At 41.2% G+C, this 144,179-nt stretch overlaps 6 protein-coding genes across 14 annotated transcripts in view; all 6 read left to right on the top strand.

The window, feature by feature from the left end:
* LOC112218207 (synaptotagmin-1) overlaps window positions 1–4,445 on the top strand; it is a 10,540-nt gene extending 6,095 nt beyond the window's left edge. For both annotated transcript variants that reach the window (XM_024378826.2, XM_024378824.2), the window contains 4 exons: window positions 1–3; window positions 189–306; window positions 606–739; window positions 3,166–4,445. The exon at window positions 1–3 is cut by the window's left edge and continues 165 nt beyond it. In XM_024378826.2, the coding sequence (XP_024234594.1) occupies window positions 1–3; window positions 189–306; window positions 606–739; window positions 3,166–3,405 (495 nt within the window). In that variant the 3' untranslated portion in view covers window positions 3,406–4,445. The remainder of the gene's footprint in view (window positions 4–188; window positions 307–605; window positions 740–3,165) is intronic.
* A 20,595-nt stretch (window positions 4,446–25,040) lies between these two features.
* LOC112218203 (troponin I, fast skeletal muscle-like) lies at window positions 25,041–36,111 on the top strand. Its single transcript, XM_024378819.2, has 7 exons — window positions 25,041–25,165; window positions 32,623–32,655; window positions 32,775–32,811; window positions 33,730–33,858; window positions 34,284–34,373; window positions 34,478–34,654; window positions 35,413–36,111. The coding sequence occupies exons 2-7, from the start codon at window positions 32,648–32,650 to the stop codon at window positions 35,506–35,508; spliced, it is 537 nt and encodes a 178-aa protein (XP_024234587.1). The 5' UTR covers window positions 25,041–25,165; window positions 32,623–32,647; the 3' UTR covers window positions 35,509–36,111.
* A 20,874-nt stretch (window positions 36,112–56,985) lies between these two features.
* tnni2a.2 (troponin I type 2a (skeletal, fast), tandem duplicate 2) lies at window positions 56,986–76,205 on the top strand. Of its 5 annotated transcripts, none has more exons than XM_024378814.2 (7): window positions 56,986–57,072; window positions 64,573–64,599; window positions 65,039–65,081; window positions 65,843–65,971; window positions 66,139–66,228; window positions 75,561–75,737; window positions 75,871–76,205. In XM_024378814.2, exons 1-7 carry the CDS (start codon window positions 57,059–57,061, stop codon window positions 75,964–75,966), a joined length of 576 nt encoding a protein of 191 aa, XP_024234582.1. In that variant the 5' UTR covers window positions 56,986–57,058; the 3' UTR covers window positions 75,967–76,205. The 5 variants fall into 5 exon arrangements, with proteins under 5 accessions (XP_024234582.1, XP_024234583.1, XP_024234584.1 ...); XM_024378815.2 differs by lacking the exon at window positions 56,986–57,072 and adding an exon at window positions 57,398–57,532; XM_024378816.2 differs by lacking the exon at window positions 56,986–57,072 and adding an exon at window positions 57,402–57,532 and having other exon boundaries at window positions 64,576–64,599.
* Window positions 76,206–76,939: 734 nt separating this feature from the next.
* On the top strand, window positions 76,940–107,386 carry LOC112218201 (troponin I, fast skeletal muscle). 4 transcript variants are annotated; one of them, XM_024378811.1, is made up of 11 exons: window positions 77,620–77,833; window positions 86,478–86,514; window positions 88,347–88,383; window positions 88,539–88,667; window positions 89,986–90,075; window positions 90,191–90,364; window positions 91,564–92,384; window positions 93,059–93,132; window positions 99,133–99,169; window positions 99,497–99,617; window positions 107,353–107,386. In XM_024378811.1, the coding sequence occupies exons 1-7, from the start codon at window positions 77,635–77,637 to the stop codon at window positions 91,648–91,650; spliced, it is 753 nt and encodes a 250-aa protein (XP_024234579.1). In that variant the 5' UTR covers window positions 77,620–77,634; the 3' UTR covers window positions 91,651–92,384; window positions 93,059–93,132; window positions 99,133–99,169; window positions 99,497–99,617; window positions 107,353–107,386. The 4 variants fall into 4 exon arrangements, with proteins under 4 accessions (XP_042157155.1, XP_024234579.1, XP_042157153.1 ...); XM_042301221.1 differs by lacking the exon at window positions 77,620–77,833 and adding an exon at window positions 76,940–76,961 and having other exon boundaries at window positions 91,564–93,132; XM_042301219.1 differs by having other exon boundaries at window positions 91,564–93,132.
* On the top strand, window positions 107,347–112,495 carry LOC112218206 (troponin I, fast skeletal muscle-like). Its single transcript, XM_024378823.2, has 6 exons — window positions 107,347–107,385; window positions 107,930–107,966; window positions 109,212–109,337; window positions 111,692–111,781; window positions 111,861–112,034; window positions 112,184–112,495. The coding sequence occupies exons 1-6, from the start codon at window positions 107,378–107,380 to the stop codon at window positions 112,262–112,264; spliced, it is 516 nt and encodes a 171-aa protein (XP_024234591.1). The 5' UTR covers window positions 107,347–107,377; the 3' UTR covers window positions 112,265–112,495.
* Window positions 112,496–113,888: 1,393 nt separating this feature from the next.
* LOC112218205 (troponin I, fast skeletal muscle) lies at window positions 113,889–119,551 on the top strand. The gene is made up of 7 exons (XM_024378821.2): window positions 113,889–114,005; window positions 115,428–115,460; window positions 115,613–115,649; window positions 118,254–118,379; window positions 118,612–118,701; window positions 118,788–118,961; window positions 119,255–119,551. The coding sequence occupies exons 2-7, from the start codon at window positions 115,453–115,455 to the stop codon at window positions 119,336–119,338; spliced, it is 519 nt and encodes a 172-aa protein (XP_024234589.1). The 5' UTR covers window positions 113,889–114,005; window positions 115,428–115,452; the 3' UTR covers window positions 119,339–119,551.
* Window positions 119,552–144,179: the final 24,628 nt, after the last annotated feature.

Genomic DNA, 144,179 nt, shown 5'->3' with positions numbered 1-144,179 from the left:
GAGGTTAGGATGTGACTTGATTTTTGGACCGGTCATAATGCTGATACAAGAACAGGAAGCAAGATGTGTAATTGTAGTCTACCTCTTTATTCTACCTCTACCTAATTTTCCTTGAGATAATATTGGCTTACATACTGTATTTCCACCTGGTTGTTCATGTCGTTTCTGGTTACCTTCTGTGATTACAGGATATCATTCTGGGGGAGATCTGCTTCTCATTGCGTTACGTCCCGACCTCCAGCAAACTGACTGTTGTCATCCTGGAAGCCAAGAACCTAAAGAGTATGGATTTAGGGGGCTCATCAGGTAGGTCCAAGCCCTGGCTCTCTGAGAGGAAGACTGAATGGTTGTTTTTGTGAAGAGTTATGATTAGCCTGGAATCCAGACCGGTTTTGTGCTGAAATTCCACTCCTTGTACTAATCGTCACATGCCAAACATATAACATGGAGTATCAAGGAGTGGACTGTTACAAAACAGGTCTGGATTCCAGGCTAAATTATGAATATTACAAATAATACTACAGGATTATTGTGGCCAGTTTCGATTATTACAAATAATACTGGATGCTCAAACTACATTCTACTGTCATTCATGTACACTGTAGATCCCTATGTAAAAGTACAGCTAGCTTTGGACAAGAAGAAGTGGAAGAGAAAGAAGACATCTGTTAAAAAGTGCACACAAAATCCCTACTTCAACGAATCTTTTACATTTGTGGTGTCATTTGAACAAATTCAAGTAAGTATGATCGTATCTCAGAATATGGCTAAGATGAGGCATTTTTGGCTCTCATTTATACGGTAATTTACGGTATTATCAACAGTTAAATACTCAGAAACGTTTTACCGAAGCATACTGTAAATGATGGTGCATTGTGAGAACATGTTATAGGCTGGGACATAATTGCTGTATTTAGAATGGAGTTCCATTCCACCCCATAGAATACAGTACTGTACTGGACCTTTGGAGGGTCAAAAACCTTTTGACCACTAGTGGGTGGATGGTATTGCTGTTTCTGGCTCATTATTCTATTTTGAGTTGTGCCTTGTAAGAGGCTAACCTCTTGCACCCATGAGTGAGAATGCTGTACCAAATGCTGTACCAATTCAACTCATATGTGGTTATGGTGTCCCATCAATTTAAAATGTATAGGGGTCAGAGTGGAGTTGCAGCAAGTCTTAAACCTTAAAAGGGGGCTGAACTTCCTGTTTGAGCCTCGGTTTCAATTCTCCTCATTATGTAATTCGACTGAGAACGAGATGTGTGTCTTGGAGGAGTGCTTTGATATGTGTATCTCTGATGTGGGTATCTCGTGAGAAGCGTCTGTTCTTTCACTCTGCAAAACAGTGCACAGTTACAGTCACTCACATTTCCAGATAACTTGAAACAGTTTAACCAGGTCTTGTGTTTGGAAGTAGCCTAGACTAGCTAGCAAACTAGCCAACTTCTTTAGCCGGCTGGTGTGCGACCTGTGGAAAAATTGGTTTGACTTTGGATTCTCTATCTGTGGGGATAGTTGACTGATCGTCCCTAACACAGGAGGTTGGTGGTACCTTAAATGGGGAGGACGGGCTCATAGTAATGGCTGGAATGGAGTCAATGGAATGGTATCGAATTCATCAAACACATGGTTTCCATTATTATGAGCAGTCCTCCCATCAACAGCCTCCTGTGGTCCCTAACTTACCCATAGGGATATTGAATGTCAAACCAAATTGACCATGGGCATTCATGATCGGGACTGGTGCAGCTGTGCTCCGAATTGACGATTACTTAGGTGCTGCCAGCTGTGGGCATGTGGGCACGATTGAAATCAATTAAACCCAAGGAAAACACCACTGAATAACGTAAGGTGACATTTAGTTTTTCCTGTCGTAACACATCGTGGTTTGACCGGTACCCCTCATTCCGTGACATACACTTTTTTTTGTAATTATCTCACAAATCTGTATTTTAGACGATACTGACTTTATGACCAAAAATATCCTATTTATACTTTGTGGTCTATTGTGACAGTAGAATAAATGTTTCGGACTAATATCGATGCCACATAGGCCGTTATTGCCTTCAGTTGCTCTTTAAGTTTTTGAGCATTTTGCCATTTCCTTTTGGTCCGTTTTGCAGTAACTGCCATTTTGGAAGCCTATAAAGGTCCAATCCATCTGTTTTTCTGTCAATATCAAATAATTTCTGGGTAACAATTGTGTACCTTACTGTGATTGTTAACAATTAAAATGGTAAAAAAGACACAACAATAGCTTCTTCGCAAATAGCAATTTCTCAAGCAAGAATTTTGTGAGAACTGTCTGGGAGTGGCCTGAGTGGGGAGTGGAAAACTGAAAACCAGCTGTTATTGGGGTTTGAGTGGGGAGGGGTTTGGAACTTTGTTTCTTATTGGTCTATTAACTAATTTACCACATGGTGATGTCACTATGCGAGACAAAACTCCCTCCCACCAAAACAAGCGGAAATTTTCAGGTGGTCTGACATTTTTAAAGAATATAACTTAAAAATGCCTCGAGCTGAGTTCAACTGTTGTACCCCATCAGAACCCAAAATACACTGAGTAAACAAAATATGAGTATTGAGTTTCACCCCCTTTTCCCCTCAGAACAGCCTTAATTCATCGGGGCATGGACTCTATAAGGTGTTGAAAGCGTTCCATAGGGATGCTGGCCCATGTTTAATCCAATGCTTCCCACACTTGTGTCAAGTTGGCTTGATGTCCTTTGGGTAGTGGACCATTCGTGATACACACGTGAAACTGTTTTAAAAAACTAGCAGCGTTGCACTTCTTTACACACTTAAACCTGGATTCACCTGGTCAGTATATGTCACGAAAAGACCGGGTGTTGGTAATGTTTTGTACACAGTGTATAAGCTTGTTTTACTCCACAATTTGTAAACGATTTAATTGTAAACAAACACTGTATAGCATCAAAGCATGGTTAAACTATCATTTTGGTATAATGGATGGTCAGTCCTTGCATCCATAGCTCTGTCTATAAATTTGAGAGTGGTTATATATTTTCAACCCCATTCCTCAGCTGTTAACCAAAACCAATATTGTTTGTACTGCAGATTGCCCCATTAAGCACAAAGGTGATGGGACCTCCTCTGTAGTACAGTTTGCAGTGACTGTTGTCTGCTATTGCTCCCTTCAGAGGCTTCAGCTGGTGATTTCCGTGTGGGACCATGACAAGTTTACCAGGAACGATGCTATTGGGAAGATCTTCCTGGGTTGTGATGCTACAGGGAACCAGCAGAGGCACTGGGCAGACATGCTGTCCAACCCCCGTAAGCCTGTGGCCCAGTGGCACAACCTGTTTTCCAGTGAACAGGTGGACTCCATTCTCGAACTCAAACACTCAGTCAGGATCCCCTTCATTAATAAGAACTTTTGAGAAAACTTAGACTTGCTTGCCAGACTCATGACACTCCAGCGACTGTTGGGAAGACGCTAGAAATAACCAACTTCCGTCCTCTACTTCAGTTAGCTAATAGCAGCTTGGAGGCTCGAGCACTTTTAAACGCTGATAAAATGTTCCAATATGCATGCTGGACATCCGGATTTAAATAGTTGCAATTTGTATAGACATGTTATGAAATACATACGTGACAGGTCCAGTTAAGAATAGGAAAATAATCTATTTTCTATGTAGCCCATTGTTTATTGGTTTTATACTCAAGTTGAATATAGCATTTACAGTCAAACCTAAATGCTGCACAGACAGTATGACTAGCATACAAAAAGACTCCATGGCCTGGGAGAGCATACTGTAGGCCCACCCACTTGGGAGCGAGGCACACACACTGGGAAGTCAGGCCCAGCCAATCAGATTTGTTTTTCCCAACAAAAGGGCTTTATTATTCATCAGCTGTCCTGGTGGCTGGTCTCGGATGATCCCGCAGGTAAAGAAGCCGAATGTATGGAGGTCCTGGGCTGGTACGTTACACGTGGTCTGCGGTTGTGAGGCCAGTTGAATGTACCGCCAAATTTTTGAAAACCCATGTTGGAGGCGATTTATGGTAGAGAAATTTACATTAAATTTTCTGGCAACAACTCTGGTGGACATTCCTGCAGTCAGCATGCCAATTGCACGCTCCCTCAAATTTTGTGGCATTGTGTTGTGTGACAAAACTGCACATTCTAGAATGGCCTTTTATTCTCCCCAGCACAAGGTGCAGCTGGTTAATCTGCTTCTCGATATGCCACACTTATCAGGTAGATGGATTATCTTGGCAAAGGAGAAATTATCACCAACAGGGATGCAAACACATGTGTGCACAACATTTGAGAGAAATAAGCTTTTTTTGCATATGGAACATTTCTGTGATCTTTTATTTCAGCTCATGAAACAACGGACCCATACTTTGCATGTTGTATTTATACTCTTAATTGATGGAAATATGCAATAAATCCATGTATGGCTTCTCATTTCCACAACCGTCTAATTGACTGTGTCTGATTGAATTTCAGGTGATAATATCATGTCCTTACCGTGGCTCAATTAGCCTGAGTTCAGCAGCCTCCTCTCTCCCAAGTGACACAGGGTTGGGGCAGTGGGAAATCAGGGAGCCACAGCAGTGTCAGCCTATAGGACCTTATGATACCTCATTAACAGGGATGAAAACAACAGATCAAGGGCTTGGAGTCTCAGCCAGAGATGGTTTATAATGTTTCTACCGGCTTTGTCTCAGTGTCATCACTGGGATATTGCTTACAGCTCTCACCGGTGGTCTGGTGTAAACACATTAAATGGTATGACAGAAGTAAATACATTTATTTTATCATTTGAGGGCATGTTGTCAGACAAATCCTCAATACAAATAATATTGCAACACATTTTGCAATATTGCAACGAATATGAAAGCTTGGGTGTAACTCAGAAAGGTTTTTGACTTTGAATGACGGTACTTTATTTGAACCTGATTGTAGTCATGGTTTCATAGAGTCGGTTGGACAGTCGAAGTCGAAGCTATGACTTTAAGAGGAAATAGAACTCAATAAGGATTTAAAGAAAATGTCCTCAATTTCCAAACGTTTTTTTTTATTGGAAATCAAATGGAGTTTCTCCCGTTTCCATTTCAAATGTTTCATTGGAAATCAAATGGAGTTTCTCCCGTTTCCATTTCAAATGTTTCATTGGAAATCAAATGGAGTTTCTCCCGTTTCCATTTCAAATGTTTCATTGGAAATCAAATAGATTTTTTTTTCTGAATCCTCTGAATGATTTTGGTGAATCGTTGCTACTTTCTGGAAAGAGATGAATGGATGACAAGTGTGTGTGAGTGCAGAACTGCAGATGTGTTCCCAGAACCTGAGTATCTAAGTGATCCAGCATCAGAGCCAAAACCGAAGGTTTTGCTGTCTATTCAGTCAGCTCTGATCCTTTTCCTGATCCGCTCTGGCCCATCCATGTTCACGGTCCTTTGACACATGGCCTCCCGCTGTGGTAAGCCTCCCAAGGCTGGGCACAGTTACATCAAAGAACCATGAAACCTCTGTTTTCTGATCGTGACTACGGGCCTAATCAATAAACCATGGATGGCATACTCCCTGGTAAAGTATCAGATACATCACATGACACCAAGAGCCATTTGACATGAGGCCAATGGACAGAAAACAAGCAGATTATCTGTCAATGGGGCTCCATCTAATTCATAATGTTGGTGTTAGCTGCCCAAGCCACGCTGCACACTCAAAGTCTTTGAAGTCTGTTTGTCGTCAATGTTTTCATAACAACAGGCAGGTGGGGCCTTCCCTGTTCGTCTGGCGATGTTCTTATCGACGCACATCATGCACCTGAAAATTAAGAGCCGAGGAGATTAAGGGGGCTCTTTGAAATGTAAATTATGCCCACCCATCCTATGGACGTTGTGTGTCTGTCTTCATGCAATCATAAGCGTCCAACACCAACACTTCGTTCACATCGACACCGCAACCCTGGACGCCCTGGACATTTCACAACGGCACCTCAGTCATGCTATTTGTCAGTAAATGTGCAGTATGACACAATGCTGACGGACTCTTCTGTCATCAATACAATAAATACCTTTTGAGTTGACCTATTGGTATCAAATACATCGAACACATGGTTTCCATTCCATTCACTCCGTCCCAGCCATTATTATGAGCCGTCCTTAGCAGCCTCCACTGGTTTCAAGGACGTAATTACAACATCTGGCCTGTACTCTCTCCCTATCCCACACCCTATCACTTGAGTTCCCTCTGTCCTCCATAGGCTATTATATCTATTATGTCTCTACGGGCTATGTGCTCAGCTCCTCGGTATACAGCAGGGTGACATCGTAGGACTAGCGTTTCCAGGATACCTGGAGTGCGACTAAGCTGTCCAATTAAAGCGTGCCTTGAAATCATTGCCTCCTAAGTGAGTGATTGCTCTTAGTGAGGGTTTGCTTCTTGCAGATTTCAACCAGTGCATGATAGGAAGGATCTGTTGTCATTTCAGAGACGACGAGAGCGAATCCAACTAATTCATAGGCTACCACTACACACGGTGAGTGTTTAAACTTTTTTGAATGCGAATTAGGCATGCAACTGATTAAAGGAACAGATCTGTGATAATATGCTGTTCAATGGCCATTTAATGTAATGATATGCTCATCTGATTCTTGAATAATATAAACATGCTATGAGCCTACTCTATCCTAACACAAAATATAAGGTTGTTTTATACCATGTTTTTGTTATCGGAGGTCTTTAAAAACACACACATAGCTTCAAAATATGTTTAAAACAAATATCATATCATTCTCATGGGCTGCCAGTCCCTTGCATCCATAGCCCCGTCTATGAAATTGAGTTTGCCTAATTTCCCCAGCACAGCAGATTTATACCAAACCAATTGGTTAAGCAGGATTACTTTAGGCTGTTGAATGTTTTATGTTTGATTATTTTTTCAAATAATCATATATTACATTTGGATACGTCTAATTCCTCTCACGAGCTCTTCAAACCAGAATGTTGAATAAAATGATCTTTTAATGTAGTTGACTGGTTGTCCATGTGGTTGGTCCTTTTGGCGGTAGGAATGTGAGACATTATATCCACAGGAATGTAGAATTACATCAACTTTTCAAAGCACTGGTAGTGCTACGTGTTCAGATTTTCAGCATTCACAAGATAAAAATGAAAACTCATGCAGACGAGCTCGTGAACATGTTTACATAAATCTGAACGCACTAATTCCTGTGGATATAATGTCTCACATTTCTACCGGCAAAAAGGACCAACTGCGTGGACAACCAGTAAAGAACATTAAAATATAATTTTATTCAACACTTTGGCTTGTAGAGGTCGTGAGAGGAAACTTTCCTGATTCAAATGCTAATTTCTGCCAGATGTAGAATTCAACATCGGGTATCCAGGCAACTGATGCTGCTGCTGCTCATCTTTCATTTGATCTTTATGCGGGGAGGTAAATTCTCTTCAATGACAATGAATATATTTAGCTAGCTACCAAGACAATGTTGATTGATAGACAAAGGGTTTCAGCTGCCATTATCAACACTGATATTGGATAGCTTTGGAAAATGTTGAGACCAATGTTGATCCTCAGCATCCTCTTTAGTTAATCTGTCTGTCTCTCTCACCAGGAGGCAGAAAATGAAAAACGTGGAAAAATGGAACAAATGCCTAATGTCACCTAAGTTGTTTGATAGAAAAGTATTTCCCAAACGGAATGGAAAGACAGGTAGGTATTCTTCATGGATTGCACTAGGTCTCAAAAACCCTCCTCCATTTGTAGGATTTTCAGCCATTACATTCGCCCACAATTGGCTACGTGTAAACTACAATTCCTATGCGGTTTTAACACTTAGAAACGTCAATAATCATTGCATATGCTGATATGCCCCTTATCTTTCATGTCAGCGAGGAAAATCTTTCAAATGAAAAAGATACAGTTACTGTAGCAGTTTTGCACAGACCCATTTGATGAACAGCACTTCCTTCCCAGTTAGGTGTTCAGAACATGCTAGAAAGCTGATTAGCACAGGTAGCGGCCTATCTCTTTCGTCTGTCTTGACTTCCGTAAACAAGCGCTGTAGCATGGAGATGTGGCCGTGTGGGAACACTAACCTTATAAAGGTGTGTATCAATGTAACCTTTTGCTTTTTGAAAGTGATTTCTCGCTGATATGAAAGAAAAGGTCCTTATGCTTCCAAAACCGTACCGCAAGCAATGCGTGTTAATGTTCAGACCTAGCGTTGGGGATCTTAACAATACTCCCCCGTACAGAAGACGTCTTTGTCCAATGACTCTTATGTGCAATGTAATAGAACTGAGAGTCATCATGATCGAGGGTTGCACTTGTAGTAATGTACACACATAATGTCATTTAGCTAGTCATTGTGTACGAATCAATTGTAAATAACACAGATGGAACTGCAAAGATCAATGTTCCTTCATTCACAGGAATGGTTGCTAAGCATCTTCACAACACATTCAGACTTCAACATAGTTTGCATACACAGTCCATCACTTGCTCAGAATATGCCACTGGTAAGAAAACATTTGACCTTTTTACCCTTTCTTATCCTGGTAATATTTCAATGTTGAATCATGTTTGAGCACTGCATCATAAATGTTGGGTTTTAGCCTTTAGTTTGATAACAATCTGTTTTAGAACTATGTATTAGCTACAGCATATATAGTCCCTAATGTGGTGACGCTTTCCATTGTGTACAGCATAGCCACGCACATTTACATAGAAATAACTCTGCCGATTGTCAGTGGGTTGGGTCCTTCAGCTCGTCGAAATTTGAGACAAAATATCCACCAAAAGTTTTATTAAACTGACTTCAAAACGTGGGTCTCTGTGTGTGGCAATCAAGATGTTTGCTCATGACCTAAGGCGCGTACATAAGACGGAAGTACATGCATGCGTATCAGGGGAGAACGCCTGCCCCCTCTCATTGTAGCCACAGGAATTCAAAGCCGACCGGGGTACTGCAGGCCTTGTTAGCAGAAAACAGGGTCCCCCATTATAGTGCCTGGAAAGGTGGAAATCTTCATGGTCAATCTGTGTCATTCAAAGACCACCATGGAACCAATAATTGCTTCTAATACACCAGATGTAAGTCCTTATGTGTAGTTATTCTGCAATTACTGTGTCCAAAATACCAGTCGACTTCAGTTACTGCACTTTTGCTGCAGTTTTAAAACTGCTCTCATTTTTTGGAAGGGTTGTTTCAGACTGTATAAAAATTATTAGTACAGTATCAGTCTGATTTATTAGGCAACATCACATCCCTAGGGTTCATGGGTTTCATAACTAATAACATTTGACACATCCTTTGTCCTTTGTAAATCAGGGGTGTCTGTGTTAATGTTTAGTCCCTTAGCAAGCAACATTTGGTCTGATGTAACAGACCAAACAGCAATGTTCACGCAGTGGTTAAGCTATAGATAACATCATCAGAGTAGTCTTTTTGCATGTGAGATCCTCTTTGCTGTTGAGGCCTTTCTCGTAGTTTTTAAGAAACTGTGCAAAGTTACAGAAAACCTGGATGTCTTCCCTGTGTGTGTAATTCAGGCTCCTGTCCAAATTTGATGATGAGTAGGAATGAGTACCGTGAGCCTTGGCCTGTACCTTTGGCCCTTGCGCCCAAGTTGCCCCCAAGGGCCCACCGCCCCTTCTGCCTCTCCATCTCCTCAGACAGCAATGGCCGCTTCAAAGCTCTGGAGACCCAGGAGTGGAAGAACAACCTCAAAGCCCAGGTCTGTCTGTTAGGCCTACACATACTGGTGGATTTTCTCCTCAGTGACTGCCGTTAGCTATGTGGGTGGCTGTAGTACTTACATTGTAACACTTTAGGTCCACTATGCGCGTGGTGTTGCTTTGCCATCAGAGTTGTGTCAATGTGACGTTCTACGTGCTACACAGAGCGCACTGTTTTGAGAGCTGAGAGGAGCAGAGGCGAAGAGCGTCTTTATTCTATTTTTCCCTACTGTAATGTACCGTATTCATTGATTATTGCTTTGGTCCAGTTTTTAACATGTACTTTAGCATGTAATTGTTGCTAGCGCTTGTACTAAATGATCATCTAATTACAGAAGTTGCTTTTGTTTACATTGTGAACATAGTCAATTTAGCTAGCAAGAGTTTATGCTAGCTACTAGCTTATTGACTTCATATATCTTACTACAATAACCAGTGGTATATGCGAGTCCATATGCAACCAGAAATCAACTTTATTTCTCATTATTTAAATTCACAAGATATAATGAATGTGTGTATCAGTCATCCAAAATGTAACCTCTGCAATTCTTGAGCTTGGACGCTACCATTGGATGTGACAAAACCGAGCACAACACGGGCAGTATAGCAGCTTTCATTGATTTCAAAGGAAGCATTTCCTCAATGGCTGATGGCGATGCCGGACGCCCGATTGGCTATAGAGTAGCAGGGCTGTAACTGTACGCATGCTAACTGCATTCTATTGTTTTTGTTAATCTAGTATTTTAATGTATTGCTGACCTCCCAAAATGAATATCCTTGAAAACTGACGATTGTCATGTCATATGGTATCGTATCGCACTTAAATGTAGAGTCCTGCATTGGGTTGGATTCCCACGGTTTTCCTCCAGTGACCTGCAAACAATTCCACTAGTGGGTGGAAAAAACATTCTCTCAACCGGTGGGTCGGCTCGCAGTTAAGAACAATTATATTGTGGGTCGAACAACATTTTAAATCAAGATAATAATTGATTTAAAAACACAGGAGCTTGTTGTGTTGCGAATTATTTGGCGGGTAATGAATCGGCTCTCGGAACAACTCTATGTGGGTGGGTCGGGTTGCAGAGAAAAATATGTCCTGATGGGACTCGGAAGTGATGGGACTTGGGTGGGGCTCGGAATTGATATGGACAGCGCAGGTGGGTGCAGCTCCAAAAAACCCATGCAGGACTCTATATCAGTGTGTTGTGTGTGTGTGTGTTTGATATCGTTTGCGTCTTCCTACAAATGGAGCAGGCCCACAGTGCAGGAGCAGACGGCAGCACAGGCTCTCTGGAGAGGGACTCGTTTTTTTGTGCCACTGGTTCCACCACGGCCTCCAGCTCTGGCCTGTCCAGCCCCGTGGAGAACCTCACCAAGATCACCAGCCGCTTCTCCCTATTCTTCCCTCCCTGGAACAGCAGCTCAGAGTCCAACTCCAACCCCCCCCCCTGCTCCGGCTCTAAGAAGCTGCGTAACTACAGCATTAGGGCGGCCACAGGTCTGGCCGGGGTAGACGTGGGGTCAGTGGGCAGGGTGGGTCCTCCAGACACCCCAGACATGCACAAAAAGAATGGCCAGGAACAATTCCAGTACTCTGTGCCCGTCATATCGAAAGTGACGGACTACATCTTCGTGGGCAACCTGAACACTGCGTACAATGGGCGCGTGCTGTGCCGCAACAACATCGACAGTATCATCGACATGAGCAGCCTGCCGGGGGACCCTGGCCCCAGCCTCTGCCTTATCCCCTGCACCTGCTCCCAGGGCGCCCGCCACAGCTGGTCCCGCCTCAAGGTGGACATCTGCGACGTGCCGGACAAGCTGGGCGAGGGCAGCCCCACCCTAAAGCAGCGCTGCTTTGAGGACATCAACGAATGCATCGAGGCATCCAAGGAAAAAAGGAAACGTGTGCTGGTCCACTGTCGTGACGGGCACTCCCTGGCACCGACCTATATCATCCAGTACCTCATGGTTAAACAGAATATGCATCTGATCGCTGCCTATGAGCTGCTGAGGGCCAAGTATCCTGTCAACATCAGGGAGTGTCACCAGAATATGCTGGTGAGCCTGGAGAGAGCTCTGCGGCCTGGAGGAGACGTGGACCCAGATTGCTTCAAGCAGGCCATCTCAAGGAAAGTGGCTTGGACTTGACTGGACTCCCTCCCCCTCCTCTTCACTCCCTCCTCTCCCTGCAGTTCAGCCATCTTTATTTTTCAAATCTAATCGTGGCATTCAATGGATCATTTGTTATGGACATTTTTTTTAAAGGCAGCATTTCTTTCTGTCATTGTCAACTGGATATATTGACGTTGCACCTACTTGCGGAACATGCAAGTTGATGTAAACTCAGCAAAAAAAAGAAACATCTCTTTTTCAGGACCCTGTCAAAATCAAATCAAATCAAATCAAATCAAATCAAATTTTATTTGTCACATACACATGGTTAGCAGATGTTAATGCGAGTGTAGCGAAATGCTTGTGCTTCTAGTTCCGACAATGCAGTAATAACGAACAAGTAATCTAACTAACAATTCCAAAAAACTACTGTCTTATACACAGTGTAAGGGGATAAAGAATATGTACATAAAGATATATGAATGAGTGATGGTACAGAGCAGCATAGGCAAGATACAGTAGATGATATCGAGTACAGTATATACATATGAGATGAGTATGTAAACCAAGTGGCATAGTTAAAGTGGCTAGTGATACATGTATTACATAAGGATGCAGTCGATGATATAGAGTACAGTATCTACGTATGCATATGAGATGAACAATGTAGGGTAAGTAACATTATATAAGGTAGCATTGTTTAAAGTGGCTAGTGATATATTTACATCATTTCCCATCAATTCCCATTATTAAAGTGGCTGGACTAGAGTCAGTGTCATTGACAGTGTGTTGGCAGTAGCCACTCAATGTTAGTGGTGGCTGTTTAACAGTCTGATGGCCTTGAGATAGAAGCTGTTTTTCAGTCTCTCGGTCCCAGCTTTGATGCACCTGTACTGACCTCGCCTTCTGGATGACAGCGGGGTGAACAGGCAGTGGCTCGGGTGGTTGATGTCCTTGATGATCTTTATGGCCTTCCTGTAGCATCGGGTGGTGTAGGTGTCCTGGAGGGCAGGTAGTTTGCCCCCGGTGATGCGTTGTGCAGACCTCACTACCCTCTGGAGAGCCTTACGGTTGAGGGCGGTGCAGTTGCCATACCAGGCGGTGATACAGCCCGCCAGGATGCTCTCGATTGTGCATCTGTAGAAGTTTGTGAGTGCTTTTGGTGACAAGCCGAATTTCTTCAGCCTCCTGAGGTTGAAGAGGCGCTGCTGCGCCTTCCTCACGATGCTGTCTGTGTGAGTGGACCAATTCAGTTTGTCTGTGATGTGTATGCCGAGGAACTTAAAACTTGCTACCCTCTCCACTACTGTTCCATCGATGTGGATGGGGGGTGTTCCCTCTGCTGTTTCCTGAAGTCCACAATCATCTCCTTAGTTTTGTTGACGTTGAGTGTGAGGTTATTTTCCTGACACCACACTCCGAGGGCCCTCACCTCCTCCCTGTAGGCCGTCTCGTCGTTGTTGGTAATCAAGCCTACCACTGTTGTGTCGTCCGCAAACTTGATGATTGAGTTGGAGGCGTGCGTGGCCACGCAGTCGTGGGTGAACAGGGAGTACAGGAGAGGGCTCAGAACGCACCCTTGTGGGGCCCCAGTGTTGAGGATCAGCGGGGAGGAGATGTTGTTGCCTACCCTCACCACCTGGGGGCGGCCCGTCAGGAAGTCCAGTACCCAGTTGCACAGGGCGGGGTCGAGACCCAGGGTCTCGAGCTTGATGACGAGCTTGGAGGGTACTATGGTGTTGAATTCCGAGCTGTAGTCGATGAACAGCATTCTCACATAGGTATTCCTCTTGTCCAGATGGGTTAGGGCAGTGTGCAGTGTGGTTGAGATTGCATCGTCTGTGGACCTATTTGGGCGGTAAGCAAATTGGAGTGGGTCTAGGGTGTCAGGTAGGGTGGAGGTGATATGGTCCTTGACTAGTCTCTCAAAGCACTTCATGATGACGGATGTGAGTGCTACGGGCGGTAGTCGTTTAGCTCAGTTACCTTAGCTTTCTTGGGAACAGGAACAATGGTGGCCCTCTTGAAGCATGTGGGAACAGCAGACTGGTATAGGGATTGATTGAATATGTCCGTAAACACACCGGCCAGCTGGTCTGCGCATGCTCTGAGGGCGCGGCTGGGGATGCCGTCTGGGCCTGCAGCCTTGCGAGGGTTAACACGTTTAAATGTCTTACTCACTTCGGCTGCAGTGAAGGAGAGACCGCATGTTTTCGTTGCAGGCCGTGTCAGTGGCACTGTATTGTCCTCAAAGCGGGCAAAAAGTTATTTAGTCTGCCTGGGAGCAAGACATCCTGGTCCGTGACTGGGCTGGGTTTCTTCCTGTAGTCCGTGATTGACTGTAGACCCTGCCACATGCCTCTTGTGTCTGAGCCGTTGAATTGAGATTCTACTTTGTCTCTGTACTGGCGCTTAGCTTGTTTGATAGCCTTGCGGAGGGAATAGCTGCACTGTTTGTATTCAGTCATGTTACCAGACACCTTGCCCTGATTAAAAGCAGTGGTTCGCGCCTTCAGTTTCACACGAATGCTGCCATCAATCCACGGTTTCTGGTTAGGGAATGTTTTAATCGTTGCTATGGGAACAACATCTTTAACGCACGTTCTAATGAACTCGCACACCGAATCAGCGTATTCGTCAATGTTGTTGTCTGACGCAATACGAAACATCTCCCAGTCCACGTGATGGAAGCAGTCTTGGAGTGTGGAGTCAGCTTGGTCGGACCAGCGTTGGACAGACCTCAGCGTGGGAGCCTCTTGTTTTAGTTTCTGTCTGTAGGCAGGGATCAACAAAATGGAGTCGTGGTCAGCTTTTCCGAAAGGGGGCGGGGCAGGGCCTTATATGCGTCGCGGAAGTTAGAGTAACAATGATCCAGGGTCTTTCCACACCTGGTTGCGCAATCGATATGCTGATAAAATTTAGGGAGTCTTGTTTTCAGATTAGCCTTGTTAAAATCCCCAGCTACAATGAATGCAGCCTCCGGATAAATCGTTTCCAGTTTGCAGAGAGTTAAATAAAGTTCGTTCAGAGCCATCGATGTGTCTGCTATATACGGCTGTGATTATAATCGAAGAGAATTCTCTTGGTAGATAATGCGGTCTACATTTGATTGTGAGGAATTCTAAATCAGGTGAACAGAAGGATTTGAGTTCCTGTATGTTTCTTTCATCACACCATGTCACGTTGGCCATAAGGCATACGCCCCCTCCCCTCTTCTTACCAGAAAGATGTTTGTTTCTGTCGGCGCGATGCGTGGAGAAACCCGCTGGCTGCACCGCTTCGGATAGCTTCTCTCCAGTTAGCCATGTTTCCGTGAAGCAGAGAACGTTACAGTCTCTGATGTCCCTCTGGAATGCTACCCTTGCTCGGATTTCATCAACCTTGTTGTCAAGAGACTGGACATTGGCAAGAAGAATGCTAGGGAGTGGTGCACGGTGTGCCCGTCTCCGGAGTCTGACCAGAAGACCGCTTCGTTTCCCTCTTTTTCTGAGTCGTTTTTTTGGGTCGCTGCATGTAATCCACTCCGTTGCACTGGTTGTAAGGCAGAACACAGGATCCGCATCGCGAAAAACATATTCTTGGTCGTACTGATGGTGAGTTGACGCTGATCTTATATTCAGTAGTTCTTCTCGGCTGTATGTAATGAAACCTAAGATGACCTGGGGTACTAGTGTAAGAAATAAAAACAAAAAACTGCATAGTTTCCTAGGAACGCGAAGCGAGGCGGCCATCTCTGTCATTCAAAGATAATTTGTAAAAATCCAAATAACTTCACAGATCTTCATTGTAAAGGGTTTAAACACTCTTTTCCATGCTTGTTCAATGAACCATAAACAATTAATGAACATGCACCTGTGGAACAGTCATTAAGATACTAACAGCTTACAGACGGTAGGCAATTAAGGTCAAAGTTCTGAAAACTTAGGTCACTAAAGAGGCCTTTTTACTGACTCTGAAAACACCAAAAGAAAGATGCCCAGGGTCCCTGCTGTGTGAACGTGCCTTAGACATGCTGCAAGGAGGCATGAGGACTGCAGATGTGGCCAGGGCAATAAATTGCAATGTCCATACTGTGAGACGCCTAAGACAGTGCTACAGGGAGACAGGACGGACAGCTGATTGTCCTCGCAGTGGCAGACCACATGTAGCAACACCGGCACAGGAACGGTACATCTGAACATCACACCTGCGGGACAGGTATAGGATGGCAACAACAACTACCCGAGTTACACCAGGAACACACAATCCCTCCATCGGTGCTCAGACTGTCCGCAATAGGCTGCGAGAGGCTGGACTGAGGGCTTGTAGGCCGGTTGTAAGGCAGGTTCTTACAAGACATCACCGGCAACAACGTCGCCTATGGGCACAAACCCACCTTCGCTGGGTTTGTGCTATTCACTGACGAGTCGCGGTTTTGTCTGGTTGGATTCGTGTTTATCGTCAAAGGAATGAGTGAAGCCTGTACTCTGGAGCATGATCGATTTGGAGGTGGAGGGTCCGTCATGGTCTGGGTTGGTGTGTCACAGCATCATCGGACTGAGCTTGTTGTCATTGCAAGCAATCTCAACACTGTGCGTTACAGGGAAGACATCCTCCTCCCTCATGTGGTACCCTTACTGCAGGCTCATCCTGACATGACCCTCCAGCATGACAATGCCACTAGCCATACTGCTTGTTCTGTGCATGATTTCCTGCAAGACAGGAATATCAGTGTTCTGCCATGGCCAGCGAAGAGCCCGGATCTCTATCCCGTTGAGCACGTCTGGGACCTGTTGGATCGGAGGGTGAGGGCTAGGGCCATTCCCCCCAGAATTCTCTGGGTACTTGCAGGTGCTTTGGTGGAAGAGTGGGGTAACATCTCACAGCAAGAACTGGCAAATCTGGTGCAGTCCATGAGGAGGAGATGCACTGCCACCCCAGAGACTAACTGTTACTTTTGATTTTGACCCCCTCTTTGTTCAGGGAAACATTATTCAATTTCTGTTAGTCACATGTCTGTGGAACTTGTTCAGTATATGTCTCAGTTGTTTGATCTTGTTTTGTTCAAACAAACATTTACACATGCTAAGTTTGCTGAAAATAAACGCAGTTGACAGTGAGAGGACGTTTCTTATTTTGCTGACTTTATTTGCCCACTTATAACCCTTTGAATGTATGACTTGGTGATGTTTCTCAGAAGAGGAAAGAGATTAAATGTTTTACTGTATACAGGTGTTAAATATGGACAAAAAAAATGTTCTAGACCGTGTCTTCAATCTGAAGAAGCTCTGTGTCAGGTCGGTTTTATTGCTCCCGTGCCAGTTAGGAAGCCAGTGTCCCGGAGTCGCTTTTTCACTGATGACGTTGAGACTGGTGTTTTGCGGGTACTATTTAATGAAGCTGCTAGTTGAGGACTTGTGAGGCGCCTGTTTCTCAAACTATACACTCTAATGTACTTGTCCACTTGCTCAGTTGTGCACCAGAGCCCCCCACTCCTCTTTCTATTCTGGTTAGAGCCAGTTTGAGTTGTTCTGTGAAGGGAGTAGTACACAGCGTTGTACGAGATCTTCAGTTGCTTGCCATTTTCTCACATGGAATAGCCTTCATTTGTCAGAACAAGAATAGACTGACAAGTTTCAGAAGAAAGTCTTTGTTTCTGGCCATTTTGAGCCTGTGTTCGAACCCACAATGTTGATGCTCCAGGTTATCAACTAGTCTAAAGAAGGCCAGTTTTTTAGCTTATTTAATCAGAACAAGAGTTTCCAGCTGTGCTAACATAATTGCAAAGGTGTTTTCTAATGATCAATTAGCCTTTTAAAATGATAAACTTGGATTAGCTAACACAACGTGCCATTGGAACACAGGAGTGATGGTTGCTGATAATGGACCTCTGTACACCTATGTAGATATTCTATTATATTCTAAAAAATCTGCTGTTTCCAGCTGCAATAGTCATTTAAATCATTATCATGTCTACACTGTATTTCTGATCAATTTGCTGTTATTTTAATGGACAAGTATTATTATTTTTCAACAACAAGGACATTTCTAAGTGACCTCAAACTTTTGAACGGTAGTGTACATAGGACTTTGCACATGGATACCGATTGTAGTTGTTGTAAATCCCTCCCTCACACATCCATTGGTCTGTGATCTTCCTGCCCTCTGCAGACATTTTCCATTGTGATGATGAATTATCATGGATCATCCTCCGATGAGGAAAACTAACTGTCTTAATCGTAAATGACATAACTTGTCCCTTTTACTCACAATTGCAATAACTTGCTGTGGTACTTCTTGGAAACTGTGACTTTGTGATTTCAGCTTTTGTGTATGCAGTGAAACTTGACGGTCAGTATCTATCTCTCTGGAATGTTAGTATATTATGAATCTGACTGAATGGGGATTCAGTGTTGTACTGCGAGAAATTCTATTGCACTACCTGACCATCTGCATGTCAACCATTTTATCTCAATCAGTTACATGGGAATAAGCATTTAGATCTAAAATCTCATGAGAAATGTTTTACAGTAATGAATGTTATACTATGCTATTAGTTGGTTCTGTTATGTACTGGGACAATACTATCGTTATGTAATCTTGCAGACATTGATTCAGCTTTGATCTAACTTTATTAAACGAGCACCAATTGCCAGAGTAGCTTGTTTTCTACGAGTGGAGAAGAGAATCCACATGAGGCTTCAGAGAGGCTGCGGATTATACTTTTCTGGATCTTTCTTCCTGGGGGGCTAAAGGTCCGAAGAAATCGGATTCTGTGGTATAGAAATGTAATTGTTTTGAGGACTTGTGCTCTAGTGTTCGATTCAGTTAATTTGGTCCCAATATTTCTTCCTTGAAGAGGCAGTTTGTTTAATCGTAATATTTCCATCATTTGAATTATCTGGGAATACGCCAGTAGTGACTGTGTCTATGATTAGAGTTTCATCACCTTGCTTCAGTCACAACAGGCTGAAGCAAAACCCAAGGGTTGAATGTTGCCCAGTTTAGCACTGTCTGAATTGCGAAATCAACTCAAAGTAACCTCACATTGGGAAGCAGCACTTTATCAGAGGAAATTGTGTAGGTGCTCATATGATTTCAAAAATGGTTACATTACTGTTTAAAAAACTCAAACGGGCGGCTTGCTACAGTAATTTACGTTATTTGTGAAATGCCTCTGATCTAATGCTTTTGAAATATTATAATGATCATCAACTGCTATTTTCTCTGACAGAGATGTAGTATTAGAATGACTTATTTTCGTCGGCAGTGGTGGTAATACATTTTTGTTCCTTTGTGGCCCGTATGGGTGGAATGATAGCTATCAGAGTACTGTACGGTGACACTTTGTATGCAGTTGTTGGGCATCAATAAAAGTTTTTTATGCTATACAATGCTGTCTATTAATTGATGCTATCAATGTTTTAATTGGAATACATGATGTAATGAAATATGAAATAATACAGTTATGTAAATTGGTTATTTCTGTGTTGCTGTAACTGTTTTGGACCCTTAACATATGTTTTAAGCTGCCAGAATTTTGCAACCCTAGATGTGGTCATTGAACATTTTGTGCACTTCTGCACACCATATCATTTAGGCCATGATATACCTAGATAGATGTTTTATTATTTTCAAGGGGAAAATGCTGTATTGAAAAATAAACTGTTATTGAAGGTTAATTTGACCCTTGTGGTGAGTGTTTGGGTCGTCTCTCAACTTGTCTGGTTTTACAACTTGTTCTTAGGTGAACTGTATAATCATGGCCCAGAATGTTCTGACTGAACTGAATATAAAACCAGAATATGTGAAGAAATGTATTTCCTGTGTCATGTTTTTAAGAGTCAAATGTATTGGTAGGTCTAAATATAAAATAAATACCTGATACATTGTTGCCATTATGTTTATTGTTTGACTGGATTATTCAGTATAGGCTTAAACAAAAACCTGAATGAGTTTTTGCTTGATAGTGTTCCCAGGAATGTTTTCATTCGTGCATTCCATTGCAAAATGTTTATGCAACAAAAAGGAGAGTTTCTTATCGGTTAAGGTAGTCCCTACCCATTTCGGTCCATTTTCTTCTGTTTGGTGTCTAGTGAATACAACCCAGTATTTACATAAGGTTCATTTCATCTAGGATTCCCCCATCAATATCAGTCGTGATGCAAACAAATGCACACTCAGGGAAAAGGAATCCTAGGAAACGAGGAGAATAGGGGCTTCAAGGTCTGAGGTTCAGTATAAGGAAACTCTTATTCTGCTCTCTGAAGAGGAGAAAATCACACACAACACCCAATGCTTAAAAAGGAGCCAGGCAGCAGTTATCATGGGGCGATAATCAACTATAAATTCCACATTCATTAAGACATTTTAAGAATGGTGCTGGAAGCTGCGGTTTTACGGGTTCCAAACCAATTGTGCTATTTTGTGTGGTTTTTTGCATTGTTTGTAACTTATTTTGTACATAATGTGATGCTATTGTCTCTTATGACCAAAAAGAGCTTCTGTATATCAGAACAGCAATAACTGGACAAAGATTTTTTTCTTTAATGAGTCTGATGCAAAGGATATAATGCTGCTCCCAGACAAGGCCCAAATCCCTGTCATTCGCATGAAGAAAATAAGAAATATCAGGGTGCCTTGTGAGAATTAGTCGTCGATAACCCGCCTTTACCATTTGTTCTATTGGCCAACTTGCATTCACTGGAGAATAAACTGAGCTCCGTTCAAGACTATTCTATCAAAGGGACATTAAAAACTGTAATATCTTATGTTTCACAGAGTCGTGACTAAACAACGACACAGACAACATACAGTTGACTGGGTTTTCCATGCATCGGCAGGACAGCTACATCTGGTAAGAAGAGGGGTGGGGTTGTGTCCATTTGTCAATAACAGCTTGTGCGCGATGTCTAATATTAAGGTAGTCTCGAGTTATTGCTCGCCTGAGGTAAAGTACCTCATAATACATTGTAGACCACACTATCTATCAACATAATCTATATTTTTTGTCTATTTACCACTACAAACCAACCCTGGCACTAAGACTGCACTCAACGAGCCGTATAAGGCCATAAGCGAACAAGAAAATGCTCATCCAGAAGCGGCGCTCCTAGTGGCCGAGGACTTTAGTGCAGGCAAACTTAAATCTGTTTTACCTCATTTCTACAAGCATGTCACGTGCAACCAGAGGAAAAACAACTCTAGACCACCTTTACTCCACACAAAGACGCTTACAAGGCTTTCCCTCTTCCTCCATTTGGTAAATGTAACCATAATTCTATCCTCTTCATTCCTACTTACAAGCCAAAACTAAAAGAAGTACAAGTGACTCGCTCAATACGGAGGTGGTCAGATGACGCAGATTCCACGCTACAGGACTATTTTGCTAGCACAGACTGGAATATGTTCCGGGATTAATCCAATGGCATTGAGGAGTACACCACCTCAGTCTCTAGCTTCATTAATAAGTGCATCGACGACGTCGTCCCCACAGTGACCATACATACATATCCCAACCAGAGCCATGGATTACAGGCAACATCAGCACCGAGCTGAAGGCTAGAGCTGCCGCTTACAAGAGCGAAGCACTAATCCGGACGCTTATAAGAAATCCAGCTATGCCCTCAGACGAACCATCAAACAGGCAAAGCGTCAATAAAGGACTAAGATTGAATCCTATTACACCAGCTCTGATGCTCGTTGGATGTGGCAGGGCTTGAAAACGGATAAGGACTACAAAGGGAAACCGTCCCAGTCATGCGAGCCTAGCAGGTGGGCTAAATGCTTTTTTGCTCACTTCAAGGCGGGCAACACTGAAGCATGCATGAGAGCACCAGCTGTTCCGGACAACTGTGTGATCACGCTGTCCATAGACAATGTGAGCAAGACCTTTAAACAGGTCAACATTCACAAGGCCGCAGGGCCAGACGGATTACCAGGACGCGCATTCAGAGCATGCTCGGACCAGTGTCTTCACTGACATTTTCAACCTCTCCCTGACCGAGTCTGTAATACCAACATGTTTCAAGCAGAACACCATAGTTCATGTGCCCAAGGAAGCAAAGGTAACCTGCCTAAATGACTACCGCCCACACTACCCATTCCCATCTGGACAAAAGGTACACCTACATGAGAATGCTGTTTATGAATAAAGCTCATGGTTCAACACCATAGTGCCTCTCAAAGCTCATCACTAAGCTAAGGACAGTGGGATTAAACACCTCCCTCTGCAACTGGATCCTAAAATTCCTGATGGGCCGCCACCAGATGGTAAGGGTAGGTAACAACACATCTGGCACGCTGATCCTCAACACGGGGGCCCCTCAGGGGTGTGTGCTTAGTCCCCTGTTGGAGTCGCCAAGCACGACTCCAACACCATCATTAAGTTTGCAGATGACACAACACTGGTAGGCCTGATTACCGACAATGAAGAGACAGCCTATAGGGAGGAGGTCAGAAATCTGGCATTGTTGTGGCAGGAGAAAAACCTCTCCCTTAACATAGGCAAGACAAAGGAGACTACAGTGGACTACAGGAAAAGAAGGACTGAACACGCACCCCATTCACATCGACGGGGCTGTAGTGGAGCGAGTCGAACGTTTCAAGTTCCTTGATGTCCACTCTAGTTTCTTAAAACTTCCTTGTTGATTAAGGGCTTGTAAGGAAGCATTTCATGGTAAGGTCTAAACCTTCGGCGCATGTGACAAATACATTTGATTTGATTTGAAATTGCATCTTGATGACATCACACATTTCTGTAGAGGGGGGGGGGCTTCCTAACCTTGACCCTATCACAGTATTATTAGCCTTATCCCACACACTCAGGGATAACACAACCTCTGCTGTGGCCTGTCTGTCACCAGCCTCCATGACTTCTATAACCGGCATGACTTCAGCTCTCCCTTTCATCATTCCACCACCCCGGGGTCCTCCCCTTCTGGCGCTCAGTGGTGCTACATTTCCCTTACGGTTTTCCTCTCTTCTCCTCCTTCCCTTCTATCTCCCCCATACCCTGATTGCATGCTGAGGCTGCTGTCTTCATTAACTCGTCTGTCCTACCCATTAGCGACGTGACGTCTGCAAAAAGCCATTTTTTACATACAATCGGGGATTTGTATACCGAAGTCTAGAACTGAACAGTACATGAGGTCACCAATCCCATATTCCTACTCATTGATTAATGAATCACTTTAAGACTGCAGGACATGATTGATTTACATTTATTCTTATTTTTTAGTACAGCATATCTTTTTTACCCATTATTATTTTGTATGCACATTGTACTCAGTTTGTATTGACTGCTATATTCCCATTGCAACACAGTGTTGGATTCAACGTAGTCTGGCTGTCTAAAAGAAACAGCTCCTTAGCTAACATCATACACTTTATCAAATCATACAATACTGTATGAGGCACTACAACACTACTTTCTTCTGTTCAGATGTACCCTTTTTCTCAGTGCTGTTCTCTGTTTAGGATGAACACTGCTCAGCGCCACCTCAACCCGGTAAGTTCTGGAAGAAAAGCCCAAGCACGATGCTGTTATATACTGAACAAAAATATATAACACTTTATATATAACACACGCAACATGTAACACTTTCATAAGATTTGACTGAGTTTACAGCTCATAGAAGAAAATCAGTCAATTAAAATGAATTCATTAGGCCCTAATGACTGGAAAGGGGGACAGCCATGGGTGGACCTGAGAGGGCATACTGTATGCCCACCCAGTTGGGGGACAGGCCCATCCACTGGGGAGCCAGGCCCAGTTTATCAGAATAATTTTTTTCCTCCACAAAAGGGCTTTATTACAGACAGAAATACTCCTCAACACCCCTTCCCCCACCTCCCTCAGACAATCCCACAGGTGAAGAAGCGTGGACTGGCGTGGTTACAGTTGGTCTGCAGCAGTGAGGCCGGGTGGACGTACTGACAAATTCTATAAAACGACGGCGGCGGCTTATAGTAGAGAAATTAACATAACATTTTCTGCCGATAGCTCTAGTGGACATTCCTGCATTCAACATGCCAATTGCACGCTCCCAAAATATGAGACATCTGTAGCATTGTGTTGTGTGACAAAACTGCACATTTTAGAGTTGCCTTTTATTGTCTTCAGCACAAGGTGCACCTGTGCAGTGATCATGCTTTTAATCAGCTTCTTGCTATGCCACACCTGTCAGGTGGCTGGATTATCTTGGCGAAGGAGAAATGCTCACTAACAGGGATGTAAACAAATTTGTGCATAACATTTGAGAGAAAATAAGCTTTTTGCGTGTATGGAACATTTCTGGGATCTTTTATTTCAGCTCATGAAACATGGGACCAACACTTTACATGTTGGGTTCATATTTTTCTTCAGTATATATTGCATCACCATTAAATGCTCACTGTTTCTCTACAGTAGCTTGCACTGTAGGCCACACTGTTGTCAGTTCTTGATAATTATAAGTCTATGGTCACTTGATTAACAGCTTCTTGAACAGTCTCCTCCACTTTGCAGACAACACAAATTCACAGGGACCTTTTATCACGTCACACTTACACCTGCCGTCTCCTTAACTTTCATCACTGAGTGTTCCCTCCTTTCCCTCTTTTCTTCTCCCTGCTTAAACTGGTGGTGGCACACTTCCATATCACACCGCCACTTCTTTTCTTCTCCCTGCTTAAACTGGTGGTGGTGGCACACTTCCATATCACACCGCCACTTCTTTTCTTCTCCCTGCTTAAACTGGTGGTGGCACACTTCCATATCACACCGCCACTTCTTTTCTTCTCCCTGCTTAATCTGGTGGTGGTGGCACACTTCCATATCACACCGCCACTTCTTTTCTTCTCCCTGCTTAAACTGGTGGTGGTGGCACACTTCCATATCACACCACCACTTCTTTTCTTCTCCCTGCTTAAACTGGTGGTGGCACACTTCCATATCACACCGCCACTTCTTTGTTGTGTTTTTCTAAATGTCCCTATCAAACACACTAGCAACTCTAAACCAATCTCTCAATTCTTCACACTTTCTAAGCGAAGGTGCCTATCTAACTGGCAGTAGTAAACCAAGTTACCCACAACCAATCAAAAAGGAAGTACTAAATAAGGCTGTTGTCTAAAGGGAAGTGTGAAGGAGGGGGTTCTTGCTTGCCAGCCTATTGGCCCGTGGATGAATTTACTTCCATAAACAGAAAGATTGGATTTCCTTGGTCATTGGGGAATGCAATATATACCATCTTATAATTCCATCTGCTGCTGTAGCCACTAGCCAGTCTCACCTATCCCTCTGCCAAAATCTGTCGCTCTCCTCTTCCTACTTAGCTCTTAGGTAAGAACTGCTATTCTTTCAGCCTGTGAATTGGTTCGATCTATTCATTTAGTCGTTTTCTGTTTCCTAGTTTTAAATCCGTTGGTGCTGGTTTATGTTAGCTTTATATTGTGGGTTTTGGACTTGATGCATCTGTTTGGACCTGGAGGTTTTTGTGGTGTTGCTTTCTTGAATTCTGTCGGAGTTGTTGTTTCAAGCAGATTTATTGCCCAAATGTTTATGATTACTGCATGTTTTTATTGAAGTTCCTTGCAAACATTTGTGAAAGAGATATCCAGCACTTTCTACATTACAGTAAGGTGTGTCTCAGCTGTTCTCGACTTAGATGCTGTTTATGGGGGCCATTTGACATTGCTAGTATCAACACCATGTCCATTTCCGAGGTAAAGAGGTAAACAAAAGGTAATCCAACCAATATTGCGGAGATATAGGTGGGCTATGTTCATACAGTCACCTGCCTTGATATGCGGTCCGACAAAGTGCTGGAACATGACACCTTTAATTGATGGATAATTGATGGATAATACCCCTAGTGTTGATTTTGGTGTGATTTAACTAACACTTTAAAGATGAAGGCTCGGGCTGGAGTATCTCAAACTTGAGGATGGTTATGTTGATGGTGGGGATGGGAAGGCATGTACCGTGGTAAAGCAGCTACCTCAGGTTGATGAATTGGGTTTGCATAATAAAGGAGATCATAGAGGATTATACTATGTTATCACAGGGGTGATATCAGTTAAGACTTTTGTCCTGCCATTGCAATGTGATACAGTGATTGTCAGCTTTCTAAACATGTCTTTGTGTGCTGAATGAAGTCACTGCATTTGTATATCAGTGTTTAATCAAGTGTGAAGTTAACTTCAAGCATTGAAGGCTGCATGTTGATATTCCATGGTTTTATGTATATGCAATGATACCAACACTCATGTCACAGAAATCTTTTTTATCACATGTGTTGATACGTTTTAGTATGCAATATCCTCAAATAATGTCTTTCTAAAGATGTGTACATACCCAAAGTACGACAAGAAGAGTTCCCTTTTGGTCAGGAGTGTAACGCCTGCTTACAAATCACACCCTCAAACACGTAGAGCCCCTGAACGCAGCTCACTCTCCAGCTCACACTCTCAAATACCTGGATCCCCTGAACGCAGCTCACTCTCCAGCTCACACTCTCAAATACCTGGATCCCCTGCACGCAGCTCACTCTCCAGCTCACACTCTCAAATACCTGGATCCCCTGCACGCAGCTCACTCTCCAGCTCACACTCTCAAATACCTGGATCCCCTGAACGTAGCTCACTTTCCAGATCCCATCACCTGAATTCTAATCACCTGTTCACACACCTGTTCAATCACCTGTTCACACACCTAAATAGTATCACACACTATTTAGTTCAGTTCTTTGCACCCCGTCACTGTGAGGTATTGTTTGTTTTGTGACACATGTTGTTCGGCGCTCTGGGTTACCCATGATGCACACCTCCCGTGTATGATAGTTTTTGCCTGCCTGATTAACAATGCTTTTTTGCCTATTCCCTGCCTGTACTTTAGCTGGATATCCTGTTCTCTACCCATTGCCTGATCTCCCAGACTACTTTACTAGCCTTTTCCCTGCCTGTACTGTTGCCCTTTTGGACCCCTGTGTATGACATTCTGCCTGTTCCTGGACCCAGCTACCTGCATCCTCCTGTGGTCCTTTGCAAAAAACATTTGCTGTGCACTGTGCTTGAAACCAGCACTCTGTCTTCCTTTGTGTTCATTACAAGGAGAACACAGATCTACTTTTTATGTCTATTTTGAGGAATTAGAAATGTTTTTCACTGATAATGTCACCGATGATGACATCTTTGAAAGCGGTTTCCTTTTCAAACTTACCCAGCTGATAAGCCTCTTTTACTGAGGATAGTCACTGTCCATGGCACCATCTGCCAAAGAAGAAGAGCCAAAGGCACATCTAATCATTTACAAAAGCACTGGGATTATCAAATTCACAATACATGTTTATAGGATATTTAGGTTTAGCAGATTTATCCAGGGGCTTTTATTGTGGTATTTGACATCAGTTCTGACCACAGGTGTTTAAACGCCAACTCAAAGTAGTTAAGTCTTGAAGCACTGGAGTGGTCTCATTGGTCTGTTGCAGGCAGGGGAACCTTATGTCAGATGGTGTGGAACATCTCTGCCATCCCAGGGATGTTCTAGAGGGTAAGGTGGGCATCAACAGAGGTGGTATCAGGTTGTTGATAATCTCTCAACCTTCCATTACAGCACTTCTCATGGATAACAGCTGGTTCTCATATATTTAGCCTAATTTAGACCCTGCTGCTTTTTTCCAGGGCCAAATTGCCCTCACTTGCATTGGTAGGCTATAGTGTTTCCCCTTAGCAGAACACTTATGGCAGAATCCACTGTATAGGGACATTCCTAGGTGACTCAACTTGGCACGACTACTGCACAATCCTCCTTAAGAGATTCCGGGAGAGGTTAATTGGTACATCTGTTTAGGTTAGGTGAACACAGTCGTGTAATTATTTTTGGGATGTGGTATCCTTCCACGTTCCATCAACGTTAATCTGAACAGGAATGGAAAACACAAACAATTTGCTAGTTTGATACTCATTAGAATATGTGAAAAGTTAAGACTTTTAACCATTGTAGGTATATCACATAAGTTGACATAATGGTGAATTGTAATTCTTATTTTTTTTCCACTGTAAAACAAAACCAGGTAGTTAATAACAAAAAGTTGCCAAGGAAATCTAAAACTAATTCATGATACAAACAAGATTTGAAATGTCCCACTTTCAAGTACAAAAATGTGAAACATTTCTGCAGCAATGGAAAAAACACTGGTAATTTCTAATTGGGAAGTAATGTACTAAATTAGTTGGAAATGTATATGAAATCATTTGTGGTGGGCACCAATATCAATAATTCAATATAATATTGGTATCAATATGAAATGGGTATATCGTAATAAAATAAAATGTTATTTGTCACATACGCTGAATAAAACAGGGGTAGCCCTTACAGTGAAATGCTTACTTACAAGCCCTTAACCAACAATGCAGTTTTAAGAAAAATAAGCATCGAGAAAGTATTTACTAAACAAACTGAAGTAAACAAATAAATACAAATAAGAATGAAGAAAATAGAAAAACAACAATTAAAGAGCAACAATAAAGTAACATTAGCTAGGCTACATACAGGGGGTACCAGTACAGAGTCAATGTGCGGGGGCACAGGTTAGTCAAGGTAATTGAGGTAATACAGTGGGGCAAAAAAGTATTTAGTCAGCCACCAATTGTGCAAGTTCTCCCACTTAAAAAGATGAGAGGCCTGTAATTTTCATCATAGGTACACTTCAACTATGGCAGACAAATCCAGAAAATCACATTGTAGGATTTTTTAATGAATTTATTTGCAAACAAAATATATGTCCGTATACCCAGTCACTACAAAGATACAGGTGTTTAGTTGTCAGAAAGGAAGGAAACCACTTAGGGATTTCACCATGAGGCCATGATGATAGATCAACAACATTGCTGTGAAAAGAAGGAAGCCTGTACATAATATAAATATTCCAAAACCTGTTTGCAACAAGGCACTTTAAAGTAATAATGATTACAAAGTGTTATGTTTGGGGCAAATCCAATACAACATATTACTGAGTACCACTCTCCATATTTTCAAGCATAGTGGTGGCTGCATCATGTTATGGATGTGATTGTAATCATTGAGGACTGTGGGGTTTTTCAGGATAAAAAAACAGAATGGAGCTAAGCACAGGAAAAATCCTATAGGAAAACCTGGTTCAGTGTGTTTTTCATCAGACACTGGGAGATGAATTCACCTTTCAGCAGGACAAATTACGGTCTTGATGTAAATCTCCTTGAAAATCCATGGCAAGACCTGAAAATGGTTGTCTAGCAATGATCAACAACCAATTTGACAGAGCTTGAAACACATTGAAAAGAATAATAGGCAAATGTTGCACAATCCAGGTGTGAAAAGCTCTTACAGACTGACCCAGAAAGACTCAAAGCTGTAATCACTGCCAAAGGTGCTTCTACAAAGTATTGACTCAGGGGTGTGAATACTTACAGTACCTACTCATTCAAGGGATTTTCAATTTTTTAAAACTATTTTCTACATTGTAGAAGAATAGCGAAGACATCAACACTATGAAATAACACACATGGAATCATGTAGTAACCAAAACAGTGTTAATCAAATCAAAATATATGTTACCTTTGAGATTCTTCAAAGCAGCCACCATTTGCCTTGATGACAGCTTTGCATACCCTTGGCATTCTCTCATCCAGCTTCATGAGGAATGCTTTTCAAACAGTCTTGAAGGAGTTCCCACATATGCTGAGCACTTGTTGGCTGCTTTTCCTTCACTCTGCGGTTCAAATAATCCCAAACCATCTCAATTGGTTTGAGGTCAGGTGATTGTGGAGGCATGGTCATCTGATGCAGCACCATCACTCTTGTTCTTGGTCAAATAGCCCTTACACAGCCTGGAGGTGTGTTTTGCATTATTGTCCTGTTGAAAAACAAATAATAGTCCCACTAAGCGCAAACCAGGTGGGATGGCGTACGCTGCAGAATTCCATGTTGGTTAAATGTGCCTTGAATTCTAAATAAATCACTCACAGTGTCACCAGCAAAGCACCCACATACCATCACACCTCCTCCTCCATGCTTCACGGTGGGAACCACACATGCGGAGATCATCCATTCATCTCATCTTATTATTGGTGTCCTTTAGTATTGGTTTCTTTACAGCAGTTCGATCATGAAGGCCTGATTCACGCAGTCTCCTCTGAACCGTTGATGTTGAGATGCGTCTGTTTACTTAAACTCTGTGAAAAATGTTTTTGGGCTGCAATTTCTGAGGCTGGTAATTCTAATGAACTTATCCTCTGGGTCTTCCTTTCCTGCGGTGGTCCTCCAGTTGAAGAAACTTTCGAAGCCACTTTAAGAAAATTTCAGTTCTTGAAATGTTCCATATTGTCTGACCTTCATGCTGTCACGCCTTGGTCTTAGTATTTTGTGTTTTCTTTAATTATTTGTTCAGGCCAGGGTGTGACTTGGGTTTATTGTGTTGTCGTATTGGGGTTTTTGTAGGCATTGGGATTGTGGCTGATTAGGGGTGTGTCTAGCATAGGCTTGGCTGCCTGAGGCGGTTCTCAATCAGAGTCAGGTGATTCTCGTTGTCTCTGATTGGGAACCATATTTAGGTAGCCTGGGTTTTGCTGTGTATTTTGTGGGTGATTGTTCCTGTCTCTGTGTAGTGTTCACCAGATAGGCTGTAATTAGGTTTTCATGTTTCGTTTGTTGTTTTTTGTATTTATTTATTTATTTCATGTATCGCTATTTTTTCATTAAAGAACATGAGTAACCACCACGCTGCATTTTGGTCCGACTCTCCTTCAACAGACGAACGTCGTTACACATGCCTTAAAGTAATGTTGGACTGTTGTTTCTCTTTGCTTATTTGAGCTGTTTTTGCCATAATGTGGACTTTTATCAAATCGGGCTATCTTCTGTATACCACCACCAACCTTGTCACAACACAACTGATTGGCTCAAACACTTTAAGAAGGAAAGAAATTCCACAAATTAACTTTCAGCCATGAACACCTGTTAATTTAAATAAATTCCAGGTGACTTAAATAAAGGTTAAATTAAAATAAAATAAAAAAGACAACCTCATGAAGCTGGTTGAGAGAATGGCAAGAGTGTGCAAAGGCAAGCGGTGGCTACTTTGAAGATTCTCAAATATAAAATATATTTTGATTTATTTCACACTTTTTTGGTAACTACATGATTCCATATGTGTTATGTCATAGTTTTGGTGTCTGAATTAGTATTCTACAATGTAGAACATAGTAAAAACATAGAAAAACCCTTGAATGAGTAGGTGTGTCCATACTTTTGACTGGAACTGTATGTAAATGAGATATTTCTGTATTTAATTTTCAATACATTTGCAAACATTTCTAAAAGCATGTTTTCACTTTGTCATAATTTTTTAAAATACAAGCTAGCTACACTTGCTACACTAGCTACACTAGCTACACTTGCTACACTAGCTAGCTGGCTGCTAGTGTAAAAACAACAATCAAAACAAGTAATCCATAGTAGCTACACTTGCTACACTAGCTAGCTGGCTACACTAGCTACACTTGCTACACTAGCTAGCTGGCTGCTAGTGTAAAAACAACAATCAAAACAAGTAATCCATAGTAGCTACACTTGCTACACTAGCTAGCTGGCTACACTAGCTACACTTGCTACACTAGCTAGCTGGCTGCTAGTGTAGTTAGAAAACAACAATCAAAACAACTAATCCATAGTAGCTATAACACTAACTGAGACACGAAATTGAGCTCAGGTGCATCCTGTTTCCATTGATCATCCTTGAGATTTTTTCTACAACTTGATTGGAGTCCACCTGTGGTAAAGTCAATTGAATGGACATTATTTGATAAGGCACACACCTGTCTATATAATTTCCCACAGTTGACAGTCCACGTCAGAGCAAAAACCAAACCATGAGGTCGAAGGAATTGTCCGTAGAGCTCCGTGACAGGATTGTGATGAGGCACAGATCTGGGGAAGGGTACCAACAAATGTCTGCAGCAGTGAAGGTCCCCAAGAACACAGTTGCCTCCATCATTCTTAAATTGAAGAAGTTTGGAACCAACAAGACTGAGATGGCCGGCCAGCCAAACTGAGCAATCGTGGGAGAAGGGCCTTGGTCAGGGAGGTGACCACGAACCTGATGGTCACTTTGAAAGAGCTCCAGAGTTCCTCTGTGGAGATGGGAGAACAGTCCAGAAGGACAACTATCTCTGCAGCACTCCACTAATCAGGCCTTTATGGTAGAGTGGTCAGACGGAAGCCACTCCTCAGCAAAAGGTACATGACAGCCTGCTTGGAGTTTGACAAAAGGTACCTAAAGGACTCTCAGACCAGGATAAACAAGATTCTCCGGTCTGATGAAACCAAGATTGAACTCTTTGGCCTGAATGCCAAGCGTCACGACTGGAGGAAACCAGACACCATCCCTATGGTGAAGCGTGGTGGCAGCATCATGGCAGCATCATGCTGTGGGGATATTTTTCATCAGCAGGGACTGGGAGACTAGTCAGGATCGAGGGAAAGATGAACGGAGCAAAGTACAGAGAGATCCTTGATGAAAACTTGCTCTGGATCTGGATACTGGATACTTATGTAAATGTGATATTTCCGTTTACATTTCTTATGAATTTGCATAATATTCTTAACCTGTTTTTGCTTTTGTTTTGCTTTGTCATTATGAGGTATGTGTAGATTGTGGAAAATCAAGGGGTCTGAATACTTTCCAAAGGCACTGTAAATCAACACAAATTTTCCCTATCAGTGCCCATCACTATAAATAATTGACCTCTCTTTTTTCACAGGTTGTGAAATTAAAGAAACGCCAAGATGTCAGAGTGAGTAACTTAGAACGAACATTGATTATGATCAAACATTTATTATGACGTAAATGACCCAGTCCAAGTTTTCCCTTAACCTTTTTTTAAAAATCAAACAATATATTATACCTCCACAGGAAAAAGATGTCTTCGAGTCGGAGGCATTACCTGAAGGTAAACATTTTCAAAATTAAATTACATTTGCAATTTATAATACATTGCAAATACAGTTGAGGTGTTTTTTGGGTCTGAAAAAAGGCATTTTATAAACTAATTCCATGCGATTCTACGTCATTCACATGACATTACCAGAATATTTTTTTATGTTTTTAATTTTTTTAAATACTCTGACCGTGACAAACTGAGAGTAATAAAAACGACCTGGTCTTAAATTCAAACAATAGCTCTGGCCAATGAAGAGACCCTAGGCTAGTAAACACACTTTCCAGTGGCAGTGACTCACCCAATGGTGAATATGAAGCCTAGGCTACTCACCGGTGATGTTTGATGCGCTCGTGCCTATAGCCTGACAGTGGCAACCAACCATAGAAATATAATCCGTAGATAGCAGTTCCCATTCAAGTCAGGACTGACAGCCATTGCTAGCTCACCCATGAGTTTAACCGTCAAATTTCCAGGGTTAGAGGTTCCAAAACCCTTCTATGGATTATATGTTTATGGCCACAACGTAATAATCTGTTCTATATTAGGCATGCTGCCCAAATTGCGGTCTTCCGGACTGTAAATGCTTGTGATAAAACTGAATCCACAGTTATTTTTCGAAGCTTTTGATCTTCTGTGGCTAAATTATGCTCTCTGGTGTAGTATTTTATTTATGTCTGTACAGACAAGAGTAATACAAATTTTAATTTAAATAAAAAAAGTATATACTATTTTGCCCAAATTATTTCAATGAATCAGGGAGTGATGCAGCACCTCCAGCACCCCTGCTTCCTTCGGCTATGTCAGCAACCATAAATACAAGGGTTATGCTGGAGAACACATGAAAGCCTGTTTACAAAAAAGTCTACTTGATTCTGGTCGGGCTAGGCTTTTCATAAGTGTAACCTGCATGCTTTTCATTGTCTCCAGAGCTTGATGCTCTCCATTGCTAAAGGCTTACTGGAAGAAGAGGCAAAGGAGAATGAGCAGGAGAGAATAAGATGGATGGAAGAGAACTGCCCTCCCCTGTCCCTACCAGGGGGTACTCAACAGTTAATGGTAAACCAAACAACTAATCTAATTATTACATTATATTCCTCAAGCAACGGGGGTGGCCGATGCCATCACATCAGACAAACTCCTTGAATGCCCTACTCATTGAAGTTTGCAGTTGTGTCAAGAAAATACACTTGGGTTATTGTTTTCAACAGGAAAGATTCAAAAATATCTGGAGTGCATCTTTAATGTGGTATTTCACTCCACAATCAGTTTGGTCTAACCCTAAATATATTTGGAGTGGGGTGTGGATGGATGTGCCTTTGTATAAAGATGATTACAACATTTGTTGCTGTATTCAAACGTGTTGAATAACGTTTTCACTATTAGATAATAAAAATAATAATATTAGTAGTTGTATTAGTATTAGTATTATCATTATGATGATGATTATTATTCATGTCTGATATTTGTTGATATCACCTCAGGAGTTCTTGAAAGAGTTACACCATAAGATTGATGTGATAGATGAGGAGAGATATGATCTGGAGAACAAAGTGAACAAATCCACCAAGGAGGTATGTCGAAATTCACTTTCCCTCACACCTCCTAAAACTTGAAATCCATTCCATCAGTAGAAACAATGTGTTGACAGTTGTTGTTCTCTTCTTCTATTGACCAGATTGAAGATTTGAATATTAAAGTTATTGACTTGAAGGGCAAGTTCAAGAAGCCAACTTTGAGGAAAGTGCGTATGTCTGCTGATGCTATGCTCCAGGCTCTGCTGGGCTCCAAGCACAAGGTGTCCATGGATCTGAGAGCCAACCTGAAACAAGTAAAGAAGGAGGTGAAAGAAGAGGTGTGTAACTGTTCAATAACACAACAGTATATTGTAGAGTTGTCTCATCTCTCAGTTGTCTCATCTCGACTAACTTTGTTCTGGTGCACTTATTCTGAGGCACTGATCATTTTGACAAATCACAATTTCGGAAGTCTTTCGAATTTCAGAAGGGGAGGGGACATTTGGACCATAGACTTGCCGAAAATTGTCTGAGAGTTTCCGTTTAGAGGGGTGGAGACTTAACTTGTCTCATTAGCACATTTTCTAACACGTCTCCCCCCAGAACTCAATCAAGCATCTGACGCAATTACACAAGATTTTAGTTCTGGGTGTCCAAGGTGACCCATTGGGAGACATTGTTATTGTCAAACCTGAGGCCTTGTTATTATGTTCTATTGTAAGAGGTTGGTCTTACTGAAATGAGTTCATAGATAAGCTCAGCAGAGGGTGCCTATGTTAATAAGGCTGATTTTATATACGTAGAGTTGCCCCAAACCACTAAGATATATTAGTGAGATATATTTTTATCCCCCTACTGTAAGTAGGATTGGGGGAAGGGTCAAGGGTCATCTACAGTAGATCTGTGGTTAAGGGACAACTTGTACTGCAAGCCTTAAAATTGGCCATAGAACTGCTGCCAAACAACTTCTGCTGGAACGATTATGTGACGTGACAAACAAGCCGCCTTATTTGCCTTTACCACGCTATCTCAAGGTTTCATGGACACCATTTAGTGAATTCTAAATCCTGAACCTTTGACTATGTTGCTATTGCAGGATAAGGAACTGCGTAATGTTGGAGACTGGCGTCAGAACATTGAAGACAAGTCTGGCATGGATGGCAGGAAGAAGATGTTTGAGTCCGAGAGTTAAATTAGTCCACATATAGATCCCGATAAGCCAAAGTTATTTGTTCGACCAAATGGGAAACCATTTGTGTGAGCATCTTTAATGGCTGATGCTAGAAATGGCTGATAAGCAACACATAGCTCAGAGTTTGTCATATTTATCACCATGGTATAATTTGCACCAGCGTATGTTTCTGTAAAAAGTACAAATCAATTTTATTAGTGGAACAGAAAAGTATGACTACATTTTTTTCAGATTGCCAAAGATACTCAAAAGACACGTCAAATAACACTATTTTACACGTCAAAAAACATTTTAATTTGACACATCAAAAACACAAGTCTATTATAGAATGTTGTGTGCACTGAATTTGCATGCGCAATCCATTAAAGTCAAACGCCACCACTATGGTCAGTAGCACTGTCAAAGCTGTAAATAAAAAGAAAACTCTGCAAACAGGCACACACACCGGACACGATTGTAATTACAATACCGCGTTTGTAATAAGCCAAAGTTATTTGTTCGACCGAATGGGAAAACGTTTGTGTGATCATATTTCATGGCTGATGCTAGCAATGGAGCATTGGGACAGAAACGTATTAATAAATGCTTTTCAGTTGGCCACAATTTCTTGTCCCTGTGTGATCAAGTTTATGTTTTGTTTATGACTTGTCTATGTCTTCTCTACAGTCTACAGCATGCGGGGGTTAAAAACAACCCTATTTGGTAACCCAGTGCTGGGTGAATGTAGAACAGAACACACAATGGGTTATTTTGATCCAGCCAGTTGGGTTGCGTGAATAACCCAACATGTTGGGTTGTTAGGATTTCCAAAACAAGGGTTCATTTAACCATCATTTGGGTATTATTTACTTTCATGCCGGGTTTACCTAGCAGCTGGGTCTTTTTATATTAATCCTCATGTTATTTTCAGGAGGCGTGGCTTAGTAGAGGCATGGCTTTCAGACCTTATTGGCCACCCGTGAGAGTACATGTAATTCCTGTTCATCATGTCAAGTTTACATACTGCACATAACATTTTTCTTTGTGTGCATTTGACACATTCTCCTATAATATTAAAACTCTGCAAACAGGCACACACACCGGACACGATGTGTTTACAATACCGCGTTTGTAATAAGCCAAAGTTATTTGTTTCTCTGAATGGGAAAACGTTTGAGTGAGCATTTGACCTAATATCAGGATCAAACTATCAGGATAAATGTTAGCTAGTTAGTCCAACATTCTCTCCGACCATAAGGTTCCTGACATGGAACCATCCCAGAGGCAGAGAAGAAAGGATGGTGATCCTGTTGCTTTGAGAGTCCCTGCTGCTTCTGCCTGCCAGCCAGCCACATCCCAAGCAGTTGCACCTGATTCATCCTAGCTAGTCAAAATACAGAATAATATTGCATTGTGTCAACATTGATGACAGTTTCGAAACTGGATGTAGGCCGTCTCCCTACTACATTGACTTTGGTTTTCAATATGACAAAGTCAATCACAAATATCTTTGATGTTATTAGAAACTTCTGGGGGTAGCTAGCTGGCAAGCTTTAGCTTGGTACTTAGCTACTGTAGCTAGAACCAATGCAACTAGCCTGAAAACAATGACCAGATAAACTGCAATCATTTTCCAAATTCTTAGCAATTATTTAGAAATCCATGTCAATAAGTACTAGCTAGGCAGCCACTTTTTGTCCTACTATTGAAAATAACAAACTAAACATGCTAGCCAGCTAGCCAGGCCTCTTGCTCCAAGCTAATGTTTATAAGCAGCTACATTCAGTAGCTATCTTCATCTGGCTAGTGTGGCTTGACCGCACCGGGTCCAACCGTCATCAACCATATACGGAAGCTGTTTTATAAATTAAGTTTTTTTTAGATGACGACACCTAGCTTGTGAAACAGACGATGTAATTTTGATTTATTTTGGGGGGAGAACATTGTTTGCATTCATCAGCTAGTTAACTTTTTTTCTGACCAGCACTGTCCTACAGCCTGGGTAGGTGTGTGTCCAGGGTTGCCAGGTCTTGGAAAAAAAATTCCATAACTTTATTGAACCAATTAAGAAGGAATATCGATGTAACTTATAATGATGTTAGAAGCTAAATTTGGTTTTCATAAAAATAAGAATTATTGCAAACTATGACATGGAGTAATACACAATTTTGAATATGTTGCAAGAGAAAATATAATTTGCCCTTATTCAACTCGCCAGATAATTTTCCATCAATGTTGATTTAACTAATTTGACTGCTATGATGAAGCAAAAAGATATAGCACGACTTCCAGCCAATCAGCATTCAGGGCTCAAACCCAGTTTATAATCATGAATAAATCTCTTTTGAGAATTTGAATAACTATAGATTAATTCGATAGGAGAGTTTGAGTGATGAAAGTTGGACAGAGTATCTCGAAATTTCCGAGCAGGAAACACTTAGCCTAACATTTGTTTTTTAATATTTTGCCATCTTCTGTCACGTCTACCGGCGCTTGATATCGCCGGTCTACTAAACACCGATCCTGGCAACCCATCATTACACACACCTGGCATTCTTCATTACGCACACCTGCGCCTCATCATTAGACACACCTGGTCTTCATCTCTTCCCTGACTACTTCCCCTTTATTTAGGCTCTGTTGTCATCAGTACGTACAGTGGTTCCTCATTTAAAAGTTACGAGCTTGCACCGCGGGACTTAGAGGTACCCAGTGTCACGGCTTCATTGCTCCAGACCAACAGAAGGGGGAGTTAGAGCACTCATTATGCATTTGCGTCCCAAAGATTTTATATGACCAATCATATTGAGTGGTTCCAATGATGAATTTTGACGCGAGCCACCCTTGCCTTGTGGCGTTCTTCAACAAACATGGCTGACAAAACATTATGGTGGATCCAGATGTAAGTTGTTATAACGTCATAACAAGTCAAGCAAAAAATGCACAATTGAGAGGAATACGTTATTTAATGTAGAGACAAACATTTGTGCATATTTTTTTGTCAAGATTCATTTGTGAAACTTGCTAAATAGCAATTTATCTGACTAACTAACATTAGCCAGCTAGCTAGTGTTAGGAGAATGAATGTGTATTTTGTGTTGTTTAATGGGACTCCTGATAAAACCAGGCTGTCGTCTTGTGAAACAGGTTGTAATGAATCTAGCTAGCTAAAGTATTTCCTGGAAATTGAATGTACAATTGTGTAAGCTTGCCTTGCAATGCAGTTGAAGTAACATAGCTAGCTAACTATCTACTTGCTTATTGTGTAGAGGCAGGCAGAGATGGAAAAAAAGAACACAGAACAGCTGAATTACCTCTGGTTATGGACACTTTTGCCAGCATTAAAGCTTCCACAGCCTGTTCCTCGGACAGTGAACATGTGGTCATATCTACATTTTCGACCCCTTGGTCAGCTCGCTTTCTGAAAGTAAAGAAAACAGCTTATTTTTTATAGATATGAAAACATTAACTGAGATATGACCGTTGACTCTAAAGCAGCAGATGTCATTTTTAGGATACGTCAATACAGCCCAGTGCTGCTTACCTGAGATGCCATCTTCGTAGGTGTCTGCTTTGACTTTCTTTGTGTCGAAAAAAAGTTGCTTTCAGAACAATTATTTTTGATTGAAAATATAAAAGGTTTTGCTCTCAACAAAAAGACACAAATGTACCTCCTTAGCATATAACAATTTGTCTGTGAATAACCACACCTTCATACAAACATGCTACTGTATGCAGAATTCTTGACGCACAACCAAAGATGCAGCTTTATCCTGCCAGCATGCCCACAAGCGAGCCACTCAGGAGCAGAATGATGACGCGAGGAAGAGGCAATGGAATGAGATGGGAACAGAAATTTGTTGCAAGTTGGGGAGGAGGGCTAATAGCTGAACAATAGACTATTCAACCTTTACTAAAGAATAGTCTTATAGCCGAGCTAGGTGTGAAAAATACCCCTCCTATCACAGACCAGATTTGCCCTAATGACCAAGGGGTAGCTTGCTACTCAATGTAATAAAGTAATGCCTTTTCAAATAAGTTACATTACACGTTATGTTGGCTGACAATTTGTTAGCTACGCTGTCCTTACGAACCACATAGCATATCATTATAGCAGTATGTACCGGTATGTTAGCCAGCTACCTAACGTTAGTAGTTATACATCAAACTTGCCAGTATATTAACTATAGGCTATCTAACTACCCAACGTTTATTGATTTGATTATTCTCGTCATTCTTAGCTTAGCTAAATGATATAGTCGTTGTGCTGTCACAATGGACATTCGGGTGCTTTCGTAAATATCGCTCTGGCTATCTATAGGCTGAACAATAGAACGGGTCAAAACGGCTTAAGAACGTTGGCTAAACTGGAACACTAGTGTGAGCCCATAGCAAATTAGTGGAATCGAATGTACGCAGAGCCTGTTTTGACTGGAGTGATGCTTAGAATTCCATTTCAAAATGTATCCCTTTTTATTTTACCACTACAATCTGTTCGTCAGACAAAACTGGAAAAAAACCAACTTGTGTAGAAAGTTAACATCCGCACCTCCATGGTGTTAAATGTACTTATGTCTGTGGAATGAAAAAGTAGGGAAAAAATAAAATCTTAGGACTATTTCTGGTCTAGCGATCGATGACAAACGAGCTCGCTGCCCAGACATACAAAGAGGAGATTCTCCAGTTTTTTTTTTATTAGGCAATTTCTTATTTTCTATGACAGCCTAGGAAGAGTGGGTTAACTGCCTTGTTCAGGTGCAGAATGACAGAGTTTTGCCTTGTCAGCTCAGGGATTTGATCTTGCAACCTTTCAGTTTCTAGTCCAATGTCCTAACCACTAGGCTACCTGCCTTGTGGTTAGATGGTGCCTGTGTAAAAGTTTTGCTTGCGTCGCTCTCCTCGCCCCAACCTTGGCTCCTCTGCACACATAGACAACTGCCACCCTCGAAGCATCGTTACCCATCGCTCCACAAAAGCCACGGCCCTTGCTGAGCAAGGGGAAAAACTACTTCCAGGTCTCAGAGCAAGTAACGTCACAGATTGAAACGCTATTAGCGCGCACCCCGCTAACTAGCTAGCCATTTCACACCCGAATTGGAAAAAATTTAAATATACACATTGCGAGATATTTGGCAAAATAGACAGACATACCTATATTTCCCCCATAGGAAACAATGGGAAGACCGCAGAGTTCCAATATTATTTTTGTTGTTTACATTTTAACTATAAAACAATGCGAGCAGGTCTCTGCCAACAATAGAGAAACAGGCATTGTGATGTTGAACAATAAGCTGGGAATAGAACATTCAGAAGGCGAGTTGGTGCCATGGTGATCAACAGAACTAATAGGAGTTGGCAGGGTCTATGCACTAAAATAAGGCCTGTTTTTTTCGTGATTATTTCTAAATGATGACAAGCAGCTGGGAAATATGGTTGTATTATGAAACTGGGCTCCACGGCGGATGTAGAAAGTAAACATGTGCACCTCGATGGTGTCAACTGTGCTTATGTCTGCCTAAATAAAAAGTAGGGAAAAAATAATTATAAAAAATAACTATTTCTGGTCTAGCAATGACAAACGAGCTCGCTGCCCAGACTTACATAATTACAAAGACGAGATTCTCCTGATTTAAAAGGGTGCCCGTGTAACAGTAATTTGCAAATAAATTCATTAAAAAATCCTACAATGTGATTTTCTGGATTTTTTTTCCTCATTTTGTCTTCATAGTTAAAGTGTACCTATGATGGAAATTACAGGCCTCTCTCATCTTTGTAAGTGGGAGAACTTGCACAATTGGTGGCTGACTAAATACTTTTTTGCCCCACTGTATATACTGTATTCTATCCTATTCTACTGTGTCTTAGTCTATGCCGCTCTGACACTGCTCACACAAATATTTATGTATTCTTAATTCCAATCCTTTACTTTAGATTAATGCACCTCATCATTAGGCACATCTGGACTTCACCTTTACAGTTGAAGTTGGAAGTTTACCTACACTTAGGTTGGAGTCATTAAAAATCATTTTTCAACCACTCCACAAATTTCTTGCAAACAAACTATAGTTTTGGCAAGTCGGTTAGGACATCTACTTCGTGCATGACAAGTAATTTTTCCAACAATTTTTTACAGACAGATTATTTCACAGAATTCACTGTATCACAATTCCAGTGGGTCAGAGGTTTACATACACTAAGTTGACTGTACCTTTTAAACAGCTTGGAAAAATCCAGAAAATTACGTCATGGCTTTAGAAGCTTCTGATAGGCTAATTGACATCATTTGAGTCAATTGGAGGTGAACCTGTGGATGTATTTCAAGGACTACCTTCAAACTCAGTGCCTCTTTGCTTGATAAAAAAAGAGAAAAACTGTAGACCTGTAGAATATAACAATATGTACATACATACATACATGCATGCATACAGGGCACATTTGTAAAAGAGACTTAGGACTTCCGTCTTAAAATAAATATCAACATTTCCCTTTTTCATATGGCATTGGTTCCACACATTGCGGTGATGCAATTCAAAATATGCCATTCTATTCTCTTGAAAATACATTTTTATGTTTCTTAGGACCTGCAGAAAACAAATGTAATACTAGATTTATTTGTGATTATGTATATTCAATGTATTTATTACAATAGAAGTCCGCCCACATCAGGCCACCTCAACTCCCACTACTAAACATGTGCACAAATATACAAAAGTCACATCAGGTCACCTCAACTCCCACTACTAAACATGTGCACAAATATACAAAAGTCACATCAGGCCACCTCAACTCCCACTACTAAACATGTGCACAAATATACAAAAGTCACATCAGGCCACCTCAACTCCCACTACTAAACATGTGCACAAATATACAAAAGTCACATCAGGTCACCTCAACTCCCACTACTAAACATGTGCACAAATATACAAAAGTCACATCAGGCCACCTCAACTCCCACTACTAAACATGTGCACAAATATACAAAAGTCACATCAGGCCACCTCAACTCCCACTAGGCCACCTCAACTCCCACTACTAAACATGTGCACAAATATACAAAAGTCATCAGGCCACCTCAACTCCCACTACTAAACATGTGCACAAATATACAAAAGTCACATCAGGCCACCTCAACTCCCACTACTAAACATGTGCACAAATATACAAAAGTCACATCAGGCCACCTCAACTCCCACTACTAAACATGTGCACAAATATACAAAAGTCACATCTTGCCAATAATGTGGTTGAAATGGGACTGTATGAATTGGGCTCACTAAACATGTGCACAAAAAAAAACATGGCCTTTTTTTTTTTTTTTTACAGGTGACATAGTCAGCTCAGTCTGTAAAGGCTATATGTCGGCTATTACATTATCAACCCCTGTTATTATTTTGGATGTGCGTAAAACAAAAATGTCCATGTAGGCGACAGTATATGTCATGGAAGGAGAAATGCGATAATCCGGTGACATTTGTATTTATAAACATTTCAGTTATTTTCCAACAATTGCCTGTTTTCCGTTTACTTTCATTTAAAAAACACACCCTTAGTACCTTACCCTACTATAACAAAAGCTGGTTCAACAGTAATGCTTCTCGTGTCTCTTGTATCCCGGCCATGCATTAGCCAAGTAGCTTATCCATAACATGTTTCTATTCACATAGGCCTACCTACAGTGCTTACTCCATTCGTGTGTATCCATCCCCCATTTCCAAAGTGTGCCTCTTGTCTAGTTAACAAAGACGCGCTCCTACGAACATAGGCTATTCAAATTTGTCGGTCCTACACTCTGAAAATTAAGGGTTCAAACAAGGGTTCTTCAAAGATTCTCAAAGTTCTTTGAAAAACCTTAGGATTCTTGGCACTGAAAATTGCCCCCAAAAGGTTCTTCCGAGAACACCATAGGAGACAGGGTTCATTGAGGAACATCCTTAGTGTTTTTTTTCAGGAACCTAACTGCCCAGGAGAAACATTTGGATTTGAATTTGAAAGGACAGCAGGAGTAGTCACTTAACTGAAAAAATTTAAAGATCTCCTCAATTTAAGATAAGGTTTGTCAACTGTATGATCTAAATTGACATTGATTTATGATGATAACATCTATCTTTTCATAGTTGTACAAATATTTCTAAAGCAGAAATTGGACGCAATTCAATGGATATCAATCAACAAAGATGTAACGGCTTTCTTTAGGTGAAGTAGAGGCGGACCAAAAAGCAGCGTGATTATATTGATTCATGTTTAATAACAAAAAGGATAAACACAAACACTACAAAACAACAAACGTGGAAAACCAAAAACAGCCCTGTCTGGTGCAAAACACAGAGACAGGAACAATCACCCACAAACACACAGTGAAACCCAGGCTAACCCAGTTCCCAATCAGAGACAATGACTAACACCTGCCTCTGATTGAGAACCATATCAGGCCAGACATAGAAATAGAAAAACAAGACATCCAACATAGAATGCCCACTCAGATCACACCCTGACCAACCAAAACATAGAAACATACAAAGCAAACTATGGTCAGGGTGTGACAAAAGAGGTAAGAATATGTAGGCTATAACAATATGTTGAAGTCTAGCTGTATTGGTGCAGATGACTGAACTGCTCACTTTTGTGTCTGTGTCTGCAGGCATACAGACGAGGAGGCAAACAAAGGTATGTCAATTGGTGTTGGTATGTTATGCAGATCACATTTAGCGTCCTCCTCCCTCACCCCTTCAATGAATATCGCATAGGCCTCTACATTATGGACAAGGAATGCGAATGAAAACAATTATCAAAACAGTTTTTTTCATTCACATTTACTACGAAAACCAAGGTATGAATACTGCCATGTGCATGTTTTGTTAATCAGCTGTATAATGACTATTTTGGGGATTTGCAGAGTTCATGCACCTCTGATGAATATAACAGGGAAACATGTTCGATCACCACTCACTGCAAAATCATTCTGGCAATGGATACAGAGATCAACACATTAACATCTACATGCCAAAATATATACACATGGGACCATAATAAACATTGAAAACTATAATATTGTGTATTGTGTTATGCTTATTGTTATGATTAATAATAACAATGGGAGGGGGTAGTTAAAAAATGTACCCCAAAAGGTTCTTCCAAAGGTTCTTCGAGGACCCAAAAAAGGGATTCTTTGAAGAACCCTGTTCAAGGGTTCATCGAAGAACTTATAGGGGATCCCCCACAATTTAAATTTGAAGAACCCCTAAATGATACTCCAGGAACCTGTTTCTTTTTAGAGTGTATAACCCCATACAACGGTAGGCCGAGGCTATATCTTGCTTATTGAGAATGTGCCTCACACATACAATTCAATTTACGGGAGCCTATTTTTTTATGTGACGAGAAGTGCGATGCGTAAAGGCCTATACTCATTGAAACCAATTACAACAATGTTGACTGTCAACACTCCAAACCAGTGCAGGCTGCTGAGGGGAGGACGGCTCGTAATAATGGATGGTATCCACTGATTCCACACCAGCCATTACCACGAGCCTGTCCTCCCTAATTAAGGTGCCACCAACCTCCGGTGCTCCAAACATATTGAGCAAACACTGCATGTTTGTTTTCTGTTGCTATCACTTGTCACTGTAGCCTATGCTATTTAATAAACTGTATTAGCCTATCAATCCACAATGGAGTAGGACGAGAATATTTCATGCCCCCAGGTGAATTGGAGTTGATGACAATGCAAAGACTGTCAATAACAGGTGTGTATCATCATGAACAACATTAGCCTCAGCAACAATAGTGTAATCGGGGGGTTGCTTTCAAAATAAAAGTCCCCACATTGAATCTGATGCAAACAGATACAAATTGTGAAAATGACACAATTGTACTAGATAATGCTAAACAAGGTTGAATTGTTGTTAGATAAATTAAACAAAATAAGATGTTTTGTTAATTGGACCAAATCTTGTTATTGCATTGTGGATGTTTTTTGAATTCCGAATTGTATTGGGGGCATACAATCCATAGATTAGGCTGTACATTGCAATAGGAATGGATTTGATGGCGCCGACAGAGATAGTCGCCTTACTTCGTGTTCTTAGGAAACTATGCAGTATTTAGTTGTTTTAATGTATTATTTCTTACACTGTTACCCCAGGAAATCTTATTACATACAGCCGTGAGGAACTAATCAAATCAAATCAAATCAAATCAAATTTATTTATATAGCCCTTCGTACATCAGCTGATATCTCAAAGTGCTGTACAGAAACCCAGCCTAAAACCCCAAACAGCAAGCAATGCAGGTGTAGAAGCACGGTGGCTAGGAAAAACTCCCTAGAAAGGCCAAAACCTAGGAAGAAACCTAGAGAGGAACCAGGCTATGTGGGGTGGCCAGTCCTCTTCTGGCTGTGCCGGGTGGAGATTATAACAGAACATGGCCAAGATGTTCAAATGTTCATAAATGACCAGCATGGTCGAATAATAATAAGGCAGAACAGTCAGGTGGAAGTTGAAACTGGAGCAGCAGCATGGCCAGGTGGACTGGGGACAGCAAGGAGTCATCATGTCAGGTAGTCCTGGGGCATGGTCCTAGGGCTCAGGTCAGTTGAAACTGGAACAGCAGCATGGCCAGGTGGACTGGGGACAGCAAGGAGTCATCATGTCAGGTAGTCCTGGAGCTCAGGTCCTAGGGCTCAGGTCCTCCGAGAGAGAGAAAGAAAGAGAGAAGGAGAGAATTAGAGAACGCACACTTAGATTCACACAGGACACCGAATAGGACAGGAGAAGTACTCCAGATATAACAAACTGACCCCAGCCCCCGACACATAAACTACTGCAGCATAAATACTGGAGGCTGAGACAGGAGGGGTCAGGAGACACTGTGGCCCCATCCGAGGTCACCCCGGACAGGGCCAAACAGGAAGGATATAACCCCACCCACTTTGCCAAAGCACAGCCCCCACACCACTAGAGGGATATCTTCAACCACCAACTTACCATCCTGAGACAAGGCTGAGTATAGCCCACAAAGATCTCCGCCACGGCACAACCCAAGGGGGGCGCCAACCCAGACAGGATGACCACAACAGTGAATCAACCCACTCAGGTGACGCACCCCCTCCAGGGACGGCATGAGAGAGCCCCAGTAAGCCAGTGACCCAGCCCCTGTAATAGGGTTAGAGGCAGAGAATCCCAGTGGAAAGAGGGGAACCGGCCAGGCAGAGACAGCAAGGGCGGTTCGTTGCTCCAGAGCCTTTCCGTTCACCTTCCCACTCCTGGGCCAGACTACACTCAATCATATGACCCACTGAAGAGATGAGTCTTCAGTAAAGACTTAAAGGTTGAGACCGAGTTTGCGTCTCTGACATGGGTAGGCAGACCGTTCCATAAAAATGGAGCTCTATAGGAGAAAGCCCTGCCTCCAGCTGTTTGCTTAGAAATTCTAGGGACAATTAGGAGGCCTGCGTCTTGTGACCGTAGCGTACGTGTAGGTATGTACGGCAGGACCAAATCAGAGAGATAGGTAGGAGCAAGCCCATGTAATGCTTTGTAGGTTAGCAGTAAAACCTTGAAATCAGCCCTTGCTTTGACAGGAAGCCAGTGTAGAGAGGCTAGCACTGGAGTAATATGATCAAATTTTTGGTTCTAGTCAGGATTCTAGCAGCCGTATTTAGCACTAACTGAAGTTTATTTAGTGCTTTATCCGGGTAGCCGGAAAATAGAGCATTGCAGTAGTCTAACCTAGAAGTGACAAAAGCATGGATTAATTTTTCTGCATCATTTTTGGACAGAAAGTTTCTGATTTTTGCAATGTTACGTAGATGGAAAAAAGATGTCCTTGAAATGGTCTTGATATGTTCTTCAAAAGAGAGATCAGGGTCCAGAGTAACGCCGAGGTCCTTCACAGTTTTATTTGAGACGACTGTACAACCATTAAGATTAATTGTCAGATTCAACAGAATATCTCTTTGTTTCTTGGGACCTAGAACAAGCATCTCTGTTTTGTCCGAGTTTAATAGTAGAAAGTTTGCAGCCATCCACTTCCTTATGTCTGAAACACATGCTTCTAGCGAGGGCAATTTTGGGGCTTCACCATGTTTCATTGAAATGTACAGCTGTGTGTCATCCGCATAGCAGTGAAAGTTTACATTATGTTTTCGAATAACATCCCCAAGAGGTAAAATATATAGTGAGAACAGTAGTGGTCCTAAAACGGAACCTTGAGGAACACCGAAATTTACAGTTGATTTGTCAGAGGACAAACCATTCACAGAGACAAACTGATATCTTTCCGACAGATAAGATCTAAACCAGGCCAGAACTTGTCCGTGTAGGCCAATTTGGGTTTCCAATCTCTCCAAAAGAATGTGGTGATCGATGGTATCAAAAGCGGCACTAAGGTCTAGGAGCACGAGGACAGATGCAGAGCCTCGGTCCGATGCCATTAAAATGTCATTTACCACCTTCACAAGTGCCGTCTCAGTACTATGATGGGGTCTAAAACCAGACTGAAGCATTTCGTATACATTGTTAGATATTAAACTATTAGAACTATTAGATATAAGAGCAACTTCAACTTACCAACATTACGACCAGGAATACAAATTTCCCGAAGTGGATCCTCTGTTTGGACCACCACCCAGGACAAAGGATCGGATCCCAGTAGGTGACCTAAAACAACGGCGCCACAGAATGGGCAGACAGAGCGATCTTCTGGTCAGGCTCCGTAGACGGGCACGTCGCTCACCGCTCCCAAGTATACTACTCGCCAATGTCCAGTCTCTTGACAACGATGTAGACGAAATTTGAGCAAGGGTTGCCTTCCAGAGAGACATCAGAGAATGTATCATTCTCTGTTTCACCGAAACATGGCTCACTCGAGATACGTTATCAGAGTCGGTACAGCCACCCGGTTTCTTCACGCATTGCGCTGATAGAAACAAACAAGGTATGCCTTATGATTAACAAGTTGCGGTGTGATCATAACAAGCCGTTTTGATCACCTGACCTATAATTCCTTACAATCAAATGCCGACCGCATTATCTACCAAGAGAATTCTCTTCGATTATAATCACAGCCATGTAAATATACACGTATAACATATATTCCCCACTAAGCAGACACCTCGACGGCCCTGAAAGAACTTCATTGGACTCTATGTAACCTGGAAGCCACATATCCCGAGGCTGCATTTATTGTATCTGGGGATTTTATCAAGTCTAATCTGAAAACAAGGCTTCCTAAATTTGATCAGCATATTGAACGCGCAACTTGGGATGGCAAAATTCTGATTCATTGCTACTCTAACTTCTGCGACGCGATGCCCTCCCTTGCCCTCCCTTTGGCAAATCTGACCACGACTCCATTTTGTTGCTCCCAGCCTATAGACAGAAACTTAAACAGGAAACGCCCATGCTCAGGACTATTCAAGCTGGTCTGACCAATCTGATTCCATGCTTCAAGATTGCTTCGATCACGTGGACTGGGATATGTTCCAGATAGCATCGGACAACAACGTTGATGTATACGCTAATTCCGTGAGCGAGTTCATTAGCAAGTGCATCGGTGATGTTGTACCCACGGTGACTATTAACACTTTCCCCAACCAGAAACCGTGGATTGATGGCAGCATTTGCACAAAACTGAAAGCGGGAACCACTGCTTTTAATCATGGCAAGGTGACCGGAAACATGACCGAATACAAACAGTGTAGCTATTCCCTCTGCAAGGCAATCAAACAAGCTACACGTCAGTATAGAGACAAAGTAGAGTCGCAATTCAACGACTCACACACAAGACGTATGTGTCAGGGTCTACAGTCAATCACGGATTACAAAAAGATGACCAGCCCCGTCGCGAACACCAATGTCTTGCTATCAGACAAACTAAACAACTTCTTTGCTCGCTTTGAGGAAAATGCAGTGCCACTGACACAGCCCGCTACCAAAACCTGTGGGCTCTCCTTCACCACAGCCAACGTGAGTAAAATCAGCTGGCTGGTGTGTTTACAGACATATCCCTATCCCAATCTGCTGTTCCCACATGCTTCAAGAGAGCCACCATTGTTCCTGTTCCCAAGAAAGCTAAGGTGACTGAATTAAACGACTAGCCCTGTAGCACTCACTTCCGTCATCATGAAGTGCTTTGAGAGACTAGTCAATCATCATATCACCTGGATCATATCACCTCCACCCTACCTGACACCCTAGACCCACTCCAGTTTTCTTACCGCCCCAATAGGTCCACAGACGAAGCAATCGCAATCACACTGCACTCTGCCCTAACCCATCTGGACAAGAGGAATACCTAGCATTTAACACCATAGTTCCCTCAACTCGTCATTAACCTGGGTCTCGACCCCGCCCTGTGCAACTGGGTCTTGGACTTTCTGACGGCCGCCCCCAGGTGGTGAGGGTAGGAAACAACATCTCCACCCCACTGAACCTCAACACTTGGGCCCCACAAGGGTGTGTTCTCAGCCCTCTCCTGTACTCCCTGTTCAACCATGACTGCATGACTATGTATGCCTCCAACTCATTCAGCAATGAGACACTATAGTGGTAGGCTTGATTACCAACAACAATGAGATGGCCTACAGGGAGGAGGTGAGGGCTCTCGGAGTGTGGTGTCAGGAAAATAACCTCACACTCAACATCAACAAAACAAAGGAGATGATCGTGGACTTCAGGAAACAGCAGAGGGGGCACCCCCCTATCCACATCGACGAGACAGTAGTGGAGAACGTGAAAAGTTTTAAGTTCCTTGGCGTACACATCACGAACAAACTGAAATGGTCCACCCACACAGACTGCATGGTGAAGAAGGTGCATCAGTGCCACTTCAACCTCAGGAGGCTGAAGAAATGTAGTTTGTCATCAAATACACTCAAACTTTTACAGATGCACAATCAAGAGCATCCTGTTGGGCTGCATCACCGCCTGGTACGGAAACTGCTCCGCCCACAACCGTAAGGCTCTCCAGAGGGTAGTGAGGTCTGCACAACGCATCAGTGGGGGCAAACAGGAAGGCCAAAAAGATCATCAAGGACAACAACCACCCAAGCCACTGTCTGTTCACCCCACTATTATCCAGAAGGCGAGGTCAAAAAAAACAAACAGCTTCTATCTCAAGGCCATCAGACTGTTAAACAGCCATCACTAACATTGAGTAACTAACATTCTTTCCTTTACACTTGTGTGTATAAGGTAGTTGTTGTGAAATTGTTAGATAACTTGTTAGATTTTACTGCACGGTCGGAACTAAAAGCACAAGCATTTCGCTACACTCGCATTAACATCTGCTTACCATGTCTATGTGACCAATAACATTTATTTGATTTGACTGGTGAGCTTAATGTTGCTTATTTCACAGCGGTTTCAGAGTACCGCAATAAGAGCGACGATGCCAATATTTGAGTAAACTCTTCACAGCTGTGTTCTGTGAGTGTCACTGAGTAGGTTGATACACCATTTCCTGGGTGTGCAATATGAATGTCAATATGCACAACATTGGCTGAATAGTGAGGTGAATTCCCACAGTCAAAGTCCTGCAATAACAGCTAAGATTCTAATATTTGTGTAAACTCTACATAGTTGTGTTCTTTGGGTGTCACTGAGTAGGATGATATGCCCATTTCATGGGTGCACAATCCATAGGTTGTACAGTGCATATACAGTGGCAAGAAAAAGTATGTGAACCCTTTGGAATTACCTGGACTTCTGGGTAAATTGGTCATAACTTTTTATCTGACCTTCATCTAAGTCATAACAATAGACAAACACAGTCTGCTTCAACTGTCAGGCCCTGATCTTTTTTTTTTATTTTTATTTCACCTTTATTTAACCGGGTAGGCTAGTTGAGAACAAGTTCTCATTTACAACTGCGACCTGGCCAAGATAAAGCAAAGCAGTTCGACACATACAACGACACAGAGTTACACATGGAGTAAAACAAACATACAGTCGATAATACAGTATAAACAAGTCTATATACGATGTGAGCAAATGAGGTGAGATAAGGGAGGTAAAGGCAAAAGAAAAATGCCATGGTGGCAAAGTAAATACAATATAGCAAGTAAAACACTGGAATGGTAGATTTGCAGTGGAAGAATGTGCAAAGTAGAAATAAAAATAATGGGGTGTAAAGGAGCAAAATAAATAAATAAAATAAATAAATACAGTAGGGAAAGAGGTAGTTGTTTGGGCTAAATTATAGGTGGGCTATGTACAGGTGCAGTAATCTGTGAGCTGCTCTGACAGTTGGTGCTTAAAGCTAGTGAGGGAGATAAGTGTTTCCAGTTTCAGAGATTTTTGCAGTTTGTTCCAGTCATTGACAGCAGAGAACTGTAAGGAGAGGCGGCCAAAGAAATAATTGGTTTTGGGGGTGACCAGAGAGATATACCTGCTGGAGCACGTGCTACAGGTGGGTGATGCTATGGTGACCAGCGAGCTGAGATAAGGGGGGACTTTACCTAGCAGGGTCTTTTAGATGACATGGAGCCAGTGGGTTTGGCGACGAGTATGAAGCGAGGGTCAGCCAACGAGAGCGTACAGGTCGCAATGGTGGGTAGTATATGGGGCTTTGGTGACAAAACGGATTGCACTGTGATAGACTGCATCCAATTTGTTGAGTAGGGTATTGGAAGCTATTTTGTAAATGACATGGCCGAAGTCGAGGATTGGGAGGATGGTCAGTTTTACAAGGGTATGTTTGGCAGCATGAGTGAAGGATGCTTTGTTGCGAAATAGGAAGCCAATTCTAGATTTAACTTTGGATTGGAGATGTTTGATGTGGATCTGGAAGGAGAGTTTACAGTCTAACCAGACACCTAGGTATTTGTAGTTGTCCACGTATTTTAAGACAGAGCCGTCCAGAGTAGTGATGTTGGACAGGCGGGCAGGTGCAGGCAGCGATCGGTTGAAGAGCATGCATTTAGCTTTACTTGTATTTAAGAGCAATTGGAGGCCACGGAAGGAGAGTTGTATGGCATTGAAGCTTGCCTGGAGGGTTGTTAACACAGTGTCCAAAGAAGGACCAGAAGTATACAGAATGGTGTCGTCTGCGTAGAGGTGGATCAGAGACTCACCAGCAGCAATAGCGACATCATTGATGTATACAGAGAAGAGAGTCGGTCCAAGAATTGAACCCTGTGGCACCCCCATAGAGACTGCCAGAGGTCCGGACAGCAGACCCTCCGATTTGACACACTGAACTCTATCAGAGAAGTAGTTGGTGAACCAGGCGAGGCAATCATTTGAGAAACCAAGGTTGTCGAGTCTGGCGATGAGGATGTTGTGATTGACAGAGTCGAAAGCCTTGGCCAGATCAATGAATACGGCTGCACAGTAATGTTTCCTATCGATGGCGGTTAAGATATCGTTTAGGACCTTGAGCGTGGCTGGGGTGCACCCATGACCAGCTCTGAAACCAGATTGCATAGCAGAGAAGGTATGGTGAGATTCGAAATGGTCAGTAATCTGTTTGTTGACTTGGCTTTCGAAGACCTTAGAAAGGCATGGTAGGATAGATATAGGTCTGTAGCAGTTTGGGTCAAGAGTGTCCCCCCCTTTGAAGAGGCGGATGACCGCAGCTGCTTTCCAATCTTTGGGAATCTCAGACGACACGAAAGAGAGGTTGAACAGGCTAGTAATAGGGGTGGCAACAATTTCGGCAGATAATTTAAAAAAGAAAGGGTACAGATTGTCTAGCCCGGCTGATTTGTAGGGGTCCAGATTTTACAGCTATTTCAGAACATCAGCTAACTGGATTTGGGAGAAGGAGAAATGGGGAAGGCTTGGGCGAGTTGCTGTGGGGGGTGCAGTGCTGTTGACCGGGGAAGGAGTAGCCAGGTGGAAAGCATGGCCAGCCATAGAAAAATGCTTATTGAAATTCTCAATTATAGTGGATTTATCAGTGGTGACAGTGTTTCCTATCTTCAGTGCAATGGGCAGCTGGGAGGAGGTGTTCTTATTCTCCATGGACTTTACAGTGTCCCAGAACCTTTTTGAGTTAGTGTTGCAGGAAGCAAATTTCTGCTTGAAAAAGCTAGCCTTGGCTTTTCTAACTGCCTGTGTATAATGGTTTCTAGCTTCCCTGAACAGCTGCATATCACGGGGGCTGTTCGATGCTAATGCAGAACGCCATAGGATGTTTTTGTGTTGGTTAAGGGCAGTCAGGTCTGGGGAGAACCAAGGGCTATATCTGTTCCTGGTTCTACATTTCTTGAATGGGGCATGCTTATTTAAGATGGTTAGAGGTCGATTAGAAAGGCCTGCTCGCTGAAGTGTTTCAGAGAGCGTTTGACTGTGATGAGTGGAGGTCGTTTGACCGCTGACCCATTACGGATGCAGGCAATGAGGCAGTGATCGCTGAGATCTTGGTTGAAGACAGCAGAGGTGTATTTAGAGGGCAAGTTGGTTAGGATGATATCTATGAGGGTGCCTGTGTTTAAGGCTTTGGGGAGGTACCTGGTAGGTTCATTGATAATTTGTGTGAGATTGAGGGCATCAAGCTTAGATTGCAGGATGGCTGGGGTGTTAAGCATGTTCTCCAGTTTAGGTCGTCTAGCAGCACGAGCTCTGAAGATAGATGGGGGGCAAACAGTTCACATATGGTGTCCAGAGCACAGCTGGGGGCAGAGGGTGGTCTATAGCAGGCGGCAACAGTGAGAGACTTGTTTTTAGAGAGGTGGATTTTTAAAAGTAGAAGTTCAAATTTTTTGGGTAGAGACCTGGATAGTAGGACAGAACTCTGCAGGCTATCTTTGCAGTAGATTGCAACACCGCCCCCTTTGGCAGTTCTATCTTGTTTGAAAATGTTCTAGTTTGGGATGAAAATTGCAGAATTTTTGGTAGTCTTCCTAAGCCAGGATTCAGACACAGCTAGAACATCCGGGTTGGCAGAGTGTGCTAAAGCAGTGAATAAAAAAAACTTAGAGAGGAGGCTTCTAATGTTAACATGCATGAAACCAAGGCTATTACGGTTACAGAAGTCGTCAAAAGAGAGGGCCTGGGGAATAGGAGTGGAGCTAGGCACTGCAGGGTCTGGATTCACCTCTACATCGCCAGAGGAACAGCGCAGTAGTAGGATAAGGATACGGCTAAAAGCTATGAGAATTGGTTGTCTAGAACGTCTGGAACAGAGAGTAAAAGGAGGTTTCTGGGGGTGATAAAATAGCTTCAAGGTATAATGTACAGACAAAGGTATGGTAGGATGTGAATACAGTGGAGGTAAACCTAGGTATTGAGTGATGATGAGAGAGATATTGTCTCTAGAAACATCATTGAAACCAGGAGATGTCATCACATTTGTGGGTGGTGGAACTAATAGGTTGGATAAGGTATAGTGAGCAGGACTAGAGGCTCTACAGTGTAATAAGCCAATAAACACTAACCAGAACAGCAATGGACCAGGCATATTGACATTAAGGAGAGGCATGCTTAGTCGAGTGATCAAAAGGGTCTAGTGAGTAGTGAGGTTGGTTGGGGTCACGGTGATTTAGACAACTAGGCCGGGCCATCGGTAGCAAGCTGGCATAGGATGGAAGTCTGTCATTAGCCACCTCGTGTGTTTCAGTCGGTAGGATTAGTGGGGTTCCGTGTGGTAGAGGGGATGAATCCAATTCGCAAAAAAAAATAAAAAGAATAAAAATAAACAATAGATATAGTTATAGAGGCCCAAGAAAAAATAAAAATAAAAAATACATTTTCTGATAGGTCTATTCAGATAGCAGCCGATAAGACAGCTAACGGTTAGCGGACCGCAGATGGGCGTTCAGGTAAGGTCGCGACGGAGGAGCCAGCCGGATAACTCCCTCGGGTAGATAACGTCGATATCTGTCTCACCTGTCCTTGTGATTGTCTCCACACTCTCCAGGTGTTGCTTATTTTCCCCGGTGTATTATTCCCTGTGTTTCCTGTCTCTCTCTGCGCCAGTTTGTCTTGTCAAGTCAACCAGCATGTTTTTTCTATTCTCTCTTTTTCTAGTCCTCCTGGGTTTGACCCTTGCCTGCTCTGACTCTGTACCCGCCTGCCTGACTATTCTGCCTGCCCTGACCTCGAGCCTGCCTGCCACCTTTTACCTCCTGGACTCTGACCTTGTCATGAACTTTTTGCCTGTCCACGACCATTCTCTTGCCTGCCCCATGGATACTAATAAATATCAGAGTCTCAAACCATCTGCTTCCCGGTGCCCTTAAATAAAATTGGCGGACAGATAGCCGTAAATTCTCCTGAGAAATGTCTTGATAAACTTAATTTTTCTGTCGATGATTGCAAGCTACCCAGGCCCTGAGGCAGCAAAGCAGCACCAAACCATGATGCTCCCTCCACCATACTTTACAGTTGAGATGAGGTTTTGATGTTGGTGTGCTGTGCCTTTTTTCTCCACACATTGTGTTGTGTGTTCCTTCCAAACAACTCAACTTCAGTTTAATCTGTCCACAGAATATTTTGCCAGAAGCGCTGTGTAATATCTGATGAACATCAAGGCTTTAGAGATACTTTTGAAACCCTTTCCAGCTTTATTCATATCAACAATTCTTAATCTTAGGTCTTCTCATAAAATAGACTAAGTGAATTCAATTAATGAAAACATATTGGTATAATGAAATTATACAAACATTGTACTCCAGGTTAGCTGACTTCTGACTCCAATTAGCTTTTGGAGAAGTCATTAGCCTAGGGGTTCACATACTTTTTCCAACCTACAGTGTGAATGTTTAAATGATGTATTCAGTATAGACAAGAAACATACAATAATTTGTGTTATTAGTTTCAGCACACTGTGTTCGTCTATTGTTGTGACTAAGATGAAGATCAAATTTGATGACCAATTTATGCAAAACCCCAGGTAATTCCTAAGGGTTCACATACTTTTTCTTGCCACTGTAAGTATGCCCCCAATGCAATGCCCCCCGTGCAAATTCAACTAACAAATTGTATTTAATTTAATTTATATAACAACACTCCAAGTTTGTGTAGTATTATTTAGTCCATTTCTATAGGTTTGCATGAGTTGTAATGGCGGGCTTTTATTTTGAATTCCATTATTGCTGCTTATGCAAATGTTGTTCATGACACACTGGTGTCAATAACTTACAAATCTTGAGACAAATGAATGCAGTATTAAGCCATGGAATGCCATGAGTGGACAAACCCATGACACACCTCCGACTTGTTTATTGGTCAAAACCCAGCCCTTTTGCACCACCTCCAGCTATTGCACTCATGGTAATGGCTGTGAAAATAGCCTAAATATTGTACATACACCCAGACCTATAGTGCTACTGTGATCGCATAGATTTACCATTGCATTAGGTTTGTTAAAATAGAGCGCTCAATGTGAGAACTGAGTAGTATTTAGGTAGTGCTGATTAATGTTTCCAAGTAGCACTCAATATGTTTCCAAGGTTAATTCTTACATCCATAATGAAAACTTGAGTTTGTAGTAAAATAAATATCCATAAATCATCCTTGAAATCCTTGTCTATCTTACTTTTCTTTCAGTAAGAGATCCGAAAGTGACAGAACTGTCATTAGGTCCTTTGGGCGCCTCAGGAGGCACGGACATCAATCCCAGACACATGACGCCTCCGAGGTATGACCAGTTTAATAGTTTGTCATCCTTTTACAATATACAACATGGATGCCAGACAGTTACATGTCTGGTGTTCTGAACATACTGCATGTGTGTGAATTACAGCATTCTCTATTACTGTTGATGTGAGTGGCCTTTAAAGTTCTACCCCTCTCTGCTTCTTATGGGTGATGGCATATGCTAAATAAAATATAATGAAATAAGAACAACAATCTTGAAGGACGGGTTATTTATAATGGAGACGCTGGGGAGGGGAGCGAACAGGGAAACACTGTACTGTATTTCATGACCTTGTCAGCCCATTGGTTTGGTCTGTAATCCGCTTCCATAATGAGAATGTAGGATTATAGAGAGTGATCAGAGAATGCAATATATACCTTCTTAACACTTGAGCTGCCTGCAGTCAGTCAGTCAGTTGGACATCCCTTAACAAGCCTGTGCCGCTCTCCTCAGTTCCAAGGTGAGAACCATCCAGTCTGTCTCTGTTCTGTGCTTCTATCTAGTTAGACACTATCCAGAGGAATAGTGTCTTAATTACTATATAGTAGCATGACGCCTTTGCGCCAACTTATTCATGAGTACTTGTAGTATTATAGTGATATGCCTGTTGGTTGAGGAAAAAAGATTTTAGCGTGTGAAATGCATTTGAATATGTGAAATGTTTGAGAATTGTATTGTGCATTTGAATTGTATTTGAATGTGATTACTCATTTTTTTAATTGGCTATTAACATTGAGTGTTAGAGTGTCCAAGAGTGTTAGAATGTTTTGGAAATATTGATTTATTTCCTATAATCATAAATTAAGATTTTTGGTCGTTGCTTCACATGGTAATGCTCTCTGTCTATGACATTTTATTCCTATTTAGTCGGCTGAATTGCAATAAAATGATCCATGTTCAAATGACTTAAATATAAATGATAAAATATTGACATCAGTGTTTTAAAGAGGAAACATCAATTTCTTAATTACTTGGTTTATTTCAATACATTTGATATTTCAGTTGTTTTGTGCAGTATTTCTTGATTTATGTTGTTGATGGATCTTAATGTGTAACATTTCAATAGTAGTATTTGTATAAAGAAACGTTTCTCAGGTTCCAGTAGTGTATTAAATATGTTTTAGTGAGCAGACATCAACTGTATAATTATCCATGAGGTGGTAAATGATTGATATATGGACTGATGACTTGACATGCTGAAAGGGTACACCACCACAAGACATGAATCTGAAAGTGATCTACAAATGTTTTCCTTCCTGTCAACATATTTTGGAGATAACTAAACAGCCTGTTACAACATCGTAGACATCTCTGATACGTCACCTAATTCGCCATCTGAACATACACTGAGTGTACAAAATATTAGGAACACTTTCCTAATATTGAGTTTCGCCCACTTTTGCCCTCAGAACAGCCTCAATTTGTTGGAGGATGGACTTTACAAGGTGTCGAAAGCATTCCACAGGGATGTTGGTCCAAGTTGACTCCAATGATTCCCACAGTTGTATCAAGTTGGCTGGATGTCCTTTGGGTGGTGGACCATTTTTGATAAACACAGGAAATTGTTGAGTGTGAAAAACCCAACAGTGGTGCAGTTCTTGACAAACTCAAACCGGTGCACCTGGCACCTACCACACCCCATTTCAAAGGCACTTAAATAGTTTGGCTTGCCCATTCACCCTCTGAATGGCACATATACACAATCCATGTCTCAAAAATCCTTCTTTAACCTGTCTCCACTCCCTCTACACTGATTGAAGTGGATTTAACAAGTGACATCAATAAGGGATCATAACTTTCACCTGGATTCACCTGGTCAGTCTATGTCATGGAAAGGTGTTCCTAATGTTTAGTACACCCAGTGTATAACCTCATTCACAGTATTGGCTCCACTGCATTTTCAGAGCGGCAAAAACGTCCTGCGTTTTGATTTTCGATATGACCAAAGCACTTGAGTTACTGTACTGGAGTTCATGGGCATAGTGAGGATACGTCTTTGTCAATAGATGACCTCATACCACGGCAAGTTTTAACAGCTGACATGTCAGCACACAAGAGTTGCTGTATTGTAAATACCTCTATGCCCGTGTCATTGAGCTTATTGAAGCCGGAGTGATACTATTCCAATTTTAAAAGTACTGTGCAGCTCTGTGAAGTGCCCGCTCTTCTGCAGGTCTGAAATGTACTGTCTAGGACTGTAGTTTTTGAGAACTCTACTCCTTTAAATAGCATTATGAGACATTCATGGCTCTGGTTTATTACACAGTAAACTCATCTGAATTTGAATCTGAACAATAATTACCCTCGAAAGAAAAAGAGATGCTTATAAACTTATTTTGACAATACATCTATTCAGTGTATGAAATCATGAAGAGTGGAGACAGTTGAGGTAGTGCACTGAACAGACCTGATAGAGCAGAAGCAGTTATTTTTGGCCTAACGTGGCCTAACGTCTTGGTCATCTAAGGGATGTTCTAGAAGGCACCACCAGCTGTCGTGTTGGCTTACTGTGACCTCTCGGAGACAAGTCTGCCATAAAGTAGAGCCACTTAAGACAAGATCTAGGACCAATTTAGATCTCCTCCACTCAACTCAAGATAACGTTCCCATCTCCGGGGACACCCTGAGCCCAGACCAAAGATTGAGTCGGCTGAGTTTAAGGGATTCAGAATGTATTCTAATTACTTGTCTCCATTACAAACCCAAGCAAAGACGTCCATTGTAATTTCTGGCTGCATGGCCCCTGTTGGAAGTATGGGAGAGTGGGGACAATTATAAGAAGGGACAGACTCAATAACACAAATTAGAAACAATCTAGAGTGTTGTTATTCGATGTGCTTGAATAAAGTGAAACTGTTTTGTATTGACCTGTCTAACATTCTCAATTTATCTAAACCTACGGTACCAGTCAAACTTTGGACACACCTACTCAATCCAGGGCTTTTCTTCATGCTTACTATTTTCTACATTGTAGAATAATTGTGAAGACATCAAAACTATGAAATAACACATATGGAAACAGAAAGTAACCGTAAGTATTTAGCAAATTAAAATATATTTGATATTTTAGATTCTTCAAAGTAGCCACTCTTTTTCCTTGATGACATCTTTGCACACTCTTGGTAATCTCTCAACCAGCTTCATGAGATAGTCACCCGGAATTCATTTCAATTAACAGGTGTGCCTTGGAATGTCTTTTGTTCTTAATGCGTTTGAGCCAATCAGTTGTTTGTGATAAGGTAGGGGTGGTAAATAGAAGACAGCCATATTTGGTAAAAGACCAAATCAATATTATGGGAAGAACAGCTAAAATAAGCAAAGAGAAACGTAGCCACCTTTTGGCTTGATGTCAGATTTGCATTCTCTCAACCAGCTTCACGAGGAATGCTTTTCCACAGTCTTGAAGGAGTTCCCACATATGCTGAACACATATTGGCTGCATTTCCTTCACTCTGTGGTTCAACTCATCCCAAACCTTCTCAACTGGGTTGAGATCGGGTGATTGTGGAGGCCAGGTCATCTGATGCAGCACTCGATCACTCTCCTTCTTGGTCAAATAGCCCTTACACAGTGTGAAGGGGTGTTTTGGATCATTGTCCTGTTGATAAATAAATGATAGTCCCACTAAGCGCAAACCAGATGGGATGGCGTATCACTGCAGAATGCTGTGGTAGACATGCTGGTTAAATGTGCTTTGAATTGTAAATCAATTACTGACAGTGTCACCAGCAAAGTGACACGTTGGGAACCACACATGTGGAGATCGTCCGTTCACCGACTCCGCTGCGTCTCACAAAGACAAAGGCGGTTGGAACCAAAAATCTCAAATTTAGACCAAAGAGCAGATTTCCACCAGTCTAATCTCTATTGCTTGTGTTTCTTGGCCCAAGCAAGTCTCTTCTTCTTATTGGTTGGTGTCCTTTAGTCGTGGTTGCTTTCCAGCAATTCGACCATGAAGGCCTGATTCTGCACTGTGTCTAGCAGATGTAACTCTAACAAAATTATCCTCTGCAGCAGAGGTAAAGGCTGGTAACTCTAATGAACTTATCCTCTGCAGCAGTAACTCTGGGTAACTCTAATTTATCCTCTGCAGCAGAGGTAACTCTAATCTGAGGCTGGTAACTCTAATGAACTTATCCTCTGCAGCAGTAACTCTGGGTGGTAACTCTAATGAACTTATCCTCTCTGAGGCTGGTAACTCTAATGAACTGCAGCAGAGGTAACTCTAATGAACTTATCCTCTGCAGCTGGTAACTCTAATGAACTTATCCTCTGCAGCAGAGGTAAGCAGAGGTAACTCTAATGAACTTATCCTATAATGAACTTATCCTCTGCAGCCTAATGAACTTATCCTCTGCAGCAGAGGTAACTCTAATGAACTTATCCTCTGCAGCAGCAGAGGTGTAACTCTAATGAACTTATCCTCTGCAGCACTCTGGGTCTGAGGTGGACTCTAATGAACTTATCCTCTGCAGCAGAGGTAACTCTAATGAACTTATCCTCTGCAGCAGAGGTGACTCTAATGAACATATCCTCTGCAGCAGAAGTAACTCTAATGAACTTATCCTCTGCAGCAGAAGTAACTCTAATGAACTTATCCTCTGCAGCAGAAGTAACTCTAATGAACTTATCCTCTGCAGCAGAGGTAAGAGGTAACTCTAATGAACTTATCCTCTGCAGCAGAGGTGACTCTAATGAACTTATCCTCTGCAGAAGATCCTCTGGCTGGTAACTCTAATGAACTTATCCTCTGCAGCAGAGGTAACTCTAATGAACATATCCTCTGCAGCAACTCTAATGAACTTATCCTCTAACTCTAATGAACTTATCCTCTGCAGCAGAAGTAACTCTAATGAACATATCCTCTGCAGCAGAAGTAACTCTAATGAACTTATCCTCTGCAGCAGAGGTAACTCTAATGAACTTATCCTCTGCAGCAGAGGTGACTCTAATGAACTTATCCTCTGCAGCAGAGGTGACTCTAATGAACATATCCTCTGCAGCAGAAGTAACTCTAATGAACTTATCCTCTGCAGCAGAGGTGACTCTAATGAACTTATCCTCTGCAGCAGAAGTAACTCTAATGAACTTATCCTCTGCAGCAGAGGTGACTCTAATGAACTTATCCTCTGCAGCAGAGGAACTTATCCTCTGACTCTAATGAACTTATCCTCTGCAGCAGAGGTGACTCTAATGAACTTATCCTCTGCAGCAGAGGTGACTCTAATGAACTTATCCTCTGCAGCAGAGGTGACTCTAATGAACTTAACTCTAATGAACTTATCCTCTGCAGCAGAGGTGACTCAGAAGTGACTCTAATAACTTATCCTCTGCAGCAGAACTCTAATGAACTTATCCTCTGCAGCAGAGGTGACTCTAATGAACATATCCTCTGAACTTATCCTCTGCAGCAGAGGTGACTCTGAACATATCCTCTGCAGCAGAACTTATCCTCTGCAGCAGCAGAACATATCCTCTGCAGCAGGTGACTCTAATGAACTTATCCTCTGCAGCAGAACTTATGAACCTCTCCTCTGCAGCAGAGTGTGAACTCCTCTGCATGAACTTATGCTCTGCAGCAGAAGTAACTCTGGGTCTTCCTTTCCTGTGGCGGTCCTCATGAGAGCCAGTTTCATCATAGCGCTTGATGGTTTTTGCGACTGCACTTGAAGAAACTTTCAAAGTTCTTGAAATGTTCCGGATTGACTGACCTTCATGTCTTAAAGTAATGATGGGCGTTCGTTTCTCTTTGCTTATTTCAAATCAAATCAAACTTTATTTGTCACATGTGCCGAATGCAAGAAGTGTAGACCTTACCGTGAAATGCTTACTTACAGGCCCTTAACCAACAATGCAGTTCAAGAAGAGTTAATAAAATATTTACCAAATTAACTAAAGTAATAAAATATATAAAAAGTAACACAATAATATATCAATAAAAAGGCTATATACAGGGGGTACCGGTACCGGGTCAGTGTGAGGAGGTACAGGTTAGAGGTCATTTGTACATGTAGGAAGGGGTGAAGTGACTATGCATAGATAATAACAGCGAGTAGCAGCAGTGTACAAAACAAATGGAGGTCAATGTAATAGTCCAGTCACCATTTGATTAATTGTTCAGTAGTCTTATGGCTTGGCGGTAGAAGCTGTTAAGGAGCATTTTGGTCCTAGACTTGGCGCTCCGGTACCGCTTTCCATGCTGTAGCAGAGAAAACAGTCCGCTCGTCACGACTGGCTTGGTGTGTTTGGACCATGATAGATCGTTGGTGATGTGGAGAACTTGAAGGAACTTGAAACGGTCTACCTGCTCTACTACAGCTCTGTTTATGTTAATGGGGGCCTGTTCCTGTAGTACACGATCAGCTTCTTCGTCTTGTTCACATTGAAGGAGAGGTTGTTGTCCTGGCACCACACTGCCAGTTCCCTGACCTCATCCCTACAGGCTGTCTCATCATAGTTGGTGATCAGGCCTACCGGTGTTGTGTCATCAGCAAACTTAATGATGATGTTGGATTTGTTTTTGGCTACGCAGTCATAGGTGAACAGGGTGTACAGGAGGGGACTAAGTCCACACCCCTGAGAGGCCCCAGTGTTGAGGATCAGCGTGGCAGACATGTTGTTGCCTACCCTTACCACCTGAGGGCGGCCCATCAGGAAGTCCAGAATCCAGTTGCAGAGGGAGGTGTTTAGTCCTGTGGTCCTTAGCTTAGTGATGAGCTTCATGGGCACTATGGTGTTGAGCGCTGAGCTGTAGTCAATGAACAGCATTCTCACATAGGTGTTCATTTTGTCCAGGTGGGAAAGGGCAGTGTGGAGTGCGATTGAGATTGAGTCATCTGTTCTTTCCATAATATGGACTTTGTCTTTTACCAAAAAGGGCTATCTTCAGTATACCACCCCAGGGCAGCAGGTAGCCTTGTGGTTAGAGTGTTGGACTAGTAACCGAAAGGTTGAAAGATTGGCAGTTAACCCACTGCTAATAGGCCATGATTGAAAAAATAATTTGTTCTCAACTGACTTGCCTAGCTAAATAAATTGTCACAATACAACTGATTGGCTCAAATGCATTTATAAGAAATTCCACAAATGAACTTTTAAGAAAGCACACGTGCTAATTGAAATGTTTCCAGGTGCCTACCTCATGAAGCTGGTTGTGAGAATGCCAAGAGTGTGCAAAGCTGTCATCAAGGCAAAGGGTGGCTACTTTGAATAATCTTTTTTTGGTTACTACATGATTCCATATGTGTTATTTCCTAGTTTTGATGTATTCACTAGTATTCTACAATATAGGACATAGTAAAAAATGAAGAACAACCCTGGAATAAGTATGTGTGTCCAAACTTTTGACAGGAACTGTATATAGTTGTATCAGTAATCGTATTGGTATAGTTTTTTAAATGTTTTATAGCTGATGGATTATATACAAGTATTGTTGGTAAAATGTTGGCTGTTTTAAGTACACATTTCATAATAATTATTGTTTTTCATTTTTTGGAATAGAAGACACCAAACACTTAAGATGGCTGAGTAAGTATATGCCAATTCGTTTGCATGTTGTGTTTCAAAGGGGTCGCTCAGTCATTTTTATTCTATCTGGGCTCGTAGTTGATCCCCCAAACCATTGTTTTATAACTTGTTTCCTTACAGAGAAAGTTGGTTGTCACATTTTGCCATTGACTACAATGCATTATGAAAATGTGTCTAAAGCAAGTTGGAAAACGGTCCAAACCAACTCATATTAAATCAGAATCCCATTCTGAATAGTCTCTGCACCAAATAAATAAAACGTGTCCACTGTGCCGTAAATCCATGTTTGAATGATGTTTTTTATAGCAACAACAAAAGTATGAACGTATGGACAGTGGAACACTTTAAATGCGGAGACATCATTCAGAATTGGAGTATGATTTAATATGAGTTGGTTTGGAGTGTTACTAAACCTGACTTTCTCTCCTTTGTCCAATAGCAAGAAAGGCAATGTGTCCTCAAGCCGTAAGCATACTCTGAAGGTAAGGAATCCCACTCAGCCCTTCCTTCAATGTGTCCTCAAGCCGTAAGCATACTCTGAAGGTAAGGAATCCCACTCAGCCCTTCCTTCAATGTGTCCTCAAGTCGTAAGCATACTCTGAAGGTAAGGAATCCCACTCAGCCCTTCCTTCAATGTGTCCTCAAGCCGTAAGCATACTCTGAAGGTAAGGAATCCCACTCAGCCCTTCCTTCAATGTGTCCTCAAGCCGTAAGCATACTCTGAAGGTAAGGAATCCCACTCAGCCCTTCCTTCAATGTGTCCTCAAGCCGTAAGCATACTCTGAAGGTAAGGAATCCCACTCAGCCCTTCCTTCAATGTGTCCTCAAGCCGTAAGCATACTCTGAAGGTAAGGAATCCCAGCCCTTCCTTCAGCCCTTCCTTCAATGTGTCCTCAAGCCGTAAGCATACTCTGAAGGTAAGGAATCCCACTCAGCCCTTCCTTCAATGTGTCCTCAAGCCGTAAGCATACTCTGAAGGTAAGGAATCCCACTCAGCCCTTACTTCAATGTGTCCTCAAGCCGTAAGCATACTCTGAAGGTAAGGAATCCCACTCAGCCCTTCCTTCAATGTGTCCTCAAGCCGTAAGCATACTCTGAAGGTAAGGAATCCCACTCAGCCCTTACTTTAATGTTTTGTTTTTTATGTAATAAAACTTTTTTATAAAGTAGTAAAACAAAGGGAGATATTGGTCAATCGTCTTATCAACTGTCAAAATATATGTTGTCATAAATTTGTCTCCAGAGTTGTATGCTGGCAGTTGCTAAGGATTTGCTCGAAGCTGAAGCATTAGAGAAAGTTAAAGAGCGGGAGAGATACATGGAAGAGAACTGCCCCCCTCTGGAGATGTCCCACTCCAAGGATGATTTGGTGGTATGATATTCAGATATTCACAGATATTATGAAAACATACCTGCTTGATACAGTGTGATGTATGAGCGGTGCTTCTATCAGGTTCAGCTGTACCAAGGAGGTTAAGGCATAAAATGAGGTATTATATGCTGGTGGTAACATTTTTCTTTGTTGTATTCTTTCATTAGGACCTTTGCACAAAGATGTACGACAAAATTAATGTGATTGATGAGGAGAGATACAACTTAGAATACAAAGCAGTCATGGTTTGCAATGAGGTAAGCAACCCTCTTTTAATTGATTTATGTTTCAATATAAATATATTTACAGTGCCTTCAAAGTATTCACACCCCAACAAACATTTTAACAGATTAAAATGGATTTAATTGTCATGTTTTGGTCTATGATCTACACATAATACACTGTAATGTCAAAGTGGAAGAAAAATTTAAACAATTTAAAAAATAAATAAACATCAAACACACTAATATATAATTAACATAAGTATGCACACATTAGAATCACCTTGGGCAGCAATTACAGCTGTGAGTCTTTCTTTGTAAGTCTCTGAGAGCTTAGCAAACCTGGATTGTACAATATTAGCACATTTTTTATTTTTTATTCTTCAAGCTGTATCAAGTTGGTTGTTGATCGTTGCTAGACAACCATTTTCAAGTCTTGCCATTTTAAGTCAAACTGTTACTAGGCCATTCAGGAACATTCAAAGTTGTCTTAGTAAGGAACTCAAGTGTTAATTTGGCCTTGTGGTTTAGCTTATTGTCTTGCTGAAAGGTGAATTTGTCTGTGTCTGTTGGAAAGGAGACTGAACCAGGTTTTCCTCTAGGGTTTTGCCTCTGGTTTATTTTTTATGTTAAAAAAACTCCTTAGTACTTGCCAATGACAATGATGTAGCCACCACCATGCTTGAAAATATGAAGAGTGGTATTCAATGAGATGTTGTGTTGGACCCCACCTTACAGTGGGGTTAAAAATGATTGACACCCTTGATAAAGATGAGCAATAATGACTGTATAAAATATATCATTAAAATATTGAGCTATATTTTATGCAAAAAAACAAGGAAATTATATAGTTTTATACTAATACAATTGCTCAGAGAACGAGATATTGTTTAACAAGTAATATCATTTTTTCTCAAAGGTAGGGGACAAAATTATAAATTAAGTACTCAAAGGTTCAGCATTTGGTCCCATTTGGTCCCATATTCCTAGCACGCAATGACTACATCAAGTTTGGGACCGTACAATCTTGTTGGATGCATTTTCAGTTCGTTTTCATTGTGTTTCAGATTAATTTGTGCCAAATAGAAATTAATGTTAAATAATGTATTCTGTCATTTTGGAGTCACTTTTATTGTAAATAAGAATATATGTTTCTAAACACTGCTATGATAATGTGGATGCTTCCATGATTATGGACATTCCTGGATGAATTGTTACTGGTAATGGGGAGAGGTTAGCATGTCTTGGGAGTATGATCTTTGACCAACCTTTCTCACTCATAATTTTTCACGATTCATTGAGGATTATCTGTAATCATGGTAGCATCCACATTAATCTAGAAAAGTTGAGATACATATTATATTCTTATTTACAATTAAGGGGTTGTATATATACTGTACCAGTCAAAAGTTTGGACACACCTACTCATTCCAGGGTTTTTCTTTATTTTTACTATTTTCTACATTGTAAAATAATAGTGAAGACATCAAAACTATGTAACAACACATTTGGAATCATATAGTAACCAAAAAACTGTTAAACACAACTAAATATATTTGAGATTCTTCAAAGTAGCCACCCTTTGCCTTGATGACAGCTTTGTACACTCTTGGCATTCTCTCAACCAGCTTCATGAGGAAGATACCTGGAATGCATTTCAATTAACAGGTGTGCCTTGTTAAGTTAATTTGTGGAATTTCTTTCCTTCTTAATGCGTTTGACCCAATCAGTTGTGTTGTGACAATGTAGGGGTGGTATACAGAAGATAGCCCTATTTAAGTCCATATTATGGCAAGAACAGCTCAAATAAGCAAAGAGAAATAACAGTCCATCATTACTTTAAGGCATGAAGGTCAGTCAAAGAAACCACTACTAAAGGTCACCAATAATAAGAAGAGACTTGCTTGGTCTAAGAAACACTAGCAATGGACATTAGACCAGTGGAAATCTGTCCTTTGGTCTAATGTGTACAAATTTGAGATTTTTGGTTCCAACCGCCGTGTCTTTGTGAGATGCAGAGTAGGAACCATAAGAGTGTGCAAAGCTGTTATCAAGGCAAAGGGTGGCTACTTTGAAAAATAAAATATATTTTGATTTGTTTAACACTTTTTTGGTTACAACATGATTCCATATGTGTTTTATAGGCGTTTTGCTGCACCTGAAATAACACTTTTTTGGTTACAACATGATTCCATATGTGTTTTATAGGCATTTTGCTGCACCTGAAATAACATCTGCAAAATATGTTTACACAACCAATACAATTCGATTTTTTACATTTGATAATTGTATTCTCAGAAATATTGAAATACTGTATTATTTTAAACAAATGGTCAGAGAATGAGATCTTGTTTAACTAACAAGTCATCTTTTTTCCCTCCAAATGGTAAAGGTCAAAATGATTGACACAGATGGCCTTTGCAAAATGTTGACTTTGTGTATTTTGAGGTGTGCTTGGGGTTATTGTCTTTCTGGAAGCTCCACACAAGGCCAAGCTTCAGCCTCCTGGCAGAGGCAACCACAACATCAAAGATACACCACCGGATTTTACTGTACAGGGTTCTTTTCTGCATATGATTCCTCTTTTCGACAAAAAAACCCATGTCATCCAACAAATGTAAACGCCTGGAGTTTGCTAAAAGGCATTGGCACTTGGATTGGAACTGGTGCTATGACATAAAAAAACATACATTTTCTTCCCACCAACACTAGTGGTGGGTTGGGTGTTGAAAATGCAAATTATATGCAGAAAAGAACCCCATAACTACAATAAAATATGGTTGTGGATCTTTGATGTTATGGAGCTATTTTGCTTCAACTGATGCTTGGGCCCTTGTTAAGGTTAATCGTTTCAGCTACAATAGTCATTTACAAAATTAACCATGTCTACAATGTATTTCTGATCAATTTGATGTTATTTTAATGGACATAAATATGCTTTTCTTTTAAAAACAAGGACATTTCTAAGTGACCACAAACTTTTGAACGGTAGTGTGTGTGTGTGCGTGTGCGTGTGCGTGTGCGTGTGTGTGTGTGTATATATACAGTATATACAGTTGAAGTCGGAAGTTTACATACACCTTAGCCAAATACATTTAAACTCGTTTTTCACAATTCCTGACATTTAATCCTAGTAAATATTCCCTGTTTTAGGTCAATTAAGATTGCAATTTTATTTTAAGAATGTGAAAAGTCAGAATAATAGTAGAGAGAATGATTTCAGCTTTTATTACTATCAACACATTCCCAGTGGGTCAGAAGTTTACATACACTGAATTAGTATTTGGTAGCATTGCCTTTAAATTGTTTCACTTGGGTCAAACGTTCCACAAGCTTCCCACAATAAGTTGGGTGAATTTTGTCCCATTCCTCCTGACAGAGCTGGTGTAACTGAGTCAGGTTTTTAGGCCTCCTTGCGGACACGCTTTTTCAGTTCTGCCCACACATGTTCTATAGAACAAGGTCAGGGCTTTGTAATGGCCACTTCAATACCTTGACTTTGTTGTCCTTAAGTTTTGGAAGTATGCTTGGGATCACTGTCCATAAGGAAGACCCATTTTCAACCAAGCTTTAACATCCTGACTGATGTCTTGAGATGTTGCTTCAAAATATCCACATCATTTTCCTTTCTCATGAAGCCATCTATTTTGTGAAGTGCACCAGTCCCTCCTGCAGCAAAGCACCGCCACAACATGATGCTGCCACCCCCGTGCTTCACGGTTGGGATGGTGTTCTTCACCTTGCAAGCATCCCTCTTTTTCCTCTAAACATAACAATGGTTATTATGGCCAAACAATTCTATTTTGTTTCATCAGACCAGAGGACATTTCTCCAAAAGTACGATCTTTGTCCCCATGTGCATTGCAAACCATGGTCTGGCTTTTTTTTATGGCAGTTTTGGTGCAGTGGCTTCTTCCTTGCTGAGCAGCCTTTCAGGTTATTTATTTTTTATTTTTTTTATTTCACCTTTATTTAACCAGGTAGGCCAGTTGAGAACAAGTTCTCATTTGCAACTGCGACCTGGCCAAGATAAAGCATAGCAGTGTGAGCAGACAACACAGAGTTACACATGGAATAAACAATTAACAAGTCAATAACACAGTAGAAACAAAGGGGGAGTCTATATACAATGTGTGCAAAAGGCATGAGGAGGTAGGCGAATAATTACAATTTTGCAGATTAACACTGGAGTGATAAATGATCAGATGGTCATGTACAGGTAGAGATATTGGTGTGCAAAAGAGCAAGTAAATAAATAAAAACAGTATGGGGATGAGGTAGGTGAAAATGGGTGGGCTATTTACCAATAGACTATGTACAGCAGCAGCGATCGGTTAGCTGCTCAGATAGCTGATGTTTGAAGTTGGTGAGGGAGATAAAAGTCTCCAACTTCAGCGATTTTTGCAATTGTTCCAGTCACAGGCAGCAGAGTACTGGAACGAAAGGCGGCCAAATGAGGTGTTGGCTTTAGGGATGATCAGTGAGATACACCTGCTGGAGCGCGTGCTACGGATGGGTGTTGCCATCGTGACCAGTGAACTGAGATAAGGCGGAGCTTTACCTAGCATGGACTTGTAGATGACCTGGAGCCAGTGGGTCTGGCGACGAATATGTAATGAGGGCCAGCCGACTAGAGCATACAGGTCGCAGTGGTGGGTGGTATAAGGTGCTTTAGTGACAAAACGGATGGCACTGTGATAGACTGCATCCAGTTTGCTGAGTAGAGTGTTGGAAGCCATTTTGTAGATGACATCGCCGAAGTCGAGGATCGGAAGGATAGTCAGTTTTACTAGGGTAAGCTTGGCGGCGTGAGTGAAGGAGGCTTTGTTGCGGAATAGAAAGCCGACTCTTGATTTGATTTTCGATTGGAGATGTTTGATATGAGTCTGGAAGGAGAGTTTGCAGTCTAGCCAGACACCTAGGTACTTATAGATGTCCACATATTCAAGGTCGGAACCATCCAGGGTGGTAATGCTAGTCGGGCATGCGGGTGCAGGCAGCGATCGGTTGAAAAGCATGCATTTGGTTTTACTAGCGTTTAAGAGCAGTTGGAGGCCACGGAAGGAGTGTTGTATGGCATTGAAGCTTGTTTGGAGGTTAGATAGCACAGTGTCCAATGACGGGCCGAAAGTATATAGAATGGTGTCGTCTGCGTAGAGGTGGATCAGGGAATCGCCCGCAGCAAGAGCAACGTCATTGATATATACAGAGAAAAGAGTCGGCCCGAATGTGAACCCTGTGGCACCCCCATAGAGACTGCCAGAGGACCGGACAGCATGCCCTCCGATTTGACACACTGAACTCTGTCTGCAAATAATTGGTGAACCAGGCAAGGCAGTCATCTGAAAAACCGAGGCTACTGAGTCTGCCGATAAGAATATGGTGATTGACAGAGTCGAAAGCCTTGGCAAGGTCAATGAAGACGGCTGCACAGTACTGTCTTTTATCGATGGCGGTTATGATATCGTTTAGTACCTTGAGTGTTGCTGAGGTGCACCCGTGACCGGCTCGGAAACCAGATTGCACAGCGGAGAAGGTCGGTGGGATTCGAGATGGTCAGTGACCTGTTTGTTGACTTGGCTTTCGAAGACCTTAGATAGGCAGGGCAGGATGGATATAGGTCTGTAACAGTTTGGGTCCAGGGTGTCTCCCCCTTTGAAGAGGGGGATGACTGCGGCAGCTTTCCAATCCTTGGGGATCTCAGACGATATGAAAGAGAGGTTGAACAGGCTGGTAATAGGGGTTGCGACAATGGCAGCGGAAAGTTTCAGAAATAGGGGTCCAGATTGTCAAGCCCAGCTGATTTGTACGGGTCCAGGTTTTGCAGCTCTTTCAGAACATCTGCTATCTGGATTTGGGTAAAGGAGAACCTGGAGAGGCTTGGGCGAGGAGCTGCCGGGGGGCAGAGCTGTTGGCCGAGGTTGGAGTAGCCAGGCGGAAGGCATGGCCAGCCGTTGAGAAATGCTTATTGAAGTTTTCGATAATCATGGATTTATCGGTGGTGACCGTTATGACAATATATGACTCGTTTTACTGTTGATATTTTGATTATTTTGTACGTATTTCCCCCAGCTTCTTCACAAGGTCCTTTGCTGTTGTTCTGGGATTTATTTGCACTTTTTGCACCAAAGTACATTCATCTCTAGGAGACAGAATGCGCCTCCTTCCTGAGCGGTATGACGGCTGCTTGGTCCCATGGTGTTTATACTTGCATACTATTGTTTGTACAGATGGACGTGGTACCTTCAGGCATTTGGAAATTGCTCCCAATGATGAACCAGACTTGTGGATGTCTACAATTTATTTTCTGGGGTCTTGGCTGATTTCTTTAGATTTATTTTCCCATGATGTCAAGCAAAGAGGCACTGAGTTTGAAGGTAGGCCTTGGAATACATACACAGGTACAACTCCAATTGACTCAAATGATGTCAATTAGCCTTTCAGAAGCTTCTAAAGCCATGCCATCATTTTCTGGAATTTTCCAAGCTGTTTAAAGGCACAGTCAATTTAGTGTATGTTAACTTCTGACCCACTGGAATTGTGATACAGTGAATTATAGGTGAAATAATCTTTCTGTAAACAATTGTTGGAAAAATTACTTGTGTCATGTAGATGTTCTAACCGACTAGCCAAAACTATAGTTTGTTAACAACAAATGTGTGGAGTGGTTGAAAAGCAAGTTTTATTGACCCCTAAGTGTATGTAAACTTCTGACTTCAAGTGTGTGTGTGTGTGTGTGTGTGTGTGTGTGTGTGTGTGTGTGTGTGTGTGTGTGTGTGTATATATATATACAGTGGGGCAAAAAAGTATTTACTCAGCCACCAATTGTGCAAGTTCTCCCACTTCAAAAGATGAGAGAGGCCTGTCATTTTCTTCATGGGTACACTTCAACTATGACGGACAAAATGAGGGAAAAAAATCCAGAAAATCACATTGTAGGATTTTTTATGAATTTATTTGCAAATTATGGTGGAAGATAAGTATTTGATCACCTACAAACAAGCAGGATTTCCTGCTCACACAGACCTGTAACTTCTTCTTTAAGAGGCTCCTCTGTCCTCCACTCGTTACCTGTATTAATGGCACCTGTTTGAACTTGTTATCAGTATAAAAGACACCTGTCCACAACCTCAAACAGTCACACTCCAAACTCCACTATGGCCAAGACCAAAGAGCTGTCAAAGGACACGAGAAACCAAATTGTAGACCTGCACCAGGCTGGGAAGACTGAATCTGCAATAGGTAAGCAACTTGGTTTGAAGAAATCATCTGTGGGAGTAATTATTAGGAAATGGAAGACATACAAGACCATCTCCCTTGATCTGGGGCTCCATGCAAGATCTCACCCCGTGGGGTCAAAATGATCACAAGAACGGTGAGCAAAAATCCCAGAACCACACGGGGGGACCTAGTGAATGACCTGCAGAGAGATGGGACCAAAGTAACAAAGCCTACCATCAGCAAGGGCATTGAAGATGAAACGTGGCTGGGTCTTTCAGCATGACAATGATCCCAACCACACCGCCTGGGCAACGAAGGAGTGGCTTCGTAAGAAGCATTTCAAGGTCCTGGAGTGGCCTAGCCAGTCTCTAGATCTCAACCCCATAGAAAATCTCTGGAGGGAGTTGAAAGTCCGTGTTGCCCAGCAACAGCCCCAAAACATCACTGCTCTAGAGGAGATCTGCATGAAGGAATGGGCCAAAATACCACCAACAGTGTGTGAAAACCTTGTGAAGACTTACAGAAAACGTTTGACCTCTGTCATTGCCAACAAAGGGTATATAACAAAGTATTGAGATAAACTTTTGTTAATTACCAAATACTTATTTTCCACCATAATTTGCATATAAATTCATTAACAATCCTACAATGTGATTTTCTGTTTTTTTTTCTAATTTTGTCTGTCATAGTTGAAGTGTACCTATGATGAAAATTACAGGCCTCTCTCATCTTTTTAAGTGGGATAACTTTCACAATTGGTGGCTGACTAAATACTTTTTTGCCCCACTGTATATATGAGTCTACAAAACATTAGGAACACCTTCCTAGTATTGCATCCCCTTTTGCCCTCAAAAAAGTCTCAATTCGTCTGGCCATGGACTCTACAAGGTGTCGAAAGCGTTCCACAGGGATGCTGGCAGATATTGGCTCCAATGCTTCCCACAGTTGTGCCAAGTTGGCTGGATGTCCTTTGGGTGTTGGACCATCCTTGATACACAAAGGACATTTTTAAGCATGAAAAACCCGCCTGCATTGCAGTTCTTTACACACTCAAACCGGAGCGCCTGGCATCAACTGCCCGTTCAAAGGCACTTACATGTTTTGTCTTGTCTCTCAAGGCTTGTCTCTCAAGGCTTAAAAATCCTTTTTTTGTCCTGTCTCCTCCCCGTCATCTACACTGCTTGAATGTACTGTGTATACTGTATATACAGTAACAGTCAAAAGTTTGGACACACCTACTCATTCAAGGTTTTTTCTTTATTTTGACTATTTCCTACATTGCATAATAATATTGAAGACATCAAAACCATGAAATAACACATGGAATCATGTAGTAATATAAAAAATGTTAAACAAATCTAATAACTTAATCTAATGATATTTTAGAGTCTTCTAAGGAGCCACCCTTAGCCTAGGCAAGTCAGTTAAGAACAAATTCTTATCTTCAATGACGGCCTAGGAACAGTGGGTTAACTGCCTTGTTAAGGGGCAGAACAAGAGTTTTACCTTGTCAGCTCAGGGATTTGATCTTGCAACCTTTCATTTACTAGTCCAACGCTCCAACCACCAGCCTTGATGACAACTTTGCACACTCTTGGCATTCTCTCAACCAGCTTCACCTGGAATGCTTTTCCAACAGTTTCGAAGTAGTTCTCACATATGCTGAGCACTTGTTGGCTGCTTTTCCTTCACTCTGTGGGCCAACTCATCCCAAACCATCTTAATTAGGTTGAGGTCGGGTGATTGTGGAGGCCAGATCATCTGATGCAGAACTCCATCTATTTCCTTCTTGGTCAAATAGCCCTTACACAGCCTGGAGGTGTGTTGGGTCATTCTCCTGTTGAAAAATAAATGATAGTTGCACTAAGCTCAAACCAGATGGGATGGCGTATCACTGCAGAAAGCAGTCATCACGACAAACGGTGGCTACTTTGAAGAATCTGAAATATAAAATATATTGGTTACTACATAATTCCATATGTGTCATTTCATAGTTTTGATGTATGAACTATTATTCTACAATGTAGAAAATAGTGAAAATAAAGACAAACCCTGCAATGAGTAGGTGTGTCCAAACTTTGCATATGTTTCCTCCGTTGAGCCCTCCTGAATCACTGATTTTCCTGTATAAAAATTCCACCCACCAGGTTATAGACCTAAACATAAAAATCGTTGACATGAGGGGCAAGTTCAAGAAGCCAGCCCTGAAGAAAGTGCGTATGTCTGCTGATGCTATGCTCCAGGCTCTGCTGGGCTCCAAGCACAAGGTGACCATGGATCTGAGATCCAACCTGAAACAAGTGAAGAAGGACGAGAAGAAAGAGGTGAGTATCTGTCCATTAGGCTAACACAATATATTACAGAGATATCGCATCGGGAGACATTGTCGATGTTGAATGAACTTTAGGCCTTAACATTCCACCCTTCAATGTCTTCTCACCCTTTCTATCATCACAGGATAAGGATTTGCGTGACGTTGGTGACTGGCGTAAGAACATTGACGACAAGGCAGGCATGGACGGCAGGAAGAAGATGTTTCAGGGAGATTCTTAGATCATTGGGATGTGTTTGTGTGATGTGGCTGACTACTGTCCTGTAATGTCTAGCTGTCAACCACATACTGATATGCATTACAACTAATATCATAACTATGTAATACATCTTTGTTTCTTTTGAAGACAGAAAGAGACAGAAGGAAACAGAAACAAGATGTGTGTAATTGTTTGACAGTTGGTTTACTGTAGTAGAGGTAAAAGTGGACAACTTTTCTAATAAATGGCCTTTAAAGGAAATCTTTCTTAATTTGTGTTATTTATATTTTGTCATGCTGATACACTAAGAGAACTAAAATGTTATATCTCGGAACCACTATCATGTACTATTACAGTATAAGGTGGACCCTTGGTAATGTTCTACACTAGAGTGCTGAGCTGCCCATCTCTCTTTCAAACATGCAAACCACTGCTATAGTTGATACTCATCTCAATTGAGTCTAAATGGAGCAACATGTAACAAGTTTCTAGAGGTTTTGAAATCAATGCTTTCTGCCATGTTATATAACTGTATTTGGATTGTTACTCATTTACTGTTGGATTAAGATCACTTCCGAAGACATGTTAAGTCAAACCATGAGGTTTGTTTTAGAGATTTTGTATGTATTTTAAGAGCTTGAAAAGTTGGGCACAGCTTTTTTCTGTTGCATTCTGTACCCGTTTCTACTTTTTGAGGTCTTTGTAGTTTTTCCCATAGAGATCCTGCTATTCTTCATATTCTAATACCTAATTATGTTGTTGTTTTTTACCACTAGGGCAACTGAAAATAAGGTGAGTTTCTTTCTTCCTTTTCTTCTTTGTTGCATCACAAAGTTATCAAGCATTATATTAGTAGTCCATTGTTGAATTGTTTTAAAAGTAACACATTGACTAAGCAATTTTATGTTTTCAAAATCAGAGTTCAATTGTTTCAAATGATCTTTCCCGTCTACGTTGCCATTTACTGTAATTTCTCAACAGAAACAGTCACTTAAACATCAGATGGAGTCTTCAGTGGTAAGTGTCTATATATTGAGGATATTTATTTATTCTCCAACCATCACGTCTCCCACCATCTCACCATCATCATTTGGGGTGGCAGGTAGCCTAGTGGTTAGAACTTCGAGCCAGTAACCAAAAGGTTGCTAGATCAAATCCCTGAGCTGACACGGTATAAACCTGTTGTTCTGCCCCTGAACAAGGCAGTTAACACACTGTTCCTATGCCGTCATTGTAAATAAGAATGTGTTCTTAACTGACTTGCCTAGTTAAACAAAAGGTTAAATCAAATTTTTAAAAATCACATAAATATGTTTTACATTTAGCAGACGCTGTTATCCAGATCAATTTACAGGAGCAATTAGCGTTAACTGCTCCAGGGAAAATCTATGTCATTTTTATCTCGCCTAGTCAGCTCGAGGATTCGACCCAACAACTTTGTAGTTACTGGCCCAATGCTCGCAACCGTTAGGCTGCCCGCCACTCTGTCAGTTATGTCAGTTCACATGCATATTATATTCTCAGAAAGAGTTGTTTAATATTAGGCCAATGCTGATCTCTTCATCAAGATTGTACAAAGATGTAGAGTTGAACTATCCGATCTGCACTGTAATTTTGTAACTCATCAAAGCTTAAATAAATAAGCAATAAAACTAGAATAACAATCTTGAAGGGTTGGTTATTTATATGCATGGAGGTTAGGTTGTGGCTAGAGTTTCAGCAGCTTGCTGAACCATTGGTCTGGAGTGGGACTCCGTTCCAATTTCATAAAGAGAAATGCAGAGTTTTGCTGACCCATCATAGAAACCCATTAAAACCCCCAGAGCATTTCAGTTGCCTGTCCCAGTCCCAAGCGTGCGTCCTGCTTGATCGCCAGCTCTCTCTAATAGGTGAGAACCTCTCACCTGTCTATCCTGACTCTGTCTGCTCTCTGTTCTCGGCTTGGTTAAGCATGACAGGATTTCAGCAACTCCACCAGCTCTCCCGTTCTGGATTAGCACTACTTTTTCTATTTGGAAACCCTGCAATCAGCTGCACACGTGAGATCAGACCATGTGTCTCTCTATGTGCAAAATGATGCTATGATGTTTTTGTTTTTTAATTGAAAGGTGGCATGACTGCAATAGCTATGTATTTTATATTGAGCATGTCCTATTAGTGTTCCACATTTACCATGTGTGGAGGGCATTAAGAAGTCTTGACCCTCTTCCTAACATATGCAGCATTATACACTTTATAAATCATTCAAATGTGTCTCCACTTTCCAGCATTTTGGATTGGTGGTACAATGTTTCATTTGAGGGTATTTTCATAAATATATATTTGATCATTTAGAAATAAAAGCACTTTATGTATCTAGTCCCCCCCCCAACTGAATACGTAGGTTTTTTTCATAAGTATTTGAACAAATTCACTTAGTGTATTAAAGTAGTTAAAAGTTTAGTATTTGGTCCCATATTCCGAGCAATGAAGCTTGTTTCTCTACAACCTTTTTGGATATATTTGCAGTTTGTTTTGGTTGTGTTTCAGATTATGTTTTGCCCAATAGGATTATTGTAAATTAGAATAGAAGCTGTTTCTGAACACTTCTATATTAATGTTGATGCTACCACGAATATGGATAATCAAGATCATCAGAAACAACTTATATTGTTGAAAGTGACAATAAAAGTTACTCCAAAATGCATTTATATTGGGCACAACGAAATCCAAAACTCAACCAAACAAACTTCAAATGCATCCAAAAAGTTTGTAGAGTCATAGGCGTGATGTAGACATTGTGTGCTAGGAATATGACTAAATAATAAACTTTGACTACATTTAATACACTATAAGTGAATTTCTCCAAATACTTATGACACCTTCATATGGGGGGACTAGACATATTCATTTCTATGAAAATAAAAGTTGATATTCTGTACTTTCACCTCAAAAAACATATTATCAAAAACCAAAATGCCTGAGTATAGAGCCTAATGAAAAGTGTCATCTTCACTCGCCAAACAAATACGTAGGGGAGTGTATATTATTTAAACCTGATATACGCCAAACAAATACGTAGGGGAGTGTATATTATTTAAACCTGATATACGCCAAACAAATACGTAGGGGAGTGTATATTATTTAAACCTGATATACGCCAAACAAATACGTAGGGGAGTGTATATTATTTAAACCTGATATACGCCAAACAAATACGTAGGGGAGTGTATATTATTTAAACCTGATATACGCCAAACAAATACGTAGGGGAGTGTATATTATTTAAACCTGATATACGCCAAACAAATACGTAGGGGAGTGTATATTATTTAAACCTGATATACGCCAAACAAATACGTAGGGGAGTGTATATTATTTAAACCTGATATACGCCAAACAAATACGTAGGGGGGGAGTGTATATTATTTAAACCTGATATACGCCAAACAAATACGTAGGGGAGTGTATATTATTTAAACCTGATATACGCCAAACAAATACGTAGGGGAGTGTATATTATTTAAACCTGAAATACATATAGAAAAATGAAATCAAACAGGCGGAAAAAACTGCTGGGTAAAACATGGTGATCTCATTTAATAGGTTTGTTTGAGTTCCATATACTCTGGAATATAGTGTTACATGTATCATATTCTTTCCAATTTTGTGACTGACGTGAGCGGAATCAGATTCCATTTCTGGAGAACATCGCTGTCTGATGAAGTGTAGCTAATTCTTGGGGCCAGCTATTTGATATATGAACTGTTGATGTGACATTCGGAAACCAGACTCCTACACAAGCAATTTGTTTAGAACGCTACAGTGCCTTCAGAAAGTATTCATACCCCTTGACCTTTTCCACGTTTTGTTGTGTTACAGCCTGCATTTAAAATGGATTAAATGTAGATTTTGTGTCACTGGCTTACCACACCCATAATGTGAAAATGGAATTATGTTTTTCATTTTCATATTTTTATTAATTGAAAATAAAAAGCTGAAATGTCTTGAGTCATTAAGGATTCAACCACATTGTTGTGGCAAGCCTATATACAGTATGTTCAGAAGTAAAAATGCGCTTATCAAGTCACATAATAAGTTGCATGGACTCACTCTGTGTGAAAACTTAGAGTTTAACATTATTTTTGATTGACTACCTCGTCTCTGTACCCCACACAAACAATTATCTGTCAGGTGCTTCAGTCACGTAGTGAATTTACAACACAGATTTAACCACAAAGACCTGGGAAATGTTCCAAAGCATTGCAAAGAAGAGCACCTATTGGTAGATGGGTTAAAAAAACAGACATTGAATATCCTCTTGAGCATGGTTAAGTTTTTAATTACACTTTAGATGGTTTATCAATACACCCAGTCACTACAAAGATACAGCCGTCCTTCCTAACTCAGTTTCCGGAGAGGAAGGAAAGCTCTCAGGGATTTCACCGTGAGGCCAATAGTGACTTTAAAACAGTTAAGGAGTTTAATGGCTGTGATAGGAGAAAACTGAGGATGGATCAACAACATTGAAGTTATTCCACAATACTAACCTAAATGTCAGAGTGAAAAGAAAGAAGCCTCTTCAGAATATTCCTGTTTGCAATAAAGTACTAAAGTACTAAACATCTAGTCAAAACCCAGACTATTCACATTACCCTCCCCTCTCCACACCACTGACACTCTTTGTTGTCATCTGTTGTCATCTATGCATAGTCACTTTAATTAACTCTACCTACATGTACATACTACCTCAACTAACCGGTGCCCCCTCACATTGACCCTGTACCGGCACACCCCTGTATATATTGTTATTTGTTACTACTCCTCTTTATTTACATGTTACTTTTATCTCTTGTTCTTATCTGTATAAGAAGAGTGGTACTCGGTGATGTTTTGGATTTGGCCCAAACATAATGCTTTGTATTCAGATTGTATAGTTCATTAGTTTTCTTTGTACTTCTATTCAAAGGTTATTAGTTGCATGTGTCGAATACAACAGGTATGACCAGGTATAGCCAGAACTATGTCCTATATTTATGGCTATGATAGACAACTTTTGTAATAAGGGAATTTTGCCTGATTCTATGAATAGAGCTTGTATCACTGTCTTGCTTAAAAGTGGAAAGACCCATTAGAATGCTCTTCATTGGAAGTTTGAATTTGGATTATAAAGTGATTGCTAAACAGACGACTAGAGTCCTTATTACTCGCTTATTAAGCCCGACCAAACGGGATTTAAAAAAAAAAGAGGGTATTTATTGGGTACAGTCAGGACTGTTTGATGTTATCGACCACTTAAATGAGTATAAGACTCCTATACTGTTGTCATCAGATGGCGAGAAGGTGTTTGACAGAGTTGAATGCCAAAGCAGCAGCTACTCTTCCTGGTGTCCAGCAAAATTAAGGCAGTTTAAGGAATTTCCTCTTTTCTATTTTGCAAAAATGTTATACATTAGCTAATTTCTTGAAATGAGTCAAATCGATGTATACCAGTCCCAGAGCTATGGTCTCAACTAACGGTTTAAGATCACAACAACTCCCACTGAGTGGGGGGCAAGGCTGTCCTCTGTCTCCCCTCCTCCTTCGATGGCTGTAGAACCATTGGCAGAGTCCATACGTTCCAATGAGAGTATCAGAGTTCCCACTATTGCTCATCAGGAACTTAAGCTACAGTATCTTTATTCGCAAATAATATGATATTGCATGTTGTTAACCCAATGAACTCTATTCCACATATCTTTGATATTCTTGCCCAATTAGATAAATTCTCTGGCTACAAAGCAAATCTAACGCATGTTTTTTTTAAATAGCCAGCTATCAGATGAGTTGAGATTAGTCTGCCCTTTCTCTTGGGAACCAAATGGATTGAAATATCTGGGAATAAGTGTTACCACAGACATAAATAATCTTTTTAAAGAATATAACACTCCCCTCGTTAGCAAAATGAAAGAAAACCTGATCAGTTTCCCCACTCTCCCAGTGACAATGATTGGATGGATAAACATAACCAGGATGTTTATATGGTGCAACAAAAAAACGCAGAATTAAGTACTCTACTCTGGTCAAACCCGAGTCTATGGGGGGTTCTGGGTCTGCCCAATTCAAACTTTACTGTTGGTCAGCCCAAACTTGCAATTTGCTGTCCTGGACTTTGGGCAGACTGGACTCGCTATGGGTTCAGATTGAATCTCAATCTAGCTATCCTTTACCTCTGAAGATATTTGTGATAACCGTAAGACCTTCACTATTTTTATTTATTTTTTATTTCACCTTTATTTAACCAGGTAGGCTAGTTGAGAACAAGTTCTCATTTACAACTGCGACCTGGCCAAGATAAAGCATAGCCGTGTGAGCAGACAACACAGAGTTACACATGGAATAAACAAATTAACAAGTCAATAACACAGTAGAAAACAAAGGGGGAGTCTATATACAATGTACAATGTGTGCAAAAGGCATGAGGAGGTAGACGAATAGTTACAATTTTGCAGACTATGTACAACGCATGGGCAGACTGTAGATAACACTTGGGTATTTCAAACACCTGCTCCTATTTCTTCTAACCCTGAGCTGACCAATGTGTCTCTAAAAGGTCGGCCTTCATAATTGATGCTTTTGGGGTCTTATGAGGCATTTGATGCTGCTGAAGGGAGGACAGCTCATAATAATGTCTCTAACAGAGCGACTGGAATGGCATCAAACCCATGGAAATCATATGTTTGATGTATTTGATGTACACTCCAGCCATTACCACGAGCCCGTCCTTCCCAATTGTAAGGTGCCACCAGCCTTATACAGTGGCTTGTGAAAATATTCACAATGGGTTCCGCTGGTGTACAGCAATCTTTAAGTCATACCACAGATTCTCAGTTGAACTGAGTTCTTGGCTTTGACTAGGCCATTCCAAGTCATTTAAATGTTTCCCCTTAAACCACTCAAGTGTTGCTTTAGCAGTATGCTTAGGGTCATTGTCCTGCTGGAAGGTGAACCTTCGTCCCTCAAGAATTTCCCTGTTTTAGTGCCATCCATCATTCAATTCTTCAATCCTGACCAGTTTCCCAGTCCCTGCCTATGAAAAACATCCCCACAGCATGCTGCCACCACCATGCTTTACTGTGGGGATTGTGTTCTCGGGTGATGAGAGCTGTTGGGTTTGCGCCAGACACAGTGTTTTCCTTGATGGCCAAAAAGCTAAATTTTAGTCTCATCTGACCAGGGGAGTCTCCCACATGCCTTTTGGTGAACACGAAACATGTTTGTTTATATTTTTCTTTAAGCAATGGCTTTTTGTCTGGCCACTCTTCCATAAAGCCCAGCTCTGTGGAGTGTATGGCATAAAGTAGTCCTAAGGAAAGATACTCCAATATCCGCTGTGGAGCTTTGCAGCTCCTTCAGGGTAATCTTTGGTGTCTTTGTTGCCTCTCTGATTAATGCCCTTCTTGCCTGGTCTGTGAGTTTTGGTGGGCGGCCCTCTCTTGGCAGGTTTGTTGTGGTGCCATATTAAATGTCAGGAATTGTGCAAAACGAGTTTAAATGTATTTGGCTAAGGTGTATGTAAACTTCCGACTTCAACTGTATATACTGTATATATACACACACACACACGCACACGCACACACACACACACACACACACACTACCGTTCAAAAGTTTGTGGTCACTTAGAAATGTCCTTGTTTTTAAAAGAAAAGCATATTTATGTCCATTAAAATAACATCAAATTGATCAGAAATACATTGTAGACATGGTTAATTTTGTAAATGACTATTGTAGCTGAAACGGTTAACCTTAACAAGGGCCCAAGCATCAGTTGAAGCAAAATAGCTCCATAACATCAAAGATCCACAACCATATTTTATGAATATGTCTAGTCCCCCCATTTGAAGGTGTCATAAGTATTTGGAGAAATTCACTTATACTGTAAAAAGATCCACTACCCACTTACTAGTCCCAATATTAAAGAAACTAACTACAAATTCATCTTAAAGTTGTATTTTACTCCTGTTTAGTTAAATCGTATGTTCCCAGACACTTCACCAAATTGCCTGAAATGTAATGCCGAGAAAGGAACTTTTTTGGCAGTGCAATAAACAAATGGATTTCTGGCACTCTATTCATACAGCTACTCAGACAGATTATTTAAATACGGAATGGTACAATCTCCAAGCCTTTACCTTGTTAATTACATGCTTGATTCAGACAAGATAAGGTTGCTGATAACTATTTCTACTTTGCAAAGAAACATATTCTTTTGTGTTGGAAGAATTACATCCCACCAACTGAACATTGACATTTTTGTAACTTCAATGAGGCTTACAGGAGTGTATGAGTTCCCTAAAAGCCTATGTAAATTGTTGGGATGCAATAACATGGTATACCTTATGCAATAATGTGGTATACTTTATTATAATATGTAATAAATAACTGTAATATTATTGACGAATTGTTGAAAAAATGTGCAGTATGTGAACTTAACATGATGAACAGGAATGACGTTTACTCTCACGGGTGGTCAATAAGATCTATCGAAAAGCCATGCCCTTAATTAAGGACAATAGCGGGGAACATACACTATAAAAAAATGCTGGGTTAAAACCAACCCAATTTGGGCTATTTGGTAAACCAGCGCTGGGTAAATATTGGACAGAAATTACCCAAACACGGGTTACTTTAACCATTGGTTGGGTATTTTTTACTTTCATGCTGGGTCAACCTAGCAGCTGTTTTTTTTAACGTAATCTTTAGGTTATTTTCAGAGGCGTAGCTTACTAATAGAACAAATCTCTTAAAAAGTGTCAAGCATCCTGAGACCCAGCACGTACCTCTATATCAGTACCTCTATATCAAAATGTATCTACATTTATAGTACTTGTTTTGATTAACTCTGAAAATATATCTGTATTAAAAATTATATCTGCTGCTATCTACTGCTAAGTTGTAATACTAAGGCCTAGATTCAAATCAGATCCAGCATTAAACAGAGACCTAAGACGACAACATAGCAAGGCAGCCACACATGACAACACGGCATGGTAGCAACACAACATGACAACAACATGGTAGCAGCACAAAACATGGTACAAACATTATTGGGCACAGACAACAGCACAAAGGGCAAGAAGGTAGAGACAAAAATACATCACGCAAAGCAGCCACAACTGTCAGTAAGAGTGTCCATGATTGAGTCTTTGAGTGAAGAGATTGAGATAAAACTGTCCAGTTTGAGTGTTTGTTGCAGCTCGTTCCAGTTGCTAGCTGCCGCAAACTTAAAAGACAAGCGACCCAGGGATGTTTGTGCTTTGGGGACCATGAACAGAATGTGACTGGCAGAACGGGTGTTGTATGTGGAGGATGAGGGCTGCAGTAGATATCTCAGATAGGGGGGAGTGAGGCCAAAGAGGGTTTTATAAATAAGCATCAACCAGTGGGTCTTGTGACGGATATACAGAGATGACCAGTTTACAGAGGAGTATAGAGTGCAGTGATGTGTCCTATAAGGAGCATTGGTGGCAAATCTGATGGCCGAATGGTAAAGAACATCTACCCGCTCGAGAGCACCCTTACCTTCCGATCTATAAATTATGTCTCTGTAATCTTGCATGGGTAGGATTGTCATCTGAATCAGGTTTAGTTTGTCAGATGGGGTGAAAGAGGAGCGATTACGATAGAGGAAACCAAGTCTAGATTTAACTTTAATTTGCACATTTGATATGTGCTGAGAGAAGGTCAGTGTACCATATAGCCATACTCCCAAGTACTTGTATGAGGTGACTACCTCAAGCTCTAACCCTCAGAGGTAGTAATCACACAGGTGGGGAGAGGGGCATTCTTCTTTCTTGTTCAGAACAAGGTTAAGGGTGAGAAAGTTGTTTGGACACTAAGAAAACTTTGTTGTAGAGCATTTAACACAAAATCCTGGGAGGGACCAGCTGAATATAAGACTGTATCATCTGCATATAAATGGATGAGAGAGCTGCCTACTGCCTGAGTTATGTTGTTGATGTAAATTGAGAAGAGCGTGTGGCCTGGGATTGAGCCATGGTGTACTCCCTTGGTGACAGGCAGTGGCTGAGACAGCAGATTTTCTGCAGACTTTATACACTGCACTCTTTGAGAAAGGTAGTTAGCAAAAAGGGTCAAAGACACCAATAATCCTTAGCCGGCCCACACGAATGGAATGGTCTTCAGTATCAAAAGTTTTGGCCAAGTCTATAAAAATAGCAGCACAACTTTTCTTAGAATCAAGAGCAATTGTGACATCATTGAGGACCTTTAAGGCTGGAGTGACACATCCATAACCTGAAGGAAAACCAGATTGCATACCAGAGAGAATACTATAAAACATCAAGAAAGCCAGTCAGTTGATTATTGATGAGTTTTTCCACCACTTTTGATAAACATGTCATTCATTGAAGTCAATTATTTTTGGTCAAAGATTGCTATTGGTATTCAAATGCAATTTGAATAAAGAAAATGTTGTCAACAGTGCAAAATTATTTGCAAGTGAAATGTATATTCTGTGAGTTTTTAACATTGTTGTATTGTTTGCTTCAGACCCCTTTGGAAAGAAACAAGAGTCCAAGATGTCTGAGTAAGTTCCAATATGTTTTTATGATATCAGTATACAGTTGTAGTCGGAAGTTTACATACACCTTAGCCAAATACATCTAAACTCAGTTTTTCTCAAGTCCTGACATTTAATCCTAGTACAAATTTCATGTTTTAGGTCAGTTAGGATCACCGCTTTATTTTAAGAATGTGAAATGTCAGAAGAATTTTAGAGAATGATTTATTTCAGTTTTTATTTCTTTCATCACATTCCCAGTGTGTCAGAAGTATAATACACTCAGTTAGTATTTGGTGGCATTGCCTTTAAATTGTTTAACTTGGGTCAAACGTTTTGGGGATCCTTCCACAAGCTTCCCACAATAAGTAGGGTGAAATTTGACCCATTCCTCCTGACAGAGCTGGTGTAACTGAGTCAGGTTTCTAGGCCTCCTTGCTCGCACACGCTTTTTCAGTTCTGCCCACACATTTTCTAAAGGACTGAGGTCAGGGCTTTGTGAGTCCCTCCTGCAGCAAACCCCCACAAAATGATACGACCACCCCCTTGCTTCACGGTTGGGATGGTGTTCTTCGGCTTACAAGCTTCCCCCTTTTTCCTCCAAACATAATGATGGTCATTTTGGCCAAACAATTCTATTTTTGTTTCATCAGACCAGAGGACATTTCTCCAATAAGTACGATCTTTGTCCCCATGTGCAGTTGCACACCGTAGTATGGCTTTTTTAGGTCATTTTTGGAGCTGTGGCTTCTTCCTTGCTGAGCAGCCTTTCAGGTTATGTTGATATAGGACTCATTTTACTGTGGATATAGATACTTTTGAACCTGTTTCCTCCAGCATCTTTACAAGGTCCTTTGCTGTTAATATGCGATTGCTTTGCACATTTCGCACCAAAGAACGTTCTTCTCTAGGAGACAGAAGTGTCTCCTTCATGAGCGGTATGAAGGCTGCTTGGTCCCTTGGTGTTTATACTTGTGTATTATTGTTTGTACCGATGAATGTGGTACCTTCAGGTGTTTGTAAATTGCTCCCAAGGATGAACCAGACTTGTGGAGGTCTACAATTGTTTTTCTTAGATCTTGGCTGATTTCTTTAGATTTTCCCATGACGTCAAGCAAAGAGGCACTGAGTTTGAAGGTAGGCCTTGAAAGACATCCACAGGTACACCTCCAATTGACTCAAATTTTTATTTTACCTTTATTTTACTAGGCAAGTCAGTTAAGAACAAATTCTTATTTTCAATGACGGCCTAGGACTTTAACCTATCAGAAGCTTCTAAAGCCATGACATCATTTTCTGGAATTTTCCAAGCTGTTTAAAGGCACATTCAACTTGTGTATTCAAGTGTAGGTGAACTTCTGACCCACTGAAATTGTGATACAGTGAGTTATAAGTGAAATAATCTTTTTGTAAACAATTGTTGGAAAAATTACTTGTGTCATGCACAAAGTAGATGTCCTAACTGACTTGCCAAAACTATAGTTTGTTAACAAGAAATTTATGGTGTGGTTGACAAACTAGTTTTAATGACTCAAACCTAAGTGTATGTACATTTTCGACTTCAACTGTATATTTTATGCCCTGTTTGAATTATATTAACATCACCTTTATATTGGTGTTCATCTGTGTAATATCCTCCTATTAGAGGGGAGATGCTCAATGTGGAAATATAGTATTCACTCTATTATGATATCATCTTCAGGATCTTGGGCATCTATGGAAATAAAAAAATACCTTTTTTTAAATGAATGGTTAGAAACTTATCTTGACCTCCCCAGTGCCCCATGTCAAAACATGATATGTGTCAGAAATGTGTACCTTTCTGGAAAATTCACACATCTTTTCATGAACTATTTTAGGAAAAAAATGTCATCGAGCCGCAAGCATCATCTGAAGGTAAATGGTTACTAGTAACATTGAATTGTTATTTTTGGAATGAAACCTAATCGTGAGAAAAATATATTATATTATTATAATTATAAAAGTCTCTGTGTGTTGTGTATTCCCTGTTTACCATAATCCAGTTGTGTCACTATTCATGCTTCCTCCAGAGCGTGATGCTCCAGATTGCTAAGGACTTGCTGGAGGCAGAGGCCATAGAGGCAGTGGAAGAGAAAAAAAGGTACATGGATGAGAGCTGCCCCGCATTGGACCTGCCTGGGTCATTGGTGGAACTGCAGGTACAGTATCACCAATAGTTCATCACCCGTGTTTAACATAGCTTCACAGAGCAGTGCTTAAACAGCCATTCATAACGGTCCAATGCAGGCATAATTTATGGGTAATAATTAAGTACCTTACTGTGATTGTTTTCAAATACAATGGTCAAAAGGAAACAAAAATAGCTTCTTAGCAAAGAGCAATTTCTCAAGCAAGAATTTTGCGAGAACTGTCTTGGAGTTGTCTGAGTGGGGAGGGGAAAACTGAAAACTAGCTTTCATTGGCAGAGAGGTTTGGAACTCTCTTATTGGTCTGTTGATTAATGTAGTAGTATATCAGGCCAAAACTCCATCCCACCAAAACAGGATTAAATTTCATACGGTCTTACACTTAAGGATTAGCCTCTTTTTTTCAAATTTTCGCCTAAAATGACATACCCACATCTAACTGTGTGTAGCTCAGGCCCTGAAGCAAGGATATACATATTATTGGTACCATTTGAAAGGAAAACCTTTGAAGTTTATGGAAATGTGAAAGGAATGTAGTAGAATATAACGCAATAGATCTGGTAAAAGATAATACAAAGAAAAAAACACTGTTCTTTTGTATTTCTTTATACAATCATCTTTGAAATGCAATAGAAAGGCCATAATGTACTATTCCAGCCCAGGTGCAATTTAGATTTTGGGCACTAGATGGCATCAGTGTATATGCAAGGTTTTAGACTAATTCAATGAATCATTGCATTTCTGTTAAAAATGTTGTATCAAGACTGCCCAAATGTGCCTAATTTGTTTATTAATAACTTTTCATTTTCAAAATGTTGCATTCTCCTCAAACAATAGCATGATCTTCCTTCACTGTAATAGCTACTGTAAATTGGACAGTGCAGTTAGATTAACAAGAATTTAAGCTTCCTGCCAATATCAGATACGTCTATGCCCTGGGAAATGTTCTTGTTACTTACAACCTCATGCTAATCGCATTAGCCTACATTAGCTCAACCGTCCCGAGGAGAGGACGCCGATCCCAAAGGAGTTTTAAAGGGAATTATCATAGTTTTCACAGTTTTATTCCAGCCTCATAGTGTGGAAATATACACTGAGTGTACAAAACATTAGGAACACTTGCTCTTTCCATGACAGACTGACCAGGTGTATACTAGGATTCCTTATTGATGTCACTTATTAAATCCACTTCAATCAGTGTAGATGAAGTAAATCATGTTTTGACTGCACTGGGCCTTTAAACTGGATTTTCAATCTACGCGGTCAGGAAATTCACTGTAACCCTACAGTACAGTTGTTGAAGGTTCCTTTTGTTGATAACCAACTGCAGGAAATGTGCAAGACAATCCATCACCAGCTTGATAAAGTGGATGAGGAGAGATACGACCTTGCAGGCAAAGTGGGCAAGTGTGACAAAGAGGTATTGTCATCTAGTTGAGGTCGATTCCATTTGTTGATTTTCTCTCTTGTTTAGATTGAAGACCTGAAGATAAAAGAGCATATCTTGCATTTTTCCTGATCTTCTCTCTTTACAGATTGATGATTTGAGGATTAAAGTGGTTGAGATCCAGGGCATTAAGAAGCCAGCCCTGAAGAAAGTGCGTATGTCTGCTGATGCTATGCTCCAGGCTCTGCTGGGCTCCAAGCACAAGGTGACCATGGATCTGAGATCCAACCTGAAACAAGTGAAGAAGGAAGTCAAAGAGGATGTGAGTAACATGGAGGCATAATAATGTTCAAAAATATATATGTACTATGGATTGATATCAGTGCATAGCCGCCGGAAGATGTTTTGAGTTGGGGGGGTACGTCTATTATCTTATTTGTGTATAATGGCTTAGATTAGAGCAGTGGTGTTTCTAGAATTTTCACACATGGGGACTAAGGAATCCAGACTTTTAGTAAGGTCCATGGAAAATATGGCATTTTAAAAATGTATTTCATGAAATTCTACATAATTTTACGCGTTGAGACGGTACCAGAGTATTTTTTAATACCACACATATGATCACATGGACATGGTTCTGACACTGACAAACTAAGATCAATTGAAACGATCTAGCCTTGAATGCAACCAATAGCCTTGGCCAGCGAAAAGAGTGGAGACACAGACTGTACAATATGAGGAGGAATTTATAGTCCTCAAAAGCTTTGACTACCAGTGATGAAGAGACTGAATGCACGCCTCACCAGCGATGGCAGATGTGGTCGTGCCAATAGCCTATCTCTCATAGATACTTTGTAAAACAATGCTGTTCATTCAATATTGCAAAGTTGATAACATATTTAGTAGCTTAATTATAGGTAATATTGTGCAGCCTGACTTCTCTTTTCAGCAGTAGCCGTTTGATTCCCAAACTGTTTTTCCCGTGATTGTATTTCAAAATATTGCGAGAGGTCAGGATATTTTAGCTGCTGTTCACTCAAAAATCAGCTGCTGGATATTTGTGCTGTCCAAATTGTAGCAGGATTCCTGACCGTATGCGCTTGTGATTACACACAATCCACAGCTAAAGAAGCTATTGAGTCTCTCTGGCTAAATTATGCTCTCTGGTGTAGTAATTGAATGATTTGATTATATTTCTGTACAGACAGGAGTAGTTCTATAATTTTGGTTAACTGTATTTCATTTATCAGAGGGTGCTGCAGAAACTCCAGCACCCTTACTTCCCGAGGCTATGTATCAGTGCCAATATACAGTGCATTACATTTGTAGTCAATCATTTTACTCATATCCAATTAGTTTGGCACAAATATCACTTCATATTGACTAATATCATCCTATGTATTTATATTCCTTTTATAAACCCCTTAAAGGTCAAAATATATCATTTCCTTGACCTAAACAAATAGCTTATATTCTCTCTTGGCCTGATATCTCTGCTGTAACACCCACTCTCCATTAAAGGACAAAGACACAGTTGGTGACTGGCGTAAGAACATTGACGACAAGGCCGGCATGGACGGCAGGAAGAAGATGTTTGAGGCCGCATAAACGCTATGGCAAGACCATTTCCCCCTGCTTTTCTCTGTGTCTTAATAAATCAGTTGGTAGCCATGGGCGTCTTTTGTGTTGGATATATAAGGTGGTATTGTGGTTAAGTCCCAGGTGGATTTGTATGACCTTGGTATCGATTTCACTGCTTCCTTTTTGTCTGTACACCCCAGACCCAGGTAATCACCTCACAGCAACTTGAACACATTTTGAAAGGCACTTATTGTATATGAAATAAATATTTCAATAACTTACAACTGGAATAAGCAGTTTTATTTTGCTTGCACGTCTTCATAATGTGTGAGATTAAAAAACGAAAACTACTTATGCAGTAGTCTACTTGATTTGGGTAGGATTAGTATACTATTCAATGTTATTCAATAGAAGATAATGGGCATGAAAAGCTAGGTGTAAAAAACCAACGGAATAACTAAAGGACTTTAAACCTAGGACTTGATTTATTGGAACATATCACACACACCAAAAGGCATATTCTCTGTGCATGTACACTTTTGCTCTCATGTTATAAATATTAATTTCATGAATTAATCATTGCATAACTTTTTAAATAGTATAACAATAAACTATTTATATATATTAACCAAAACCACAATATGTCAGTGGAACACCTGTTCTCCTTGCCTCCCCTCTCCCATCTCTCTCTCGCTCTCCCTCTGCCCCTGTCTCTCGCTCTCTCTCTCTCTCTATCAATCTACTGACCTAGTGAACTTGAGGTAATTACCACTCCTATAACTGGTATGGCATATTTTTATTGTGTGAGCATGTTGTGCATTAAAACTGATAGAAACATATTTAAGCTAGGATTTAATCAATTGTTGATGTTTTATCAGTACTAACACTAAACTACAACACTCATTTGATATTAGTAATGAAGAATGAACATAGACTAACATGTTATAACACATTTTATGAATGTCTTAATTAACTATTTACAATCTATCATTTGTAAACATTTATAAACTTGTATAAGCAGAAATAGCATTACAGTTCATAAGCATTTATAACATGAATGATCATATAGGCCTATACAGTTTTGTAAGCATTTGTAATGGCTTATTCATGAGAGTTATTTTAAAGGGGCAATCTTGGAATCCTAAATGAATTATATGTACCCATTGACTCTTGAAGAATAATACTTATAAATGCCTCATGAGCTTAGTTCAAGTGTCATGCCCCATCAGAACCCAAAATATAAGCTTGCTTTACTCCAATGTTTGTAAACAAAGTACATTTAAATACATGATAAAAAGCTTAATAAAGAGTTGTAGAATTTAGGATTGTTAGTTTTTCTCACACAAAAATCAGCATGCATGTGTTGACCAGGGTAGTTGAGTATTCATGATGAAAAACACATGTTTTGTTGTATCTTGTGACATCTCTGATGCAGTGAGAGCGGGACAGTGGTGGACTAGCATGGATATGATGCCCTCTACTGCCCCACCATAGCTCACACAACTGCAGGTAAGGAAGAAATAAGAAACCTGTTTGCTGGACGATGTAAAAACGAATCAATACATCGACCATCAGTGTAGTACACCTATCTTTACCTTTCACTTACAACAGCTTTGATGTGATTTATTGACAAGTGCCTTGGTTTTATTGTCAATTACAGTGTAGAATTCAGTCTGGGTACATGAACAATTGAGACATCTAATGGAAAAAGGATATTTGAGTGAGTGATGTAAGTACTGTTTAGATCATGGTGCTCTATGAGGTGAAAAGGAAATGGTTGTGTGATGGCATTGTTGAAGCCTACAGGATCATAATTCTGTGTAAGCAATGCGTGACAATATCTTCTCTATATAAGCTGATAAACCATAGGGTCTCTGTCTTGGTCTCTGCCTCTACTTCTTGGTTGCTGCAAGGCCCATTTGCAAAATCGTCCCTGTTACTTTCAAGGTGGCACTTTTCACTGGTTATCAAATTTAACCGACTGTGTCTTTAACGGACAGATTCCCTTACAGTTTCACATTAAGCAAACGTTGCATTCCAAGTTTGCGTGTCACTAATACAGAGGAGCCCTTCTCCCCAAATTAGAGGACGCCTACAATATCCAATGAAGAGCCGCAGAAATATTTGCCACCACATATTCCAATACATGTGTCTAGTAGGGACCATTACATTTTGGCAGATGATTTTGCCAGACTTTATGCCTTTAGTTACATGGCTGGGGAATATAGGACTAGGCCTACATGGTTAGCAAGCTAATTCTGGCACCAAATTACCCACAGTAAATAAACAGTATAGATGTGGTCAAAGTATGGATCAGACCCCCTACCTATCCTACCATCAGATCCTGAAGCACCGCCGCAATACATAATAAGTTACAGTGAAGGGTGTCAGCGACTCTAAATAGTAAGATTTACTATTTCCAAGAAGTATAACATCTGGCCCTGTAACGTAAGCCTACTATGACCACATTATTTAGCATTAATTGATTAAAACTCAATCACAACAAGAAAGCTATAGAGGGATATATGTATACATGTATATAGAGGGATGAAAGAGAGAGGGATGAAATTGTGACAAGCAGTTGCATCTTGTTTTTTTATTGTTTACGTTACAGAGCAAGACGTGCAAATTGTATTGATACTGTAGTTACCTGGTTGGTCGGTGTGGAGCCTATATTAAGCTTGGGGCCCAGACTGACCCTCATGACACGTGTCACCTCTCATGATGTAGAATAATGCAAGAGCCAATCTTCGCTTGCGGATGTTAGGATATGATGATATTACAGGGCATGACAGGGCAGTATATCAGGCTGACAGGGGGCCGGCAGCGTCATTTTCTATTACCATAAAGACTGTAGGAAAAAATACCATGTAGAGGGAGGGATAGACAACTGACATCCACTATTAGCACTTAATACAGTGTGCTGCCTCGCTCATCTGCCAGTGGCTTGCCCTCCTCTCACAGCTGCTCTTCATTTCTCATCATTGTTTCTCTCATAGGTGAGGATTATAGTGGGATCTGATAGTGCTCCAGCATCCATAATGTGCTCCTATCTCTTGACTGTTTCGAATTGTGTCTAGTATTGCAGTTGTGTATTAACTGTTGGTTTCTGCATATTGTGAGGTATTAAGATCTCAGTTGAAGTGTGGTGCTTTATGGCTCAGTTCGTAGAGCACAGCGCTTGCAATGATAGGCTTGTGGGTTAAATTCCCAAGGCCAGCCATGCAAAAAAATCTATGCATGCATGACAGCTAAGTTGTTTTTGGTTAAAAGCATCTGTTAAATGGCATACAGTATAATTGTGGAGGTAAATATAGGTCTGTATCCACACCGTAGTTAGTTTTGTATGTAAAATATGTTATTTGTAATGATTCATTATGTGATTGAGTGATCACATGATTGACAGATATTAAGGAATTTAAATGCTTAATTGCTTTTATTTCATTGCTGGACTGTTTTGCGTCACCAAATGTGAATCTAGCTATTCAGGAGGTCTAGTTAGCTCAATAGTTTGAGCCATCTAGGTCACTAAGAATAGTTTACTTCGTAGGTAGAATGCATGCATGAAGATGCTCAAGGGAACCTTGTTACCTGGATGTTTTACTTCCGCTATGTCTGTGTAATCTTATGCAAAAATGTATTTTCCTGAATAGATCGTCTTCTAGATGTCAGGAATGCATAGAAATGAAGTATAAACAATGATCAGAATATGAAACCTTATTATTTCATGAATTAATAAAACAAGTTGCATTTTTTTTGAGTAAGATTGTAGCATTCTTTACAAAAAATACCTGATATTTAATATTTAACTTTACCTGATATTTAACTTTTTTGAAGTATTCGCTTATTTTTTAGTGTTGTCATTTCTCCAAACTCTATGTAAATTGTATTTTCGAAACAGTTAGGAGGAAACAACAACAATTTAGGGAAGTTGAAAGAAAAAAAATATATACACTATAAGTAAAAAGTTTTAGAACACCTACTCATTCAAGGGTTTTTCTTTATTTGACTCTTTTCTACATTGTACATGGAATCATGTAGTAACCAAAAAAAGTGCTTAACAAATCAAAATATATTTCATATTTGAGATTCATAGTCACCCTTTGCGTTAATGACAGCTTTACACAATCTTGGCATTCTCTTAACCAGCTTCACCTGGAATGCTTTTCCAACAGTCTTGAAGGAGTTCCCACATATGCTGAGCACTTGTTGGCTGCTTTTCCTTCACTCTGCCGTCGAACTCATCCCAAACCATCTCAACTTGGTTGGTTGGGGGATTGTGGAGGCCAGGTCATCTTATATGGGGTGGCAGGTAGCCTGGTGGTTAGATTGTTGGACTAGTAACCGAAATACTGCAAGATCGAATCCCCGAGCTGACAAGGTACAAATCTGTCGTTCTGCCCCTGAACAAGGCAGTTAACCCACTGTTTCTAGGCCATCATTGAAAATAAGAATTTGTTCTTAACTGAACGTCCTCTCACTGTCATCTGCATTTATTGTCAGCAAACATAACATGTGTAAATATTTGTATGAACATAACAAGATTCAACAACTGAGACATAAACTGAACAAGTTCCATAGACATGTGGCTATCAGAAATTGAATAATGTGTCCCTGAACAAAGGGGGTCAAAATCAAAAGTAACAGTCAGTGTGGCCACCAGCTGCATTAAGTAATTGAGTGCATCTCCTCCTCATGGACTACACCAGATTTGCCAGTTCTTTATGTGAGATGTTACCCCACTCTTCCACCAAGACACCTGCAAGTTCCCGGACATTTCTGGGGGAAAGGGCCCTAGCCCTCCTTCTCCGGTCCAACAGGTCCCAGACGTGCTCAATGGGATTGAGATCCGGGCTCTTCGCTGGCCATGGCAGAACACTGACATCCCCCTCTTGCAGGAAATCATGCACAGAACGAGCAGTATGGCTGGTGGCACTGTCATGCTGGAGTGTCATGTCAGGATGAGCCTGCAGGAAGAGTACCACATGAGGGAGGAGGATGTCTCTGTAGGATGTCCCTGTAACGGACAGCATTGAGATTTCCTGCAATGACAACAAGCTCAGTCCGATGATGCTGTGACACACCACCCCAGACCATGATGGACCCTCCCCCTCCAAATCGATCCCGCTCCAGAGTACAGGACTCGGTGTAACGCTCATTCCTTTGACTATAAACGCTAATCTGACCATCACCCCTGGTGAGACAAATACGCGACTCGTCAGTGAAGAGCACTTTTTGCCAGTCCAGGCTGTTCCAGCGACGGTGGGTTTGTGCCCATAGGCGACGTTGTTGCCGGTGATGTCTAGTGAGGACCTGCCTAACAACAGGCCTACAAGCCTTCAGTCCAGCCTCTCTCAGCCTATTGTGGACAGTCTGAGCACTGATGGAGGGATTGTGCATTCCTGGTGTAACTCGGGCAGTTGTTGTTGTCATCCTGTGCCTGTCATGCAGGTGTGATGTTCGGATGTACCGATCCTGTGCAGGTTTTGTTACACGTGGTATGCCACTGCGAGGATGATCAGCTGTCCGTCCTGTCTCCCTGTAGCGCTGTCTTAGGCGTCTCATAGTACGGACATTGCCATTTTTCCCCCTGACCATATCCGCAGTCCTCATGCCTCCTTGCAGCATGCCTAATGAGCAGGGACCCTGGGCATCTTTCGTTTGGTGTTTTTCAGAGTCAGTAGAAAGGCCTCTTTAGTGTCCTAAGCTTTCATAACTGTGACCTTAATTGCCTACTGTCTGTAAGCTGTTAGTGTCTTAACGACCGTTCCACAGGGGCATGTTCATTAATTGTTTAATGTTCATTGAACAAGCATGGGAAACAGTGTTTAAACCCTTTACAATGAAGATCTGTGAAGTTATTTGGATTTTTACAAATTATCTTTGAAAGAGGGTCCTGAAAAAGGGACGTTTCTGTTTTCGCTGAGTTTACAATGGTATTGAAACCTGGAAGGGACACAATGTTATACTATACACACGCCTTGCTTTTTAGCATTTAATGTTTTACCTGCAAAACACCAGTCTCAACGTCAACAATGAAGAGGCAACTCCGGGATGCTGACCTTCTTGGCAGAGTTACTCTGTCCAGTGGCTGTGTTCTTTTGACCATTTTAATCTTTTCTTTTAAGTTGCCAGTCTGAGATATGGCTTTTTCTTTGCAACTCTTTTTCTTTGCAACTCTGGACCAAAAAAAATGATTTTCTTTGAAAACAAGGACATTTATAAGTTACCCCAGACTTTTGAACGGTACTGTATATATATGAAGTCTTAACCTTGGTGGCTCCCAGCCAAACTGATCAATTGGGGGAGAAGGGGCTTGGTCATGGAGGTGACCAAGAACCTGATGGTCATTCTGACAAAGCTTCAGAGTTCTTCTGTGGAGATAGGAGAAGCTTTCAGAAGGACAACCCACCCTGCAGCACTCCAAGAATCAGGCCGTTATGGTAGAGTGACTAAACGGAAGCAACTCCTCCGTAAAAAGCACATGACAGCCCGCTTGGAGTTTGCCAAAAGGTACCTAAAGGACTCTCAGTATATGACAAACAAGATTCTCTGGTCTGATGATGCCTTAATGCCAAGCGTTACTTCTGGAGGAGACCTGGCACTATACCTACGGTGAAGCATGATGCTGGCATCAGCATCATGCTGTGGAGATGTTTTTTAGTGGCAGTGACTGTGAGATTAGTCAGGATCGAGGCAAAGATGAACGGAGCAAAGGACAGAGAGATCCTTGATGAAAACCTGCTCTAGAGCACTCAGGACCTCAGACTGGGGCAAAGATTCACCTTCCAACAGGACAACGACCCTAAGCACACAGCAAAGACGAAGCAGGTGTGGCTTCGGGTCAAGTCTCTGAATGTCCTTGAGTGGTCCAGCCAGAGACCGGACTTGAACCCGATCAAACATCTCGGGAAAGACCTGAAAATAGCTGTGCAGCAACGCTCCCCATCCAACCTGACAGAGATTGAGAGGATCTGCAGAGAAGAATGGGAGAAACTCCCCAAATAGTCATAGACTATTCTCTCTGCTACCGCATGGCAAGCTAATCAAATGGCTACCCAGACTATTTGCACCCCCCTCCCACGCTGCTGCAACTCTATTATCAATGTATAGCCACTTTAATAACCCCATCTCCATGTACATAATTACCTCAAATACCTTGACACCGGTGCCCCCGCACATTGACCAGTACCCCCTGTACAGTATATGACCCTGCTATTGTTATTTACTGCTCCTTAATTATTTGTTTTTCTTATCTCTTACTTTTTTGGGGGGTATTTCCATAAAACTGCTTTGTTGGTTAAGGGCTTGTAAGTAAGCATTTCACTGTAAGGTCTACTCCTGTTGTATTCGGTGCATGTGACTAATAACATTGGATTTGATTGTCAGATCTATATCATTTCACTGTAAGGTCTACTCCTGTTGTATTCGGTGCATGTGACTAATAACATTGGATTTGATTGTCAGATCTATATCATGTCACAATTTGTCTACATCTTCATCTCACAGGAAAAAGATGACATCGAGTCGCAGTGGTCATCTGATGGTAAATATACTGATCTAATCCAATATGGAAAGCTGTTTTGTTCTTGCTCTCTTTTTATTTGACTTTTATCTATACAAGTAACTCAATTATTTACAAAAATATGAATGTCAAAAGGCGAGCACGGCAGCGATAGAAGATACAAATATATTTCCTTATCTAATCAAATAACCACAGAGTAACCATGTTTACAAATGGTAGCACAAGATGGTATCAAGAGAAATACAAACTCACTAAGCCACCTTGTTTCCATTGGTGAGTCACACATGTTTTTGCCTAGTCTTGTTCTGTGTTAGCTGCTCTAACACCCGTTCTCCCCCTGTTCTCTAGAGCTTGATGCTTTTGATTGCCCATGACCTGCTGGAGGAAGAAGCAGTCAAGGAAAAGGCAGCGTATATAGAAGATAACTGCTCTGCTCCCGGATATGCCTGGGGGTCTTCCTGAGCTGCAGGTATCGTACCACTCTGACCAATGTATTCTCATTTGATCTGCTTTGAATACCTGACATGTGAAATCACCCATACAGCCATACAAAATCCTAACTTAATTATCTTCTGTGCTACATATTGATTTTGCAGTATGTGTTAAAGCTTATTTTGGATGGATTTGATTTGCATGGAAACTAAATGAAATGAATCGATCTTAAACTTCCTCCTTGGAATCTGTGCAAAAAGCTGAATCCGACCATAGAGAGACACACTGTGTAAACACTGGTGCCACATTGCTTAAAAAGTTAGCCCAGACCATCAACGAGTTTGATGAGGACAATATATACACTGCTCAAAAAAATAAAGGGAACACTTAAACAACACAATTTAACTCCAAGTCAATCACACTTCTGTGAAATCAAACTGTCCACTTAGGAAGCAACACTGATTGACAATAACATTCACATGCTGTTGTGCAAATGGAATAGACAACAGGTGGAAATTATAGGCATTTAGCAAGACACTCCTTTCCAATAAAGGAGTGGTTCTGCAGGTGGGGACCACAGACCATTTCTCAGTTCCTATGCTTCCTGGCTGATGTTTTGGTCACTTTTGAATGCTGGCGGTGCTTTCACTGTAGTGGTAGCATGAGACGGAGTCTACAACCCACACAAGTGGCTCAGGTAGTGCAGCTCATCCAGGATGGCACATCAATGCGAGCTGTGGCAAGGTTTGCTGTGTCTGTCAGCGTAGTGTCCAGAGCATGGAGGTGCTACCAGGAGACAGGCCAGTACATCAGGAGACGTGGAGGAGGCCGTAGGAGGGCAACAACCCAGCAGCAGGACCGCTACCTCCGCCTTTGTGCAAGGAGGAGCAGGAGGAGCACTGCCAGAGCCCTGCAAAATGACCTCCAGCAGGCCACAAATGTGCATGTGTCTGCTCAAACGGTCAGAAACAGACTTCATGAGGGTGGTATGAGGGCCCGACGTCCACAGGTGGGGATTGTGCTTACAGCCCAACACCGTGCAGGACGTTTGGCATTTGCCAGAGAACACCAAGAGTGGGGGGTGGCATTTCTTTGGGTGGCCGCACAGCCCTCCATGTGCTCGCCAGAGGTAGCCGGACTGCCATTAGGTACCGAGATGAGATCCTCAGGCCCCTTGTGAGGCCATATGCTGGTGCGGTTGGCCCTGGGTTCCTCCTAATGCAAGACAATGCTAGACCTCATGTGGCTGGAGTGTGTCAGCAGTTCCTGCAAGAGGAATGCATTGATGCTATGGACTGGCCCGCCCGTTCCCCAGACCTGAATCCAATTGAGCACATCTGGGACATCATGTCTCGCTCCATCCACCAACGCCACGTTGCACCACAGACTGTCCAGGAGTTGGCAGATGCTTTAGTCCAGGTCTGGGAGGAGATCCCTCAGGAGACCATCCGCCACCTCATCAGGAGCATGCCCAGGCATTGTAGGGAAGTCATACAGGCACGTGGAGGCCACACACACTACTGAGCCTCATTTTGACATGTTTTAAGGACATTACATCAAAGTTGGATCAGCCTGTAGTGTGGTTTTCCACTTTAATTTTGAGTGTGACTCCAAAGCCAGACCTCCATGGGATGATAAATTTGATTTCCATTGATAATTTTTTTGTGATTTTGTTGTCAGCACATTCAACTATGTAAAGAAAAAAGTATTTAATAAGAATATTTCAATTCATTCAGATCCAGGATATGTTATTTTAGTGTTTCCTTTATTTTTTTGAGCAGTGTATATATATTTAACATTTATTTAACCAGGCAAGTCAACACATTTTTTATTTACAATGATGGCCTACCATGAGGCAAAAAGGACGGGGGCTCGGATTCCAAATAAAAATGTAGGACAAAACATGCATCATAACAAGAGAGACACCACAACACCACATAAACGGAGACCCTAATACTACAACACAGCATGGTAGCAACACAACATGACAACAACATGGTAGCAACACAACATGACAACAACACGGTAGCAACACAACATGACAGCAGTGCAACATGGTAGCAGCACAAACATGATACAAACATTATTGGGCAGACAACAGCACAAAGGGCGAAAAGGTAGAGACAACAATACATCACGAAGCAGCTACACGTGTCAGTAAGACTGTCCAGTTTGAGCGGGGTTTTTTGCAGCTCGCTCCAGTCGCTTGCTGCAGCGAACTGAAAAAAGGAGTGACCCAGGGAGGTGTGTGCTTTGGAGACGTTTAACAGAATGTGACTGGCAGAAAGGGTGTTGTATGTGCAGGATGAGGGCTGCATTAGGTATATCAGATAGGGGGTAGTGAGACCTAAGAGGGTTTTATAAATAAGCATCAACCAGTGGGTCTTGCGTTGGTTATACAGAGATGACCAGTTTATAGAGGAGTATACTGTAGAGTGCTGTGATGTGTCGTATAAGGAGCATTGGTGGCAAATCTGATGGCGAATGGTAAAAAACATCTAGCTGCTCGAAAGCACCCTTTCCTGCCGATCTATAAATTGCATCTCCATAATCTAGCATGGGTAGGATGGTCATCTGAATCAGGGTTCATTTGGCAGCTGGGTTGAAAGAGGAGTGATTACGATAGAGGAAAACAAGTCTAGATTGAACCTTAGCCGGCAGATTGGATATTTGTTGAGAGCAGGACAGTGTACTGTACATACTCCCACGTACTTGTATGAGGTGACTACCTCAAGATTTAAACCCTCAGAGTGAATAATCACAATGGTGGGTAGAGGGTAATTCTTCTTACTGAACCACATGACCTTTGCTTTGTGGGTGTTCAAAATAATGTTAAGGACAGAGAAAAACAACTGAACACTACGAATGCTTTGTTGTAGAACCTTTAACACAAAATCCGGGAATGGGCCAGCTGAGTATAAGACTGTATCATCTGCATATAAATGGAAAGGAGAGCTTCCTAACACCCAGATGTTTTCTTGGGGTCAAGATTAAGGAAAGCCTTTAGCACCTTGGACTCAGTGACCGACTGCAGGGAGAAACTGTGTACCAGGGCAGGGGAAAATTAGGGAGGAGCATTGGGGCTAGTTGCATTAGAAGGGCTGAGAAATGAGGAAATATTGGACGGGCAAGGAGGCATGGCTGAGTCAAATAGGAATCCTGACTTAATGAAGTGGTGATTAAAGAGCTCAGGCATGCACTCCTTGTCAGTAACAAGCACATCATCAACATTAAGGGACACGGGCAGCTGTGAGGAGGAGGGTGTGTTTTCCAGGTCTTTCACCGTTTTCCAGAACTTCTTGGGATTAGACCCACAGGGAGAGAACTGATCCTTAAAGTAACTAACTTTGGCCTTCCGGATCGCCTGAGTGCAATTATTTATCATTTTTCTGAACGACAGCCAGTCAGCCTGACTATTTGTGTGCCGAGCCTTTTGTCAAATGGTGTTCTTGAGGTGGAGGAACTCTGCCAGATCACGGTCGCACCAGGGGCTGAACCATTTTTTTATTCTAATTTTCTTTATGGGGAGTGTTCTAGCTTCTGGGCCTGGGTAACAGGCACTTTTTCATTCATCCAAACTTCCAAACACTGCCCCCTAGCCCTAAGAGGTTTAACAAATGTAAAAAAAGAAGGTCCAAGCGTCTTCGACAGAGGGGATCAAGCTGATTCTATACCAATTTAAAGAGGCCAGGTCATGAAGGAAGGCTTGCTCATGAAAGTTTTTTAGCAATGACAAATCAGGACAGGTTGTTTAACTGAGAAACCATTACGAACACAGGCTGTAAAACAGTGGTCACTCAGGTCATTGCAGAAAACACCAAACTAATATTATTTGTGAGGATAACATCAAGAAGAGTAGACTTTTCTGGGTGTTTGGAGTCATACAATGGGATTGGTAATACTCTGAGAAAGATTTAGGGAGTCCTATTGCTTTAGGACTTGTTCAGTTGGTTTAACCATGTCCCAGTTTAGGTCACCTAGCAGGACAAACTCAGACTTAGTGTTAGAGGAGAAGAGAGAGCTTAGGGCAGGTAGGTTACAGGCCGGTGCTGATGGTGGAAGATAACATCCAGCAACAGTCAACAAAGAGCTATTTGAATGCTTAATTATTCATGCTTAAAACCAGCAAATCAAATTGTTTGAGTGACAGACTTGGTGACAGAGCACTCAAGGTGTTCCTTGGTAAAGATGGCCACTTCACCAGCTTTGGAAGATCTGTGGAACAAGGTTATAATCAAAAAGGTTCATATCAGGGCTCAAAACACTCTTTCTTAACCACATCTCAGTAATGACCAACACATCTGGATTGTAGCTGTGAACCCACATTTTCAATTGATACATTTTAAGACAGATATAACACAGAGGCAAAAGTGAATAAGGCAGACAAAGAGGTACAGTAGATTGTATTCCATATTGTCCTCACTCTGGAAACAAATACCGCCGGTCTTGACAATATCTAAGATTTGACTGAGTTACAGTTTGTATAAAAAAAAATCAGTCAATTGAAAGAAATTAGTGGGACAACTGACGAAAATATAAGTTTTGCGAGTCAGATGGTAAAGGGTTCCTCTACATAGAATAGTGTAGGAAATCCCAAGACATAGTGTCTATAATACTGCAATAAGCTCGAATAGTTGCTATCACAAACTCCAAACCCAGCACAAGTGTCACTGACTAGTTGAATATTAATTTCCCACTGAGCAAACCATTTATGTACTTATATTTATGTACATATACAATCATTTGGCTGAACTTGTCAACTGTCTATGTCAAATTGTTTTGTGTTCTAATTGTAGCCCTGGTTTTCCTGAAAATAAAATGGTAAAACCCTTCATTGTGAGGCTAAACATAAGGGCTAGACATGCATATAAAAGGCAACTAAATGAAATGGCCATTTTTGCTGGCGTCTCAGGGTTGATAGGGTTGCACCGACGTCACTCGGTTGTGTCACGCCATCGTTAAGAATGTTTTCAAGACACTCTCAGACATAGTGACTCCAGAAAAGGAGTGACGCACAGTCATTCATAATAGGGGCCATTGATTGTTTTAAAGCATAGTCGCCTGGAAATACGATGACATTGCTAAAAAGCAGGCAAAACATTAGTAGGAAACAACTTTGTCATCATTATGATGTCATCAAATTTACTTTAGTAATAAAGTAATTATCTATCAATTAATCTTCTATTAACAGCAGATTACATGCACCTAAGTGTTAAAACAAACTTGCTTGCAACCGAAAACCCACAATAAAAAAACAGCAGTTGATCTCATGTGTCAAGCGAATTTGATACCAGACAGCTGCATCGAGGTTCTTTAACTCAATCACGATTGGCATGATTTAGTTAAACATTTTAGATGTTAATTCATATTTAAAAAATATTATTTATATTTTATTTAATCATTTAATTAATGAACTAATTAATTAATTAATGAATTAACAAATAAAACAAAATCCACAAGATGTCATTGAGCACCTGTTCTCCTTGCCTCTTCTCCCCCCCTCCCTCCCTTCTCCTCTCTCTCTCTCTCTCTCAATCTCTCGCTCTTTCTCCCCACCTCCGATCCCATCTCACCTTTGAGCAACAGAGGGCTGTTTGCTTGCCCACTTTTTTCTTAGGAATTTGTCATTATTTGTAGATATTTAATTTGCAGGCATTGCAGTGAATATTAAGTTGGTGCACTGCAATGAGGAAATCTAGCCCTGCAAAACAGTGGCAGGGTGGCCACTTTGTTATCGTTTGAACTGCAGATTGCCCCTTCAACAATTGCTTTCTGATTTTATCATCATTCAACCAAAATAGTTCCAAGAATATATCAATGTTGTCCCTTGCTTAACCGGGTTTACCTATCCATGTTGTCAGTGCTTATCTGGGATGGCTTTGTCTATCCCTTCCAACACTGTAGGAACGGAAGCCAAGTGGCAGCTCAGGTTTTGGGAGACATTTTGCATGAAGGGAAATTTATGATATGAGTTGGTGGAAAGGGTTGGTGGTATTTCAGGAGCTCGCAGTTCCATTGGCCTAAGTAGTGTCCACCACCATAAGAAGGTACTGGATTTCTGCTGATTCATCACTAGTCTACATATAAACCCTGTTTCATTTGTTCTTGGCCTGTGACTTGCCAGTGTCTCCCCTTCTTCACCAGAGTGTGTCCTGTCCTCCTCTTCTCATAGGTGAGAACATCTCTTTTCCTCCTCTCTGATCTTTATTACACGGAAAATGAAGTCTGGATGTGTCTTATTGATAAATAACGCAACACAAAGTCACACAGTGGGTCGTAGGTTTCCCTGTTAATTAAGACTGTGTAGACTGTGATGATAAGGTGATTTCATGGCTACATTTACAGATAGCATCTGGAAATGATCACACTAAGTGACGTCTGTCACAAGATCACTACGTTTTACCTGACAGTACAGGTGAATACATTGAGGTAAATATATCATAATTTCCTCCTGACACCCAGTGGATAATATGAGAGACAAATTAGCCTGTCTAGACAGAATGATGTGGCCCATGGGGGGGGAAGGCTCCTGTTCACAGGCTTTACTCTTGCGTGGAAGGCGGTTGAAGACGTTGACTTAGCTATACACATACCAAAGAGTTGAGTTTCTGTTTGCTTTTGGTGGTATTTAACACTTCTCTCTTTGAGTGATTTATGTTGCTCCAATATTCAATGTGAATAACTGTTATGGGTAACAACATGGGATCTGTGATGGAGATCTATAACTTAGATTATAACTGCGATAACTAGGTTACAGCAGACAGTGTTTACTGAACGGGGCTTTGGGGCCATTGGTTCGTGGCCAGTTCCTCTTGGGTGACAGCTAAGAACTGGGTGTGGGGTTGATTGCCAAGGGTCGTGGGGTTGATTGCCGTTGGGGCACCTATACCAAAAGTGTATGCATTCATGACTGTAAGTTGTTTTGGATAAAAGCACCTGCTAAATGGAATATATTATTATTATATTAAAGTATCATTCTCCTGAAGTATGGAAGCTCTACAGTTATGACATGTCTATCTTGCGTTAGAAGGTAACAGCTAAAATAACATTTTGCTCGCCGTGTATGATCCCATTTGACAGATTGGAAAAGGATGTGTTTGCAAAGAGTTTTTATTCACTATTTCTCTGTTTGCCCGAAGTATAATAGTACCATGTATTTCATCAATTGATATGACTCCATCTGAGCCTATTTGAACTGAACGTGTCATTGATTAAAAACGAGGGAAACAGAGAAGTTCTTAATAAATGAAGACAAACAAAAGTAGATCCTATTCTTAACATTGATATTCATTGTTGCAGTGTGGTTAAATAACAGTGTCTTACCACATTTGAGGCCTTCTGATGACCACACTGTATTTGATTGAAAGGACTTTTCAAAGAGATACCGATAGGGTTCGCTGAGGACGCAAGTTGCATTGATATGAGTGATATCCAAGATGTTCTCAGGGTAGAGCAGGACCATGACGCCTGCTGAGGTTTTGTCTATTAATGACATCAATAAAATGACAGCCCATGAATGTCATGGGTGACTCCAGTCTCCAGCTGTCCAAATGTAGCCTGATCATAATTGCTCCAAAAGGTCTTATCGGTAAAAAGGATCAGGTTTCCCCTCCCTTCCTTGAAGAGTCCAGATTGTTCCATTAGCCGCCAGTGTTCATTAATCAATCTTGAGATGGATAAAATAGCCTTTGCTAACTTTAGGCAGATAGCACCCTGCAGTGCACACTATTGCTAAAGACATTTCTCTTGCCTGTTGTGTCTTTTTGTGACAGGGTCTGAAGCACACATTCCGCCATCATGTCTGAGTAAGTAGCCATTACCTTGTTGTTTGCTACCGTTTGGTGTTAGAAAGTAATGGAGTTGTTATACCAAAACAAACAGGCAGACAGGCAGACAGAAAACAAACAGCAAACCCTAACCCTCAAATTGACCAATTGCTAGTATGTCTAAACCCTAATATGGGCAAATATACACATGTATAATACGTGAAACTTAATATTTACTTCGGGCTAAATGTTTTAATTGCATAGCAATACGTAATTCCTGTCATGTTTTTGTATTTCTGTGTTTGGCCTGGTATGGTTCCCAATCAGAGGCAGCTGTTTATCGTTGTCTCTGATTGAGAACCATACTTAGGCAGCCTGTTTTCCCACTATGATTTGTGGGTAGTCATTTTCTAAAAGTAAGTAAAAGTAAATGAGACATTTATGACCTTTCTATTCTATGCAGCATGCCATAGAATATCATTGATACAACCCTTGGTCAGCGTATTGACCAGTTATGTCCCCTCAGCATATTAACTAGTCATGTATATAACAATACTATATGTCAAACTCCCTCTCTTCACAGGAAAAGAATGACCTCGAGCCGTAAGCATCATCTGAAGGTAAACCAACACATTTCATTGCGACAACTTTCTACCGTGCCTTCAAAGAATTAACACCACTTGACTTTTTCCACATTATGTTGTGTTAGTCTGAATTTAAAATGGATTCAATTGATTGTTTTTGTCACTGGCCTACACACAATACCCCATAATGTCAGAGAGGAATTATGTTTTTTGACATTTTTGCAAATGAATTAAACATGAAAAGCTGAAATGTTTTGAGTCATTAAGTATTCAACCCCTTTGTTATGAAAAGCTTATATAAGGTCATGAGTAAAGATTTGTTTAACAAGTCGCCAGTAAGTTGCATGGACTTTGTGTGCAATAATAGTGTTTAACGTTATTTTTGAATGACTACCTCATCGCTGTACCCCAGACATACAATTATCTGTAAGGCCCCTCAGTCGACAAGTGAATTTCAAACACAGATTCAACCACAAAGATCAGAGAGGTTTTCATCGTTAAATACTGGGGTGTTTTTCATGATAAAAAAAAATAAACGGAATGGAGCTAAGCACAGGCACATTTCTAGAGGAGAAACTGGTTGAGTCTGCTTTCCACTAGACACTGGGAGATGAATTCCCCTTTCAGCAGAACAATAACCTAAAACACAAGGCCAAATCTAAACTGGTGTTGGTTACGAAGAAGACAGTGAATGTTCCTGTGGCCAGTTGTGACTTAAATCTACTTGAAAATCTATGGCAAGACCTGAAAATGGTTGTCTGGCAATGATCAACAACCAATGTGACAGAGCTTGAAGAATTTTGAAAATAATAATATGTAAATGTTGCACAATCCAGATGCAGAAAGACTGACAGCTGTAATAGCTGCCAAATGTGCTTCTGCAAAGTACTGACTCAGGGGTGTGAATACTTATGTAAATGAGCTATTTCTCTATTTAACATTCAATCCATTTGAAAACATTTCTAAAAACATGTTTTTAATTTGTCATTGTGGGGTATTGTGTGTAGATATATCAGGGAAATGTTTAATTCAGGCTGTAACACAAAACAACTTGGAATAAGTCAAGGGGTATAAATACTTTCTGAAGGCACTGTAAGTATTCTTATGGTGTGCTCAGCGAGTTTGGTGCCAAAATGGCATTTTGTCCATGGGTTTGCTTAAAAGCAGTATTTGGCTCTAGGTATGACAATGTACAGATGTATCTCTTTGTCCTCCACAATCTTTAAGCATCCAATACAAGCTACTGTGTCATAAATGTCACTATATGTCTTTGTCATCCAGAGCTTGATGCTCCAGATTGCAGCCAATTTGATTGAAGAGGAGAAAAAGGAGATTAAGGAGGAGAAAGCCAATTTCATGGCTAAGATCCCCGCCCTGGATTTGTCTGGAGATCAAGCGGCACTGGTGGTATGATACCAGTCATTCATTCCTTTACAAGTTCCACAAAGCTACTCTAATCTATTCAATATATCACAATGTACACTGAGTGTAAAAAAACCCATTAGGAACACCTGCTCTTTCCATGACTGAACAGATGAGTCCAGGTGAAAGCGATGGTCCCTTATTGATGTCACTTGTTAAATCCACTTCAATCAGTGTAGATGACAGGGAGGAGACAGGTTAAAGAAGGATTTTTTTAAGCCTTGAGACAATTGAGACATGGGTTGTGTATGTGTGCCTTTTCAGAGGGTGAATGGGCAAGACAAAATATTTAAGTGCCTTTGAACGGGGTACGGTAGTAGGTGCCAGGCGCACTGGTTTGAGTGTTTTAAGAACTGCAACGCTGCTGGGTTTTTCAAGGTCAAAAGTTTCCCGTGTGTATCAAGAAGGGTCCTCCACACAAAGGACATCAAAACAAATCAAATCAAATGTTATTTGTTAGATGCGCCGAATACAACAACCTTACCGTGAAATGCTTATAAGCCCTTAACCAACAATGCAGTTCAAGAAATAGAGTGAATAAAATATTTACTAAATAAACTAAAGCAACAAAAAAAAGTAGAAAAAAGTAACACAATAAGTGTACATAACAATAACAAGGCTTTATACAGGGGGTACCAGTACCGAGTCAAAGTGCGGGGGTACAGGTTAGTCAAGGTCATTTGTAAAGTGACTATTCATAGATAATAAACAGCGAGTACCAGCAGTTGGGGGGGGTCAGTGTAAATAGTCTGGGTAGCCATTTGAGTAGTTGTTCAGCAGTCTTATGGCTTGGGGGTAGAAGGAGCCTTTTGGTTGAAGACTCCATTAATGCTTGTCGTGCTAGACTTGACGCGTGGTAGCAGAGAGAACAGTCTATGACTTGGGTGACTGAAGTCATTGACAATTTTTTAAGCCTTCCTCTGACACTGCCGAGTATATAGGTCCTGGATGGCAGTAAGCTTGGCCCCCAGTGATGTACTGGGATGTACGCACTACCCTCTGTAGCGCCTTACGGTTAGATGCCGAGCAGTTACCATACCAGGTGGTGATGCAACTGGCCAGGATGCTCTTGATGGTGCAGCTGTAGAACTTTTTGAGGCCAAATCTTGTTTATTTTGTCCAGGTGGGAAAGGGCAGCGTCCTGGTTGAGTACATGTCCTGGTAATCCATCTGGCCCCACGGGTTTGTGAATGTTGACCTGTTTAAAGGTCATGCTCACATCGGCTATGGAGAGCGGAACAGCTGGTGCTATCATGCATGCCTCAGTGTTGCTTGCCTCGAAGCGAGCTTAAAGGGTTTTTAGCTCGTCTGGTAGGCTCGCGTCACTTGGCAGTTCGCTGCTAGGTTTCCCTTTGTAGTCCGTAATAGTTTTCAAGCCCTGCCACATCCGACGAGTGTCAGAGCCGGTGTAGTAGGATTCCAGCTTAGTCCTGTATTGATGCTTTGCCTGTTTGACGGTTCGTCTGAGGGCATAGCGGGATTTCTTATAAGTGTCAGGATTAGTGTCCCACTCCTTGAAAGTGGCAGCTCTAGCCTGTTAGCTCGGTGTGGATGTTGCCTGTAATCCATGGCTTCTGGTTGGGAAATGTACATACGGTCACTGTGGTGATGATGTCGTCGATGCACCTATTGATGAAGCTGAGGTGGTATACTCCTCAATGCCATTGGACATATTCCAGTCTGTGCTAGCAAAAAAAGTATTGTAGCATCTGCATCATCTGACCACATCCGTATTGAGCGAGTCACTGGTTTTTGCTTGTAAGCAGGAATCAGGAGGATATATTTATGGTCAATTTGCCAAAATGAAGGGCGAGGGAAGCTTTGTATGCATCTCTGTGTGTGGAGTAAAGGTGGCCTAGAGTTTTTCCTCTGGTTGCACATGTGACATGCTGTTAGAAATAAGGTAAAACAGATTTAAGTTTGCATTAAAGTCCCCGGCACTAGGTGTGCTGCTTCTGGATGAGCATTTTATTGTTTCCTTATGGCCTTATACAGCTCGTTGAGTGCAGTCTTTGTGCCGGCATCGGTTTGAGGTGGTAAATAGACAGTGTGTTCTACAGCTTATCATGAGGTATTCTACCTCAGGCAAGCAATACCTTGGGACTTCTTAAACATTAGACATCGCCAGCAGTTTTTGACAAATAGACACACACCCCCGCCCCTCGTCTCACCAGACGTAGCTGCACTGTCCTGCCGAAAAACAGAGAAGTCAGCCAGCTCTATATTATCCGTGTCGTCGTTCAGCCAAGTTGTTAATTCCACAGACTTTAGATGCTGGTGCCACACTGGTGCTCTGGAGCCTTTTACAAATCATCTGTAATGTGTTTGTGTGCCAACAGGATATGCTCAAAAAGTTGTCCCAGACCATCGACAAGGTTGATGAGGAAAGATATGACGCAGAAGCAAAAGTGAAGAAGACAGAAAAAGAGGTACAGTCCATATTGTCCTCATCCTGAAAACATATACCTCTGGAAACGTAATATTTCTCCTGACTTTCTCACTTCCCAGATTGAGGACTTGAAGATGAAAGTTATTGAGGTTCAGGGCATTAAGAAGCCAGCCCTGAAGAAAGTGCGTATGTCTGCTGATGCTATGCTTGCAGCTCTGCTGGGCACCAAGCACAAGGCTTCCATGGATTTCAGAGCCAACTTGAAAGAAGTGAAGAAGGAGGTCAAAGAGGAGGTGGGTATTTGTGTGGAATCACAGCACTGTAGGAGTTGGCAACATTTATCCTACGTTTTCAGAGCTTTGATGAAAAGATCAGTTACATGTGTTTCATATTTTATCCTCAAACACTGAAAAAGTCACATCATAAACTTTGTGTCATGCAGGAGGAAGTTGGTGACTGGCGTAAGAACGTTGATGAACAGGCTGGCATGGATGGCAGGAAGAAGAAGTTTGAGTCCACATAAATTATTGAATTAGTTTTGGTGTTCAAAAACACGGAGGCTAATGAGTGATTCATTTATCTTTGTCATTATTTTGAGGCACTGTTAGAGAGTTAGAGTATAGCATCTGATAAGCACTTATACTAACTGTAAACTGTCATTGAATTGTAACATATTTTCCAAATGTATAGGCTTATCGGAAATATATTCAACTGCCAAAGTGCAGTAATTAAATACATGGTGAAATGATAGACATTTCGTGGTCCTGTATTGTGTTCAATTTTGTTACCCCTTTCAGATTTGGTCCCTCAATGCTTTTGGATGTAAGATGTTCTGAAGTGTGGTTGCAAAAAAGTCGACTTGCTTCCCTTCTAATTTCGGGAATCTTCCAATCAGGATTTCTGGAACACCTAGAGATTTTGGGAAAGTTACCAGCATTTTGCAACCCTATTCTGGAGAAGCCTAGATCAGCTTGGGTCAAGGATATCCAAATACTATATAAACAAATCTGAATTATAAACCACAAGATGTCAGTATAGTGGAACATTCTTTCTCTTTCTTATGACCCTTCCTCTTTCTTTCATTCCCTCTACCCCACTCTCTCCTCTTTCTCGGATTGATTCCTCTTTGACCAACAAACAAACATGTCATCTTTGACAAACATTCATCAAACATCCTCCCCATAACCTTTCAAATTGAAGGTATGGCAATGGATAAAGGGAGGAAAGTTAAGGAGTTTTGAACAAACAAAGGCAAAATGCACTTGTAACCAAGTGTAATGTGTAACCAAGCAGAATAATAAGTAGAGTAGCATTTCAGTTATGTGTTATTAATTATTTTGTTTATCTACATTTGTTATATGGGGGCCTGCTTAAGCACTCAACTTATTAGATTGTGTTTTGTCTTTAAGACAAATTAATGTACAACTTTTGAAAATCTATTAAGATTGTAAAGTAGTTTTCTGGAATTGATAGTATGATTCACTTGTTTAATTAGATTACAACTTCAATTCATAGAGATTTTAGAAAGAACGTTTTTATACAGTATTGATGACACATTTAGGCATCCAAAAGGAACTTAAAGTCCTTTTTTTCCAATACTTACATTTGTTATCCATGTTATCCATAGACATAGAATAACTACACTCATATCTATAATTACTTTCCCAATCGCCCCCATACTGTACTGTAATTCTATATTCACATCCATGTTGCCCGTGAATATCATAGACATAGAATAACTACACTCATATCTATAATTACTTTCCCAATCGCCCCCATACTGTACTGTAATTCTATATTCACATCCATGTTGCCCGTGAATATCATAGACATAGAATAACTACACTCATATCTATAATTACTTTTTCCCATACTGTACTGTAATTCTATATTCACATCCATGTTGCCCGTGAATATCATAGACATAGAATAACTTCACTCATGTCTATAATTACTTTCCCAATCGCTCCCATACTGTACTGTAATTCTATATTCACTAGCCAGAGCAACATACATGTATTTTCTTGGAAGACATCTTGAAGGAAATAATATGAGGTGAACAGGGTTGGGCAGAGTGTATTTCAGGAGCTCGATGTTCCATTGGTCTGACACGGAAACCACTTCCATAAAGAGGACCCAGTGCTTCTGCTGATGTATCATCCGACACCATAAATACCGTGTTTCATGTTTCACTGCCTGTTGCTTGCCACTGTCTTCCCTTCTTCCTCCAGGTGTGTCCTGCCCTCTTCCTCTTCCTTTGATAGGTGAGAATCTCTATTTTCCTGTCTTCCTATCACACTCTTTGTGTGTGTAGCATCACTGGGATTAAAAGCACAAAGAAATAGAAAGAAACTACAAAGCCTCCCGACAGATGTCAATCTTAGCTGTCAAACACACTCGTTGCACATTGCTGTATTACTGTACATCACCTTATGGATCATTACAAATTGAACATATGGAACAGACGTATTCACCTGGCAATACAGGTGTTTTACACGTCTGGTTTTCCCTCTGACAGACAGACGTGATACTGATAGAACATTTCAGTTGTCTTGACAGAATGATGTGAGCCATGGCCTCTGTGTTTTGTATTCAGATGTATAGAGGTCGATAGAAGATTGTGAAACTATTGGCTAGGTTTCTGGTTAGGGGTGATACTCTTGCATTCAAAGCTGGTAAATACATTTAACCTAAATCCAGAAAGTTGGTATGTGTTTATTTGAGGAGTTGGATGGGGTAACAGCTTTGTGAAACTGAATAATAGACAGCATGCCGTGTCATGCTAATTGCTATGTATGTGTAATGTGAAACAAGAAGAGAAAGGTAAAATACTTGTGTTTCATGAGCGATCTTTCATCAGCCTCGGCTTGCTAAATTGTATACTTGACTTAATTCGATGATTGGAAATGTAAATAATTGATTTGATTAGATTATGAATTAATGAATGGGAAAGTAAAGTGTATGTAAATAATTGATTTGATTAGATTATGAATGAATGAATGGGAAAGTAAAGTGTCAGATGTTCTCAGTTGACAAACAAGGTCCAATGAATTAGCTAAATCCCTTTAGACATTGCCTGTCTTTCTAATTAACTTAGAGCTCAGTCATGTAGCTGGATCCAGACAACCGATGGAATTGGATGAGGGCTCATCTCCACATCAAAACCTTTTTTGAGTTTTGAAAATGTTTGAATGAACTTTTAACTGAGACTTGCTGTAATCGTGTGGAGGGAAAATAGCAAACCAATATATTAGTTGATTAAGTCTGACTATCTTCATTCAACACCAACACATCTGTCTGCAGAATGAAGAAGAAGCTGTTGATTTATGTGATTAGGAAGGCTTTTCTGATACATGCCACCGCGGCAGGTTCATAAATCGAGTTGGGGAACACTTGGCCAAACTAGGTTCTTAGGGGAAACATTATCCCTTTCCAGAGCTAGAGTCTGGAGTGATTATGAGCGAGCTAAAACTGGACCGATAGAGTCAGGTGTCATCTCTGACTTTTTTAATGGTTGATGGTTGTTAGCGTGTGAAACCCTATTCAATCTTCAGCTAAATATCACAGCGTGATCTTTAGACCAGACTTGTCTCTCGCTTTTGAACTTAATGCATCCTACTGATATTATAGAAAGGTTTTTATCATAAATATTAAAACAAGTCTTCTTTCTTCTGTCTTCTACTCAGGGTGTGAAGCACAACAACAGCCAAGATGTCGGAGTAAGTCTTGGCACATTTTTTTTATTCAATAAAAGTTGCATTCCAGACTTTCAGCCTGACACAAAACATGTCTGATCCAGCCATAAATTCTCTCAGTAATGCAAATGCCGCTTATATCCCTAAAAACATGTCAAATCCACCTTTCTTCATAGAAAAAAGATGACGTCGAGTCGCAGGCATCATCTGAAGGTAAACGAATACAATGAATTGTGGTCTATTGTCTGAAAGAATCATCACAGGCACACCAATACCCAGCACTTGAGTAGATTAGTTTGGCTTCCACACGACTGGTTTAAAAACTTTTCACCTCTTTAATACTTTATATAACTTTTTTTTTACCCCTGTTTGGTATACAATTGGTAGTTACAGTCTTGTCCCATCGATGCAACTCCCGTATGGGAGAGGTGAAGGTCGAGAGCCGTCCTCCGAAACACAACCCAGCCAAGCCGCACTGCTTCTTGACACAATGCCCGCTTAACCCGGGAAGCCAGCCGTACCAATGTGTCGGTGGAAACACCGTACACGTGGCGACCATGTCAGCATGCAATGTGTCCGGCCCGCCACAGGAGTCGCTAGTGTGCAATGGGACAAGAGCATCCCTGCCGGCCAAGCCCTCCCCTATCCCGGATGATGCTGGGCCAATTGTGCCCCACCCCATGGGTCTCCCGGTCGCGGCTGGATGCAACAGAGCCTGGTTTCGAAACAGGATCTCTAGTGGCACAGCTAGCACCGTGATGCAGTGCCTTAGACCACTTCCCCACTTGGGAGGCCCCTCTTTAATACTTTAAAGGGGAAATCTGCACTTCAAACAATAACACAGTGAACACCTCACCACTGTTTTGGTAAAAAGCTAAGGGATGGTCCCGCATGGCTTACTTAGTTGGTAGAGCATGGTGCTTGCAACTCCAGGGTTGTGGGTTTAAATCCCACGGGGGACTGGTACAAAAAAAGAAAAGTACAACAATTTATGCACTTACTGTAAGTCGCTCTAGGTAAGAGCATCTACTAAATTACTAAAACGTGTGGTTTTTCCATAAATAAAACAATGTGGTTGGGCCTGGAGACTGTAACCACTCTCAAATTCATAGACAGAGCTATGGGTTCAAGGACCCTTCATGATAACAAAATTAGACTATTTTTGGGGGCTATTCAATGTTTGTTTGCAGTTAACATTATTTTCAAACAATGGAGTAAACAAGCATATACTTTGGCTTCTGATGGGGCATGACAGTTGAGCTAAGTTCATGAGGCATTTATAGCATTTATATTTACAGTAGGCCTACTGGTCTTCTTGGCCTGTAAGAAAATATAAAGGTTCACCTATTGAGTGTTATTCACTTGTTCTACAAATAAAGAAATAATCTTAGCTAGCCATAAAACATAGGAAATGTTAGGCTACTCTTATACCAGCATAACCACCTTCTAAAAAAATGGAATATACAGTCATTTGGCAACTTTAAATAATGTTATTTTGAATTTAATTCAAAATACAACACAATTTAGTTTCAAATGTCAAATGTGTAGCCTACAGTTCGGGAATATTTAATTTCCCACTTTTGATAAGAAATGTCCAGATTAGATTCAGACAAGTAAAATCATTAATGAATTACATACATACATCAGAAACTTTTTTTTTTTTCACACACACGATTTTTCCATTCATACAATGTGTGGGGTATGATATATTGCCATAGTAGATTTGCCATGGTAAATTAAAAAATGAAATACTTTAGTTCAGTAATACAGAATTGCTATATAGATAAACCGGCTAAGGTAAAATTGCCGGATCAAATTGTTCCGATGATAATACTCACCAGAGGGCAACATCTTCTTGAAAAATGTTGGTTGCAATAAGGACTAAAAGCCCAGAAGAAGCGAGAGGGATAACCTGTCTTCTCTAGCAGGTGGTGTTTTATCATTATTTTTTTTTCTCTCACCAAGTGATTCGTTGAGAAAGTGTTGAATTTGGTTAACAAAACTGTAATGGCTTATTTTCTATGTGTGGCTTATTTGATCGAATAGAAGTTTCACAGTGATAAGACTGTTAGGAGTGTTTTGATATATGTAGGACAAGTGACATCTCAGCAACTTTGAGATAAAAAAAACACTTTATATCAGAGTTGTGCTTGGTCACCAATAGTTACTACAGCCACAAAGTCCTAAACCCTGCCCATTTCTAAAATGTATTTTCATAAAAGGTCATTTTCAACCTAACTTTGACCACACTGCTAACCTTGCGCCTAACCTTAAATTAAGACCAAAAAGCAAATGTTTGCTTTCATGAATCTTTACAATATAGCCAATTGTGACTTTGTGGCTGTGATAATTAGTGGAATCCGATGTGCCTGTTGTTCACACATGTTTCTGCCACTCATTGGCTAGAATGTTCCCACCTGATCGTGCCTCCTCCCAACTCCCTTCCATGAAGACATTTATTTTCATTGTTAGAGCAGCCACTAGACCCTATCTGGTCAATATAATGGAAAATCTGTGCTAAAAAATTATCCTAACATCTGAGTTACGGAGTTGTAAATCAGTTGCCAATGTTGTTGCAGTTGAAATTAGCTGCTCGGGTTAAGTCAGTGCATATTGATGGTTTAACAAGAGACACACTGGAGATAATCTAGTGGCCAAAATGCATTGTGAAAGGCCCAATGGGTATACAGTATATTATTGATTTAAAAGTCCAAACATGTATGTAGCAATCAAAGATTTCCACTTTAAGTCACATTTTGTTCTCCAATACTATGTTGTAGACTGGGTTTGGCCATACTGTGTTTCTTTGTTCTCCAGAGCTTGGTGCTCCAGATAGCATTTGAGCTGATTGAAGTCGAGAAAAAGGAGGCTGAGCAGGTGAAAAACAATTTCATGGCTGAGATCCCTGGCCTGGATTTGTCTGGAGATCATGCGACGCTGATGGTACGATACTAGTCATTCATTCGTTTACACATGCTTTGCACATCTAGTCCAATGTTCTAGGCCTGCAGTGTACCATTGGTGGTTCTTGTAATAAGGAATGTGTATTTGCATACAAAGTACACAGACTCCAATTCCTTCACTCTAAATAACTGTTGCCTGGAGAGACTGATTCCTTCAGGAGAAGATAGTTTGTGTTACAAATTCTATGACTGATGTGTTTGTGTACCAACAGGAAATGCTCAAAAAGATGGCCCATACCATTGACAAGATTGATGAGGACAGATATGATGCAGAAGCAAAAGTGATGAAGGCTGACAAAGAGGTAGATTGCTTTGTATTTTGTATCTTTCCTCATATTGAAACATATATTGCAAATCTAATCTTTCTCCTGACTTTCTCACTTCCCAGATTGAGGACTTGAAGATGAAAGTGATTGAGATCCAGGGCATGAAGAAGCCAGCCCTGAAGAAAGTGCGTATGTCTGCTGATGCTATGCTCCAGGCTCTGCTGGGCACCAAGCACAAGGCTTCCATGGATTTCAGAGCCAACTTGAAAGAAGTGAAGAAGGAGGTCAAAGAGGAGGTGGGTATTTGTGTGGAAACCTACAAAGCAGAAAGTACTGTGTACCGAATCTGTACTGAGCTTTGATTGTCCAATGTGGCTCAGTTGGTAGAGCATGGTACTTGCAACACCAGGGTTGTGGGTTTGATTCCCACGGGGGACCCGTATAAATCTATGCACTCATTACTGTAAGTCACTCTGGATGAGAGCGTCTGCTAAATGACTAAAACCTTTTTTTATATGAAAGGATCAGTTGATAGTATATCCTCAATATGTCTTGACATATCATCTATCACAAACTTTCTGTCATGCAGGCAGCGGATGCAGTTGGTGACTGGCGCAAGAACGTTGATGAACAGGCTGGCATGGACGGCAGGATGAAAAAGTTTCAGGGTTAAACACAGCTGTCTTTTGTCGTATTGTGGTACAGAGATGGATTTATATGACCTTGTTGTTAGGAATCCCTGCAGGAAGAGGATCTTTGATCCGAAATGCTGTTATTTTTTTTATACTGTAGCTGTTCAACTATTCGACACTATGGTTTTGGATCTCTTTCTCTCTCTGTCTCGCTCTCTTCGCCAAATAAAACAATAAAAAATGTTTAAAAAGCTTGTGAAAGTTTTTGTCATCCGTTTGCATATATTTAGATCTGGAAATTGGACCTGTACAGTGGCTAAATCCAATACAATAAATATAATTGAGATTTAGCAAAGTATTATATACAAAATATGTATTGTTTGATTGATAGTCTTTTATATAAAAATAATAATAATTGAGATACAACAACAAACACACAACCCTGGATTGAACAACCAATTATTATTCAGTAAATAGCCAACCTCATTTTTCATCCAGATGAGGAAATTGTTGTGGATGTAATCTGAAGTTCGTAATAATACTGTTCTTAACATCTATTGTGCTAACAGTTTTAGCCAGAGCCATATACAGTATATAGAGAGTTAGGTCAATGTGTTTAAATGTTCAGATAGCACAACTTTATCATCCATAGCGGTTGCTAAGGGACACTTAACACTTCTGTTTTGTGCTGTTTATTTCGAATCGTTTTTAAAACCTGTGAAGATGTCCAGTGAAAGCAGATATGCAATTTGTTGACACAGTAAAGACTTGGATACACCAACTTTTCAAGAATAAAGTTCAAAATTGGTGCTAACACGGACGTTCTAAAACCTGGCCTACCTCTCTATGTACAGTGCCTTGGGAAAGTTTTCAGACCTCTTGACTTTCTCCACATTTTGTTACGTTACAGCCTTATTCTAAAATTGATTAAATAAATAAGTAGAGGTTGACCAATTATGATTTTTCAATGCCGGTACCGATTATTGGAGGACCAAAACAGCCGATACCGATTAATCAGCCGGTTATTAATTTGTAATTAGGACAATTACAACAATACTTAATGAACACTTAATATAATACATCAATAAAATCAATTCAACCTCAAGTAAATAATGAAACATGTTCAATTTGGTTTAAATAATGCAAAAACAAAGTGTTGGAGAAGAAAGCAAAAGTGCAATATGTGCTATGTAAGAAAGCTAACGTTTAAGTTCCTTGCTCAGAACATGAGAACTTATGAAAGCTGGTGGTTCCTTTTAACATGAGTCTTCAACATTCCCAGGTAAGAAGTTTTAGGTTGTAGTTCTTATAGGAATTATAGGACTATTTCCCTCTGTACCATTTGTATTTCATTAACCTTTGACTATTAGATGTTCTTATAGGCACTTTAGTATTGCCAGTGTAACGGTATAGCTTCCCTCTCCTCGCTCCTCCCTGGGCTCGAACCAGCAACACAACGACAACAGGCACCATCGAAGCAGCGTTACCCATGCAGAGCAAGGGAAACAACCACCCCAAGGCTCAGAGTGAGTGACCTTTGAAACGCTATTAGTGCGCGCTAACTAGCTAGCCATTTCACTTCGGTTACACCAGCCTTATCTCGGGAGTTGATTGGCTTGAAGTCATAAACAGCGCAATGCTTGACGCACAACAAAGAGCTGAAGGCAAAACGCAAAAAAGTGTTGTTTGAATGAATGTTTACGCGCCTGCTTATGCCTACCACCGCTCAGTCAGATACTTAGATACTTGTATGCTTGTATGCTCAGTCAGTTTATATCCAACACAGGACACGCTAGATAATATCTAGTAATATCATCAACCATGTGTAGTTAACTAGTGATTATGATTGATTGTTTTTAATAAGATAAGTTCAATGCTAGCTAGCAACTTACCTTGGCATACTGCATTCGCGTATCAGGCAGTCTCCTTGTGGAGTGCAGCGAGAGAGAGGCAGGTCGTTATTGCATTGGACTAGTTAACTGTAAGGTTGCAAGATTGGATCCCCTGAGCTGACAAGGTGAAAATCTGTCAAATCTGTCATCCCCTGAAACAAGGCAGTTAACCCACCATTCCTAGGCCGTCCTGGAAAATAAGAATGTGTTCTTAACTGACTTGCCTAGTTAGATAAAGGTATAACAACAACAAAAAATAGAATTTTTTCTTAAAAATCGGCCCTAATTAATCGGCCATTCCGATTAATCGGTCAACCTCTATAAATAAGGCGTAAATAGGTTTTTAGAAACAGAAATCCATATTTACATAAGTATGCAGACCCTTTGCTATTAAACTCGAACATGAGCTCAGATGAATCCTGTTTCCATTGTGCCCTGACCTTAGTATTCTTTGTTTTCTTTGTTATTTTGGTTAGGTCAGGGTGTGACATAGGTGATGTATGTGTTTTAGTCTTGTCTAGGGGTTTTGTATGTTTATGGGGGTGTTTCCTGTCTAGGTGTTTTTTTAAAGTCTTATGGTTGCCTAGATTGGTTCTCAATTAGAGGCAGCTGTCTATCGTTGTCTCTGATTTGGAACCATATTTAGGCAGCCATATTCTGTGGGTATTTGGTGGGTGATTGTTCCTATTTCCAGTGTTCCAGTGTTAGTGTTCACGTTACGGGACTGTTTCGTCTTTGTTCCTTTTTGTCGGTTTGTTGTTTTGTTCGGTGTTTAAGTATTCCCATTAAATATGGATTATATTCACGCTGCATCTTGGTCCTCCTCTCTTTCACCCGAAGACAATCGTTACACATTGATCATCCTTGAGATGTTTCTACAGCGGAGTGGAGTCCGCCTGTGGTAAATTCAATTGATTGGACATGATTTAGAAAGGCACACACCTGTCTATATAAGGTCCCACAGTTGACAGTGCATGTCAGAGCAAAAACCAAGCCACGAGGTCAAAGGAATTGTCCGTTGTGCGCCAAGAGAGGATTGTGTCGAGGCACAGATCTGGGGAAGGGTACCAAAACATGTCCGCAGCATTGAAGGTCACCAAGAACACAGCGACCTCCATCATTCTTAAATGGAAGAAGATTGGAACCACCAAGACTCTTCCTAGAGTTGGCCACCCGGCCAAACTGAGCAATCGGGGGAGAAGGGCCTTGGTCAGGGAAGTGACCAAGAACCCGAACACAGTACAAGTCAAAAGTTTGGACATGCCTACTCATTCAAGGGTTTTCCTTTATTTTGACTATTTTCTAATAGTGAAGACATTAAAACTATGAAATAACACATACGGAATCACGTAGTAGCCAGAAAAGTGTTCTGCAATGTAGAAAATAGTAAAAATAAAGAAAAACCCTTGAATGAGTAGGTGTGTCCAAACTTTTGACTGGTACTGTATATATGTGTGTTTGTTTTCTGTAACAAACTGGAAAAAGTCACAGGGTCTGTGTCACTGTGGTGATTTGTGTGTGTGTGTGTGTGTGTGTGTGTGTGTGTGTGTGTGTGTGTGTGTGTGTGTGTGTGTGTGTGTATGTTTAATATAGCTTGTAAATGTTTTTGTCATGTAAATATCATTGCCAGTTAGGCCCAAATTGCCATGGGGCTTCTGCCAGTGAAACATTGCACTCAACGAGTTAATGCTTATCTTCCCAGAAGAGTACACTACAAAGCAGGATCAATGAGTTAGCCAGCTAACTTTGGTAAACAACCAGACAAATGTTGATTTGTTTTTGGTTCATTAAGATTGCTAAACATAGGAACTTTAATTTTGGTTGTTGTAGACCATGACCATTTCATGACCATTTCAAGCTTATCTTTTACAAAACAAAAAAGTTATTTTATATTCAGGCACCTTGATCCTGCTTTTTATTATAGCCCTCTGATGAGTCCCTAAATCACCATAACCGTGAGTCTGTAAGGTTCTGTGATAGATCCAGCAGCCCTACTGTAGGCTGTTATTTGTGTTATGCATAGCTTACACTACATATACAAAAGTATGTGGACGCCCTTTCCAATTAGGGGATTCAGCTATTTCAGCCACACCCGTCGCAGACAGGTGTATAACATCAAGCACACAGTTATACAATCTTTATAGACAAACATTGGCAGTAGAATAGCCTTACTGAAGAACTCAGTGATTTTCAATGTGGCACCATCATAGAATGCCACCGTTCCAACTAATCAGCTGCCCCAGTAAGTGCTGTTATTGTGAAATGGAAACGTCTAGGAGCAACAATGACTCAGCCGCGAAGTGGTACGCCACACAAGCTCACAGAACGAGACCACCGAGTGCTGAAGCACGTAGCATGTAAAAATGGTCGGTCTTCTGTTGCAATACTCGCTACCGAGTTCCAAACTGCCTCTGGAAGTAACATCAGCTCAATAATTGTACGTTGGGAGCTTCATGAAATGGGTTTCCATGGTCAAACAGCCGCACACAAGTCTAAGATCACCATGCACAATGCCAAGCGTCGGTTGGAGTGGTGTAAAGCTTGCCGCCATTGGACTCTAGAGCAGTTGAAACGCGTTCTCTGGAGTGATAAAACACACTTAAACATCTGGCAGTCCGATGGTTGAATCTGGGTTTGGCAGATAGCAGGAGAACGCAACCTGCTTCAATGCATAGTGCCAGTTTGGTGGAGGAGGAATATTGTTTTGGGGCCGTTTTTCATTGTTCGGCTAGGCCCCTTAGTTCTTGTTTCAGCATGACAATGCCCCTATGCACAAAGCGAGGTCCATACCGAAATGGTTTGTCGATGATCGTTGCACTGAGCCCTGACCTCAACTCAACTCCTTTTGGAGGAATTGAAACGGCGACTGCGAGCCAGGCCTCATCGCCCAATATCAGTGCCGATCTCACTAATGCTTGTGGCTGAAATGTTCCAACATTTAGTGGAAAGACTTCCCAGAAGAGTGGAGGCTGTTATAGAAGCAAAGAGGGCCGCAACTCCAGATTAATGTCCATGATTTTGGAATGAGATGTTCAACGAGCAGGTGTTCACATACTTTTGGTCATGTAGTGTATATTTAGATCTGGAAATTGGACCTGTGCAGTGTAGATATCCAATCCAATAAATATGACTTAGACTTTGCCAAATTCCTCTATTGTCGTCTCATCTGACCATAGCACCCGGTTCCAATCCAAGTGCCAATGCCGTTTAGCAAACTCCAGGCAAAGCAAACTCCACATTTGTTTGTTTTTATGGCAACCCTTCCAAATAGCCAATTGAAATGGAGATGGTGTATAATTGTAGATTTGGACAATTGGTGACCCCAAGATACGACCAAGTTCGGTAATTCACCAACTGTGGCCCATCTTCCTCACTGTGCATGGAGACAAGATACACTTAGATCCTCTATTAGACAAGTATACCACTGTTCCAGGAGTTGTAAATGTCTTAATTTTTCCCTAACTGTGGTAAGTGGTATATTTGGGTTTATTCTTTTTTTTGTACCAATTGCCTGATTTATGAAAGTCAAAAGCCCTTTGTCTCTTTTCATTTGTGAGCTCTTTGCCTTTTACCATGGTGACGGATGACAAATCAAACAAAATATTTTTCTCAGAGCAATTGCATTAGTATAAAATAATTTTCACATTTTTTGGAGCATTCAATGAAGCTCTGTATGTATTTATTTTATACAGTATTTTTTGCTCATCTATTTCAAGGGTGCCAATAATTTGGCAGGTGTCTATACAAGCACATGTATTGTATAGACATTGCTAGATAAACATTTGCAGTATAATATTTAACCACAAATATTATCTGTTGAACACACAGATTTACTCAGATGTGCCCATCTGAGCACCTAACTACCCATTCACGCTCAATATTCGGATGCTTAGCCTATTCAGTTTCGATATCAAACCTCCAGGCAGCCAGCTCCTCCCAATGGCATACCGATACCTTTGCAGTCCATCTACGGTCACGATGGCCTGTATTTAATGGCCCTCCTCAGCTCCCTGGGCCAGCAGTTAAACCTGGGCTGGGCATCTTAGGTTACCTCCAAGAAGCTCAAATGCAGTCCTGAGACTGGAGGACTGGCTAAGTATATCCCCTGACCCGGGTTCAGATTGCAAGATGATGCCATAGTGCTGTATTTGGAGCATCTGACTCCACCAAGGCACATCATTTAAAAAATACACGATATTCATGAGAGTCCTTGGTGGAGATTTACTGTCAGTGGTCTCCTGGGAATTCTGACCAGAGTTAAACGTGTGTAAATGGAATGGAATTGGCTTTTTATGCACTTTTCTCTCTAAGTGTATTCTGACCTTGAATTTAAAAGGAGAGGTTTCCTTCTTTCTTTTTGTACAGCCAATCTCAATTTTGTTATGTAAATGGTATGTTATAGATGGGTCTAGACACCTTTTTTTGCGATTTCACATTTTTGAGACACTTACCCCAAATAGAAAATCACTTCCTCATCCTCCTTGTCTAGTGCGGGGGCCCTGAAACATAAACAAAGGCTCCAAAAACACCCAAATTAATCCTTTTAGAAGTATTGTTATGCAGGTCTTTAGATGTTGAACACATGTACAGTGGGGCAAAAAAGTATTTAGTCAGCCACCATTTGTGCAAGTTCTCCCACTTAAAAAGAGAGAGACCTATAATTTTCATTATATGTACACTTCAACTATGACAGAGAAAAGGGAAAAAAAATCCAGAAAATCACATTGTAGGATTTTTAATGAATTTATTTGCAAATTATGGTGGAAAATAAGTATTTGGTCAATAACAAAAGTTTATCTCAATACTTTGTTATATACCCTTTGTTGGCAATGACAGAGGTCAAACGTTTTCTGTAAGTTTTCACAAGGTTGTCACACACTGTTGCTGGTATTTTGGCCCATTCCTCCATGCAGATCTCCTCTAGAGCAGTGCTGTTTTGGGGCTGTTGCTGGGCAACACGGACTTTCAACTCCCTCCAAAGATTTTCTATGCGGTTGAGATCTGGAGACTGGCTAGGCCACTCCAGGACCTTGAAATGCTTCTTACGAAGCCACTCCTTCGTTGCCCGGGCGGTGTGTTTGGGATCATTGTTATGCTGAAAGACCCAGCCACGTTTCATCTTCAATGCCCTTGCTGATGGAAGGAGGTTTTCACTCAAAATCTCACGATACATGGCCCCATTCGTTCTTTCCTTTACACTGATCAGTCTTCCTGGTTCCTTTGCATAAAAACAGCCCCAAAGCATGATGTTTCCACCCCCATGCTTCACAGTAGGTATGGTGTTCTTTGGATGCAACTCAGCATTCTTTGTCCTCCAAATACAACGAGTTGAGTTTTTACCAAAAAGTTATATTTTGGTTTCATCTGACCATATGACATTCTCCCAATCTTCTTCTGGATCATCCACATGCTCTCTAGCAAACTTCAGACGGGCCTGGACATGTAATGGCTTAAGCAGAGGGACACGCGTCTGGCACTGCAGGATTTGAGTACCTGGCGGCGTAGTGTGTTACTGATGGTAGGCTTTGTTACTTTGGTCCCAGCTCTCTGCAGATCATTCACTAGGCCCCCCCCCCGTGTGGTTCTGGGATTTTTGCTCACCGTTCTTGTGATCATTTTGACCCCACTGTGTGAGATCTTACGTGGAGCCCCAGATCGAGGGAGATTATCAGTGGTCTTGTATGTCTTCCATTTCCTAATAATTGCTCCCACAGTTGATTTCTTCAAACCATGCTGCTTACCTATTGCAGATTCAGTCTTCCCAGCCTGGTGCAGGTCTACAATTTTGTTTCTGGTGTCCTTTGACAGCTCTTTGGTCTTGGCCATAGTGGAGTTTGGAGTGTGACTGTTTGAGGTTGTGGACAGGTGTCTTTTATACTGATAACAAGTTCAAACAGGTGCCATTAATACAGGTAACGAGTGGAGGATAGAGGAGCCTCTTAAAGAAGAAGTTACAGGTCTGTGAGAGCCAGACATCTTGCTTGTTTGTAGGTGACCAAATACTTATTTTCCACCATAATTTGCAAATAAATTCATTAAAAATCCTACAATGATTTTCTGGATTTTTTTTCCTCATTTTGTCTGTCATAGTTGAAGTGCACCTATGATGAAAATTACAGGCCTCTCCCATCTTTTTAAGTGGGAGAACTTGCACAATTGGTGGCTGACTAAATACTTTTTTGCCCCACTGTAATTGTGTCGTTCTGTACTTTATACGCAACGTTATATTCCATTTTGTTGCAACTCAAGTGATACAGTATCTCTGAATCCATTCTACATGTACCTGCCAAAATAAAGGAAACACTTGAGTAAATGAAGGATATATGTATATATATACGCAACATGTAAAGTGGTCCCGTGTTTCATGAGCTGAAATAAAAGATCCCAGAAATGTTCGATATGCACAACAAGCATATTTTTTTTAAATGTTGTGCACAAATTTGTTTACACCCCGGTTAGTGTGCATTTCTCCTTTGCTAAAATATTCCATCCACCTGACGGGTGTGGCATATCCAAAGGATGATTAAAAAGCATGATCAATACACAGGTGCACCTTGTGGTGGGAACTATACAAGCCCACTGCAAAATGTGCAGGTTTGTATCACACCGTGAATTGCTCAATTTTTTTTCAAGGTATCTGTGACCAACATATGCATATATGAATTTCCAGTAATATAAAATCCATATGTTAGGGCCTAATGCATGTATTTCAATTGACAGACTTACTTATATGAACTGTAGCTCAGTAAAATCTTTGATATTGTTGCATGTAACTTTGTTCAATATATTTTGAAAGCATGGGCTGCTTCCACACATGAAGACAGCTGTAGATGCTATACCAAGGCACGTTGAAGCTGTTCTGTCGGCTCGGGGTGGCCCAACGCCATATTAAGATGCTTTGTGTTGGTGTTCCCTTCATTTTGTCAGTTACATGAAGCAGCAGGCTGAAAATGGAACAGCTGGAGAGGGGAAACGGCTCCAGTCACACAAAAGGGAATATAACATTCCGGATTAAGTTAGGAATGACAGAATTTCATGTGTACAAACCTAAAGACCTGCATCACTATACTGAGAGCTTTGCCATTTCTAAAAGGATGCATTTGCGTGTTTTTGGAGACTTTTTTTTCAGGGCCCCCATACTACATTTTTACATTTGACATATTAGTAATTTAGCAGACACTCTTATCCAGAGCATGAATGAATGTAAAGCTGCGTATCATCTGTGTAGCAGTAAAAATCAATGCTGTGCTTTCTGGTAACACTGCAAAAGGGTAACATATGTAAACTAAGCAGTACCGGACCAAAAATCGAAACTTGTGGAATGCCAAGTGTCACACCCTGATCTGTTTCACCTGTCTTGTGCTTGTCTCCACCCCCTCCAGGTGTCACGCATTTTCCCCATTATCCCCTGTGTATTTATACTTGTGTTTTCTGTTTGTCTGTTGCCAGATCGCCTTGTCTCGTCAAGCCTACCAGCGTTTTTTTCCCCATACTCCCGTTTCTCGTTAGTTCCTGTTTTCTAGTTCTCCTGGTTTTTGTCCATTCTGCCTGCCCAGACCCTGAGCTTGCCTGACGTTCTGTACCTCTTGACACTGCCCTGCATTACTGACTCATGCCTGCCCTGACCCTGAGCCTACCTGCCGTTCTGTACCTTATGGACTCTGCTCTGGATTACTGACCTCTGCCTGCCCTTGACCTGTCGTTTGCCTGCCCCCTGATTTGTAATTAAACATTTGTTATTTCGAACTTTCTGCATCTGGGTCTTATCCTGAGGTCTGATAACATGTTATATGTATTTTCTCTGAGTTATGTTCACCAAGGGTGACAAAAAACTCTTGACTGGTTAAATAGGTCCTACACCAATTTAGAACTAGACTGGAGAGTCCAACCCGCCTCTCCTGTCTGTCCAGAAGGACATCATGGTCAACATTGTCTGAAAGCTGTTTGGCATCTGTGTTGGCTCTAAGATCATTTACCACTTCGACTAACCAGATTGGAAAACCAGATTGGAAGTTTTCAAAAATACAGTAGGTACTACATTTTTTTTTTAGCTGGGGCTTCCCGAGAAGCGCAGCGGTCTATGCCACTGCATTGTGCTAGAGGCAACACTACGGGCTGTATCACAACCTCCCGTGATCAGGAGTCCCATAGGGCGGCGGACAAGTCGTCCAGGTTAGGGAAGGGTTTGGCCGGGGGGGCTGTACTTGTCGCATCGCTGGCTGACCTTGGTCATCAATTGGTGCTGCTGGCTTCTGGGTTAAGCGGTAGTGATAAGAAGCTAAGAAGGTAAGATAAGAAGATAAGAAGGTTTAGCTGTTTTGGAGGACGCATTGGGCAGTTGCAGCGATGAGACAAGATCAAAATTGGAGGTCAAATAAAAATAAAAACATTTACAGTAGCTGCTTCAAAAACTTTTTCTCCAGAATTTTGCTTAAGAATGGAAGGTTGGAGATTGGACGAAAATTGCTAAGAACTGAAGAACCTAGATTACTTTTCTCCAGAAGGGGTTTCACAGTAGAAGTTTTTAGTGCAGTGTTGAAGGTTCCTGTGAATATGGAGTGATTAACAATAGCTTGCACTTCTTAAGATATACAATTAAAAACTGTTTTGAAGAAGTTGGTGGGGATAGGAGAAGGCAGGTAGAAGGCTTAAGTTGAGATATCCCTTTCCTGAGCATGTCTGTGTCAACCATGGAAAATAAATCCACAGTGCCTTTGCTTGATAGGCTAGGGCACGTATCATCAAATCATCTTGCTTGACTGTTACCCAGCCTAATGTTTGTTATATTATCTCTGAAATATGCCACAAACTCATCACATTTAAATGTGGAGGAAAGTTTACATAGTTTTGAAGGGGTAGGAGTTATCAATCCATCAATGGTCGAGAAGAGCACTCTCAAATGATTCTGATTGTTAGTAATCAAGTTAGAAAAATGAGCCTGTCCGGCATTTCTAATTGCCTTGTTATACAGTGCCTTCTGAAAGTATTCAGACCTCTTGACTTTTTCACATTTTGTTAGGTTACAGCCTTATTCTGGAATTGATTGAACCAATTTTTTCTCATCAACTACACACAATACCCCATAATGACAAAGCAACAACAGGTTTCTGGACATTTTTGCAAATTTATGAGAAAAATAAACGAAAATATCCCATTTACATAAGTAGTCAGACCCTTTACTCAGTACTTTGTTGAAGCACATTTGACAGCAATTACAGCCTCGAGTCTTCTTGGGTGTGACGCTATAAGTTTGGCACACCTTTATTTGGGTAGTTTCTCCCATTCTTCTCTGCAGATCCTCTAAAGCTCTATCAGGTTGGATGGGGAGCTGCAGAGATATTTTCAAGTCTCTCCAGAGATGTTCGATCGGGTTCAAATCCGGGCTCTGGCTGTGCCACTCATGGACATTCAGAGACTTGTACCGAAGCCACTCCTGCGTAGTCTTGGCTGTGTGCTTAGGGTTGTTGTCCTGTTAGAAGGTGACTGTTCGCCCCAGTCTGAGGTCCTGAGCGCTCTGGAGCTGGTCTTCATCAAGGATCTCTCTGTACTTTACTCTGTTCATCTTTGACTCAATCCTGACTAGTCTCTCAGTCCCTGCCGCTGAAAAACACCCACGCGTGATGCTGCCACCTCCACGCTTCACCGTAGGGCTGGTGCCAGGTTTCCCCCAGATGTGACACATGGCATTCAGGCCAAAGAGTTCAATCTTGGTTTCATCAGACCAGAGAATATATATATATATATATATATATATATATATATATATATATATATATATATATATATATGTTTTAAATGTAAATGTAATCCATTTGAAAATAAGGCTGTAAATGTGGAAAAAGTCAACGGATCTGAATACTTTCTGAAGTATTTGCCAAGTTGCTCTCTCATAATAGCATAATGGACCTGCAACTTTCACTTTCTCCACTTCCGCTCTGCCTTTCTGCAATTTCTCTTTCATTTATTTGTTTCCTCACATACATGAAGGGAACGATTTGGCATTTCCCATATAATTTACGAGGATCTCCATGTGGAAAATGTACGGTTCCTTACTAGTCGTCCGTTATTAAAATAGGCCTACGGCCCCGGGTCGTGCAACAGGGTCCACTCTTCCGGGAAGTCAACAAATGAAGTCTCTTGGACATTTGGTTTCCGTTTTATCATTTTTTGTTGTTGTAATTTTTACATTGTTCAGAAAAGTTCCACCAGATGGCAACTGGCTGCTTATTGCAAATGGACAAAAAACATGTGCTCAGTGTGAACCTGCTTTCATCTGTGAAGAGCACAGGGCGCCAGTGGCGAATTTGCCAATCTTGGTGTTCTCTGGCAAATGCCAAACGTCCTGCACGGTGTTGGGCTGTAAGCACAACCCCCACCTGTGGACGTCGGGCCCTCATAACCACCCTCATGGAGTCTGTTTCTGACCGTTTGAGCAGACACATGCACATTTGTGGCCTGCTAGAGGTCATTTTGCAGGGCTCTGGCAGTGCTCCTCCTGCTCCTCCTTGCACAAAGGCGGAGGAAGCGGTCCTGCTGCTGGGTTGTTGCCCTCCTACGGCCTCCTCCACGTCTCCTGATGTACTGGCCTGTCTCCTGGTAGCGCCTCCATGCTCTGGACACTACGCTGACAGACACAGCAAACCTTCTTGCCACATCTCGCATTGATGTGCCATCCTGGATGAGCTGCACTACCTGAGCCACTTGTGTGGGTTGTAGACTCCGTCTCATGCTACCACTAGAGTGAAAGCACCGCCAGCATTCAAAAGTGACCAAAACATCAGCCAGGAAGCATAGGAACTGAGAAGTGGTCTGTGGTCCCCACCTGCAGAACCACTCCTTTATTGGGGGTGTCTTGCTAAATGCCAATAATTTCCACCTGTTTAACACTGTCTATTCCATTTGCACAACAGCATGTGAAATGTATTGTCAATCAGTGTTGCTTCCTAACTGGACAGTTTGATTTCACAGAAGTGTGATTGACTTGGAGTTACATTTTGTTGTTTAAGTGTTCCCTTTATTGTTTTGAGCAGTGTACGTGTTCTAGAGCTTAAGTCGATAGTGCACAGTGAGTTATGTGGCACTAGAAGGTTCTCAGGCTGAGAAACAGCCTCGTCTATTTGCATTGACTTCAATTCATTTTGATCATTGCGAAAATGACGACATTTAGAAAAGTCCCAGAATCACAAGACCAGGTGGATTGAAACCGCCTCGGCCCGTAGAGACAGACCCTAAAGTTTCTGTCCGATAACTCATTCAGGGATACTTTAGCAACGACTGAAAAAAGTGACGCCCGGAAAAAAATGAATTTTATGCACTAATTAAGGTTGCTGCTCGGGCTCCGAATGATCTATCGAGCTGAAACTCGGGATTCCGGGTCGCCTCAGCTAGGCTTACACATCATGTCAGACCTGGACCCACAGCTAGAATCTAACTACGTGTTTTACATTTTTATTATGGTTAAAACAGAAGGTGCTATGAATTTTGGGCCTGCTCTGAAATATGTGATAGTTGTCTTCTAAACGTGTTGGACAAAGTGGGTTTGGTGTCAGTATGTATCAGTTTGGTGTCAGAATGATATCTTATTGACTGATGGACGCTGACTTGATGACTGTCCATTTGCAATAAGTTTAAACAGTGATGAACCATCACCAAATTGACATGCTGAAATCAACACCAACGAGCGATGGAGAGGAATCACTATCACTGCCCGGCCATCCCGAGTTCAACCGTCCAGTCAATTGGGCATTTCTGCAGTATATTAGAACCTGTCAAATTCGTGATGGTAAATGCCCATTGTAAGACATTGCAAATGGACAGCCGTGCACCTGGCAATCTGAACTGGTTACCACTAGCACATTTTTTAAATGTTTTTTTTATAAATGTCTTTAGGGGGGTGCTAAGGGTCCAGGGTCATTGCACCAAATTGCACCACATTCTTACTTCCTATGACTTCCTATGATCAAACATGACAAATATACCTTCTAGGTTGATTCAGGGCTTAATATAGTGATATATCATTTGGTCAGTATAAATGCCATTTGGACATTTCTTAAAACTTTTGGACATGGTTTACTGACTTTTGGGTTCGGAAGCCGACTTCCTATGATCATATATGGCAAATGGACATAACATCCTGATTTGGTACTTTCAATATTTATGAATGGCATTTGGACATTTATTACAGTATGTATTATTGACAAAAAAAATCTAAAGAATTTCGAAAAACAGTCCAAAAAGCACTTTTTTTTGTTTTTAAAATGTAGATTTTTTTTAGATTTTCAAAATTTCACACTTAGGTCTTCACTTCGTGACCATTTGTCATATGACAGTCTACCATGGAGCGCGCTCACCATCTTTGGGATTTTTGGGGTGTGACACTTGGCATTTGCCATGTTCCACTTGCCATATGGTTTGGATGAACTGCAGTCCATTTGAGTGGTATTTGCGATTGTGTATATGGTTCGGCAAGAAGTTGCCATTCAATTTTGTCCATTTCATGGGGTCTTCCCTCACTTATCCAAGGGGCTCTCCATTTGAATGTGGCCTTTTTCTACTTTACTGAAGCTATGCCATGTGGCTTCATTTAATTTGCTATTAACATTATCAATTATATCATCACAAAGGGATGGCAGAATAGGTAATGGAGTATTGTTCAATCAAATCTGTAGCAACTTCAGAGGTAAGATAGTGTTTCTTAATAATGTGTTCAATATTACCCTGCACTATTGGCAACAAGGTAATAAAATATACACAGTGGTGATTAAATAAAGCAACATCAACAACAGAGGATATGTCTCTAGAAATCCCCTTGGCAATAACCAGGTCCAGAGTTTGGCCCCGGTTATGGTAGACCAAGAACATTTTGGATAAAGTCCATAGAGCTCAAAAGATTCAGAAATGTAATGGCCTTGGAGTCAGTCTCTTCGTCAACATGTCTGGTCTAGCGACGGTGGGTTTGTGCCCATAGGCGACGTCACCTATCTGGTGAGGACCTGCCTTATAACAGGCAGGCCTACAAGCCCTCAGTCCAGCCTCTCTCAGCCTATTGCAAACAGTCTGAGCACTGATGGAGGGATTGTGCATTCCTGGTGTAACTTGGGCAGTTGTTGATGCCATCCTGTACCTGTCCCGCAGGTGTGATGTTCGGATGTACCGATCCTGTGCAGGTGTTGTTACACGTGGTATGCCACTGCGAGGACGATCAGCTCTCTGTCCTGTCTCCATGTAGCGCTGTCTTAGGCGTCTCACAGTATGGACATTGTAATTTATTGCCCTGGACACATCTGCAGTCCTGATGCCTCATTGCAGCATGCCTAAGGCACTTTCACACAGATGAGCAGGGACCCTGGGCATCTTTGTTTCTGTGTTTTTCAGAGTCAGTAGAAAGGCCCCTTTAGTGTCCTAAGTTTTCGTAACTGTGACCTTACTTGCCTACTGTCTGTAAGCTGTTAGTGTCTTAATGACTGTTCCACAGGTGCATGTTCATTAATTGTTTATGGTTCATTGAACAAGCATGAGAAACTGTGTTTAAACCCTTTACAATGAGGATCTGTGAAGTTATTTGGATTTTTACAAATTTTCTTTGAAAGACAGGGTCCTGAAAAGGGACGTTTCTTTTTTTGCTGAGTTTAGTTTTTCTCTTTGCTGTCACAAAGGCGGTCGCTAAAATATTTTGCTTGCAATGTTTGTCACCCACCCCCATCAAAATTTCCCATCCATGTCCTAGTGAGTCTTTTGAGAAAATTTGAAATGAAAGGTACACCAAATTTAAAGGGATGCTTTAGATAAATACACTGAGAACCGTATTGAATGAAAACTCCACTAGAAATTATTTTGGGATTGTTATCAGCGGTTGAAATTACATTTAGTCATGGTTTCATTTGGCCTTGGTTCAACTCTAGTAGGGATATTCCTTAACATAGTTATGTTGATCATCATTTGGCTGCTGATCCTCTGTCTCCACCCCTAAATGAAGGATGTTTTTGTTCATATTTGAGAGGGGCAAAAGGAGAAATTGAGTGGAGGGCTGTTTATTTAAGCTTTATCAGTTAAGAACTAATTCTTATTTTCAATGCCGGCCTAGTTGTTATTCAGAGTGTTAAGACCCTTTTAATGTTACAACTTGGATGTATGACAGATTGCATCCAGAAATAAGAAATGACATTTATAGATGAAAAATATTGCCCTTCCTGGCATATCCAGTCTGCAGCCAAGCAAAGCATGTGTTGATATTCTGTCAGTGATGTCATGACTCTGTGTTCTGGCTTATTTCAAACCCAGGTCAGTCAGCCGTAGAAACAGAGCGAGCATTCACAAGATTGCATTTATTACTGTAGGTGCAATGGCAGCCTTTAAAATAATCGCTGTTTTTTGGTCCCATGTGTTTCAGTTGGTAGAGCATGGCACTTACAACACCAGGGTTGTGGGTTCAATTCCCCCGGGGGACCAGTACAGAAATGCATGTACTCACTACTGTAAGTTGCTCTGCTTAATGACTAAAATGTACCACAAGAAAATGCATGAGGGGAATCTAGACCAATCCTTTCTTCATCAACACACATGTAGACCAGACATACAGAATCAAGTGAACATATGGAAACAAGTCCTCTTTGTTTTTCCTCATCATGATCGTAATTTTACTGATCTGAATATGCTTCTGACAGAAGCAAAGACAAAAACAGACACTATTGCCGGCTTGTACAGTAAAGTTGGCAGAGATTCGGGGTTGAACGTGTGTCCGTTTTCTTGACCTTTATTCAGAGAGAACTGAAATGTCTTTATGATACCAATGGTCGACATGGCGCAATAGGGCCTTTTATTTTATTTATGATCATCCAATGATACCTTCTGACACTCAGTCACTGTTTTAACCCCTCTACTGCTGTACCAAGCTCACAGTAGAGTTACAGTATATGAATGGTTACTCTATACCCCCAACCAGAGTCTCTATCAGAGCCCTTTACGGGTGAGCCATTACCACCAATGATGAATGTTAACTACAACTGTATTAGCAATTCAGTCATTTTCTGGTTGTGCGGAAAGTAGGCAAATGAAGCAGGTCACAATGCCCCCAGGACCCAGGCGGCTCATAGCAGGGATATGAGGTCATACTGCAGGCAGACTGCTCTAATGGCCCAGAGTAACCCAGCTGAGACCAGGCTCTTCCTGTCAGGACTGTTTGGATGTTGAGCCCTTACCTTTGGCCTGTGGAATGGTCCAGGTCCTGATGAAGTCGGGCTGCTGCTCTGTTTGAAAGGCTAGCGGTTGGGTTCCAAATGCACCCTGTCCCTTATATAGTGCACTACATTTGACAAGAGTCCTACGGGCCCTGGTCAAAAGTAGTGCACTATATAGGGAATAGGGTGCCATTTGGGACATAGGGCTAAAGGATCCTCTGTTCACAGACAAAAGCCTATCTTCTAGGCACAGGCACATGCATACAAGCACACGATAACGTACGCTCTATACACACACGTACACATGGATTTTGTGTAGTAGATACGTGATAGTAGGGGCCTGACGGCATTCACTTAATATGTTGTGAAAAATGTTGTGAATGTATGGTAATGTTTAAAAAAAATGTATAACTGCCTTAATTTTGCTGGACCCCAGGAAGAATATCTGCTGCTTAGGCACCAGCTAATAGGAATCCATAATAAATAGGCCTAACACCACCCTATCTGAGTTATCTACTGCGGCCCTCATCCTCCACGTACAACACCCGTTCTGCCAGTCACATTCTGTTAAAGGTCCCCAAAGCACACACATCCCTGGGTCGCTCTTCTTTTCAGTTTGTTGCAGCTGACTAGAGCGAGCTGCAACTAACACTCAAACTGTCACTTTCTGACCTTAGTTCCTTTATTTTGTCTTTGTGTTCGTTTGGTCAGGGCGTGAGTTTGGGGTGGGTTGTCTATGTTCTTTTTCTATGTTGTATTTCTGTGTTTGGCCTGGTATGGTTCTCAATCAGAGGCAGTTGTCGATCGTTGTCTCTGATTGAGAATAATACTTAGGTAGCCTGGTTTCCCCATTTTAGTGGTGGGTGATTATTTTCTGTTTAGTGTTTTCTGCACCTTACAGGACTGTTTCGTTTTTTACGTTTATTCACGCTGTTATTTTGTATTTCAGTGTTCAGTAAATAAAACATCATGAACATGTACCACGCTGCGCATTGGTCCGATATTTCATACTCGACGTCAGACGACGAAGATAACCGTTACACAAACTGGACAGTTTTATCTCAATCGCTTCATTCAAAGACTCAATCATGGACACTCTTACTGACAGTTGTGGCTGCTTTGCGTGATGTATTGTTGTCTCTACCTTCTTGCCCTTTGTGCTGTTGTCTGTGCCCAACAACGTTTGTACCCTGTTTTGTGCGCTACCCTGTTGTGTTCTACCATGTTGTTGTCATGTTATGTAGTTTTGTGTTGTCTCTCTTGTCGTGATGTCTGTTTGTCCTATATTTTTATTTAATTTATTTTTAATCCCAGCACCCATCCCTGCAGGAGGCCTTTTGCCTTTTGGTAGGCCTGTTGTTTTAAATAAGAATTTGTTCTTAACTGATTTGCCTAACCTTTAAATAAAGGTTAAAAAAATAAAATAAAATAAATAAAGGAAGGAAGAACCAGAGTAACCTCTGCTGCAGACGATAATTTCATTAAAGTTACCAGCCACAGAAATTGCAGCTCAAATAAATGCTTTACAAAGTTCAAGTAACAGACACATCTCAACATCAACTGTTCAGGGGAGACTGTGAATCAGGCCTTCATGGTCTAATTGCTGCAAAGAAACCACTACTAAAGGACACCAATAATAAGAAGAGACATACTTGGGCCAAGAAACACAAGCAATGGACATTAGACAGGTGGATATCTGTCCTTTGGTGTGTTGAGTTAAAAGTTTAGATTTTTGCTTTAGCCTTAGTGACTTTGTGAGACGCAGAGTAGGTGAATGGATGATTTCTGCATGTGTGGTTTCCACCGTGAAGCATGGAGGAGGAGCTGTGATGGTGTGTGGGTGCCTTACTGGTGACACTGCCGGTGAACTATTTAGAATTTAAGGCACACTTAACCAGCATGTCTACCACTTCATTCGGCCGCGATAAACCATCCCATCTGGTTAACGCTTAGAGGGACTATCATTTGTTTTTCAACAGGACAATGAACCAACACTCCTCCAGGCTATTTGGGGTATGAGGGCTATTTGCCCAAGAAGGAGAGTGATGGAGTGCTGCATCAGATGACCTGGCCCCCACAATCACCCGACCTCAACCCAATTGAGATGATTTGGGATGAGTTGGACTGCAGAGTGAATGAAAAGCAGCGAACCAGTAATCAGCATATATGAGAATTCCTTCAAGACTGTTGGAAAAGCATTCCAGGTGAAGCTGGTTGAGAGCATGCAAAGAGTGTGCAAAGCTGTCAAGGCAAAGGGTAGATACTTTCAATAATCAGAAATATAAAATATATGTTGATTTGTTTAACACTTTTATGGTTACTACATGATTCCACATGTGTTATCTCATAGTTGTAATGTCTTCACTATTATTCTACAATGTAGAAAAACCCTTGAATGAGTAGGTGTGTCCAAACTTTTGACTGGTACTGTATGTACTTGTACTAACTAACTAACTAACTAACTAACTAACTAACTAACTAACCACAAATACAGCGTTTCAGTCATAGACAATCATTATTCGTGTTAACTTAAAAACAAGAGATATGTGATTTACATTTTGTTTGCTGTGGCTATTTCCCCCCTGACCACGCCATAGTGTCCCAGTGTTTCCCATAGTTTTACTACAGTTATTCACCTCACTAAACCAGTCCTGGGAAAGGTCTGTAGGGGGCATGTTTGCTCTGTTTAACATCAGCTTGTTTGAGTAGATGACTACTACATTAGCTGGCACAAATGACTGAAGCTGTGCAGCCTCTTGGTGACTCTGACTTAACTGCTATTAAACAACTGATCGAGCACAACATAGACTCTTGACCATAGGTTTTAATTCAGAGAGGTACGTTCATCCAAATGACTTATATAAATTAACAAGGTGGAACATGTATCACAGATCAAAGAGCAATCCGTCTTTTGAAAGGTTTTTATCAAGAGTTCTTCACAGTTACTAGGGAAAAATGTCATTCTTCATCAATATTTTTGGGCTGTTTACTGCGGGTGTTTTCTGGTATTTCCCTATTGTCCTAATATTATGGTCAACAGTATAATCAACCACACCGTCCTGACCCTGGCTCGTCTAATGTCACAATGTCATAAAATATTGCTCCCCAATTGGTCTCATAAAGGAAATGCCTAATAAGTGACCCATGTGGCAAAGTCATTTATGGTCATTATGTGTCCATCCCACTGAGGTCATTGTAAAAGTTAAGAGAGTGCTGTTGGATTTAGTGACCGACCAAAATCTCATTATGTTTTTCTCTCTATTCATGTTGAGTCTAAGTCCCCATATGTTTTCATTTTGTGCAGATTGTAACCTATTGTAAGCTAAGATGTAGTTTCAGCTTCCCCTTGACTTGGCAGGACAATTGCAGCTTGAATATCAGTGTCACTGCACACGCACATGCACATGCACATGCACACGCACATGCACACGCACGTTAGAGCTGGATTGATGAAGATGTGTTTCTCATTCAATTCCATCTTGCATCTAATATACTGTAATCGTGCTTCCATGGCCAGAGAGTTAATTGTGTCACGTTTAACATTTTGAAGGGTCTTGAACGTAGCTCAGCGAGCAACACTTACTTACTGTATGTTTTTTATTATGCCATTCAATAGGGGAGAGATGTAAGTTATCTGTGTTTCAAAACTGTCCTGTCCCCTGGCCCTCTACTCTACCCCTGTTTGAGTAAGTACAGTTAAGGATGTGGTTGTCAAATGTCTCAAACAAAAATGGTAATAACTCCACGTAATAAGGCATTTATAATGGATTAGTAAATAGTTTATTCATCGTGTATTAATCATGACTTACACATTTGTAAATGTTAATAACTTAATTATTCACATACTTATAAACAACTTTTTAACTATTTAATAACGATTCATAAGATCATAAGATGTTTAATGTCGGTCCTTATAAACCATTTACGAATCATGACTAAGTATTTTTGCGTGGGCTAATACTTTATAAATGTTTTGAGTGACCATTGTAATTTCAAACAAAAAATGGACATGCCGTTGGTAGACATTCCAAACGTACCTGATGCTCCTTAAGGTCTCAAAATGCCCCCTAGAATGTATCAATAAGCACACAATACAGAGGGATGTTTAAGGAAATATATTGAACATTTTATTCCAAAACAGTCACACGGTTGTAATAGTGTGATGTGTAACTTCAGACACTTGATTTTGAGTAAAATAAAGTTTTTGTCAGAAAATGCTAAGCGTTTCTTGGTAGTGACTCTGCTACCAAAACCAAAGCAAATTGTTGTCACTTCTTACAGCAGTCTAATCTTGGTTAACTCAGAAGTAAAATCTTGCATAATTTGGTCAGCTTCCTCTCTGGCAACTGAGTTAGGAAGTTTGTCTGTATCTTTGTAGTGACTGAGTGTATTGATACACCATCCAAAGTGTAAGTACTTGTGTAAGTACTTCACTATGCTCAAAGGGATATTCAATGTCTGCTTTTTTATACAGAATAAATTGGAAAACTTCCCTGGTCTTGTTGAATCTGTGTTTGAAATTCACTGCTCGACTGAGGGACATTACAGATAATTGTATGTGTGGGGTACAGAGACAAGGTGGTCTTTAAAAAAATATGTTAAACACTTTTATTACGGGGATTTCTGGGGGCACGAATTACGCAACTCACGTTTCCTGCAGCGCCGCCAAGTTGTGACAAACTTTATTTAATTTAGAGCACAGTTTCATTTATTGTTGAATTAATTTCACCTTAGTACGTATTGTTGACATTGTTTCATATCTTGTTGCTCTTCCGAACCGTAATAATGTTAGTGAATTGCTGAATGGATGATTGCTAAAGTAGGCCGCAGCAAAGCCTTGGTTTTTCCTGAACGATTTACCAGGTGGAGAGGCGGGCATATTTGTCTGCTCCTGACACAGTTTCGGTTTCCTTGGTCGTCAGAATAGCCGAAGCAAGGTTTTTCATCTCGCCCGCATTCAGTTACCAAACTTTCGTCAGCAAGCTAGCACAGCCGCAAATGGAGCAAACGGTCATATTTCTGTAATTTAAAACTTAACTTCTATTGCTGAGCTTAATTTCCGAAACATAATCTGTCTCTTCCCAGAAATGGCCGATAAAAGAGACACTCACTCTAAAAGAGACGCCCCAAAGGAGGCCCCAATAAATAGTTTAATAAAGGTTAAATTTTTTTTTTTAAAGGAGGCCCCATTAAAGCCCCAGTCTTGCTTGGGCGAGCAATGTCAGAAATGTCCTTAATTAAAGAAGAACTGAAATCATCAGCTGTAGCTGCACTACAGGCAACAGTGACTAAACAGGGCATTACCATACTTGAACTAGAGTGCTCAAATGTGTCTTACAGTGATGACTTAACCTCCTTTCAGGTCCCAGTGAATTTGCTCTCATCTGTTGTTAACCTCACTAGGGTAGGGGGCACTATTTTCACCTCTGGATGAAAAGCGTGCCCAAAGTAAACTGCCTGTTACTCAGGCACAGAAGCTAGGATATGCATATAATTGGTAGGTTTGGATTGAAAACACTCTAACGTTTCCAAAACTGTTCAAATAATGTCTGTGAGTATAACAGAACTGATATGGCAGGCGAAAACCCGAGAAAAATCCATCCAGGAAGTGGGATTTTTTATGAATGTAGTTTTCCATTGATTGCCGAAACAGTATCCAATGACTTAAGACTCGGATTGCACTTCCTATGGCTTCCACTAGATGGCAACAGTCTTTAGAAATTGTTTCAGGCTTGTATTCTGAAAAATGAGAACGTAAGACCACTCTGAATGAGTGGATCCTGCAGTGTCCCAGAGCTGTTCACTGCGCATGACCGAGAGCGCGCCATTCTTGTTTTTCTTTTATATTGACGAAGCTATTGTCCGGTTGAAAAATGCAACGCCTCCTGGGTGGCGCAGTGGTTAAGGGTGCTGTACTGCAGCGCCAGCTGTGCCATCAGAGACTCTGGGTTCGTGCCCAGGCTCTGTTGTAACCGGCTGCGGCCGGGAGGTCCGTAGGGCAATGCACAATTGGCCTAGCGTTGTCCGGGTTAGGGAGGGTTTGGCTGGTAGGGAAATACTTGTCTCATCGCGCACCAGTGACTCCTGTGGCAGGCCGGGCGCAGTGAACGCCAACCAAGGTTGCCAGATGCACGGTGTTTCCTCTGACACATTGGTGCGGCTGGCTTCCAGGTTGGATGCGCGCGGCTTGGTTGGGTTGTGTACCGGAGGACGCATGACTTTCATCCTTCGTCTCTCCCGAGCCCGTACGGGTGTGGTAGCGATGAGACAAGATAGTAGCTACTAAAACAATTGGATACCATGAAATTGGGGAGAAAAAGGGGTAAAATTCACACAAAAAAATATATATATATATATAAATGCAAGGACCTTGAAGGATGGTGGGCATTGCTGAAGGTCTGGAGGGGCTCCGCCCAACATACTTTTCCCCCCAACTTTTGCATGTTTGGCAGCGCAAAGCGGCTTCTGCACATCTGTCCGGGAGTCAAGTTTGGACTCTTCTTCCCAGCCGAGCTCAGGATCACACTACCAAGCGGAGCTCATTACAAGTTCTACTACCCGACCGCTGCAATTGACTTCATCAACAAGAATCCCACAGACTGACTGGAGCAATGAGATGGATAATTAGACTATCTGCGGTGCAGTGTTTGATACGTAAGGCCTGACACAAGTAGCCTACTACAATAACACAAATAACATTTCCCTCTCAGAGGCACCAGACAGGGGGTCCAATGATTCCCTTGCTTTTTGCCACTGCCATCGAGCCCCTCGCAATTGCATTTAGAACCAACCCACATATAACAGGAGTGTTCAGAGGTGACATTGAACAAAGAGTCTCACTTTATGCTGATGACTTGCTTCTCTATATCTCAAACCTATTGTGCTATCTGTTCTTAGTGCATTTGGCCTAGTCTCTGTTTACAAGTTAATCCTGAATAAGAGTGAGATTTTCCCTTTAAATGCAGAAGCTCATAACTAATTATACACATTGCCTTTCAGAGAAGTTCCCAACAAATTTACATACTTGGGGGTACATGTCACAGACAAATTTGATAACCTTTTTAAGGCAAATTTTACTCCTCTTGTAACTACAATTTGATTCTATGGTCTTGGCTGATTTCTTTTGATTCTCCCATGATGTCAAGCAAAGAGGCACTGCGATTGAAGTTGGCCTTGAAATACATCCACAGGTACACCTCCAATTGACTCAAATCATTTCAATTAGCCTATCAGAAGCTTCGAAAGCCGACATCGTTATCTGGAATTTGCCAAGCTGTTTAAAGGCGCAGTCAATTTAGTGTATGTAAACTTCTGACCCACTGGAATTGTGATTCAGTGAATTATAAGTGAAATAATCTGCCTGTTGTAACGATAGTCATCGGGAGAAGAGGACCAAGGTGCAGCGTGGTAAGTATTCATAATACTTCTAATAAATAAATATAATAAACAAAAAACAACAACACGACAAACAAACAGTTCTGCAAGGTGCAATACACACCAAACCGAAAACAACTACCCACAACCCATAGTGGGAAAACAGGCTGCATAAGTATGGTTCTCAATCAGAGACAACAATTGACAGCTGCCTCTGATTGGGAACCATACCAGGTCAAACACATAGAAATCTAACACACAGAACAAAACATAGAATGCCCACCCCAACTCACGCCCTGACCAAACTAAAATAGAGACATAAAAAAATCTCCGGCCTCCGGCCGCAAAACCTAAACCCATAGGGGAGGGTCTGGGTGGGCATCTGTCCGTGGTGGCAGCTCTGGCGCGGGACGTGGACCCCACTCCACCTTAGGTGGCGC

This window comes from Oncorhynchus tshawytscha, linkage group LG19 (genome assembly GCF_018296145.1).
Source record: "Oncorhynchus tshawytscha isolate Ot180627B linkage group LG19, Otsh_v2.0, whole genome shotgun sequence".
Classification (NCBI taxonomy): domain Eukaryota; kingdom Metazoa; phylum Chordata; class Actinopteri; order Salmoniformes; family Salmonidae; genus Oncorhynchus; species Oncorhynchus tshawytscha.
The sequence above is the reverse complement of the archived record's forward strand: the minus strand, read 5'-3'. Positions and strand labels throughout refer to the sequence as shown.

What these genes read in the sequence shown, in the direction of transcription:
- LOC112218206 (XM_024378823.2), top strand. An exon ending in TGAAGAAGACAGAAAAAGAG is followed by an intron (nt 111,782 to 111,860) that starts GTACAGTCCATA and finishes CTCACTTCCCAG; the next exon opens with ATTGAGGACTTGAAGATGAA. An exon ending in AGAAGGAGGTCAAAGAGGAG is followed by an intron (nt 112,035 to 112,183) that starts GTGGGTATTTGT and finishes TGTGTCATGCAG; the next exon opens with GAGGAAGTTGGTGACTGGCG.
- LOC112218205 (XM_024378821.2), top strand. An exon ending in GTCGCAGGCATCATCTGAAG is followed by an intron (nt 115,650 to 118,253) that starts GTAAACGAATAC and finishes TTTGTTCTCCAG; the next exon opens with AGCTTGGTGCTCCAGATAGC. An exon ending in TGATGAAGGCTGACAAAGAG is followed by an intron (nt 118,702 to 118,787) that starts GTAGATTGCTTT and finishes CTCACTTCCCAG; the next exon opens with ATTGAGGACTTGAAGATGAA.
- tnni2a.2 (XM_024378814.2), top strand. An exon ending in CAAACACTTAAGATGGCTGA is followed by an intron (nt 64,600 to 65,038) that starts GTAAGTATATGC and finishes TTTGTCCAATAG; the next exon opens with CAAGAAAGGCAATGTGTCCT. An exon ending in ACTCCAAGGATGATTTGGTG is followed by an intron (nt 65,972 to 66,138) that starts GTATGATATTCA and finishes TTCTTTCATTAG; the next exon opens with GACCTTTGCACAAAGATGTA.
- LOC112218203 (XM_024378819.2), top strand. An exon ending in GGGGTACTCAACAGTTAATG is followed by an intron (nt 33,859 to 34,283) that starts GTAAACCAAACA and finishes ATATCACCTCAG; the next exon opens with GAGTTCTTGAAAGAGTTACA. An exon ending in AGAAGGAGGTGAAAGAAGAG is followed by an intron (nt 34,655 to 35,412) that starts GTGTGTAACTGT and finishes TTGCTATTGCAG; the next exon opens with GATAAGGAACTGCGTAATGT.
- LOC112218201 (XM_024378811.1), top strand. Translation starts at nt 77,635, where the DNA reads ATGGAGGTTAGGTTGTGGCTAGAGTTTCAGCAGCTTGCTGAACCATTG. An exon ending in TGGGCAAGTGTGACAAAGAG is followed by an intron (nt 90,076 to 90,190) that starts GTATTGTCATCT and finishes CTCTCTTTACAG; the next exon opens with ATTGATGATTTGAGGATTAA. An exon ending in AGAAGGAAGTCAAAGAGGAT is followed by an intron (nt 90,365 to 91,563) that starts GTGAGTAACATG and finishes TCTCCATTAAAG; the next exon opens with GACAAAGACACAGTTGGTGA.